General features: G+C 39.8%; 1 protein-coding gene and 1 non-coding gene across 2 annotated transcripts; both read right to left on the reverse strand.

Annotated features, from left to right (window-relative positions):
• Positions 1-10,731: 10,731 nt before the first annotated feature.
• Positions 10,732-91,762, reverse strand: TRIM44 (tripartite motif containing 44). The gene is made up of 4 exons (XM_016187553.2): positions 90,661-91,762; positions 64,709-64,786; positions 31,385-31,624; positions 10,732-11,327 (listed from the first exon to the last, which is right to left on the reverse strand). The coding sequence occupies exons 1-4, from the start codon at positions 91,345-91,347 to the stop codon at positions 11,304-11,306; spliced, it is 1,029 nt and encodes a 342-aa protein (XP_016043039.1). The 5' UTR covers positions 91,348-91,762; the 3' UTR covers positions 10,732-11,303.
• LOC132534126 (U6 spliceosomal RNA) lies at positions 33,082-33,188 on the reverse strand. The gene has a single exon (XR_009545804.1). It is a non-coding gene; the product is annotated as a U6 spliceosomal RNA (small nuclear RNA).
• Positions 91,763-144,179: the final 52,417 nt, after the last annotated feature.

A 144,179-nucleotide genomic window follows, 5' to 3' on the forward strand; every position in this document is an offset into this window, starting at 1 on the left:
AATCTCCCTGCAGAGTAGTTAGATTCTGTTTCATAAATACAGAATAAATAATTGGACGCAGTAGGTATTGGGCAAGGAACAAAGAACATCTAAGTTTGCAGTAATAAGAATAGTAACAGCACTGTCCTCCTACACTGTTGTGAACATTAAATGAGATAGGTAACACGTGTTTAACTCCTAATTTACTTTCAATATTACAATCTGTGAGAAGCTGACAAGCTAGCAGTCAGGATAATCAAGTACCTAGATAAGCTCATCACCTCAACAAGTCTTCCCCCCTTTTGGTGTCTATATGATCCCACAGCTCCTGAAGAGCTTTTGTCTCCCCCTTGTCTTTTTTTCTAGATAGATCTTGTGAAGCTTTGATGGGTCCTGTTTCATCTTTTTATTTATTTATGTATCTATTTTATGCCTCCAGGGTTAATGCTGGGGCTCAGTGCCTGCACTACAAACCCACTGCTCCTGGAGGTCATTTTTCTCCATTTTATTGGATAAGACAGAGGGAAATTGAGAGAGGAGGGGGAGATAGGAAAAGAGAAAAATAAACACCTGCAGACCTACTCCACTGCTTGTAAAGTGACCCCCCCCCCCACCCCCGGCAAATAGGGAGTCAGGGGCTCGAACCAGAATCCTTGCATGGATCCTTGTGCTTCTTACTATGTGTGCTTAGCCCTGTGCACTACCGCCCAGCCCCGGTCCTATTTTATCTTAAAACATGGTTTCTTCCTGCAGAATTTAGAAAGTATTCTTGGATGGCTTCTGATTGGGTGATGTCATCTAAAGTAGACACTCATCTGGCCCTTGTATTTCTTTCTAACATTCCTCTTTTTTTCATTTGCTTCCCTGAAGAGTCGTGGTTGGCTAGGGACTTGACCCTTCAATTTACTTCTTCAAAAATTCCTCACCAAAGGGGATGAACATTGAGTTCTAGGTGCATGCTGGGTTGGAACATATGTGATTGGCCTTTTCATCTCTGCAGCTCACTGGTAATCATCTAAGTTTTCCCTCCTGAAACAATTATTCCCCATTGCTTTCCACACCTCTCCCCTGCCCACCCCACCCCCCAGTTAATTATCAATTCTGGAATTAAATGGCTTGCCTCTCCTGTCGTTGCCATGGCAACAGTTGGCTTGCACCTGCCACTGGGTGAACAGTGGCTCTTTCAGAAGAGTGGATGGCAGTTGCTGGCTCCACAAAAGCCAGGGAGTAAACTAATGTTTACCTGTCTGGGGAGAGAAGTTCTTGCTCACCCATCCCACCTTATGCATTTTCCCCGGCAAGCTCTGTTTCAACTTTCTTCTCAGACAAATGGCTTGTTGGTGTTCGACAAAGAGAATTATTATTATTATTATTATCATTTATAAAAGTGCCAAACCCTGTTGGGCTACCACAAGTCCACCCATGAATTTTTACTTTTCCCAGTGAAAATACTAGAAGATAAGAATCTGACAAGGCAGGGAGTCGGGAGGTAGCACAGCCCGTGAAGTGCACGTGGCATGAAGCGCAAGGACCAGCGTAAGGATCCTGGTTCCAGCCCCCGGCTCCCCACCTTCAGGGGAGTCGCTTCACCAGTGGTGAAGCAGGTCTACAGGTGTCTTTCTCTCCCCTTCTCTGTCTTCCCCTCCTCTCTCCATTTCTCTGTCTTATCGAACAACAACAACATCAGTAACAACGACAATAATAACTACAACAAGGACAACAAAAGGGAATAAATAAATAAATAAATAAATAGAATCTGACAAGGGCGGTACAGTCAAGTGGCTGGAAGTGCAGAACTCTGATAAGATGTGAGTTCTAACCTCAACTGAGTCATTTTCAATGTGACCACGATTTAATCACACTCACGCAACACCAATCTCCCCATCTTTAGAGAAAAGATGAAATGAACTATGTCTCACAGAGTTGTTTCAAAGCTTTGCAATACTATATGTAGGCCTAGGTCTTATTTTATGTGCAATTCACAGACGGGTATCACTAGTAACTGCTGGTTAGCTGTTCATCCTGGATAAGTCGGAACTCCAGAGCTAAGCTGGCAACTTGGTCAGCTTTAGCCAGTCCTTGCCTGAGAGCAGGTGGGCTAAAATAGCACACAATCTCACAGCATCCAGACCAACAGGCATCTAGCAGCCAAGGCAGCTGAGAAATACTCCTCCCCCTGCATCTGCTGCAATTCTACCAGCTCCTTCCTCTCTGTACTCTTTTTCTCAAGTTCAATCTCACTTTCCTTTAAATGGACCTGATGGAACCCAAAGGAAGGAGATAGGTACTTACCAAGGAAACAAAATGCCTTTCTGTTTTACAACTGCATTACAACTGGTAGTGATGCTAAGGAGTGGGGGAATAGGACATTTATATAAGAAAGTGATTTTATTCCCTATAACACCTGTTTGTGGGTAAGAAAGTACATCTTGGCCAGCAGCATAGCTCACTTGGATGGTGTGTGTTGCTTTTAGCCATCTGTGTGACCCAGGTCTGGGCTTGGCCCTTATGATACTACAAGATTTGGTGCTATGGTTTTGTTCTCTCTTTCTCTGCCTCTCTCTTAAAAAAAAAAAAAAAGTATCAAGCAGGGGTAGCATAGTGGTTATGCAAAGAGACTCTCATGCCTGAGGCTCTGAAGTCCCAGGTTCAATCCCCCGCACCAACAAAAGCCAGAGCTGTGCAGTGCTCTGGTATTTCTTTCTGTGTTTTTCTCTCTCAAAAATAGAAATAAAAAAACAAATAAAATACTTTAAAAATGTATCTTTCATAATTCTAAGCTGGTCATAGTTATGCCCTGAGTCCAAACAAGCATAAGAATAAGAATATTGGTCACTGGCAAGAACCTCACCATTTAGAGTGCTACAGTTTTAGCTTGACTTTTTATTTTCTTAATCTTCTTTCTTTGGGTGCTAGATTTTATTTCTTTTTAAAAATGTTTTTAAATTCAGAGAGGGAGAAAGAGAGATATGGAAGAGTACTGTTCAGCTCTGGCTTTTAGTGGTGTTGGGGATTTAACCTGGGATCTTTGGTGCCTCACACAGAAAAGTCATTTTGCATAACCATTATGCTGTCTCCCCAGCCCTTTAACTCAGTATTTGATCACCTTAAAGATTTGAAGCTACTTCCTTGCAGTTCTTTTTAATGAAGAAAACCTGAACTTTACACCCTTCTTCTCCTTTTTTTTCAGTTTATTTATTGGGGATTAATGGTTTACAGTCAATAGTACAATATAATAGTTTGTACATGTATAACATTTCCACATAACAATACAACCCCCACTAGGCCTCCTCTGTCATCGTGTTCCAGGATCAGAACCCTCCCCTCCACCCCCCACCCCACCTCCAGAGTCTTTTACTTTGGTGCAATACACAATTTACACCATTCTTGAAAAGAAAAAAAAGAAAGAGCCAAACCACAACAAAATAAAAATGCACACTGGCTTTTGCTTTTAGCATCTGATAGATGCCTGCTGTGAGCTTCTGAGTAAAAAGGCAAATGTAATTCAGCCACACAGAGCTCAAAGACAGAGAGAGATGGAAAAAGAGAGAAGGTGAAAACATTTCAGCCACACAGAGCTGAGAGAGGGAGGGGAGAGAGAGAGAGAGAGAGAGAGAGAGAGAGAGAGAAGGTAATGCCACACAGGGCTTGGAGGGAGGTGGTGGGGGGGGTGGGTGGGTAGCATGGACAAAGAGGATCTTTAGAAGTTGTTGGGAAAATGGAATCAATGACCTATTGCCTTCCTCTGACTAGGAGGATTGAGAAGATGCTGGAGACCAGCAGTTCCCTCTACAGTGAAAAATGTACCATTAACAGCAGATTTGTTGTAATTTCTACAGGGGAGAAGGGCATAATCCAGCACAACAAAAGTAATTTTTTTTTGTATCTGGTTCCCAGGCTTCAAACATGTGTGATTTCAATGCACCAGTATTTATGTTATCTTATTTATTTATTTTCCTTTTGTGGCCCTTGTTATTTTATTGTTGTTGTGGTTATTATTATTGCTGTTATTGATGTCACTATTGTTGGATAAGACAGAAATGGAGAGAGGAGGGGAAGACAGAGAGGGGGAGAGAAAGACACCTGCAGACCTGCTTCACCGCCTGTGAAGCGACTCCCCTGCAGGTGGGGAGCCAGGGGCTTGAACCATGATCCTTACACAGGTCCTTGCACTTTGCATCATATGTGTTTAATCTGCTGTGCTACCGCCCAACCCCCTTATTTATTTCTACCAGAACTCTGCTCAGCTCTGATTTATGGTGATCCTGGGGATGGAAGCTGAGACCCCTAAGCTTCAAGAAGACAGTCAGCGGCATCATCCACTAAACTATTTGCCTGGCCCTCACTCAAAAATGATTGAAAAAATATGAATGGAAGAATTCCTACGTAATTTTTCCTGCTTAAGAAATTCAGGGAAAGAGCTCCTAGAAGGGACCATTATCTTAATAAGCTCTGAGGTCTCAAAGACATAAACAAGGGGGCCAGGTGGTGGTGCACCTGGGTGAACGCACATGTCACAATCTGCAAGGACTCAGGTTTGAGCCCTGGTCCCCACCTGCAGAGGGAAAGCTAGACACGTACATGGTGAAACAGTGCTGCAGGTGTCTCTCTGTCGTTCTCCCTATCTGCCACCCCCCTTTTTTTTCTCAATTTCTGATAATCTCTATCCAATAGATAAACAAAGGTAATAAAACTATTTTAAAAGAAGGCATAAGCAAGGTTAACCTAGAGAGTCTTAAAACTATTACAGTGAAGGCTAAGAAAATCTGACTATAGTAAAACTGTATTGTGTAAGTACCATTCGGGTGCTTTTCTGGTAGACCTTTACTTAGTATTACAAAATCAGAAAAGGGAAGCATATATAAGTAGGGATATAGGTTTCCCCTAATCAGCATTTCCAATGTGAGATAGATGGAATAAAATAGAGGCACCTCAGCTGAATGTTCCAGCTGTGAGTGGATTCTCTGTTTATATACCAATATGCACAAGATAAAATAAAGTTGTGACTCTTACAGGAAAATGTCTGAAAATCAATTACTTTAGCAAGTAGAGTTGTTTTTATTATAAGACAGGCAGCATAGTGCATAGCAGGGTTTCAGCCTTCACTGGGGGTGACTAGAGGATAAACAATCTATATCAGCAGGGAAAAACAAAGTCAACTCAGATTCCATAACAGGGAAATGTGCATTAACACACAGGCTCTGTATGCCAAGGGCCTTCAGATATGTAGACACCCCACTTGTGCATAGTAAAAGACCCTGACAGTTTCAATCTCATGTTGCAAGTATCAAGAACTGTTTTCTTTGGCTGCCAGCTAAGTTTTCTGAAAAGAAGATAATGCAAAAACCAAACTACGGATCTACCATTGGTGTATCACTGACTTGGTTCTCTTTTTAGTTCTATCAGTTAAGTCCTCAGGAAGAGAAATGCAATGTTTAAGAACATAAAGTTATTATTTCAGAGGGTGTCTAGTATGTGGTCACAGGAAATTATGAGACATAAAATCAAGAAGAAAAAAATCTACCAAATTACAGAAGCTATAAGAAAATTCTTACTAGGGGACAGGCAGTGGCACACTGGGTTAAGTGTACATCGTATGAAGTGCAGGGGGCAGCACAGGAATACTAGTTCCAGTACCAGGCTCCCCACCCGCAGGAGGATCGCTTCTCAAGTGGTGAGGCAGGTCTGCAGGTGTCTTTTTCTCCCCCTTTAAATTTCTCTCTGACCTATCCAACAACAGCAACAACAACAATAAAAAGGGAAAAATGGCCACCAGGAGCAATGGATTCATAGTACAGGCACAGAGCCCCAGCGATCACCCTGGAGGCACAAAAAAAAAAAAAAAAAAAAAAAAGAAGGAAGGAAGGAAGGAAGAAAAAAAAGAAAAAGAAAGAAAATTCTCTCTACTTTTTATTTGGCAGAAGGTGTATTCATCTATATAACCGTGTCTCAAAAGCAGGTCAGAAAACAAAACAAGGAAAGACTAGTACTTACAGCAAAGTAAAAACAGAGTACCAGGGGCTAAGCTCACATGGTGTGAAACACAAGCAAGGACCGGTGAAAAGAGTCGCGGTTTGAGCCCCCAGCTCCCCACTTGCAGGGTGGGAAGGGAAGGGAAGGATGTCACTTGACAAGTGTTAGTAAGGCAGGTCTACAGGTGTCTATCTACTCTCCCTCTCTCTGTCTTCCCTCGCCTCTCAATTTCTCTGTGTTTTATCCAACAACAGCAACAACAATAAAAATGGGAAACATGGCCTCCAGAAGCGGTAGATTCGTAGTGCTGGCACCAAGCCCCAGCAATAACCCTGGAGGAAGGAAGGAAGGAAGGAAGGAAGGAAGGAAGGAAGGAAGGAAGGAAGGAAGGAAGGAAGAAAGGAAGAAAGAAAGAAAGAACCAAGAGACAAAGAAGTCAAATGACTTGCTCAAGTCACACAATCAGTTGCAGGCAAGCCAAGAATAGAAGGTAGGTCTGCTGACACTTCTACAGCGCCTACTTCTTCAGAACATGCTGCCGTTTGAACACAGGCTCAGCACAGGCTAGATTCATGCTAATCTCAGTAGGAGCCTATTGCCTGGGTAAGAGTCTGCTCTCAGGATGAAAAATTCTATACAATTATGTCCCAAATATGGCTATTACTATTAAAGAGTCATTTTCCTCCTAGTTAAAAGAAAATCACAGACAATCTCAGCAGCAAATCAAAACGTGGTATTGATCTTGTTCCTTTCTCCTCTGAGCACAAGAGTTTAAGGGTCCGTCTCTCCTTGGCTTCCTCCCACTGCACAATAGCTTTCAAGGGAGCAGATCCTACTGCCACCCCACCCCACCCCCCTGAATATATATCACTGCTCAGCAGGCTCTGGCAGGAGTAGAGAGGGAACCAATCTGTGAGGGAGTGAACATAAGATCTCCCACAATAGCATAGAGAAGACAGAAAATTGCTGCCAAAAGTGTAAATTGCTTTTTTTTTTGCATAAAAAAATCACTCTGAGCTTCAAAGACACTCTTGTAAAAGACGACTCCACAGTAGTGAATGCCCATGTTCTCCATATTAGAACTCATGTTCTCCTACGCCCTCCAAGAATCCTTGCTATCTAGATGACTTTAACATGAATTTGAAAAATACACTCTTAGGTTGAGAGCCACCTGGCAACTATTTTGTGAAGTCAAAGGAAAGCTTGGTCGACTGCTCCCCAGGAATATCTAAACTACCCCTTTCTGCTGCTGACCCTCAGAGGACAATGTGTAAGGATGAGAAGAAGGAATATTCTTCTGTAAGGATGACTTAAAAAGAGAAAGCTCTTGGAGAAAATACAGGCCATAGCAATTCAGTGTAAAAGCAAGAAAAGGCTTCCCAGCACCAAGAACAAAACTAGGGAGATGGCAAGTAGCTCATCAGGTGAAGTTGAGCTGGAGCCTCAGGTCGGCATATATGAGCTCCTGCAGGAGGGAAGCAGTGCAATGGTGTTTCTCCTTTCTCTCCCTATCTCTCATCCTCTGTCTAGAGAAAAGAAAAGAGAGGTCTAGCAACAACCCTGGTAGCCAAAAATAAATAGATAAATAAAATAAATAAATAAAAAGGACAAGACCTCTGAAGACTGTCAATCTTCTTGGCTTTGACTCAGAGTCACAGAGGAAAGTGTGCTGGCCTCTTGGAGTCAGATCAAAAGCTGCGTGACAGGGATTCAGGCGGTAGCACAGCGGGCTAAGTGCACATGACGCAAAGTGCAAGGGCAGGCGTAAGGATCCCAGTTCAAGCCCCTGGCTCCCCACCTGCAGGGGAGTTGCTTCACAAGTGGTGAAGCAGGTCAGCAGGTGTCTATCTTTCTCTCCCCTTCTCTGTCTTCCCCTCCTCTCTCCATTTCTCTCTGTCCTATCCAACAATGGCGACAACAACAATAAAACAACAAGGGCAACAAAAGGGAACAAGTAAATAAATATTTTAAAAAATGCTGCTTGACAGACCAGATTCAAGTCCAAGCATTGCTAACGTAGTTGAAGTGTGACCTGGAATAACTGAATCCTTCTGAGCAGTAATTTTCTCACTGTATAAATGGAATAATAATGACACTATATACTCCACATGAGGATTAAATGGGAATATATGAGCACACTGTACACTGTCTTCAATGGATTGCAACTGTGATTATTAGTGTTGTTAATTGGTTGAACAACTGCACAGTATAATTCAGAATGATGAATAGACTTGACTAAGTACACATGTTTGGATATCTCATGTCAAACAGTTTGAGAAGTCAAAACGGAAAAGAGGAAAGAAAGCAGAGAGACTTTAGTTGATAAAAATGGATCTATTACAAATACACTACAACAGGACAGGAATTTCCCTTTGTTTCTGCCACTGTGGACCACGGCTGCATTTAATTCCCTTAGGACTTCAGTCCAGACAGCAGGGGGGCTGTCCTGTGGGAAGAATTTTAACATCAAGACACAAGTATAATACTCCAGGTAGATCTGGAACTCAGGGTCTTGTGATTCATCTCTCTTCCATCTCCTCTGTAGGCAGCCCCATACTTGCTTTCCGTCTCTTTTAAACATCAAAGTTTCATGACTAATTTCACCAATATAGAAAACCTTAGGACAAAACTCTAGCTTAATGAGACAGTGACATGTATATCATAAATGAGAGAAATTTCAGAGCATAGGCAATCTGCCCTGAAGTGTAAATTAGAATAAACTGAGCCAAATGATAGTTCAACATCAATAAAAGGAATAGAATCAACATGTATGAATATAAAGGTTAAAAAGAAAATTTGGCTCTCCTCTTTCTGCCAAACTGGAACATGCTCTTTAAATGCTCACTGTATCAAAAAAAAAAAAAAAAAATTCTGTCATGCCCTGGTCCGACAGAATCCCTGCTGTCATCCATGGCAGCCTGGCTCTAGGGAGATGTTGTGTCACCTTGGTTGCTATTAAAGAACACTATGCTTTACTACTATCTTGTCAAAGTGACATGATAGCATTTGCAATTAGACTCTAAAGTCATCATCACACACTGAATAGTGTCCTTGAAAGGAGTTCATCTTTTCATGAGGTCTTAGTAGTCTGCTAATCTAAGTGATTCAGGAATGTGGCCATAAAGATAAGATGAATGTATTTAGACTAATCAGGCTCTCTTAAGATGCACCAGTAGAATCTACACATTACAGCTGTTAAAGTGTTTTCTTCCTAGGGCCTGGTCGAGACACTTGCACACTGTAACATGGTCGAGAGCACATGTTACAGTGTGCAAGGACCCGAGTTCGAGCCCCCAGTCTCCACCTGCAGAAGGAAAGCTTTATGAGTGGCAAAGCAGGGCTGCGGGTGTCCCTCTGTCTCTCCCTCTCTATATCTGCCTCCCCTCTCAATTTCTGGCTGTCTCTATCCAATAAAAATAAAGATAAAAAATTTTTTTTTAAAAGTGTTTTCCTCTTATTACTGTTATTTGAATTCTCTGAGGAAAAAGGTCTAGGATCTTGTATGGTTTATATTTTAAGGAGTTAGTACTAGTCTTGAGAGTAGAAGAGGTAACGTAGAAGGAGATAATTCCTTTTAAAGACTGAGTGTACCCAAAAATCTATATAAAATGGTGGACATTTGGTCAATAACAGGAGAAAATGTTGCTTTAGGCCTTCTAACTAGTTTCCCAGGCTCTAGTGCTGACCCCTTATTGCCACGCAGCAGGCAGTAGAGCCTTCCAAAATAAAGTTTGCTCATGTTAATTCTTGTTAAAGTTTTTTAAATACATCTGTACTGTCTACATAATAGAGCTTACAATCTCTCCTCTCTCCTTTTTATTTTAATTGTCACTAAGATTATCTCCAGGGCTCAGTGGTGGCACTATGAACCCACTGCTACCTGCAGCCATTTTTTTTCCTTTCTTTTTGTATTTCTATTTTAAATGATGGGTGGTGAGCAGAGGCTCGAACCTGGGTCCTTGTGTATGGTAATGGCATGCTCAACCAGTGTGCCACCTCCTGGCCCCCAGAGCTTAAAATCTTTAAGATCTGCAAGGCTCTAATGATCTGAACTCTTTTCTTTATTCCACTGTTGCAAGCTTATATACAACTTTTTTCCTTCTACCTAGAACAACCTACTCCCTGGTTCTTTTACCTGTCTTCTTTCAGACTTCTGTTTACAAATATTTTCTTTTCTAGTAAGCCTATTATCTCCCAGGAGTGACTTAAGACCTCTTTCTAGAGTGACCTAAATGTTACTTGTCATAGCATTTCCCTCACAGAGCAAGTGCCAAAGTATAAGCATATCTCTTCCACTAGACTTAGGATCCATGAGGCATTGACCCTATGTCTCTTATATATACTATCTTATACATGTATATTCAAAATTTATTGGTCATATATGAGTATATATGCCACTTAATATATATTATATGTTACATTCCTCGTATAGATTAGTGCCTACACAATGTATGATGGAAAGGAAGGAAATGAATCAAAATGCAGATTAAGTCTGTTCCTGAAAATGGATGGAAAAATGGGAATTTGAGAACATATCCAGAGGCTCTGTAGACCTAAGAGCATGGTGCATAAGTGACTTTAGTCACAGTAGATAACAGGCATTTAGATGACCTTTCTGTTGCCTTCCAGCTTTAACAATTCTTGATTCTGACAGAGGGGACCCACCAGGACATTGCATTTTACTTTGGATAAATGCCCTTAAGCTGTGTTGATGGCATACCTTGCAGCATTTTTTTAGAGTTTATTCTCACCACCTGAACAGAATTATAGGAAAGACAATTTACTTACGTATACGTTTATTGCAAAGCTGAGGCAATAAATGAAATGCATTTTAAAATTTCTTGTGGTAATATAGCAACACAAAGAAGCAGTATTTTTCCTAAACAAAGTTTAGGATTCATTGTATAGATGCCTTGAGTCAGACACAAAGATATTACAGGTGAGACATAAAGAATACTAGGTTTAGAGGCCATTAAAAGAAGCAATCCAATTCTACTCAAGAAAGAACAATGTAAAGGTTTATCTAGTCAGTCCACCAGATAGCCTAATTATCATTCAAATGTAGTACCTACTCTTCTTAACAAGGTATTCTGAATGTGCTAAAGAATGTGCAAAGTTGCTGTCACTACATACTTTAGAATCTACCTTTATCTGAAGGTTACAGGCAGGAAATAACATAGATGGGGAAGAAGATGGGAATCTTACAAAATAAGATTTTCAAAGCCCTGGCTTAAGATGGAGATCCCTTCTCTGTGCTGTTCCTTGGCTGTCCGTATTTCACAGGGCATTAAAAGGCTGGAAATGTCACTCTGCTTCAATTCTGAGACCAGACAACCAACAATAATGCCATCTTACCTGGGTCCTTCTTCGTCCCCCTAAAAGACAAACAGAAAAGAGAACAGTGTTAGAAATCAGTAGAGACTGATTTAGATTTCTTTCTTTTTCCTCTCTTTTCCCAAACTGAAAGCAAGTTTTGGAAATTTATTATAACCAGAGACAAATCAGTGGATGCCTCAGGGCTAAGACAAGGACTAATACAATCCTATGTTCAAACTGCCCAGCAGAGACAAACTGATAATTTGCCTTTGCAAGCGGAGAAGTGAATGCACAGACCTAGGAGGCCTAAATAATAACCTTGCCTTTTTATTTGTATGGCTGGCAGTATTTAGTTCTGAGAAAACTGAGGGCCTAAAATAGCAGCAGGTCTTAGGTAAAAGCTGACCGGCTCCAAAGACATCAAGCTGTTTCTCTCAAAGACTCATTTCTGCCTTGGCCTAGCTTTTTTTTTTTTTTTTTTTTTCCCCCTCTTCCCAACACAGCAACTCTAGTATATATCACATTGTGGTGGGAAGGACATTGGACTCAGAAAACCAGTATTCCAGTCCAAACTCTATAATGTACTAGCTATGTGCCCTTGGGTAAGCTAATTAATCAGGAACCAGGTTTTCTCTGTAAAAGGGCTATTCTAGCATTTGATGATCTTTATCATTTTCCAGCCAAAGAATGGTTTTTCTCTTTTTCACACTTGCCCTTTGCAAAAACAATGTGCTAGGGTTAATTTTCTAAATATTGCAACCTCTAAACTTAGCTTTATCAGTGATCAAAGCAGATCCCTTTGAGACTCATCCTTTAGCCAAATAGCACTTTTCTTTTTTTAAATTTATTTATAAAGTGGAAACACTGACAAGACCATAGGATAAGAGGGGTATAATTCCCACCACCAGAATTCCATATCCTATCCCATCCCCCAATAGCTTTCCTATTCTTTATCCTTCTGGGAGTTTGGACCCAGGGTCATTATGGGGTACAGAAGGAGGAATGTCTGGCTTCTGTAATTGCTTCCCCGCTGAATTTGGTTGTTGATAGGTCATTCTATACTCTCCAGCCTCAAACAGCATTTTTCACATGAACCTCAAGCATTGTCCAAAAAAAAAAAAAACGTTATTCATCTTTTTGATAAAAAGCTGTCTTCAGTGGTCCAGGCGGTGGCGCAGTGGATAAAGCACTGGACTCTCAGATATGAGGTCCCAAGTTCAATTTCTGGCAGCACATGTGCCAGAGTAATGTCTGGTTCTTTCTTTCCTCCTAGCTTTCTAATAAATAAATAAATAAATAAAATATATGTATTTTTAAAAGCTGTCTTTAGGGGGTCAGGTGGTAGCACAGCAAGCTAAGTGCACATGGCACAAAGCAAAAGGACCGGCATAAGGATCCTGGTTCCAGTCCCGGGCTCCCCACCTGCAGGGGGGTCGCTTCACAAGCGGTGAAGCAGGTCTGCAGGTGTCTTTCTCTCTCCTTCTCTGTCCTCCCTTCCTCTCTTGACTTTTCTCTGTCCTATCCAACAACAACGATAGCAATAACAACAATAATAGCAGAGCATGGAGTTAAGCACATATAGTACAATGACGATAAACAACAAGGGCAACAAAAGGTAAAAATAGCCACCAGGAGCAGTGGATTCAGTGTAGGCACCGAGTCCCAGCAATAACCCTGGAATCAATCAATCAATCAATCAATCAATAAAATTTTTAAAAAGCTGTCTTTTACCTCCTCATCTTGAGCCATTCAGGATTAGTCTCAATAAAGAATGTATGTCTCATCTGATAACCTCTCGAGGACTTATTCATTTGTCTAATTGACTATTTCCAATAGTAAAAGAGAATAAGCTCTGGAGGTACTCTGTTAAAATCTCGGTTCCCATCACTTACTATGTTACCTTGGTGGAGTTACAGTTACTTTGCTTCTCTTAACCTCAGCTTCCTAATTTAATTTGTAAGATGTGAATTATAACTGTTCCTGCATCAAAGGATGAATGTGAAGATTAAATAGAATATGGAGAAAATATAAGCAGGGAGCTTGGGACACTGAATGAACTTAATAAAGATTATTTATATCTAATAACAATTCAATATAATGTACTGGAAAGCTAATACATAGAGGTGCTAAAGGCAAAAGATAACCCGTAATGACCTAACCTTTTGGAAGCTCCCATTCAAGAGCAGGCAAACAGATGGAAACTGAACTATGATTAAATGTGTTAAGAACTCCACCAAAGACATACATAAGCAGAATAATTTGAGAATCTGAAGGCAGGCAATAAACATTGCCTCTCCTGGAGAAGGTAGGGAAAGCTTCACAGAGAAGGTGACATTTGCATCAGCACTTTAGAGATAAGCAGTTTCACAAGAGGTGGAAAGGACACTGGACTAGCAAGAGCAAAGGCAGAGCAGTTCAAAAAGAAATCAATGTTCATGCAAGTTTGAGTTTTGTGAAACAAGAGAATGAGTATGCATATGTGTGTCTTGGGCAGGGCATGTGAGGTTAGGAGTTGGGAGTACAACTGAGGAGAAGGGAGATTATTGGGAAGGACAGCTGCAGTCAGAAAAATTATTAAAATCAGATTATACACTGGAGGATGGTTAAGAACAATTTAGCAGATTGTTAAGGATTTGAGATAGTGGTAAGGGTGCTAATCACTCAAACTTTAATGAGAGAAGTGGAGCAAGTGATGGAAGGAGGGCATGGGGTAGTGAAAGCTGTCTTTGATTGGCAGGTCTTATGAGAACTATACTCTGGTAAGAAAAAAGACATATAATTTGAATTTAATATCCGCTATATACTATCAATGATACAATTAAACCTTGACACAAATTTTCAATTATCTTTGGGTGTTAAAATATAATTGTCTAGATGAACTGTGTGGAAAAGAATCTAAAATCCTCATGACTGGTCCTGAAATTAAGTATAGCCTGCAATGTTCTCAGCTGTGACCAAGAGCTGTGAGCTCAGACCAAAAGGGTCTTAGAGGTTACATAGGCTCTGATGCTAAATATAAGTATCTATATGGGCCCTGGTTGGGCAGATGGGAGTAAATATTTAATTTTATTCAAAGATTTTTTTTCTTTAAGTGCTATTCTCTATCCTAATCCAACTCTCTAGCTCCTTTCTCTACTCTAATACCATTTTCTCAGACAGTATTTTTATCCAACTTCATATTAGCTGTCAAACTCAAGCAAAACTACCATAATCATGGGCCCCTAGAAACATGCCTAAAATTGACTTCTTAGCTCCCCTCCATCCTAAGGTCCCTAGTCTCATCTGCTCTGTTCCTACTTTTTGGTTCCTGTTCATTAACCATTTAGTCCTGCTTTATATCCTGCCACCAAACTGAAGACACTATCATGATTCCATCCTGACTTCTCTGGGCAGACAACCTCACCAATGTGTCCTGGAACCTCAACTCTCCAGAGCTCTTAATCGAGAAAGAGATACAAGCTGGGGGTATGGATAGACCTGCCAATACCTATGTCCAGCAGAGAAGCAATTACAAAAGCCAGAACTCCTACCTTCTGAACCTAAAAATAATTTGGATCCATACTCCCAGTGGAGAAGTGATAGGAGAAAGAGAATAAGAGGGCTCTGAATTCTAGCTCCATTAGGACCCAAAGAGAGAGGAGGAAAAAGGGAGGGACATTTGGATGTAGTAATACATGGCATGAAGGGAAGAGAGGACTGGACCTGGAAGAAAAACGGGTATAAATATAGACAGTTGTAGAGATGACAGTTAACCCATGTCTATAACCTTAGGAGACCTGAAGTGGCTTGCAATGCAGGGACTGGGGATTCAGAACTCTGATTATGGGAACAGTAGGGAATTATACTCCTGTTGACATGTAATTTTGTAAATCAACATTAAATCACTAATGAAATTTTTTTAAAAAGACCATGATATAGGGCACATTCTCCCTACCACATGTCTTAGTGTAATGGATGGGTTTCTGAGTTACAGAAAGGTGGTGACAAATTCTGGTTCATCAATTCCAACAGTAAAGCTTTTGGCAGTTTACTTAAACTAGTCTAACATTCGGCTTTCACAGTTACACACTGGGATCCTAATTCTAACCTTTACCATACCTATGTGGATTAACATAAATGTGGAAATATGTGTAAAACACTAAGCAAGTATCTAGTACACCAAGCAAAGATCCTTACTGTACTTTCTCTGTTTAGGAGAATGGGGAAGAACTGTGAAGATAGGGCACAAGATTATTTTTCTAATTCCAGTATCACTTTATTGAGGAAGCGTTGATTTAAAAGATTCTTGTTGTCACAAGAATTCATCTACACGTTTCTCTAGATATGTATCAATACTTTTTACCCTTAACCAAAGCAGTATCTTATTTCACTATAGGGCTTTAGGTCCTCAATCTGCCCTTCGTGAATCTCCCTCCCCATTTTGAGTCCCTAGATCTACTAACAGACTATAGTCCATAGAAGATTCACCCTAGAGTCTGCAGTGAGTACCCCCCTAACACTTCCTCTCCACTATTCCAAGCTTTGGGTCCATGATTGCTCAACAATTTGTTTGGCTTCGTATGTTAACTCTCTTTTCAGCCACCAGGTTCCAGATGCCATCAGGATGCCGGCCAGGCTTCCCTAGACTGAAGACCCCACCAATGTGTCCTGGAGCTCCGCTTCCCCAGAGACCCACCCTACTAGGGAAAGAGAGAGGCAGACTGGGAGTATGGACCAACCAGTCAACGCCCATGTTCAGTGGGGAAGCAATTACAGAAGCCAGACCTTCTACCTTTGCAACCCTCAATCACCCTGTGTCCATGCTCCCAGAGGGATAGAGCTATCAGGGGAGGGGGTGGGAAATGGGAAAGCTATCAGGGGAGGGGGTGGGAAATGGAGATTGGGTGGTGGGAATTGTGTAGAATTGTACCCCTCCTACCCTATGGTTTTGTTAATTAATCCTTTCTTAAATAAAAAAAAAAAAAGAAGATTCACCCTGTATAGCTCTTTGCTCTATTTCTTAGTCTTAGATTGTGAGATGACCAGTTATTTGTCCTCCTTCTGGCTTGTCTCACTCAACATGATTCCCTCTAGGTCCTTCCATGTTGTAGCAGAGGAAAATTCAAGACTAACTTCTACCTCTTAGTATGAGTGAATTTTGGTTTCAGAAAATATTAGAATTGAAAGTAAACACCAACTTCGATTTAATGACTTGTAAAATTAAGCACTGTCCCCAAATCCTGCCATTAAACATCTTGATTGCTCTTGGCTGGCAGGCTGCATGCTAGCACAACTTCTCATTTCCACTTACAGTAGTAGAAATGCATAGTAATCAATAATAAAACAAACATGTAACCAGACAAAGCTGTTTATATCAGTTGAATTTGTGGTCATAATGAGACATCTTCATTTAATAATCAAAAGTGTGAAAGAGAATTGTCCTTTCATGAGCTATTGCTTCTAAGAAAATTAAGCTGAAAGCTTTTAAAGCTCCTAATAAAGAGGAGTTACTTAAAAATCTATGCCAATTTTAATAATGATGCAAAATGAAAATGATAAATATATACAATGTATATATACACACATACAATCTAGAGCTCAACACCTAGCTGACTTGGAAATTACCTTCTTCACTATAAAAACCCTGAAATTGGACCTCAGAAATAATGTAGTATAAAAGTTAACATATAAAAGAAAGTGTCATTCCTTTATGCAAACACTAAGTTGGAAGAAGAAGATATCCAGAAATCAATTCCTTTTACTATAGCAACAAAAACCAATAAAATATCTAGGAATAAACCTAACTAAAGAAGTGAAAGACTTACATACTGAAAATTATGATTCACTATTCAAGGAAATAGAAAAAGACACAAAGAAGTGGAAAGATGGGGGTCAGGTGGTAGCACAGCAGGTTAAGCACACGTGTGCGAAGCACAAGGACTGGCCTAAGGATGCTGGTTCAAGCTCCTGGCTCCCTTACCTGCAAGGGAGTCGCTTCAGAAGCGGTGAAGCAGGTCTGCAGGTGTCTATCTTTCTCTCCCCCTCTGTCTTCCCCTCCTCTCTCCATTTCTCTCTGTCCTATCCAACAACAATGACAATCAATAACAACAACAATAATAACTACAACAACAATAAAAAAGACAACACGGACAACAAAAGGGAAAATAAATATCTTTTAGAATTTTTAAAAAAAGGAAGTGGAAAGATACTCCATGTTCATGAGTTGGAAGAATTAACATCATTAAAATGAATATTCTACCCATAACCAGATATAAATTTAATGCAATCCCCATTATGATCCCAACCACATTTTTTAGGAGAATAGAACAAATGCTACAAATGTTTATCTGGAACCAGAAAAGACCTAGAATTGTCAAAACAATCTTGAGAAGAAAGAACAGAATCAGAAGCATCACACTCCCAGATCTCAAATTGTATTATAGGGCCATTGTAATCAAAACTGTTTGGTACTGTACCATGAATAGACACACTGACCAGTGGAATAGAATTGACAGCCTGGAAGTAAGCCCCCATACCTATGGACATCTAATCTTTAACAAAGGTGCACAGACTACTAAATGGGGAAAGTGGAGTCTCTTCAATAAATGGTGTTAGAAAAAATGGGTTGAAATGTGCAGAAGAATGAAACTGAATCACTGTATTTCATCAAACAAAAAAGTAAATTCCAACTGGATCAAGGACTTGAATGTTAGACCAGAAACTATCAAATACTTAGAGGAAAATATTAGTAAAATTCTTTTCTTTCTAAATTTTAAAGACATTTTCAATGAAATGAACCTAATTACAAAGAAGACTAAAACAAAAATAAGCCAGTGGGACTACATCAAATTAAAAAGCTTCTGCACAGCAAAAGAAACCAATACCAAAACAAAGAGACCCCTCACAGAATGGGTGAAGATCTTTACATACCATACATCAGACAAGAGGCTAATAACCAAAATATATAAGAGTTTGCCAAACTCAACAATAGGAAAACAAATGACTCCATCCAGAAATGGGAGAGGACATTAATAGAATATTCACCACAGCAGAGATACAAAAGGCTGAGAAATATGAAAAAATGCTCCAAGTCACTGATTGTCAGAGAAATATAAATGAAGACAACAATGAGATAGCACTTAATTGGTATACATATACCAGAAAAGATAGCAGCAATAAATGCTGGAGAAGTTGTGGGGACAAAGGAACCCTCCTGCACTGCTGGTGGGAATGTAAGTTGGTCCAACCCTTGTAGAGAGAAGTCTGGAGAACTCTCAGAAGGCTAGAAATGGACCTACCCTATGATCCTGCAATTCCTCTCCTGGGGATATATCCCAAGGAACTAAACACAACCATCCAAAAAGATTTGTGTATACCTATGTTCAAAGCAGCACAATTTGTAATAGCCAAAACCTGTAAGCCGCCCAGATGTCCAACAACAGATGAGTGGCTGAGCAAGTTGTGGTCTATATACACAATGAAATACTACTCAGTTATTAAAAATGTGATTTCACTGTTTTCAGTCCATCTTGGGTGGAGCTTGAAGAAATCATGTTAAGTGAGATAAGTCAGAAACAAAAGGAAGAATATGGGATGATCTTACTTATAGGCAGAAGCTGAAAAACAAGATCAGAAAACACTAAGCAGAACTTAGACTGAAGTTGGTGTATTGCACTAAAGTATAAGACTCTGGGGTGGGGGGTGGGCATTCAGGTCTTGGAACATGATGGCAGAGGACCTAGTGGGGGTTGTATTCTTATGTGGAAAACTGGGAAATTTTATGCATGTACAAACTATTGTATTTACTGTCGACTGTAAAACATTAATCCTCAATAAAGAAATAAAAAAGAAAGAAAGAATATAATATAGGTCTAGTTTATGCCCCCTCAAATGATAGTCCACTCCAAACTCACATTCTTTTTTTTTTCCCCAGGTCAAACACACATTCTTAAAGAAACAACTTTGATTCAGAATGAAAAATAAAGTGTGTGCATGCATATATACATTCAACATATAGGAAGTTTAAAGTACATGTTTATGGTATGTTTGTATTATTATTATTTCATAATTTTTTACTGGGGGAATTAATGGTTTATAGTCAACAGTAAATACAGTTGTTGGTATATGTGTAAAATTTTTCATTTTTCTGAACAACAGTCTAACCCTCTATGTAGGTCTTCCTCCATCATCATGCATCAGGACCTGAAAGCAGAGTCCTTTACCTTGGTGCAATACACCAAAATGTTTGTATTATTTTTAATGTAATTTAATGACTTCCCTATTTGAATTAACTCTTCTAAAGTTATTTTACTACATTTTAATACTTTCTCTTAAAACTAGACCTATTTGTTATTTAATAATTAATAAAATAATATAAAACCTAGACAAATTTGGGTTTTTTTGATAAAGTTATTTTCAGACCTGATCATGTTAAAATATACACTTGATAGAACTATCCTGTGGGAAGTTTACCAATACATATGGGAACCTAAATATGTTTTTAACTTTGACTCAATAAATAACTACCTATGATTTTCAATAAGAAACACAATGGATGCAAATAACAGTAAGAAGCTAGAAATAAGTTGCAACAATAGAGGTTAAAATTAGTCTGATTTAGGATTCAAACATTATGTTTGTGAAGAATTTCTAATATAAAGAAAAATACACATTTTAAAAAAATTGCAGAGCTGGGACTCATACATTTATGATAGCACAGATCCCAAGTAAAATTTTATTCAGAGAGACACCAAAGCACTGGAGTACAGCAGTTACATTCCAATTAGATATTTGATGATTTCAGACTTAATGTATACTTAATGCCCAACTCAGTAACTGAAGGGATTTGGATGCAGTACACTATTTGTTTTCTTCCTCAAGCATGGATAGGGTAAGGATGCTGGTTCAAGTCCCTGGCTCCCCACCTGCAGGGGAGTCACTTCACAAGTGGTGAAGCAGGTCTGCAGGTATCTATTTTTCTCTCCTCCTCTCTTCTTTTCTCTGTCCTATCCAGCAATGATGACATCATCATCAACAACAACAATAACTACAACAATTAAAAAAAAGGAGGAAAAGAAAAAAGTAAGAACTCTCAGGAAGCCAAATCCTGGCTTAATTCTGGGTTAATATGTGAGAGAAGAATAGCTCATTGAGGCATTATAGACAGAGATGCTGAGATGAGTTCTAGAATGTGTAAGACTTAATTACTACCCCTGCAATCCTAAACATGTTTGCTCATGCTGGCACTGTTTGTCCTGCTTCCTGCCTGCATCAGCTTCTTTGTAACCTGAAATTCTACATGTATTATAAAACTTGCTATAAAAAAGGGTTTTGGCTATTAAGGGGGTGATCCATTGTTTGTCCCTCTCCTTTAGGATAGTCAGACACATAACTTATGTCTCTGAGTAATCTTTGGGACTCATGCGTCACACTGTCCCACAGGTGGATATGACACTGGAGCATTTGCTGGTACGATGGCACTCCCATATGGTGCTAGGGCTTAAACCTGGGTTGCCAAGGCAAATGTCCTACTTGGTAAACTATTTCTAGGCCTTATAAAGAAAATTCTAGATACTGACATAATTTTACTACAGTAATTATCTGGCAATATATACATCAACTCATCATATTTTACACCTATGTTACATATGTTATATATTGATAGTATCTCAATAGAGCTGAAAAAGACCCGAACATAAAACACAAAAGGGTAAAAGAGAACAAAATTTAACAGCCCAGTAATAGTTAACTTAGTGTGTGCTACATACATAGTTCTGAACAGTCTATAATGATTAGAAAAAGGGGCCAGGTGGTGGCTCACCTGCTTGAGTGCACATGCTATAATAATGCGCAAGGACCCAGGTTGAGGCCCCTTGCCCCCACCTGCAAGGGGAAAAGCTTCGGAAGCGGTGAAGTAGTGCTTCAGGTGTTTCTCTCCCTATCTCTCCACCCCCTCTCAATTTCTCTCTTTCTTTACCCAAATAAATAAAATTTAAAAAGGCATTAAAATATTTATTTTCTTGGTTATTTTGTTAAGGGAGAAATTATATCATACTAGTCCTATGGTACTAGAAGCTACCCCCATGTTGTATTTTCTAAGACCTACTTAAAACACATTAAGGGCTGGCAAAATAACTCACTTCAACAGTGCGCCTCCTTTACCATACATGTGACCCAGGGTCAAGCTCGGTCTATACTGCACTGGTGAAAGCTTTGATGCAGTTCCATCTTCTCCCATTCTTCCCCCCACTTACCTCCAATCTTCATCTCTATCAGAAAAAGTTGGGTCAGAGGAGTGAAGCCCTAGGAAACCCTGTAATCTATGGACCCCTTCAACTAGAAGCTCTATGATTCTAGTAGACTTAAATTCATCTGCACTGAAGGTTTCTTCCAATAGACACACTGTGTTAATGGGCTGGTTTTAAAATAGTTTTCATGACACCAAGACAGCAGAGAAGGTGGGATATTGAGATGTTTTGTTTTTAATAATTTTTTAAAATTCTCTTTATTTAATTTTATCTAGCCTTCAGTCGCTAGGGCTCGGTACTGGCACTACAAATCCACCACTTCTGGTGGCCTTTTTTTCCTTGATAAGACAGAGAGAAATTGAGAGGGTAGGGTAGACAGAGAGAGGGAGAGAAAGATAGACACCTGCAGACCTGCTTCACTGCTTGTGAAGTGACCCCTCTGCAGGTGGGGCTCAAACCGGGATCCTTGAGCTTTGTACTATGTGTGCTTAAGTGAGTGCACCACAGTCCAACACCCTTTTAAATTTTTTAATTGAATATATAGAGAGAACTTGAGAGGGGAGAGGGAGTTAGAGAGGGAGACAGAGACACCTACAGCCCTGCTTCACCCTTGTGAAGCTTCCCCTCCACTGCTCCCTACCCCCGCAGGTGGGGACCAGGGGCTTGAACCTGCATCCTTGCACACTATAATGTGAGCCCTTAACCAGCTGTACTACTGCCTGGCCCTTGTATTTTAATAAATTTTAAGGTATAAATGATCACAGCATACAATCATGCATTTTAAGCATATGCTTAATGAATTTTAGTATAGTTATAGAACTGTTATCACAACCTTGCTTACAAACTGGTATAAAATTACTAGACTGTTTTCCCATCTTAATTTCTATAAATGAGTGTGACTGTTTAAAACTATAATTCTAGCTGCACTACCATGTTTATTATATATGTATATGTTGTAATATGACAACTGTGATATACAGGACACAGAAGGAAAGTTAATTGGCCTATGCCATTTCAAGGTGTTATAAGTCAGGGAGGGGATGAGAGTATTTTGCAGGCATATCATCGAGGAGAGATGAGAAATTGTACCCATGTAACCATGTGCCAACAATGGTACTGTAAATAACTCACCAATAATTTTTTTTTAAAAAAAGAGTAGCTATAAACAAATTGGAGAAAAAGTAAAATTAGCAAATAAAAAGATGAAAATTAATAAAGTACTAGTTGGACTGATCAAGGGAAGAAAAGGAGAAAAATCATCAGTTATCAGAAATAAAAGCTGGTTTATCATTCTACATCAGGGGAAGGTAATATCCAGCCTGTACACAGGATAGCACCTACATTTGGTCTAGCCATGTCAAGGCAACCACAGCTTTTTATTTATTTTATTTTTATTTAGAAAAGTTGAGAGAGGAGGGGAAGACAGAGGGAGGGAGAGAAAGATAAGACACCTGCAGACCTGCTTCACCACTTATGAAGTGACCCCCCTGCAGATGGGGAGCCGGGAGCTCGAACCAGGATCCTTATGCTGGTCCTTGTGCTTCTTACAATGTGCAATTAACCTACTATGCTACCGCCTGGCTCCCAACCTTTTATTTTTAATGCAGTGTTTTAATACAAGAGGAAATGATGACAGGTGACTTGTTATAAAGCAACATAATGCAACCACAACTTTTTTCGTAACATTAAGTGCTAATTTTTAAGCTGATAATTTTGTATGGCCTGTAAATGTTATAAATATCCAAATGACCCTTAGCAGAAAAAAATATCCCCTACTCCTGTTCTAGATTGTACAGATAGGTAGATATATTACTAATTTATATATTAAAAATATAATAAATATGTTGTATATTTACTATACTAAAAAAGTATAATTTAGACGAAAACTTCAAATTTCCCCCCAAGTTAAAAAAATATGTAAAGCAACATGAGAAAACAAAATCTGAATAAACCCATATTAAAGAAATCAAACTATCAAAAATTTCCCCATAAAGAAAGTACAGTATGGGGCTGGATGGTGGTGTACCTGGTTAAGCACACATGTTATGACATGCAAGGACCCAGGTTCAATCTCCAGTCCCCATCTGCAGGGGAAAAGTTTTGCAAGTGATGAAGCAGTGTTGCAGATGTCTCTCTGACTCTCTCTCTCCCTTTCATCCCCTTCCCTCTCGTTTTCTGGTTGTCTCTATCCAGTAAATAAAGATAATACTTCACTTTAAAAAAAAAAAAAAAACCAAGAAAGTACAGGATAGGGTGGAGGAGACAGCATAATGGTTCTGCATAGAGACTATCATGTCTGAGGCTCGAGTCCCAGCTTCAATCCCTTGCACCATAAATTAGAGCTGAGCAGTGCTCTGGAAACAAAAGGAATGAGAAGAGGAGGAGGAGGAGGAAGAGGAGGAGGAGGGAGTGGAGGAGGAGAAAAAGGAGGAGGGAGAGGAAGAGGAGGAGGAGGGGGAGGAGGAAAAGGAGGAGGGAGAAGAAGAGGAGGAGGAACAGGAGGAGGAGGAGGAGATGGAGAAGGAGGAGGAGGAGGAGAGAGAATAGAAGAAGGAGGAGCAGAAAGAGTAGAAGGAAAAGAAGAAAAAGAAAGAAATTATAGGATGGATGATTTTGTTGGGAAATCCTATCAAATATTTGAGGGAAAAAATACCAATCTTACGTAACTCTTTCAGGAAATGGAGAAGGGCTATCAGTTTGTGCTATGAGATCAGCATAAACCTAATAACAATACTTGCAAGGTTTCATATATGAAAATAGGTAAAAATATATTATGAAATGACTGTCATGAATATAGACACAAAGATCCTTACAACATAACTGAATTCATAATGATCAAATGTGAGCTTATCTCAGGGAGACAATGTTATTTTAAAATTGTAAATATTAAATGCAACTTACCATTACAAGAGTGGAGAGAATCCATATACTCACTTCAGTAGATGTAGAAACAGCATTTAGACAGACTATATCCATTTGAGTTTTCATTTCCCATAGCTAAGGTATCAAATCTGACTTTAGTTTTCAAAAGTTTGGTGTGGGTTTGTCTGGGTATGAATATCTGAATGTTTATCTTGTTTGGGCTTCTTCAGCCCCTTGCACTTTTAGATTTCTGTCTTTAGCAAAAATTTGAGAGTTTTAAGTCCTTGTTTCCATTTATTTCAGTTCTATATTCCCTTTTTCCTCCCACTATCAAACATGAATAACATGTATGGTCAATCTTTTGCTATTGTATCACAGGTCCTAGATTCTCAATTCAATTATTTTAAAATTTTTTTCTCATGGTTGTTCAGAGTGATTGTAATCTTCAAATACAGTTCTGCTGTCTGCAAGTTGAGGACACCCAATGAATTGCATGCATCATTTATTTTATTTTTTTTTAGTTCTAGAAATCTTATCTGGTCATTTATAGATTATATATCTTGGCTCACTTTTTCAATTTTTAATTTTTTCCCAGAGTTTGTAATAACTCACTGAAAAATTTTTGACCACACAAGTTTTTTTTTTGTAATCCTTGTCTGCTAATTCCCAAATCTCTGTCATGCTGGCACTGGCATCTATTGATTTTTCTGCACCCCTGGGAATTGAGATTTTATTGGACCTTGGTATTATGAGTAATACAACCTATATCCTAGATATTTTGAGAATTTCAAGAATTAGATTTATAACTAAATCCTAATTACCTGAAATGCTAGCAGATAGTCAAACTGTTTGGGTACAGAAAACATATGTATGTTTATGTTCATTGCTAGGAAACTTGCTCTTATTGTGAGCAAAATGGACTACAGGACATGGACCTAATTTGCATATAGCTGATATCAGCCTGATGTATTATAGAGCATATTACAGACAGATGCAAACTCACAAGGGACTGTGAGTACATGAGACTATTTAAGCAAACACATGGCAGCAGTTCGCTCCTCCTGTTGGCCTTTTACCGTTGCTGTTCCTGTCAGTCTTCTCCCCTGACCCATCATGCTGCTTCCCCCGGCACCTGCACACAATGTTGTTGAACACTGGTAACTAAGATTAAGGACTCACGGCTCCATACCACCTGGCTAGATACCACAGTTTTGTGTCCCCAAACAACCTGTGCTATAATAAACCTCACATCTGATAAACCCCCAACAAAAGTGCCACAGAAGCCTTTTTGTTTTTAATTACTATAGTTCACGAAGTACCATTGTGCACTGTGGTTTAGATGTTACTTTAATTTCTATAAAGTTTTTCTAGGACTACTCTAGTCTGCTCTACTCAGATAGCAGGACTCCATTCCATAGTCTCCATAGTGTTTGCTAGCTGGGGAGGAGGAAATGTACCAACTTATTACTACAGGCCAGAAGTGAAAGATAAGATTTCTCCCACTGAACACAGTTCGAGAGAATCATTTCCTAATACAGGAATAAGAGGTAGAAGTTAGAATTCTACCTACAGTCTTCCCTGGGGAAGGGTATAACATCTATTACCACAAGCAGGGATGTAAGTCAGAGTTGCACTTAAGGTTTCAAGAATGACGGGCAGCAAGTTATACTTTAATCTATAGTCTTCAGCATTTGTGAAGAAAGAAACAAAACCTGTTACTTCAGAAGGTTAAAAAAAAAAAAAGAATTCACCCACTCAATGGCAGTGGCAGTGTTAATTATGACTGAAAAGAAATGCAGCTTAATGCACAGTGTACATCTCTAAAGGAAGCATGAGCACGCATGGACAAAATGTTTCTCTATTCCTCAAGTGCCCTTTTCCCAGTCCTTTAGTAAGAAAGAGAAAAGATAGCAGGTTTTTTTGGGGGGACTTTCTCTTTGTCTGTGGCTATTAGTATTTTCAGCTTTTACTAAGCACCCAGGAAAGGAAGTATAAGCTACAAGAAAAACTGCAGGTAATTCAATGCCATGTGCTTCCTCAAATTTCAAAGCCCCTGATCAGCCTGTCATCTTTTCTCCACTTTTTCAGTTTTTTGGTAAGTGCCTTAAATTATTAGTGGGAGGAGTAAAATGAAATGTTTTTATCTTATTTTGAACCAGAAGTTTCAATTTGCATAAAAACAAGAGCCACTTATGAGTGGAATGTTGAAAAGACAGTTACACACTATAAAATGAATTAAAGATAGTAAAATATTAGTGGTAGAATCTAGATGGAGGTAAATGGGCATAATGTCTAAAATCCTCTCAACTCTTTGTATGTTCTAAAATTGTCATTACAGATATGGGATGGGGGGGTGGAATCTAATGACCACACTAAAAACATAGTTGTTTGTTTTTCTAATCCAGACCATGTAAAAGAATTCCGTTGAGTGAACGAAAAGTACTAGAAATTTCCTTTGATCAGTACGTTATCATATTAACTAGAATGAGAGGTTAATAGATAATTACAACTCTTTGTAAAAGCTCTAGGCAACTGAATGCTACTTCTTGTTCAAAATAACTTATTTTGTCCATAGTCTGAATGAAGAGTTTGTTGACTTTATATTCCTAAAAGTAATTCCATCAGAGTTAACGAAGTTAGTGACGTTAAACATCTGATATATTCAAGGAACAGTTAACACTGGGGAGGGACTAGAATTATTGCTTATAATGAAAACAAACGAGGGGAATAATTCTTACAATTAAATCTTTATTTTTGAAAAACAACCTATTCAATAAAGAAAACTAATAGAGCAGTTTAATTTAAGGAGAAGTGGGGACACAGGTATGCCACTGATCCCTGAGTTAACTCTGGCTGGACTCTTTCTGTTTATTAATACACAAAGTAGTCACCTCTATGCTGGAAAAGGTCTCAGGAAGACAAAGCCATCTAGGATACGGATACTTCTCATTCGTTGAGCAAGTATAAGTGGGAAAGTTGGCATCAGAAGAGGCATCAGAATAGGATGATGTAAATCTGAACCCTAGTTCTATTTTCAACTAAATGACACTGGGTCAGTGTCTCTGCATATCAATTCCCTATATAAAATGGAGATAATAAATGCTGATATAAGGATTAAATAAAATGATGAATATAAAGTGCTCTACTGTCTGTCTAGAAACTTATTTAAGCATACTTTGATTCTGGCAAGAATTAAAAGAAAATAACTAGACCTTTTGTGTTTTTTTTTCATACTATTGAAATTTAATAAAGAACTTTCTGTCAAAATGACTCACACAATAGGAACCTCCCAAATTTAGCTTTATTATTGGCTGGCTTACTCTGTGGCTAAGCTCTCTTGGGCCAGGCAAGGTAAAACTGTAGAGTCAAGATTGATTTGCCTGAATCATCAGAAACCTAGAAAAGCCACAGAACTAGAAGACCACTAAAAGATCACAGAACTCTTGTGGGCATTCTTCTAGAGGAACCTACACTAAGCCTAATTAGTACAAACTCGAACAGAATTTTCAACATGCTATGAAACCTTATGAGCAAAAGCTTTTTCTCTCCAATGGCTAAAATAAGTTTTAAATTATCTATACTTTTCAAATGGATCTTACATATTTTTTGTAAATAAAGAGATCTTAAATACATAACATATTATTTGGTAAAATCCCAAAGCCCTTTTTATTCCTGTTATAAAATAACAACAAATATAGTGGTTCAAAATTTATCCTGTATCTTTTTTGTTTGTTTAGAGCCTTACAATGCCCTTGTCCATATTTTTGTTAATCCAACAGTTACATTCCCAATACTGTGCTATATATCTTCACCCTATGTTTACAATCAGTACAGAATTCTTCTTTTCTCTTTTAGATTTTTTAAAGATTGTTTATTTTTATGAGAAAGAGACCAGAGTACTACTGGACTCTGGCATAGAAATGTGCTGGAAAAAAAAAAAAGTGCTGGAGACTGAACCTGGGACCTCTAGGGTGGTAGGCATGAAACATTTAGTCAACAGTCGCTCTGGTATCTCCCTGGCCCTAGTCCAGAAAAGTCAAGTTGGCTTGTTTTATGCTCCAGTTCCTGACTTACTTTCAATCAAGCCAGTTCTCATTCCTATGAAGACTATTTATAAGCTCATTTAACAACTTGGTATCTTCTTTTTGGCTCTGATTTCTGGCTTCTTCCTTCCTTAACTATAATTCATATTTGTCCTCATCAAACTATATTTCTTTAAGTCAAGGCAAGAAAATAAAAGTGTTGCCAGCCCAGATGTTGGATATAGCTCCCAGGAGTCAATGCTTCCCAACTGGTTTACACACTAATTTAAACTCTTAAACCCATGTAAGCTTTCTTTCTTTTAAAAAATTATCTTTAGTCAGATCCTGCTTTTAGTTTCCCTTTCAGATCTTCTTTCTCAACTTTTGTTGATGAGTGGGATCATCCCATACTCATCTTTATCTTTCTGACTCAGCTCACTTAACATGTAATTCCTTCTAGCTCTGTCCAAGATGGGCCAGAGAAGGTGGGTTCATTGTTCTTGATAGCTGTATAGTATTCCATTGTGTATATATACCACAGCTTTCTCAGCCACTCATCTGTTGTTGGGCACCTGGGTTGCTTCCAGGTTTTAGCTATTATGAATTGTGCTGCTATGAACATAGTAGTACATACCTCTTTTTGGTTGGGTGTTATGGAGTCCTTGGGGTATATCCCCAGGAGAGGAATTACTGGGTCATATGGAAGGTCCATGTATAGCCTTGTGAGAGTTTTCCAGACAGCTCTCCACAGAGGCTGGACCAATTTATATTCCCACCAGCAATGCAAAAGGGTTCCTGTCCCCACATCCTCTCCAGCATTTGTTGCTGCTGTACTTTTTGATGTATGCCATTCTTACAGGAGTGAGGTGGTATCTCAATGTTGTCTTAATTTGCATTTCTCTGACAATCAGTGACTTAGAGCAGTTTTTTCATATGTTTGTTAGCCTTTTGGATCTCCTCTGAGGTGAATGTTTTGTTCATATCCTCTGCCCATTTTTGGATGGGGTCATTTGCTTTTTTGGTGCTAAGTTTGCTGAGCTCTTTATATATTTTGGTTATTAGTTTCTTGTCTGATGTATGGCATGTGAAGATCTTCTCCCATTCTGTGAGGGGTCTCTTTGTTTGTTTAATAGTTTCTTTGGCTGCGCAGAAGCTTTTCAATTTGATGTAGTCACATTGGTTTGTTTCTGCTTTAGTCTTGCAATTGGGTTTATTTCATCAAAGATTGATGAAATTGAAAATAGGGCACCAAAGTAAAAACCCTGTGGTGAGGGGTAGACAAGTGGCTTCCTGGGCTGGTGGGGTTGGGGGTGGGTGGGTGGGATGGGACACAGTATTTTCGTGGTGGGAATGGTGTTTATGTACACTCCTAGTAAAGTGTACTCATATAAATCACTAGTTAATTAATATGAGACGGAAAAAATTAATTGTATGTCTCGAAGTTTTTAAAACACAGACTGAGTCTTCTTAATATATAGGCTGTGTATCTGACATGCGGACTCTCTCAAAAGCCTAGACCAAGTAGATTAGAGGCAACCAGTGGCACAGCTATTTACAAGATACTGGGTACTATATAGCAAACCCTAACAAAAGGACTTTTCAAAGTTAACCCAATTACCAAATAATGTGATGATAACATTAACTATCCATTGTCTTTTTGAACCCTAAGATAGCAGGAACCTCACATATTCACTACAGCGCCTATATTTCTCCCAGTCCTGGAACCTTAGGATAGCGCCCACTTTCCCGCATGCCTCTCCCAATCCATATCAAATAATATTGCATCAGCCGATTGCAACCTAATCAACGCAATGATTGCCACCTCAACATGCTTCAGCTCAGACTGTGTCCAGAGACTTCAGGTGTGGAATGACAACCCTTCAGCTTCATTACTCGGGTGAGACCTTTCCTTTCATAGCATTCTCATCCCAGGTGCATCATTTTCTAACAAAGTCCCAAAACCTAGATAGAGACCAGGTTCTGTGAGAGAGAGCATATGTTCACATGTATCCATAAACTAGTGCAAAATATATACCTAAAAGCAGAAGTACACTAGAGTTTGCAGTGAGTATCCCCCCCAACACTTCCTCTCCACTATTCCAAGCTTTGGGTCCATGATTGCTCAACAATTTGTTTGGCTTTGTATGTTAACTCTCTTTTCAGCCACCAGGTTCCAGATGCCATCAGGATGCAGGCCAGGCTTCCCTGGACTGAAGACCCCACCAATGTGTCCTGGAGCTCAGCTTCCCCAGAGACACACCCTACTAGGGAAAGAGAGGGGCAGACTGGGAGTATGGACTGACCAGTCAACATCCATGTTCAGCAGGGAAGCAATTACAGAAGCCAGACCTTCCACCTTCTGCAACTCACGACCCTAGGTCCATGCTCCCAGAGGGATAGAGAATGGGAAAGCTATCAGGGGAGGGGGTGGCATATGGAGATTGGGTGGTGGGAAGTGTGTGGAGTTGTACCCCTTCTACCCTATAGTTTTGTTAATTTATCCTTTCTTAAATAAAAAATAAATTAAAAAAAAGATTTGAAGACAGGGATTCAAAGCTTCTGCACATGTTTATGCACCACTGTTTAAAACAGTCAAAAGGTGGAAAGAACTGAAATGTTCACCAAAAGACAAGTAAATAAATAAATGTGGTCTATCCGTACAGTGGAAAAAATTATCTTTATTTATTTATTGGGTAGAAATAGCCAGAAATCAAGAGAGAAGGGGGAGATAGAGAGGGATAGCAATAGAGAGACACCTGCAGATCTGCTTCACCACTTACAAAGCTTTCCCCTTTCAGGTGGGGACTGGGGGCTTGAACCTGGGTCCTTGTGTACTGTAACATGTGCACTCAACCAGGTGTGCCACCACCTGGACCCCACCCATGTAAGCTTTCAATTCATTCAAGCTTATGGATTATAACTAGGAAGGTATTTCCCAAACTTAGAAATACAGTAGTCAGTTTCTTCCTCTACTTTCTGCTGTCAATAAATGTCATCATTATTTACCTCTGCTTTTGGCTCAGCTGACTCATTAGAGGTATTGAGTTGTTCCTTGGCTTGGGCCATCTGGGTCATCAACCTATCCATGTGGGACTGGATGTCTGCCAGTATCTCAGTCACATGAGCTGTGGCCATTGCTTCCTGAATGTCCACTAGATGAAGCGCCTTCTGCTCCTCATTAGCAATCACTTTCTGCACTTTCTTAAATTCCTGCTGTATAAACATCTTCATCTGGTTCCGAGTCACCTGTAGAACACAGAAGGAATATGTTTGCCACATAAAGAAATGGTAAGGGAAAGCTGTTACTCTAAGTGTTAAGCAGTCTTGACCGAAAAGACAAACCATCCAGAGCCTGAAGTTTTGAGCATATCCTCTAAAAAGTTCCTTTGATACCTCTGATGAAATTCCTGCGACTTATTTTGCTCCTTTCATTCTTAGGAGGTCATTCTTTCTCCTTTCTTTTGCTTTTTTCCTTCTAATCACTTGCCTATCAGCAGTATATGATTAGTTTTTTAATATTTATTTATTTATTTTCCCTTTTGTTGCCCTTTTTATTTTTAAATTGTAGTTATTATTGTCCTCACTGATGTCGTCATTGTTAGACAGAACAGAGAGAAATGGAAAGAGGAGGGGAAGACAGGGAAAGATAGACACCTGCAGACCTGCTTCACTACCTGTGAAGCGACTCCCCCAAAGGTGAGGAACTGGGGTGTTGTATGCTTTACATTGGGTTGTTCTAGTTCTCCTCCGCCAAGAGAATTGGATCAGTCCTGTTAGTTTCCTGGGCCCACTTGGCCCCGCCCCTAGGAACCCCGCCAGAGGAGAGTTCGAGGGTTCCTGAGTTCCAGAGTTACAGAGGAAGAGAGAGTGCTTGCGCGGGCTGCGGGGGCAAAGAGGCAGCAGAGTTCTGTTTGGTGATTAGTTTGGTTTAGTTTATGAATTGTTGTTCCTGAATAAAGAAATACAGCTTCCCTGCCCAGCCGTATGTCTCTAGTCCTCTCTGTTACCCGCCTGTGAAGCTAGCCTGGCCAGCTGGAGCAGCCGAATTTTTAACAACACTGGGGGCTGGAACCGGGATCCTTACTCTGGTCCTTGCACTTTGCGCCACGTGCACTTAACCCACTGTGCTACTGCCCGACTCCTATAGTTAGTTTTTTAAAAATGTAATTAGTTATTAAAAAGTAAAGACTTCAGTATGGGCATGGTTGAGGTTTTAACAAATGGGGAGTTTGCTACATGGCGGTACAGCAGTACAGAGTGGTATTATTTAGGTACAGCAAAACAGACAAAAAGACAAATATTAGCTAGACATTATGGCCAGAGAGGCATGAGTATTTTTTTAAGTTTTACCAGAGCTAAGCTCCACATGTACAGGTCCAAGGAGAATCGGCTATGGCCATCCTTGGGGATGAAAGCAGACACTGAAAGCACAGGATGAAGACTGCTACAGATGAGTTCGCAGGAACAGAGAGCAACTTGGTTTACTTAAGTCTGTCAGCCTGGCAGTCAGTTGTAGGCTAATTATGTCCATGTTCCAGGATGGACAGGAAGCTCAGAGTCTGTGTTCGTGTCCCAACAACATAATATTAAATAAACTGTGTGTTATAAAACTGAAATTCCTCCTCTCATCCCTGAGGTCACTATCCTTCTCAAAGGGTAATTACTATTAATAGTTTAGTATGTACTCTGCTGCTAATTTTTTTTTAAATATGGAATACTTCATGAATTTGCGTATTATCCTTGAGCACGGGCCACGCTGATCTTCTCTGTATCGTTCCAATTTCAGTATATGTGCTGCCAAAGTGAGCACCTGGTAATTTTTCATTGTATCCATATGCATACATGCATACTGATAATTGACATAAATCTATTAAATAGTTTTTATTCTTTATAGAAATAAGAGACATTCCTAATTTTTTTATAACAAATGATACAAAATGAACATCCTTGAATATACCCTGGCATTGCATATGAGTTTTTTTTTTTTAGAGATGATTCAAATCACTGAGTTAGTTTGTATATACTTTAAAAATAATGACGAGGGGGGCAGGTGGTGGCACACTCAGTTGAGTGCATACACTACTATGCATAAGGACCTACGTTCTATCCCCTGGCTTCCACCTATAGGGGAAGCATCAGAAAAGGTGACGCAATGTTGTAGCATGTGCGTTCTCCCTCCCAATCTCACTCTACCACCTCAGTTTGTCTGTCTCTACTCAATACATAGTTAAATAAAATATTAAAAAATAAAAATTTCTTGATGTTTAAAAAAAATAATGACTGATTCCCTAGCACCAGCATAAGTCAGAGCTGAGTAGTGTTCTGGTAAAATACTACTACTAATAATGATAGTAATAATAATAAAGATTTGACTTTTGTAGCCCAGGTCATCACAGTGGCTGAAATGCTGGCCTTCAAGCATGAAATCCCAATTCAATTCCCAGTATTACATGTGCCAAAGTGGTGCTCTGGTTCTCTCTCCAATGTCATTATGTAGGTACCTAGTCGCAGCAATAACCCTGCTGGTAATTTTAAAAAAAAGAAAAAGAAAAAAGGCATGCCTTTGTCAATAACTATACTCATTTAAGTTTCCTTATCACCAGGAGCATTTTTATGAGTATTTTTTAAGTACATATATTGATAGCTGAGGTAAAGAAGAGGAAAGACAGTAGATAAAAGGAGAAAAGCCATTTAAAATTGAGAATTTTTAAAGCTGAAAGGGGAAGTGAAATTTTTCCTTTTACACAAAAGGAAACAGGCATAGCTGCACACTTGGTAGAAAAGGTTGGAAAAGTCCAATCCTTTTACTTTCAATCCAGTGCTCTGTTCCCCGTTAGATGGAAAAATCTAGGAAAGAAGATTGAGAAAAGGAAGACTTAAAGGCAAGAGGAGAATAAGGCCATTTTAATTAGCTTCTTAAAAACTGAAAGAGGCTTGATACTTTAAGCAGCTTTTGTAACACTGTCACAAGAAAGTCAATGCAAAATAAGACCTGGATGACATGAATCCACTCACATCAAGTGACTAAGCGACATAAACCCTCAGGAACTCATATACTCTCCCAGTGCTAAAGTAAAGGGGAGGGGAGTGTAAATGTTATTAATGTCCCTGCAATTTCTGTATCAGATTGAGAACTGTGATTTGCATGTATTTATATAATTCTATTTTTATTTTTTAGTGTGCATATTTCAAGGATGTTATACTCTATGGAGAGCATTTATCAAGGGGTATCTATGTCTTTAAGTAAAATTAGGTCTTGCAGCTGGCAGAGCACAGGATTTACAGGCCTGAGACACCAGTTTCAATCCCTAAGCCTGAATGTACTAGAGAGGTGCTCTGCTTTCTAGCTTTCATATGGTAATTGTGACCTGCTGTTTCCAATCTTGATGTCAGCTAGTTCACCCATCCTTAGGCAATCTGGTGGTTCCCTGCTTCTGGGTAATTATCATATAGATGCTAAATTTAGTGCAGGAACTACAGCCCACCATTTCTGGGCTCCAGGGATTCCTCAGCCTCCAGAGTAGCTAGGATTATAGGTGTGCCCCAACAAGCCAAGCTCTATCTCATATGACATAAAATTTAAAAGGAAGTCTTTTTTTTTTTTTTTTTTAATAAAATTAAGTCCATTTGAGGCCTCCTCTTAGAGATTTTATCTCATAAGTTTTAGTTAAGGGATGGCTTTCTTTCTTTTTAAAGTCATTTTATTGGGGGGGGGAGTTAATGGTTTATAGTACAGTTGTTGACACATGGGTATCATTTCTCATCTTCCCATGATAGGTGTCTGCAAATTTCTTCAACACTCTCACTGGAAACTTGGGCCCTTTTCCACCATAGTGCACCAGACCCCCAGAGCTGCCACATCCCCACCCCACCCTGTCCCCATACTAGCCAAATCCCTCGCCCTCTTTCACCAGTCTTTTGCTTCGGTGCAATGCACCAAACCAGCCCAAGTTTTACTTTGTCATTCTTACATTCCACCTATGAGTGAGATCATCTGTTATTCATCCTTCTCTTTTTGCTAATCTCACTTAACATGATTCCTTCAAGTTTTATTCAAGATAAGGCAAAAGAAGATTAATTACTTCATTATTTTCAACAGCAGATATAAATACCAAAAAATCTTAGCTATTCATCTGTTGTGGGACGCCTAGGTTCCTTCCAAGTTTGTGCTACTATAAATTGTGGTACTGTGGACATAGGTGTACACAGACCAGGGCCATCTACACTCTTCCAAATGCATCACAGCCTGGTCCCTGTACATCTATGTTCCCAGCAGCATAATTTGTAGTAGCCCAAACTTGGGATGACTTTCTAAATGTCTAAGAGACACTCTTCAGTGTTCCAAGTGAATACAAAACAGAGTTTAATAAAATTTTAAAAAATCTTACAGCTTATTTCAGTCCACCTCAGATACACATGTGGTTCAAAGTTAGGAAGCTTACAGCACAGTCAGGGAAGGTGTGTGCACAATGCAAGTAGGTGGATAAATCATGGCTTTTAAAACTTAAATTCTCTATTTCCCACTGCTTTACATAGGACTTTCAAGATGACACTTTATTTCACATGTATAAGGCCATAAGTAAGAATTGAAGGCTGAAAAAAACCAGTCTACAAAACTTTTATGCCTTCTCACTTTTCCATTCTCTACTGAACAAACTGGTATTCTCCAACATACTTCAAAATGGTATGTACAAATTTCTGGGTCATGGCATCCATTCAAATTCAGAGCCCAAAGGACAGACTCCCAGGGGACTAGGCAAGTGATAGGCTGAATATCATACAGAAATGTATCCTTTGAAGAGGCCTTTAAAATTCTCTTTTAGGTTTCATTTCAGATCCATTCTGCTAAAAACATCAAGGTTTTCCAAAAGCAACAGGCCCTTCATGTATCTGATATCTCAGGGCCACTGATACTTCTGAACAGGATTCTTAGGACATCTTTTTTTTTTCTTCTACAGGACAGAAAGTTGCTGAGAGGGGAAAAAGAAAGGCACCCACAACACTGCTTCTCCCCTGCATCTTAAGTCTCTGTCCTGCAGAACCCTAAAGGTGAAAGTTGTAGTCTCATACTCTTGACAAAACTATGTGTGGTATTACCAAAAAGAAAAATTCTACACATACAGAAAAAAGAGAAGATTAGGTGTATTTCAGAATTATCAAATTGGTGACGTAAAAAGTACTTGGGGGGGGGCACACTGGGTCAAGTATACATAGTACAAAGCGCAAGGACCCATGCAAGGATCCTGATTCAAGCCCCGGCTCCTCACGTATGGGGGGGGGGGGTCACTTTACAAATGGTGAAGCAGGTCTGCAGGTATCTTTCTTTCCCCCTCTGTCTCTCCTTCCTCTTTCAATTTATCTCTGTCCTATCCAATAAAATGGAAAAAATGGCCTCCAGGAGCAGAGGATTCCTAACCTGGAAATAACCCTGGAAACAAACAAACAAACAAAAACACATTAAGAACATTTATTATTTTTTGATATGAGAGAAAGACATATTACTCAACTCTGATATGTACTGGTGCTGGTTCTTGGGCCTGGGATCTCCCAAAACTTTTTATATAATATCTACTCGAAACTGTCATATATTTTTAAAATATTTTTTATTCCCTTTTGTTGCCCTTGTTCTATTGTTGTAGTTATTATTGTTGTTGTTATTGATATTGTTGTTGTTGGATAGGACAGAGAGAAATGGAGAGAGATAGGGAAGACAGAGAGGGGGAGAGAAAGAACCTGGATCCTTACACCGGTCCTTGCACTTCATGCCACATGCGATTAACCTGCTGCACTACTGTCCAACTCCCTGTCATATTTTTAATACCTTAGGAATCTCTTTGCCTTAAAGTCTTTCCCTCCACTTCCTGTCTTCCCCTCATCTGTCCATTTGTCCATTTGCCAGGACTTTAGACCTAAATTATTCGATCATTCCCAATGGACCTCTTCCCCCACCAGAGAGAAAGAAAAAGAAAGACACCATATGCATGTTACTCCCATATAGTGGCTGGAAGTTTGAACCTGGGTTTTGTACATGGTAAAGCATGCACTCTACCACATAAGTTATCTCCTGATCCCTAAAGCGAAACTTTTTTTTAAGATTTACTTATTATGAACAAGGATACTGAGAAAGAGAAGAGAAGAGAAGAGAGGAGAGGAGAGAGAGAGAGAGAGAGAAGAAAGGAGGAGGAGGAGAGTGAACCAAAGCTCTGGCATAAGGTGATGCTGAGACTGAACCTTTGATACTTCAGGCATGAAAACTGGTACTCTAGAGGCTGAACTAACTTACTGTTCCCCCAGCCAAAATCTTTTTTTTTTAAATATTTGTTTATTATTGGATAGAGACAGAGAGAAATGGAGAGGGGAGGGGGACATACAGAGGAAGAGAGACAGAGAGTCACCTGCAGCTCTGCTTCATCACTTGTGAAACTTTCCCCGAGGTGGGGACCAGGGGCTTGAACCTGGGTTCTTACACACTGTAATGTGAGTGAGTACTTAACCAGGTGTGCCACCGCCTGGTCCCCCCTGCCCAGCCAAAATCTTCATATAAAACCCCAGAATGTAACAGAGCCAAAGCAGAACTACTCTGATTAAAAAGAACAATTTCTCAAAGGCTGGTGAAAGAGCTCAACATTAGAGCACAGGACTTGTATATCCAGGTCCAATCCCTGACACCATATGCCAGAGTTGAGAAGTACTTTGGTGTGTCTCCTGTCTCCTCCCTCCAAAACTAAATAAACCTTTTACTTGATTTGATTTTATTTTTTAAATCGCTCATTGAGTCTCAAACTATTTCCTAGGGCACCAGTAGTGGTCTCTAAGAGAATCCCACTGGAAAGACCAATAGTTCTCCACAAATTAAACCAAGAAAAGTTTCCTTCCTTTGGTCAAGTGCTTGGTCCTTAAGTGAACTTTTGATCCTAGAATTTGAGGACTCTAGATTGTTCTAACTGTATGAGGGTGAAAAGTTATGTTATTACATAAAATTTGACAAGCTTACTTAAACAAAATCTTGTATTTTGAAAAAAAAACCTGTGACTTGTTTTTGATTGGTCAGACTAGTGAACATTTAAGCATCTGTACTTGAAGAGCTGAATACATCTGCCTCATCTTACTTCACAACTGCTTCATTTTTTTTTTGCCTCCAGGGTTATTGTTGGGGCTCAGTGCCTGCACCATGAATCCACTGCTCCTGGAGGCCATTTTTCCCCCTTTTTGTTGCTCTTTTTGTTGTAGCCTTGTTGTTATTATTGTTGTTGATGATGTTGTTCGTTGTTGGATAGGACAGAGAGAAATGGAGAGAGGAGGGGAAGACAGAGAGAGGGAGAGAAAGACAGACAACTGCAGACCTGCTTTACAGCTTGTGAGGCGACTCCCCTTCAGGTGGGGAGCCGGGGCTCGAACCGGGATCCTTACCCCAGTCCTTGTACTTTGTGCCATGTGTGCTTAACCCACTTTGCTGCTGCCCGACCCCCAACAACTGCTTCATTTTATAGGTGAGGAGAAAAAAAAAACCTCAGATAAGTGTACCAAAAAATATAAAATATCAAGCTTAGAAACCAGCCTCTGGTTCAGTCTTTCTGCTATAACACTCTAATGATCCTTTTTTTGCCTGTGTCAAGTTGTTGAAATTTGTTCCTTAATAGAGCTGTTTCCTCAGCTAATAGGCTACTTTTGCTGTTATCCTCACTGGAACGTTATTTCCTTGAAGTGATTTCTTGGGAGAAAAGATATGCATCTAAAGAGTTAAGTCTCTTCACATGACACTTTCTCTGTGCTTTTATAGTTAATGCTTCCAATCTAGGCCAGACCCAGGAGGCATGCAGACTGGCGCTTTACACATACATAATTGAACGCATAAAACCTTGAATTAAGAGCTTGTACTTAAAAACAACACCATTCAATGTGCTTGACATGGGCTAAGAGCCATTAAACTTTTAGCTCGCTAGCCTCTAGGAAACCAAGATTTTATTGGCTTTTCTAGTATAGACAGGTTATAAAAACAAGCATAGTAGCTACAAAGCATCACGGATTAAGATAGATTTGTTCCAGAAAATTGTTGCTGTGATGAACTGAGAAAAGTTAGAAACAGGAAACTGCAAAAGTAACATATCCAAGTCTACACTGATTGACGGCTTTAGAAAAAGTTATTTTAGCAACCAAATTTCCTGCAAGGTTTAAAGAAGCCTATTCCAAAAAAAAGACTTTAAGTAATTGTGAACTGCAGAAAATAAAGGCTGAAGATTCTAAATACCCCCCCAAGTTAAAAAAAAAAAAAAGAAAGAAAGAAAAAAAAATGTCCATTTGCAGTCCTCACTTCCACTTCAGAATGGTCACTATTCTAAAACAGGGGGGAAAAATTTAAACAGGAGATGAAACTTTTTTTTAGGTGTTGTGAGCTGTCCTCATTCCCATGCATAATGACCTTCCCCACCCCAGGATACCAGTATTCATGGAAACTTTAAAGTATAGCCTCCAATATTTATTCTGACCTTGTACTACAAGAAAGTTTATTCCTAACTTTTGTCAGGCTCCAAGGAAGTTAAGGAAAGAGCCTCATCAAGGAAGAGGACAATGTTCTTTTTCAATGGATGGCTTATTCCCCCATTTCCTGTGTCTTCTGTGACTGAGTAGAATAGCTGCTATGTGTGATTAGAACAACTCCCACTGCTGAGACTTGGAAAATTTTCCAGCATCCTAGAAACAAAGCAGATGTGAACTGTGAACTATATTCCATTACTAATATTCTCAGTGTGAAGGCAGATAATTTCCTGATAACCTAATATGAAGCCTGTACTGCTCAGGTTTTAAATGGAATGATGAGAATAGTAGAAAAGGATTATTAAGATGAACCCTTAAGCCTCTCCTCCATAAACCATCATTCTCATCTTCATCAGAAGCCTTAGGCAAAAGCATTATTTGTATCACTTCTGCTCCTTTGATCACAACCATCTTAAGGCAGCCCTATGATTTTTGCCTCCAGGGTTATCATTGGGGCTCCATGCCTGTACTAGGAATCCCTTGCTCCTGGCAGCCATTTTTCCATTTTATTGGATAGGACAGAGAGAAATTGAGAGTGGAAGGGAATACAGAGAGGGGGAGAGAAAGAGAGACATCTGAAGACCTGCTTCACTAATTGTGAAGCGTCCACCAAGCAGGTGGGGAGCTGGGAGCTTGAACCTGGGTCCTTGTGTGTATCTTTGCACTTAGTACTATGTGCGCTTAACTGGATGTGCCACCGCCCAATCCCACACAGCACCATGTTTTAACCACTTAGTTATTTTAAGAATACTTATGAAATAAATGATACTGTTGATAGTTATTACTATCATTTCTATTATAAAGGCAAGAAATACACTAAAATGTTGAAAAGTGGTTGTCTCTTAGTGATGAAATTAGTAATTTTTTTCTACTATGCAATCTAATTTTTTCTATATTTTTATTATATTAAATAAAAATTAAAAATTATTTTTTTCTTGAACAATATTTTTCTAAAGGAAAAAGAAGTCAAACTGTCACTAAAATACTAGCAAATGAGACCCAACAATGTATAAAAAGAGTAAGACACCATGAACCAGTAGCACTTATCCTAGGTACGTAAGGTTTGTTCACTATCTGCAAAACAGCTAATACAATCTATGATATCAATAGTGTAAAGAAGAAAAATCAAATAACCAGGCCAAAAGATTCATTAAAATCATTATGCATTTATGCATTAAAAACATAAGTTCCTGTATGATAAAATTCTCAGCAAACTACTAATAGAAGAAAATTTTCTCAACTTCATAAAAATATCTATAAAAAAATCTACAAATAACATTATATTTATTGGTTAGAAGTTACAAAGTTTCTTGCTAAGATATGGAATAAGATATAACCATATGTGTTGGAAGTACTACCTATTGCAATAAAACAAAAGTAACAGATTGGGAGGGGAAAAACTGTCACAAATGATGTTTGTCTATGTACAAAATTTGAAAGAACAGACAAAAAAATTCCTAAATGAATATATGTTTACAGCAAGACTGCTGAGCACAATGTTAATATAAAAATCAATAATTTTCCTATGGACCATCAATAAAAAAAGAAGAACTTGAAATTTAAAACACAATGCCATATTTTAGCACTCACCCAGATTAAATACTCAGGTCTAAATTTAACAAAATATGTACATCATGTATATAAAAACTGTAAAAATATACTGGGAAAAAATCAAAGAAAACCTGAATAATGTAGAGATACTCAATGTTCATGAGCAGACTCACTGTTGTCAACATGTCTGATCTTCCTAATGTGATTAATGCATTCTTAACCAAAATCCTAGCCAGTTACTTTGAGGAGACTGACAAATACATCTCAAGCTTACATGATAAGGGAAAAGATCAATAGTCAACAAGACATTGAAGGAGAAGTACAAAAATTAGAAAACAAACTCAGAATGGTACAAAAAAAAAAGCTTCAAGATAGACCCACATAAATACAGTTAACTGTTCTTAAACAGTAGGACAAAGGCAATACAATACAGAAAAAATATCTAACAAATAGTGCTAAAAATGAACATACGCAAAAAAGAAAAAAGTGAAAGACTACAACTTTCACAAAAATTAACTCAAAATGTATGACTTAAATGTCAAATGAAAAAATCTATAAAAACCCCAGAAGAGAACATCTAGATGATCTTAGTTATAACAATAATTTTTAGTCCAAAGTATGATCCAGGAAAGAACTGAGAATGGAATTTCATTAAAATGTCTTTATTAAAACTTCTCATTAAAGTATTGTTGAAAGAATGAGAAGATAGGCCACAAAGCAGAACAACATATTGGCAAAAGACACCTGATAAAGAACTGCTACCTAAACTCAGTGCATGAGAGTACTGCTCTTGCACAGGTGAAGGACGGGAGTTGATCATGGTAATATCATAAGATGGAGCTGGTCTGTTTCTCGCCCCTTCTTTCCCCATAAGAAACAATCTTTAAAAAATTAATCAAATATAAAACATTAACAGTCAACAATAGAAAACAAACAACCCAATTAAAAAATAGGCTAAAGGCCTGAACAAATACCTTACCATGGAAAAAGCATAGATAGCAAATGTAATAGGATATGAATAAGGACTAAACATCCTGCGTTATTGTGGAAATACAAGTTAAAACACATTATTGGAATAGCCCAAAAGTGAACACTGTCAACATCAAATGCTGGTAAGAATGTGGAGTGGCAGAGAGTCGGGCGGTAGTGTAGTGGGTTAAGTGCAGGTGGCGCAAAGCGCAAGGACAGGTGTAAGAATCCCGGTTCGAGACCCCGGCTCCCCACCTGCAGGGGAGTCGCTTCACAGGCAGTGAAGCAGGTCTGCAGGTGTCTATCTTTCTCCCCCCTCTCTCCATTTCTCTGTCCTATCCAATAACGAAGATATCAATAACAACAATAACTAAAACAACAATAAAAAAACCAAGGGCAGCAAAAGGGAAAATAAGTAAATGAATATTTAAAAAAAGAATGTGGAGCAACAGCAGCAGAGCAACATGTGTTGCATGTATGAGGCTCTGCGTTCAATCCCTCACACCACTCAATTCATACAGGTGCACAACTACTGAAGGATACCAATTGCTAGTGAGAATGCAAAATAGTACAGCCATTTTGGACACAGTTTGAGAGTAAACTAAACATGATCTAACCAATATCATGCAGTTGAATCTTATGCCCATTTTAAAAAACCCCACACTAACCTTCTACACAAAAAGCGCCGAGCTAACCCTCGTGATACAGCTCCTAATACGAAATGGGAAGTAGAGTTTAGAGTAATGTGGCATAGCAGTTTTGTTTTTTGTTCATAACTACCAGAACTTGGAATCAACCAAGTTCTTTAAAGTAGGTGAGCAGATGAATTATGTTGGTACGTTCAGACAATGGAATATTATTCATGGAGAAAAAGAAATGGCTGCCAGGTCTTAAAAAACATGGAAGAACCTTACGTGGATATTACCAAGTAAAAGAAGTCAGTCTAAAAAGTCATACACTGTATAATTCTAACTATATGACATTGTGGAAAAGGTTGTGAAAATTATCAGTGAATATCAGAGGTTGGGGGGGGGATGAATAAGCAGAGCACAGAGGATTTTTATGGCAATCAAACTCTTCTGCATGACAGCACAGTGATAGATAATACTATACATTTTTTCAAGACCTGTACAACGTACAACAGTAGGCATAAGTACTAATGTAAATGTATAGTAATGATTTGTTAATGTAGATTCCTCTATTATAATAAAGGGAGTACTGACAGTGGGGGAGAGTGAGTAAGGGTTAGGGAGCCCTGTATTTTAAAAATGTTGCTGTGAATCTAAAACTTCTCTAAAAAACAAAGTCTTTTTCTAATTAGTATAATTAAAACAAAAAACGAAGTGTCACTGGAACGACCTAGAGAAAGTATGGAGGAAAGGTATGCATCCATACGGCCCAGTAGGATAATTCTTCTTAAACCTTCACCTCACAAATGCTAACATTTTCATTCTTTTTTTAAATTATTATTATTACTTCTGAGTAAGAGAATTTTACATGAGATACACACACTGAGAAAGAGGAACCAGAGGACCATTCTGGTAAATGCAGTGATGTGGACTGAAACAGGAACCTCAGGGACATTAGTCTGATATTCTACCAGTTGAGCCATCTTCCCAGCTACTCATTTTATTTATTTATTTATTTATTTATTTATTTATGAATGACAGGGGGGTCAGAGCGTCACTCTGGCACATGAAATGTCAGCGATCTAACTCAGGACCTCATACTTGCTAAATTCTAAGATCTGGCCACTGTACTATCTCCTAGGCTACATTTTCACTGTCTTTTCCGCTAATATCAGCTGCCTTTTAAAAATTGGACTCCTGTTTTCTATATGTTGAAGATTTTCAAGTCTTTTTCATGTAAACCCAATAATGGCTTCCACAAAAGCTAAGTAATAAACACATGCTATTCCTGTTGTTTGAGGGTTCCTCTAGATAAATCTCAGTCATCCTTGGGATTCTCTGAACAGGTTTTTGCATTTGAACAAACTCTTGAAAAAGTACTTGTAGTTGATTCAATCAGTGACCTGAAGTAGGAAGTTACTTATTTCTGAGAAATTAATATTTTAATGAGAAACAGATATCCTTACAATGTGTCAGAGGGACATCTGCTTCAAGAGCTTCTATAACCACAAAAGCACTGCCACTAACAATGACGCTCCTAATATAATACAAAGTAGAAAACATAGAGTATAGCAAATGGCATACCTAATTTTGGTCTAGTCTTGGTCACTGGACATTCTCTTAATTCATAACAAAAATAGGGTCTGCTGGATAATGACAATAAAAATATTAACAGTCGCCATGTGCAGACAATGCTCCAGGTGCCAACATACACATACTCTCCATTTAATTCTCTGGTAGCAATAACATTTCTGTGTTAGGAAAAACCAAGGAGCCCACAGAAGACAAAATCACTTGCCCAACATTATGTAACAGGTCAGCTATGGAACAGGGGTTCACCTTAGGTCACCCTGTTCCAAGGATGGTGCACTGAAGACCTCTCCAAATGCCATCCTTTACTGAAAAAGGGAAAGTCTCTGAGCACCAGGATTAGACAAAGCACTCAGGATGGGAACTGAAGGTCTTCAATGTCAGCCTTGTCTTTTGGACCTGAGCAACTGTGTGACTTCAGGCAAGTCACTGAATCTCTCAAGACCTGATTCTCTGGAGCCATTAAAAGTGAAAAGTCAGACTAGATTATTTTTTTAAATCTCTGAAATGGTCCAACTGCATAATCTTTTACATCCTTATACTACTACTACTAGCGTTTGCCCTTCTTCCGTAGCCAGTCAACAGCGTCAGGTTGAGCCTGATGTAAAGTTTCGAGACCTCCTTTGAATCTGGAGAGGTGGCAGCCCTTATGATAATTCACCAATCCAGATTTGTCTCTAGTCATATTTGTTGTCAAAACAGGAAGGGGGTTTTAAGTTGACTAGGATCTAACCTAGAAGATGTTACAATACACAGTCCAAATGAGAAGTGAACAGTGTGGGGGCAGAAGGTATACCCTGGTTGAGCACACATTTTCATGCACGAGGACGTAGGTTCAAGCTACTTGCTGGGAGAGGCAGGGCTCCAAGTACTTCACTCCTGTTTCCCCTTCCCCTTTGAAAAACACAGAATAATTCTGTCCTCTGACAGTGTAGCCCTCTCAGCCAACAGTTTGTTCTCTCACCTTTAACCACCAAGTTGACTTAGAAAGTCATATATTCCCTGCTGCCTCGTCTCTTCCATCACTAAACAAACTACTAATCTTCAATTCCATTTCATCTCACTAGTGACATATCCAAATTATTTAGCACTAATACGCATACAATAAATGTCCCTCTGCCTTTAAACTCTCTCCCACCATAATTTCTATGACGTTGCAGTTCTCTGATGTTCTGTGTGTTTGTCTTGTCAATGCAATTTTACACTATCTCTACAAGTGACTGTGATTAAGAAACTCCTTTTCCCTTTGGCTTTTCAGTATCAGCACTACTGATACTGGGGCTAGTAATCCTTTCTGTGTGTGTGTGTGTGTGTGTGTGTGTGTGTGTGTGTGTGTGTGTGTGTGTGTGTGTGTGTGTGTGTGTAAAATGTCCTATGTATTCTACAATGCTCAGCCGTATAGCTGGACCTCTGTGTTATATGATAGCAGCACAGCCCTCACCCTCAAGTTGACAGCCAAAAGTCTCCAGTCAACTTTAAATGCTCTTTGGGGCAAAATTGCTCTTTCTTCCTTAACAACTCCATCCCTACCTCTGAAGTTCAAGTTCTACCTCGATGGAAATACCTCCTAAGCCTATACATCTCTCCAGGTCTCCAATGTCACGTTTGTTTGACATGCATGTCCACTTTCCCATCACAAAAACCACCAAGCCTCAGGACGAATCCTCTCCTCTTTTCTTCTTTCTCCTCATTGTTTTTTTTTTCCCTGGATGCTTACACATTAAGCATCACTCTAAGTATTTTGCATGTATTAACTGAATTATGAATTCATAACACTGGTAACAAGAGGTGGCAACTATTATATATCAGTTTTACTGATGAAGAACTTTATAGGGAGGATAAGAAACCTGTCCCACATCACACACACAGCAAGTTGTGAAGTAGGAATTTGAGCTCACATAGTTTGATTATATAATCTGCCTTCCAACCATGTCTTTCTTCCATTCAAACCTTGACCTATTCTCACTGGCACTCTTAATCATACCAAGGTTTAGACAATCATTCTGGCCCCTAACCTCTGGAGTCAAGTTTTATTTTCTCCACAAGATAATTGACCCATATCTTGACTTAATATCTGGAGAAATTATGACATCTTCACTTAGTGCCTTGTACTAATGGTGGATAATACATTATGTCAGAAGCCACATTACACATCTGCCTGTCCAACACAGCCTGGGTAAAGAAGTATACTCAGATGGCAATGAAGACTTCCTCCTTTCAACAGGTTGGGGGTATGGATCAACTTGCCAACACCCATGTTCAGCAGAGAAGCAATTATAGAAGCCAGAATTTCTACCTTAAGCACCCCAAAAGTAATCTGGATCTGTACCCCCAGATGAGAAGTGATAGGAGGAAGAGGATAAAAGGGCTCTGAACTCCAGCTTCATTAAGACACAGAGAGAGAGGAAAAAGGGAGGGACATTTAGATGTAGTAATAGGATCATGAGTGACTTGGAGGGGTAGAGAGGACTGGACCTGGAAGAAAAAGGGGCAATTATGCACAAATGTAGACAGACAGTTGTAGAGATGATAGTTAACCCACGTCTGCAACTTGAATACACAAAGAAAACCCATGATAACTTCAGAAAATTAAAGTAACTTTAATATAGGACTCACCTCTCTACCTGTTCACTCCCAGACATACTCCTTGGAAAGTCAAAGCTTTATATTTACTATCAAAGTCAAAACAAGTAAACATTACCAGGAGAACTGTGGTGGCTTGCAATGGAGAGACTGGGGATTCAGAACTCTGGTGGTGTGAACGGTATGAAACCATACCCCTCTTGACATGCAATTTTGTAAATCAATATTAAATCACCAATAAAATAAAAGAAGAAACTTCATGTAGAGATACAGAGAACCAACAGACACGAGAAGGTAGTTGAAGCCACTGATTATGAGAGAAATGCAGATAAAGACAATAATGATATGCGACTTAAAAAAGACTTCTTCCTTTGTATTGTCTTTCCACTAAATAATGCCTTTCTACTAAATATACCCATGCTCTAGACCTCCAAAATCTATCTTAGCCCCAGACTTTTTGCCCCATTTCGGCCCATTATCCCAGTCCCAATCTCACGTGTACCAATAACTGCCTGAAATAAAAATTATAAATAAAAAAAAAAGAGTTTCTGGATGATCTGAAGGAAATGTCTAGAATGCGGATTTAACTTCCAACTTGATTTAGGCTAGTTTTCTCTCCTCATTTCCATTTGACCTGGAATTATTAGTTTTATAATTTTCACCTCAATTCTCATCTTCAGACTTAGCCCCTTACTCCCACCTCCTTGATTTTCAGACCTTAACTTTGTCTTTACTCTGGGGCTTAGCAAGTGCCTTTCATTCCTTGCGTCACATTCTCTCAGACAGGAGCCCTATAGTTCAGTAAGAATGTTCTAGGCTTCTCTTATTTCTGCTAGAGTGCTTCCTCCCGAAGCTATAAAATTTAATACATGAGCCAAATACTACATTGCTCTTTAACAGCTTCATGTTTATGACCTTTCATTCATTTCACTCACCCTTTTAAATTTCTCCCATAACAGTTATTTTTTCCTTCACATATAAACATATGCATGCCCATGTTTCTTAGAGGCTTTATGCTTGAGAAATCCTAACAAACATTCACATGGCATCTGCTAATCAGCTGTGAAGTGGGTAGCAACTATGTACCCCAGTCATCTGAGACATGCTGTCAGAGCGGACTGACAAGCAGTCCTTGGCCTAAGCAATGAGTTTGCTCTATGACTAGCATCTTCTTTTTCCCCTTAGGGCTGCCTGTTCACACTGTCAATTGTTATCACTTTATTGCCATGACAACCTGGTACGTAACTCAGTTCATGGCACCAGACTAGATATACTAAAAGCATCACAGGGAATATGGACTCACTCTGAAATCAATACTATGGTCTGTTCTGTTCTTTGGATGCTTCTCTCTTTGCCTGACCCCAGGGTGAAAGTAAAAAAAAGCAGCTGTACAATCTGGGGTGCTACTTTTTCAGAGTGAAAAATTCTGGGTTACCTCTTTATAAAAATGTGGAAGCAAAAGAATATTTCCTTAGAAACACCCAAGACCAGGTCCCAAGCAAGAATAACAGAGCTTCTTTTCCACCTACTTTTCTTGATTTCATGTTTGTCTATGAATAACTATAAAGATAGCTTCTATCAATACTTCAGGAATTGTGGAAGAAGTGGGAGGTAGAAACTAATACTGAATGTTTCATGGGACAAGTAACAGACAATATACTATTTTTAAACCTCCTAGACTTGAATATACAAAGAAAGCCCATTATTTTTGCAGAAAATTAAAGTAACTTTAAGATAGGATTCACCTCTGCCTGTTCTCTAGCAAGATAGACTCCTTAGAAAGTCACAGCTTTATATTTACTATCAAACTCATGATGCCAGAAAAACTAAACATCATGAGAACTCGGGCAGGCACACTAAGATGCAGGTTCATGCTTTCTGAGCCATCTTTGCTACAGAAATCACAATGGCAAAGCACATTGTTGTGAGAAAGGAAGTAGTTTTGAAAACTTATTCTATAAAATGGAGCTCAGAAAGTTGGAAGTACTTTTAATTGTAAAATATGGATGCTAATATTGTTCTCACAAATATATTTTGTGAAGACTGCACAACACATTTAAAGATCTTAGTAATTTCTGGGCACACAGGAGCACCAGAGGAACCAGTCTGCTAATTAGCAAGTAGCCATCATGCAAGTACATAACAGCAGACATTGGAGAAAGTATCAACATTTACTGTGTGCTTCTCATATGGTACTATGGAGTTCTCACAGACAATACCTCCCACTAGCTTACTGAGAGAAAGCCAGCCCATAGATTCTGGTTTCCTAAAGGAAAACAGGAAGTCCCCCCTCCCCCCCCCTTTTTTTTAACAAAGCACCACTTAGCTCTAGTTTATGGTGGTATAGGGGACTGAACCTTGGACTTTGGAGCCTCAAACATGAAAGTCTCTTTGTATAACCATTATGCTATCTAGCCCATGCCTAGGAAAGTCTTTAACACACATTCTAGGCACTGAACAGTAAAGATGTCCATATGGAGGCTTCTGGTCTAGGTTTCAGTAAATGGCAACAGACTATCAAGGAGTTATGGCTGTCTTTTCTGGTTTGCAAGAACAAGTGTAGTTACATCAATGATTTACTGAAATAAAGAGAACACAGGAATGATAGGTCCCATTCTGTACATCAGTACCTACATGGCCTTTAGGCACAATATGCTCCTCAGTCTCACAATTTGACTCCATTTGTATCTTTCAAAGACTGAAATCCTATTATGTTCTCTTAAGTATCTAACAGTTTGCTTACCTAAGAACTATAGGCTCGTGAACTATATTTGCTGAGATAGTCTGTCTAAACACTCCAGAAAAAAAAAAAAACTATTATCCTTATCATCCTTCATTATTTTATTTCTTCTTCAAACATTTTCACTTCCAGGATACTCAATAAAAATAATATAAGGAGTCCGGCAGTTTATCAGATGAGACAACACCTCCGATCTGTTTCACCAACAAGGGGATGACTGAAGGGAGGAGAGGACTTCCTGGAGACTCACCAAATGCAACTGTGAGTTTCCACTGCTACTGCCCTCAGAATATGGAGCAGCGGCAGGGAGGCCCTGTGCTGACACCAGGGAACAGAGAACTAACCAGGAAACTCAGGAGAAGATCTGTACCTCAGTGGCCTGACAATGGAGCTGTTAAAGTCTCTTTGCATAACCACTGGATTATTTCTGCCCCACCCTGCTTTATCTCTTGGTCAGGAGTCATTGATTAAGCTAAGAAGTCTAGTCATAGTTTAAAAGCCCTCAGGTTCCCATAGCTTACAGGGAAGAAAAAGAGCAAAAGAAGCTTTAAGCCACTGAGCTCCAATTCAGGGATTAAAATAATATTGAAACAACTGTCAGTTTCCACAACTGTGAGCCCTTTAATTACCTTACTGAGACAGAAGTCAATGCAGGCAAGAGTGATCAGTAATTTGAAAAGTACTGAGAGAGGGACCTCATAACATACTATATAAAATGGTTAAACCAACAAGAAGAAATATTGGAGAAATGAACCATGAAAAGAGTCCAGCTAAAAGGCCCACCAAAGGTTGAAACACAAAATAATGAGGTCAACATCCAAACACTAGTTAAGGAAATAATCACAGGAGTGAGTAAAGAGTTTGAAAGAACTGCCATCAGAAATGCAAAAACAACAAATGAGATCCTGAAAAAAAAAACACTACTAATTATCTCAAGGTTATTAGAGAGATGAAAGCTGAAATAGCTGAGCTAAGAACACAACTAGCTGAACAACCAAAAACAGGATCAGAACAGGGTAACAAAATAGATGTACTCCAGAAAACAGTAGAGGGGAGAGAGAAAAGAATAAATGAGGCTGAAGACAAAATTAGCAAGATCAAGGACAAACTAGAGACAACTAAAATGAAGTAAGAGATCTCAAAAAGAGATTAAGAGATTATGAAAACAACAACAGAGACCTATGGGATGACTTCAAAAGAAATAATATACACATTATTGGCTTACAGAGGAAGAGAGGAAGGGGAAGAAAGCATCCTTCAGGACATAATAGCTAAGAACTTCTCCAGTCTAGAAAACATCAAAGACATAAAGGTTCAAGAAGCCCAGAGGGTCCCAAACAGAATTAACCCAGACTTAAAGACACCAAGACATATCCTATATAGAATGGAAAGTAATAAGGATAAAGGATCCTGAAAGCTGGAAGAGAAAAACAAAGAGTCACTGACAGAGGAAAACCCATAAGATTAGCAGCAGATTTCTCCACACTAACACTACAGGCCAGAAAAGAATGGCAAGATATCTATTGTGTGTTCAATGAGAAAGCCTTTCAACCAAGACTAAGGCTTTTCAGTCCTGCTAGACTGTCATTCAGACTAGATGGAGGCATAAAAACCTTCTCTGACAAGCAACAGTAGAAAGATCACCAACTACCACCAACCCTGCCCTGAAAGAAGTTCTGAAAGATCTCCTATCAACAGTCAGACCACCATAAATATGCCATATATCAGAACACTCTAAAAATCTACAAGAATAGTGTTAAAATTCCTTCAATCTTCGATATCAATAAATGTCAATGGCCTGAATTCACATATTAAAAGGCACAGAGTAGGAAGATGGATCAGAAAACACAACCCAACAATATGCTGTCTACAGGAAACCCACCTAACTCAACAAGACAAACATAGACTCAAAGTGAAAGGATGGAAAACTACCATACAAACCAATGGATCAAAAAAGGGGCAGGAACAGCTATTCTCATAACTGACATAATAGACTTTAAAATAAATAAAATTTTAAAAGATAGGGATGGATACTACCTAATGCTCGGTGGATCACTCAGTCAAGAGGAATTAACAACTATTAACATCTGTGCACCCAGGAGAAGCCATATAAATACATCAAACATCTACTAAAAGAGCTACAGCAATATATTAACAGCAACATAGTCATATTAGTAGGGGAATTCAACACCCCACTCTCTCAACTTGACACATCATCCAGGCATGTCAATAAAGACATGAGGGAGCTAAATAAGGGGACAGATAAACTAGAACTATTGGACATTTTCAGAGTCATTCATCTCAAGAAACTGGAATAAACATTCTACTCAAGTCCACATCGGTCATTCTCAAGGATCGACCATATGTTAGGCCACAAAGACAACATCAGTAAATTCAAGAGCATTGAAATCATTCCAAGAATCTTCTCAGATCACAATGGAATTAAATTAACACTTAACAATCAACAAAAGATTAGTAATAGTCTCAAATGTGGAAGCTCAGCAGTACAGTCCTTAACAACTACTGGGTCAAAGAGGAAATAAAGGAAGAAATCAAAATGTTTTGAGAATTCAAAGAAAATGAAGACACAAGCTATCAAAATATTTGGGACACAGCTAAGGCAGTACTGAGAGGGAATTTCATAGCCATACAAGCATACATTAGGAAACAAGAAAAAGCACAAATAAACAGCCTGATCGCACATCTTAAAGACCTAGAAGAAGAACAAAGGAGCCCTAAAGCAACCAGAAGGACAGAAATCACTAAAGTTAGGGCAGAAACCAGTAACACTGAAAATAAGAAAACCATACAAAAGATCAATGAAAGTAAATGTTGGTTCTTTGAAAGAGTGAACAAAATCCACAAACCTTTAGTCAGACTCACAAAACAAAAAAGGGAAAAGACACAAATAAATCGGATCATAAATCAAAGAGGAGATATCACAACAGACACTGCAGAAATTCAGCATATCCTGTGAGACTTCTATGAACAACTATATGCCACCAAGATAGAGAACCTGCAGGAGATGGATGATTTCCTAGACACCTACAAACTTCCAAAACTAAGTAAAGAGGAACTAGATAACATGAACAGGCCCATCACAACTAATGAAATTGAAAGTTACCAAAACCTTCCCAAAAATAAAAGTCCTGGACCAGATGGTTTTACAAATGAATTCTATAAAACCTTCAAAGAAGAACTAATAACTCTACTTTTAAAAGTCTTCCAGAAGATTGAAGACACTGGAACACTCCCTCCCAGCTTCTAGGAAGCCAACATCACTCGGATACCAAAAGCAGACAGGGACACAACCAAAAGAGAAAACTACAGACCAGTATCTCTGATGAACATAGGTGCTAAAATATTGAACAAAATTCCAGCCAGCCGGATAAAGCAGTATATTAAAAAGATTATTCATCATGACCAAGTGGGGTTTATCCCAGGCATGCAAGGTTGATTTAATATAACATAAATCAATCAACGTGATCCACCACATCAACAAAAGCAAGACCAAAAACCACATGGTCATATCCACAGATGCAGAGAAAGCCTTTGACAAAATAAACATCCCTTTATGATCAAAACACGACAAAAAATGGGAATAGATGGAAAATTCCTGAAGATAGTGGAGTCTATATATAGCAAACCTACAGCCAACATCATACTCAATGGTGAAAAACTGGAAGCATTTCCACTCAGATCAGGTACTAGACAGGGCTGCCCACTATTACCATTACTGTTCAACATAGTGTTGGAAGCTCTTGCCATAATAATCAGGCAGGAGCAAGGAATTAAAGGCATACAGATTGGAAGAGAAGAAGTCTAACTCTTCCTATTTGCAGATGACATGATAGTCTACATAGAAAAACCTAAGGAATCCAGCAAGAAGCTTTTGGAAATCATCAGGCAATACAGTAAGGTGTCAGGCTACAAAATTAACATTCAAGAGTCAGTGCCATTCTTCTATGCAAACACTAAGTTAGAAGAAGATGAAATCCAGAAATCAATTCCTTTTTCTATAGCAACAAAAACAATAAAATACCTAGGAATAAACCTAGCCAAAGAAGTGAAAGACTTGTATACTGAAAATTATGAGTCACTACTCAAGAAAATTGAAAAAGACACAAAGAAGTGGAAAGATAGTCCATGTTTATGGGTAGGAAGAATTAACATCATCAAAATGAATATACTACCCAGGGACATATACAAATTTAATGCTATCCCCACAAAGATCCCAACCACAATTTTTAGGAGAATAGAACAAATGCTACAAATGTTTATCTGGAACCAGAAAAGACCTAGAATTGCCAAAACAATCTTGAGAAGAAAGAAAAGAACCAGAAGCATCACACTCCCAGATCTCAAACTGTATTATAGGTCCGTTATCAAAACTGCTTTGTACTGGAACATGAATCGACACACTGACCAGTGGAATAGAATTGACAGCCCAGAAGTAAGCCCCCACACCTATGGACATCTAATCTTTGACAAAGGTGCCAAGACTATTAAATGGGGAAAGCAGAGTCTCTTCAACAAATGGTGTTGGAAAAAATGGGTTGAAACATGCAGAAGAATGAAACTGAACCACTATATTTCACCAAACACAAAAGTAAATTCCAAGTGGATCAAGGACTTGAGTGTTAGACCAGAAACTATAAGATACTTAGAGGAAAATATTGGTAGAACTCTTCTGCATAAATTTTAAAGACATCTTCAAATGAAAGGAATCCAATTACAAAGAAGACTAAGGCAAGCATAAACTTATGGGACTACGTCAAATTAAAAAGCTTCTGCACAGCGAAATAAACCACTACCCAAACCAAGAGACGCCTCTCAGAATGGGAGATCTTTACATGCCATACATGAGACAAGAGGCTAATAATGAGAATACATAAAGAGCTTGCCAAACTCAACAACAAGATAACAAATAACCCCATCCAAAAATGGGGGGAGGACATGGACAGAATATTCACCCCAAAAGGCCGAGAAACACATGAAAAAATGCTCCAAGTCTTTGATTGTCAGAGAAATGCAAATAAAGACAACAATGAGATACCACTTCACTCCTGTGAGAATGTCATACATCAGAAAAGGTAATAGCAGCAAATGCTGGAGAGGTTGTGGGGTCAAAGGTACCTCCTGCACTTCTGGTGAGAAAGTAAATTGGTCCAACCTCTGTGGAGAACAGTCTGGAGAACTCTCAGAAGGCTAGAAATGGACCTACCCTGTGATTCTGCAATTCCTCTCCTGGGGATATATCCTAAGGAACGCAACACACCCATACAAAAAGATCTGTGTACACATATGTTCTTGGCAGCACAATTTGTAATAGACAAAACCTAGAAGCAACCCAAGTATCCAACAACAGATGAGGATGAGCAAGTTGTGGTATATATATATATACAATGGAATACTACTCAGATATAAAAAATGGTGACTTAACCGTTTTTTGGCAGATCTTGGATGGACCTTGAAAAATTCATGTTAAGTGAAATAAGTCAGAAACAGAAGGATGAATATGGAATGATCTCACTCTCAGGCAGAAGTTAAAAAACAAGATCAGAGAGAAAACACAAGCAGAACCTGAAATGGAATTGGCATATTGCACCAAAGTAAAAGATTCTGGGATGTGTGTGTGTGTGTGGGGGGGGAGAATACAGGTCCAAGAAGGCTGACAGAGGATCTAGTGGTGGTTGTATTGTTATATGGAAAACTGAGAAGTGTTATGCATGTACAAACTATTGTATTTACTGTTGAATGTAAAACATTAATTCTCAAATAAAGAAATTAAAAAAATAGTAATATTAGTCCTATTTTACAGATGAAACTGAAGGTTCAGGAAAAAAATAATATAGATAGGAAGAGCTAGATTATAAACTCTAATACCTATGTTCTTTCATCATAAAAGGGAAGGAAAGCATGTCAACATACTCAACATAAAATATAAAAATTTCTCCATGAATGTGTGAACAAATTCTACAATGATAATATTATTCTTATCTCTTTTTTTTGCCTCCTGGAGCCCATTTTTCCCATTTTGTTGCCCACTGTTTTTATTGTTGTCATTGCTGTTGTTGGATAGGACAGAGAAATCGAGAGAGATGGGGAAGGCAGAGAGGGGGAGAGAAAGATAGACACCTGCAGACCTGCTTCACTGCCCCTGAAGCGACTCCTTTGCAAGTGGGGAGCTGGAAGCTCAAACCGGGATCCTGATGCCGGTCCTTGTGCGTCATGCCATGTGCACTTAACCTGCTGTGCTACTGCCCTCCTCCAATTCTTAACTTATCTTCTATAGGCAAAAAAGTAGTAGGGTCATACAAATACTATTAATTTATATAACAATCATAGAAAGACAATTTATAGGTATCATTAGTCTTACAGCCTTGGATAAATCATTATTTTTTTTCACCATCTCTATAATGACAACTGTAATGTCTAATGAATTAAGCTAAGTTAGGTGTTAAGGAGATATCTAATTCACCTGTTGTGGAGGAAACAAAATTCAAATTCATTAAACAAGTAGACAGTCAACTTGATGCACTGAATTCAATGGAAGTTCTTTGCACAACTAGCAAAACATGAAGGAATTTGTTTTTTGGTCATGTGCAAAGTCAGTGGGGACAGGGATGAGTGTGGGTCTCACCTGTTGTACTTACATACACATATAAGAATCTCCAAATAGACCTGAGGTATACTGAGAATTGCATTCTGTATACTGTAACCTTCCCTCGTATACATCTAAGTTTTATTTCCTAACTGAACAAGAATCTGAAAACCAAGAAAAAGGGAGGGCAGGAAACAGAAGAGGAAGAGGTCTTTAAATAAGACTCTAGTTGATTTTTTTATCACTATTATCACAGTAAGGTTTTATATCTAGGTACCCAGGGTCCTAAATTAAACATCAAATACAATCCTGCACTGGAAACATGAAGTATGGCTTCTGTGGGGGAGTCCTGACAGCTTCACTCCTCTCTACATCGTGGCCATGTAATAATCTCTTCAAGCTGTGGCAGGAAGTATATTATCAAGTCTCCTGTCAGCATAAAGAGGAGCTGGAGCAGAGGGAGAAGGACATTACAATGTGTTAATTTTATTAAGTCATTTAAAACTGAATTGCTTTGCTTTCTAACACTCCTACCAGGCAGCTCAGAAATCAATGCTCACCCCAGTTTTTAAAGTAGTGAGAGCCCATCTGTACACTGTTTCAAGTAGGAGCTCTGGGGCTCCAGTAGAAAGCAAGCAAGTGATAAAGTGGCATGGAAAGAGGAACAAGGGGGAGAGAGCTGGTGGTGGCACGCTGGGTTAAGCGCACATAGCACAACATGCAAGGATCCCTGCGAGGATCCCTGTTCTAGCCCCTGGCTCCCCACCTGGAGGGGGAGGATGCTTCACAATCGGTGCAGCAGGTCTGTAGGTGTCTACTCTTCTCTCTACCCCTCTATATCTCCCCATTCTCTCTTCAACTTCTCTCTGTCCTATCCAATAAAATGGAAAAAATGGTCTCCAGGAGTAGTGGACATAGTGCTGGCACAGAGCCCCAGTGACAACCCTGGAGTTTAAAAGGGGGGGGCAATGGAAGAGACGAGTATCTCAGTGGTGGTTACTTAAAAGTGGGGATATGTATATCCTAATGTGGATCTTAAGTACAACACAGTTCCTTTTCTTACTTCCTTTTTTTTTTTTTTTTAATTTGGCACCAGGCGATTTTGCTAACTAGAGAGTTTGCTCCATAACAATAAACATAATTGCTTCTAAGCACTGATTTCTTGTTTCTATTGGGAATATATGGGCATACAGGTGAACACTCCCAAGGCAAATACATTTGCCTTGACTTAAACAGATAATATAGAGTGACGCTGACCTAATTCCAGATATGACAGTGACGCAAAGTTCCCAAAGTCAATTAGCCAGGCAGAAACTGCATGGGGTCCCAACCATGGAGACTGAACTAAAATTATCTACATGTCATTATCATGGACAGAGGTAGCAACGGTCCTTTGAAACCTGTACTCTGTTAAGTGGTCACCATCCCTGGGGAGTATTAACTGATCAAAATACACATTCTAGATAGTATAAATAGATGACTTACCTCTCTTGACAAGAGCTGGAAGATCTCTCACAGAACATGTACTGTTGGAAGTAGTTGTCAGGACGGAAATGTCAGCAGTAGCTATCATTCATAGGACGTTATACTAAGCACTTTAAAGGGACTAACTCATTTAATCTTGGGACTAATCTCATTTAATGAAGTATATACTATTATTTGCTGTTTTGCAGTGGAAGGGAAATAAAGCACCAAGAGATGAACAGGCACAGGACTACACAGCTATCCATTCCGCACAGGAATCTGTCCCTCTGCATTATGGTTTCAGAGCCTGAGCTTTTAATGACTCCAGTATACTGCCTCCTCCTGACAGAAGTGAACATCAGTTCTGATCTTGTAACTGTCGATAAAAAGAAAGGAGAAAGAAAAGGACTACTTGCTGCTGACACTTTCAGTAAAGGCTCAAAGCAAGTGACTTGGGTATCTCAACATCTACATTGAAATAAAATTCACTTATTATTATTAACTTATTATTAACAAGGAACCTAGTTAAAGGATGCAATTCAATGCTCTTTTTTGTGTTTTTGTGTAGCTATGCAGTCATCATCACAATTAATTTTAAAATATTTCATCACCTATAAAGTAACCACACTATACCCATTAGTAATCACCCCCACCCCGGTCCCATCACTGCATTTCTCTCAGTCTCAGGCATCTTTCAGTTGACCTTCTCTCTCTAAAATTTGCTTATTCTGGACATTTCTTTCTTTTTCTTTACTTTTTTTTTTTTTGCCTCCAGGGTTATTGCTGGGGTTCAGTGCCTGAACTACGAATCCACTGATCCTGGAGGCTACTTTTTTTTCTTTTGTTGCCCTTGTGTTTATTGTTGTTACTGGATAGGACAGAGAGAAATTGAGAGAGGAAGGAAGACAAAGAGGGGAAAGATAGACACCTGCAGACCTGCTTCACTGCTTGCAAAGCAACCCCCCCCCCCCGCAGGTGGGGAGCCGGGGACTTGAACCAGGATCTTTATTCCAGTCCTTGTGCTTTGCACCATGTATGCTTAACCCACTGGGCCCAGCCCCCTGACTTTCTGATAAATAAAATCACACAATATTTATTCTTTTGTGAATGGCTTTTTTGCCACTAGGGTTATCGCTGGAGCTCAATAACTACAGGACTCCACTACTCCCTGCAAACTATCCCCTTTCTGAGAGGGAGATAGTGAGGAAAGAGACACAGTAGCACAGCCCTACCGCTTGTGAAGCTCTTCAACCCAACCCCATCCCAGAACTCCCATGAGGTGGTCAGGGGCTTGAATCCAGGTCCTCATGCGTGGCAACATGTGCACTCTACCAGGTAAGCCACCCCCCTGGCCCCATGAAAGATTTCTTTCACTCTGCATGGTTTCAAGCATTTTCCATGTTGTGGCATATGTCAGTGCCTTGTTATTTTCACTGTCAAATATCATTCCAATGTATGGATACCACAGTTTGTTTACCTCTTCTTAAGTAGGGTTGTTTCCACATCCTGAAGTACAAATATGTTGTGGTGAATGGTTTGCAGGTATGGTGTTGACATGTGCTTTCACTTCTCTCAAGAATGGAACTGCTGGATTATATGGCAACTCTATGTTTAACCTTTTGAGAACCTGCAAGGTTGTTTTCCGAAGTGACAGTAGCACTTATTTTCTCATCAGAAATGGTGTCAGGTTTCAGGGTGAAAGAGAGAGATAGAAAGAGGGAGAGACAGAGAAAGAGAGACCACAGAACAGCTCTGCTACTTGCATAATGTTCCCTGTGCCGGTGCTCCTAAGTGGTGGCTGGGGCGCAGGAACCCTGGCCACCAAGCATAGGAGAACCATTTCCTGGTCTCCCACGGTTGTGCCTTTAACTTTTGTTTTGGTATGCTACTGATTGAAAATAATGAACAGTGCATTTTGAGGGAAAGAAAAGCAATCAATATATAATAAAGTAGCTGTTATTAACTGCATAATAAGAGGCTAGTTTGATTGAGTTTAGCATGTTATGCTTTTAGTTCGATGCTTTCTAAAAGACCAAGCAGAGAGAATCAATGTGTTTTCCAAGCTTCAGTTTCCTCTGCATACACTATGAAAGACAACTTCATAGTCATTATAAAGGAAAGCTGAGAAGATAAAGAAATCAAATTGCTTTAAATTCTCTAACAGTCTAGGGTTTGTACATATGCACATGCCCCTTGACTATCCTAAAATTTAGAGTATTTTAAAATCTACAGACAAGTGTCCCACTTTGTACCATAGACATTTCAGAAAAGTTTGCAACCCAGATCATGTATAACATATTAAGATGTCTTACTATTTAAATTACCACTTCCTACTATACAAACTAAAGACTGTTATTAAAAATAATCTGTCTAAGGTATAGCAGGTTCTAGTTCTGTGGAGGAATGCAACCATTAAACCATATTTCAAAATAAATAAAAATATAAAAAACAAACAAGCAAAAAACAGACTTCACTCTAATAAGTTGTCTCGGTCACCAACCGTAAGGGTTCTGATTCCTGACCTGAGGTCCATCTCTAGAGGCTAATATCTTCTTTTCTTTATTTATTTCCTTTTTTTTTTTTTATCAGGAGGCCTGATGGTTTATGGTAAGTACACTGTAAGTAGTACATGTGTAAAATTTCTGTTTTCTGCAAAACATTCTCACCCCAGTCTAGGTCCTCCACCACCTGCTGTTCTGGTTTTAAAACTCAGCCCACCAGGATGAGCCTACTCAGCGCAAGACATGAGCCTTGATTCTCTTCATAAATCCTGACCAAGACTCTTTTCTTGTCTTTTTTGGTGCTTCTATTTCTCTAATGGACATGCCAGTTTAAAGGATTCCTTTCCTCGCAGGAGCTGAGCCGACTCCTCAGTCCTCTTCCCACTACCCTCCCTTACTCCTATGCTACCTCAGCTGCACTGACTTGCCTCCAAGTCTGGATTTTCATGTATGTTTCCCCCCAAAGATGAAATCATTTGGACCTATTTCTAAGAACTCTTCTGGCTATTTATTGGGAGAATGAAAAAAATCAAAGAGGGAAAGAAATTAGCCAAGATCCAGTCCAGTTTCTAGTCATACTAAATCCATTGGATCTGAAACTGTAGGAAAGATCATGGTTTAAGGTTTAGAGTAAGGGTATTAAAAAGAAAAAAAAGAAGAAAAAAAAAAAGGAGGGGAAAGCCTAGAGGTAGGCCCAACACTCTGTATCTTAGTAACTTCTTCAGTTTTTTTTTCATGCATACTTAAACTTAAGAACCATTGATCTGGACGAGGATGCCTAATAAGTGTTTTGGATAAAATGAGTTACCTCAAAGAACAATGAAGTCAGGGTGTGATGATACCTTTGAGGTAGAGCGCACACCTTACTATATGTGAGCACCACGTGCAAACACTACAGGCATCACAGGAAGAGGAGAAACTCCACCAATGGTGGAACTGTGCTTCAATGTTACTTACACTCCTTTTTCAATTTCTCCCTTTCCCTAAGAATACAGATTGAAAAACTGGGTCACAGAGGCTACTCAAAGGTATTACTCAAGTACAAGGTTCTCTGTATCCTTAGCACTCTATTTTTAAAAAGGAAAATTAAACCTACATTATTGATACAGAAAAATAGCTGGAGTGGTCTATGTAGTAAGACCATGGTTACTGTCTAATTTTAATTTTGAAATTATTAAAGTATATCTTCTCCACACAGAAAAATGTTTAGAAAGGTATACATCTAACTGCATAGTGGATTTATGGGGAATTCATAGTCTTTTACATGTATCTGTAATTTTCAATTTATGAGCATACTGTTTAAATTTATACATATATATATTTATTTATATATATAAATGATTAATCTATGAGACTTTTACTCCTCTCTGGCAATAATCAGGTAAATTAACTCAGTTCCCACAGATTTCAGTGTCTAGCCTAATCAAGCGTAATGGTGTTTTAGGGAATTCTAGAGGAAGTACGGCAGAGATAGCACTCTTGTTTCCTGGGTCAATCATCAGTACTTCTAACTAAAGCTGCTATGCCAGGAAACGACAGGTCATGAAGCCTAAGAGATTCTGCCTTTCTCAAATAGGCCAAATTTAAAAGGAGAGGTGGTGGGGGTAGGGGTGACAGCTCTGAGAGAAGAAAGTGTGGAATAAAATCCTCAGGGTTCTCTTGTAAGACACCAACAAAAAAGTAGAGAAAAAAAAAGCCATGGCTTTTCTGACAACCCAATAGCATCATACACAAAAGATATGCTGTCATTTCTATACATCCACCCATTCATTCTTCTCTGCCTACAAGCATGTAGGTGTAACAAACATAAAATACAGAAGTTGTTCCAGAAACCAGAGAAACTCAAGACAAAAAAAAAAGTTTCAGTAATCTATAATAATTGACTAGTTCATCTTCATTAAAAGAAAACTACTTACACCAGGGGTCTTTTTAATTTGAGATAACAAAACTAATAAAGGTTAAACCATTTTTTTTCTATCCAAACATACTCTACTTCTGGGACCCTAACAGAAGACAAAAAGATATTACTAATGCCCCAATACCTTCAATTCTATATGAGGAGTAATTTATTTTCTAGGTTGGAGACTACAGTCACTTTTTGAAGAGACTGTGACTGCTTATGCTCTGCCTCATATAGTGTTTCAGATAATAAAATGGGGGAAAAAGTGACGACAGGACATAAAGGTGATAAAAACACTGATTAAAAAAATGTTTGGTATTATTTTCATTTATTGGATAGAGACAGCCAGAAATCAAGAGGGAAGAGGAAGACAGAGAGGAAGAGAGACAGAGAGACAGAGAGACACCTGCAGCCCTGTTTCACCACTCGCAAAGCTTTCCCCCTGCAGGTGGGTACTTGGGGCTGGAATCCGGGTCCTTGCACATTGTAACATATGAGCTCAACCAGGTACACCACCACACGACCCCAAAACACTGATTTTTGTATACTGATTTTATAGCTTGCCACCATACTATATTGTTCAATAATTTCCAAGAGTTTTCTACTGGATTCTTTTGAATTTTCTCTCTCTATATATACTATTATAGTATTTGTAAATAGTGATAGTTTTACTACTCTTCCAATTCATGCCCCTTTAATTCCTTTCTCTCACCTAAATGCTATGCTTAGGACTCACAAGGACAGTAACAGTGATAATGGGTAACCCTGCCCTGAAATTGACCAAGAGGAAAAGCTTTCAGTTTCTCATTACTGAACATGATGTTGGCTGTAGGTCTGCTGATATAAATATCAATAGTTTGCATAATTTCTCATCTAGTCAATTCTTTTTAATATTTTGATCATGAAAGGATATTGAATTTTATCAAAGGCTTTATCTGCATCTGCTGAAATAATCATGTTGTTTTTGATTTTCCTTTTGTTGATGTGGTGGATCATATTTATTGATTTACATATACTAAACCAGCCTTGCATCCCTGGAATAAATCCTTCTTGGTCACAGTGCACAATCTTTTTAATGTAGTGCTGTATCGAGTTCGCTAGAATTTTGTTCAGTATCTTAGCATCTATGTTCATCACGGATACTAGACTGTTTAGTTTTCTTTTGTTGTGTCTTAGTTCATTTTTGGTATCAGGATGACACTGGCTTTTCAGAAGGAGGGTATTCCTGTGTCCTCAATATTGTGAATATATTGAAGAGCTTGGAAAGTGTAGGTAGTTAGCAACTCCTCCTTTAAAGGTTTTATAGAATTCATTTGTAAAACCATCTGTTGTTGGGAAGACTTCTGATTACTTTTTCAATTTCTTTGGCTATAATTGGTCTATTAATGTTTTCCAGTTCCTCTTGGTTTGATCTTGGGAAGTTATCCATTTCTTCCAGGTGCTCTAGTTTGGTGGCATATAGCTGTTCACAAAAGCCTTATATGATACTTCAGATTTCTACAGTGACTGTTGCGGTTTCTTTCCCTTCATTTACAGTCTGATATTGTGTCAAAACAAACTTATGTTCCTTTTCCTATTTAACTATGAGAGATTTTAATTCTCAAGTCAAGTCAGCTAACACCAATATCAGGCAGTTCCCAAGAAAGTATCTGGGTAGGAAAAGAGAGGCTGAGCTAGCTATTCATAATCCCTCTGGCATGTTCGGCTCCCAGTCCATTCCCTCTCTGGTATGGCTTCTCACAGAATCAGTCCTACAGCCCCATAATATTTTTGGGGGAGGACAGATCTGGGAAGATGAAACTATTTCCCCCATCCAACTATCTAGGTCACAAGGATAAAAGTATTTGCAGTGGCAGCTGGATCCATAAAGTGGAGGTAAAACAAGATGCTAGTGCTGTACACCAACCTGATGGCTTTGGAGCCTGTTCCATCCAGTCCACAGCACAAGCTAGCCAGTATCTCAGATGCCTCTGACTGGATTTAATGGATACAAAGGATACTAGACTCAAAGGTAAAGGAAGATTTAAAATGCACTCGTCTGCAGTTCAGGGAAGATAGTGAATGATTATATGATTATCAGTCATCAAATACAGAAGAGGAGAAACATGACTCATCTCTAGGTATATTAGATGACTAAATGAGTAGGTTTAATTAGATCTTGATGTAGCATTCACAGAGACTATCATTAATATTCCTCAAATTTAGCTCAAAGAAAAAGAAGTATTTGGGATACCAACACTCAATTGATTCCAAAACATACTTACGTTAGGGTCTGAACTCTTGAACTTGAGTCTTTCCACCAGTTCTATCATAGCTGCCTTCAGTCCACCTGAATCTTTGCTCTAGAAAAAAAATAATAAGGGTCACTAGACAGCACTTTGTTGCTCTCTGAGACACAAACAGCATTTCACAAGACAATGAAATAGAAAGTTTTTTTTTATCAGCCTAGAGAAATGAACAAAGGACTAAAGAGAACTGTGCTGTCACTCTTATATTGTCAAAGAGGACTGAGACATAATTTGTCTAGTGACCTAGGAGAACCATTAGAATGAAAACTAATTGCAATTTGTACAGGCTGACTCACTGTTTCATCAAAGAGCTCAACCAGGCCAGTGTTCACTGAGGGCAGAGGTGCTGCAAAGGGATTTATTTCCATGTGGAATGTCCACTTAATGACCTGCTCATCTACTGATATTTATTTTGAGTCTCTACATGTCAAATATGAAGACATGTCATTTTAAATATTTGTAAAACAAAAACAAAGGAAACACCCTGGGATTTAACTGGGAATGGCATTACAGTGTGCTGGCTAAGTGTATAGGTTTTTGAGCTAGACATATAAGGCTTCACATTTGGAGTCTCTCATTAGCTGAATAACCTCAAGCAAAATATTGAATCTCTCAAAACCTTCTCTTCTACAAAATGGGGATAATAAAGTAAGGTTATTTTGAGAAACTGAAGTAGTGTTTTAGAAGTATGTGGCACATAGTAGGTCTCATTGTAGCCATCTATTTTTATTCATTGGATTATCATGATTTTAGTAGCACAGACCAACAGAAATGTATCGTAAGCCACAAATGCAAACTATATATACAATTTTAAGATTATAGGAATAATAGATTAGATGGACACATTGCATTTTAATAATTTTTAGGGGGTCAGGTGGTAGCGCAGCAGGTTAAGCACAGGTGGTGCAAAGCGCAAGGACCAGCGTAAGGACCCGGGTTTGAGCCCCCGGCTCCACACATGCAGAGAAGTCACTTCACAGGCAGTGAAGCAGGTCTGTAGGTGTCTTTCTCTCCCCCTCTCTGTCTTCCCCTTCTCTCTCCATTTCTCTCTGTCCTATCCAACAACGAACTACATCAACAACAACAATAATAACCACAACAAGGCTACAACAACAAGGGCAACAAAAGGGGGAAAGAATGGCCTCCAGGAGCAGTGGATTCATGGTGCAGACACTGAGCCCCAGCAATAACCCTGAAGGCAAAATAACAATAATAATAATTTTTAGTAGCACAGTCCAACAGAAAGATGACATAAACCACAAAGGCAAATGATATATGTAATTTTAAGTTGTACAGCCACAAAAATAAAATTAATTTTAAAGTATTTTACTTAACTCAGTAGACCAAAGTATTATCAGCATAACATGCATTTTCAGCATGAAGTGCTATATGTGTGTGTACACATATATATTTTTTCATTCTATATCTTTGAAATCTAGTGTGCATTTCACATGTACTATCCAATTCAGTTTGGTTTGGCCATATTTTAAGATTCAGATCATTGATGCAAGAGGCACACTGGCTGGATCAATTCCCAATTCTGCCATTAACAATGTGATCTCAGGCAAGACACTTAGACTCTGTACCTCTATTTCTTTATCTGTAGTGTGAAGCTAGCAGCCATCCCTATTTCATAGGGCTATAGTAAGATAAAATGAGTTAATAGTTTACATTAATATGCCAAAGGAACAAACTAAAAGCAGAGCTAACACTCAGTAAACCCAAGAGGGATATAAAAAATTTTCATTTCTATTTTCTATAACCCTCACAAAGTTTTTAATTCCTCAAGGGTAAGAATAGCATCTATAGGGACCAGGCAGTAATGCTTCAAGTAAAGTCCACACATTATCATACGTGAAGACCCAGGTTCAAGACCCCAACCCCCACCTACAAAGGGAAAATTTCATGAGTGGTAGAGCAGGCTACAGGTTCCTCTCTTTCTTCCTTTCTATTTTTCTTTGATTCTAACATAAAAAAGAAATGGTTATGGTTATGCAAACAGACTCTCATGCCTGAGGCTCTAAAGTCCCAGGTTTAATCCCCTGCACCACCATAAACCAGAGCTGAACAGTGCTCTGGTAGAAAGAAAGAAAGAAAGAAAGAAAGAAAGAAAGAAAGAAAGAAAGAAAGAAAGAAAGAAAGGGTTATAAATGCAAACTAGTGCAGCCTCTTTGTAAGACTACATGGAAAGTCCTTAAACAAATAAAAATGTCACTACCTTATGATCCCTCGATACCACTCTTAGGAATTTATCCAAAGGACACTTAAACACTAATTAGAAGGGTCAGATGCATCCCTATGTTCATAGTTGTATTATTCATAATAGCCAAAGAGTGGGAGCAGCCTAAATGCCCATCAACAAATAACTTTCTAAATAAGATATATATCACATGGAATACTACTTTACAATAAAAAAAAAAAGATGATATAGTGTCCTTTGGGACAAAATGAATGGAACGAGAGGTTATTATGCTTAGCAAAATAAGTAAAGAAAGGAAAGATAGCTAACAAATGGTTTCACTTACATATGGAGTCTAGAGAACTGATACACATGAACTTGGAAAAAACCCCAAACTGATACTCAGTTTAGATGTACTTTACAAGCTTAACTTAGCTGACTTTCCTGTTCTAGCTATGGTAATTTTCATAATTTAAATTTTTAGAATGATGGTTTACAAATCTCCTATTTTCTCTACCAAATCAAATCTTTAATCTCTATGGTCTCACAGCAGACAGCTGGGAAAAGGAATCCAGAGGTCACATACCAGGCAGTGGGTGAGAACTGAAGAATCTAAAAAAGGGTTAAGTTGCCAGACACAATCCTGCTTTTATGAGATGATCAGACAATTAAAGCCTGTCTGGTGATATCATTCCTCTAACCTGCTTCTCACTAGCTGAACAAGCAGGTCACCTGTCCCTGGAAAGCTCTCTTCCCCCACATCCCAGCTGCCAGCACCCATTTTAAGCTTCTCAGTAAGAATTCTGACATATTCTGACTTTCCCTCTGGCTTTCAAGGAGAGAATGGAATGCACCAAAATGTGCCTCAAAACATTCAGAAAAGAAACAGGACGAGGAAGGAATCCCTAAGAAGCAGACAGCCTATTTGCAGGCAGATGTGCCTTGTCTAGAGAGATAAGGGGTCCCTTACTCTTCATAAAATACTGTGTGTCAGCAGAACCCTTCCTTTTCACAAAGTGTCAGCAATATTGTCTACTCAGAGGAGAGGCACAGAGACTGCCTTCAGAAAATTCACCCAAAAAGAAATTCTTTTTGAAAATTATGAGATTAATTGGGGGTCTATAACGAGCTAGCGAGTTGAATTCTAAATGGGTTGTAGGAAACTTTTCCAGTGGCTTTCTCTTTAACCCGTAACATAAGCAGCTGAACAAAAGGAAGAGGCTCATCTGGGCAAAACTGACCCTAACAGCTGCAGTGCTGAGGCAAAAGTATAAACAGAAAACTTCAGCCCCAAATCCACCTCCTTTCTTTTCCCACAATCCAGACTCTTACTGCCTTGTGGTAGTGGGGGATGGGTAGGAGGGAAGTCTTGTGCACAGGTGTTCAAGCTAATACAAAAGCTCTGAGGATAGTCTTCTCATGCAGAAATCATTTGGCCATACTTGGGGGGTCCTAGGGCTGTACATACCATATATGATGCTTAAAAGCTTTATTCATCTTTGGAAGAATAGATTCAGGAAGAGGCTAGAGGTGCCCTGGAAGTAGGTGTAGGCCATTTCTTTGGGTAATAATGGGCCCTGGGTGCTTGAGATTGGTCTGGAAAGGGACAGACATGGTTAAATGTGAGACCTCTAAAGCACTTGGTTTAGAGCATAGGACCGGGACACAGACTGTATGGGTCTCATGGTAATAGTTAAGATTGTCTTAAAACCATAGGGTGATATCACATTTTAGTTAATTATTTAGAAGCTAGTTATTAGTCAGAAGGTAATCACAACAGGAGACTGTGCCCTCATATCTCTCTACCTATGATGATTTGTCTCTGAAACCTGTGTTCTAGTTGAGAAGTGGATCAAGAGAATAACAAAAGGTACATTGACTCCAGCCTTATTCACAGTTGGTTCCACAGATGACCAGATTCTACTGTGATAATCTTTCACAAAATCAATGTGACTGGCAAAGAAGTCACAGTTGCCTTATATCTTACTTTTACACCATCCACTCTATCCAATGGGCTCTAAGAGCATATGAGTTCAATGTAAGCCTATCTTCTTTTTGCAGCACCCCCACAAAAATGTACAGAATAAAAAGAGACAAGTACTATGTTGTAAAACCCACCTCCAGAGTTTAATCTGTGGGGCTATGGGATGCTTAATAAAAGTCAGTTCCTAGGGATGAGTCACAATAAAGTAAAAGGATGAGTTAAATACTTTATTTTAGAGTAGTATTCTTTACTTTTCAAAGCAATTTCATATGTTCTTTCATTGGCATTTCAAATAAACTAAAAAAGCATCATATTCTCACTTTACAGCTCAGAAAAGGGTTGGTGGAAATTATGCAAGGAACTCCAAACTCAGAGATCTTATGTACAGTTTCACAAAACACAGTAGAAAAAAGGGATTGAATATGGAGCTCTTAGGTGGGCATTGTGTCAGAATGTACTCCTTCTATCCTATAGTCTTGTCAATATTTCCATTTTATAAACAAAAAAGTAAAATAAGATAGTACTGTATTTTCTTTACAATAAAGTGGTTCTGAGGAAGTTAAATTATGTCACAGAGATAGCCAGTAGCAAAACAAAGATCAGAAAGATATAGATGAAAATGATTTAAAATATAAAGACAACAAGAGTTGGATATCAAGAGCCCACAAGAAAATTGAGAGTTCCTATACACAGAAAAGGCCAAATAAACTCAAAATAAATTCTAACCAAGTATATAAACACAATAGAAATGCAATGTGGCTAATAAATACATGAAAAGATGGTAAAAAAAAAATACTTAACTTACTTGGATTTAAGATATCATTTCTTATGCGTAATACCATAATACTGAGAAAACATATAAAAAGACCTGATCTGATAGTATCAAGTAAGTTAGGGCTTTGAGAAATTCAGGGACTTTATGTTACTGATGTAAAATGATTTAAGTCTACTTTGAATCACATGCCTAGTAAGTTCATTTCTCTTTCCTTGAGAAATACTAGCAAATCTATCAAAAAGTTATGCAAACAAATTTATTGTTGCATTATATGTGATTCTGAAAAACCAGAAACATCACAGACATGCACCTAAAGTGGCTAAATAAATTATGATATTGCAGACTTCTGGAGGTGGGACTAAAGAGTAGGAGCAGCTACATTTCTTTCCTTCCCTTCCCTCCCCTCCCCTCCCCTCCTCTCCTCTCCTCTCCTCTCCCCAGTCAACTAGGAATAGCAGAGGAAATTGTCTCAGACCACAAGAAGACAGGACTAGAACTACATTGGGAACCCACCAAATCACTAGTAAGTGCAAACATGTGTGGCTCATGGACAAAGAGGAGCCTAATGAGAGATTCCTATGGCTAAAGCCCACATATACTCCCAAGCAACTGTTAATAGTCTGGAAGTTTGCTGGTTAAGGTGCCATCTCCAGTCTGTTTTACCAACAAAAAGACTGCTGAGGGGAGGACAGTACTCCCCTAAAGCTCACCAAATGTAACTGTGAGTCTCCAATTCTACTGTACCTCAGAGGCTGGAGCAGCAACCGGAAGGCCCCATGCTGACATTGAAAGGCAGAGAACTGGCTAGGAAACACAGGAGAAGATGTACATCCCAGTGGACTAGAGCCTTTCCACAGTGTTATCCCAATGAATTAGGAGACACGGTAATAACTGACACAGAACCCACAGAGTATAAATGGGATTTATTTGGAAACTCACAGGGCCAAGTAGTGCTGTCAGTTTGGCCCTGGCTGCTGGCAGTTGAATAGAGGCCAGGGCTTTGGATCCTCCAGCCTTGGGAGTTTCTTTGCATAACCACTGTGCTATCTCTCCCCTACCCTGATTTATCTCTTGGTCAGGAGTGAGTAGGCCAAAAAGCCTATTTATAGGTAAAAATCCCTCAGGCTCCCAAGGCCTACAGGGAAGAAAAAGAACAAAAGAGGTTTTAACACCCACTGTGCTTCAACTCAGGGATTGAGATAATACTGAAAAAACTGTTGATTTCCACAACTGTGAACTGTTTAAGTACTTTACTTAGGCACAAGTCAATCCAGGCAAGAGTAATCAGTAGATTGAAAAGTATTGAGAGAGGGACCTCATAACACTTTATATACAATGGTTAAACCAAGAAGAAACATTAGAGAAATGAACTAGGACAAAAGCCCAGCTAAAAGTTCCAAAGGTAGTGTGGCACATAAGAATAAGGACAACATACAAACATACAAATGAGGATTATTCACAGAAGACTAGAAAGACTAGTAGCAGATTTCTCCACACAAACATTACAGGCCAGAAGGTAATGGCAAGATGTTTATTGAGTGCTCAATGAGAAAGGCTTCCAACCAAGACTACTGTATCCTGCTAGACTGTCATTCAGACTAGATGGAGGCATAAAAACCTTCTCAAACAACAGCTGAAGAAATCAACTATCACCAAGCCGGCCCTGAAAGAAGTTCTGAAAGGTCTCCTACAAACAATCATATCACTATAAATATGCCATATATCAGAAAACTAAAAACCCACAATAATGACATTAAAATATCTTCAATCTATAATATCAAATGTCAGTGGCCTGAATTCACCTATTAAAAGGCACAGAGTAGGAAGAAGGATCAGAAAACACAACCCAGCCATATGATGTCTGCAGGAATCCAACATAACTCAACAAGTCAAACACAGACTCAAAGTGAAAGGATGGAAAGCTATCACACAAGCCAATGGACCACAAAAAAGGGCAGGAACAGCTATCCTCATATCTGAGGCGACAGGCCTTAAAATAAATAAAATTTTTAAAAGATAGAGATTCACATTACTTAATGCGCAGAGGATAAGTCAGTCAGGAGGACTTAACAATTATTAACATCTATGCACCCAATGAGAGGCTATCTAAATACATCAAAAATTTACTGAAAGAGCTACAGCAATATATTAACAGCAACACAGTAATAGTAGTAGGGGACTTCAACGCCCCACTCTCTTAACTTGACAGATGGTCCAGGCAGAAAATCAATAAAGACATGAGGGAGCTAAATGAGGAGATAGATAAACTAGAACTATTGGACATTTTCAGAGTCATTCATCCCAAGAAACTAGAATAAACATTCTACTCAAGTCCACATGGGTCATTCTCAAGGATAGACCATATGTTAGGCCACAAAGACAACATCAGGAAATTCAAGAGCATTGAAATCATTCCAAGCATCTTCTCAGATCACAGTGGAATTAAACTAACACTTAACAATCAACAAAAGATTAGTAATAGTCCCAAAATGTGGAAGCTCAACAGTACACTACTTAACAACTACTGGGTCAAAGAGGAAATAAAGGAAGAAATAAAAATATTTCGAGAGTTCAATGAAAATGAAGACACAAGCTATCAAAATATTTGGGAAACAGCTAAGGCAGTACTGAGAGGGAAGTTCACAGCCATACAAGAAAACATTAGGAAACAAGAAAAAGCACAAATAAACAAATTGATTGCATACCTTAAAGACTTTGAAAAAGAAGAACAAAGGAACCCTAAAGCAACAAGAAGGACAGAAATCACTAAAGTTAGGGAAGAAATCAGTAACAGTGAAAATAAGAAAACCATATAAGAGATCAACAAAAATAAATGTTAGGAAAGGGAAGGGGATGGGATGTGGTGTTCTGGTGGTAGGAACTGTATGGAGTTGTACCCCTCTTATCCTATGATTTTTGTCAGTGTTTCTTTTTTATAAATAAAAATTAATAAAAATTAAAGCAAAAGAAATGTGCAGAAGAATGAAACTGAGCCACTGTATTTCACCAAACACAAAAGTAAATTCCAAGTAGATCAAGGACTTGGATGTTAGACCAGAAACTATTAAATACTTAGAGGAAAATATTGGCAGAACTCTTTTCTGTCTAGATTTTAAAGACATCTTCAATGAAATGAATCTAACTACAAAGAAGCTAAGACAAAATTAAACCAGTGAGACTACATCAAACTAAAAAGCTCCTGCACAGCAAAAATAAACCACTACCCAAACAAAGAGACTCCTCACAGAATGGGAAAGATCTTTACATGCCATACATCAGATAAGAGGCTAATAACCAAAATATATAAAAAGCTTGTCAAACTCAACAACAAGAAATGACCCTATCCAAAAATGGGGAGAGGACATTAACAGAATATTCACCACAGAAGAGATCTGAAAGGCCAACAAAAATATGAAAAAATGCTCCAAGTCATTGTCAGAGAAACGCAAATGAAGACAACAATGAGATACCACTGCACTTTTGTGAGAATGTCATACATCAGAAAAGATAGCAGCAATAAATGCTGGGGACAAAGGAACCCTCCTGCACTGCTGATGGGAATGTAAATTGGTCTAACCCCTGTGGAGAGCAGTCTGGAGAGCTCTCAGAAGGCTAGAAGTGGACCAACCTTATGACCTTGCAATTCCTCTCCTGGGGATATATCCTAAGGAAACCAAACACAACTATCCAAAAAGATTTGTGGATAGCTATGTTCATAGCAGCACAATTAATAATAGCCAAAACCTGTAAGCAACTCAGGTGTTTCAACAACAGATGAGTGGCTATTGTGCAAGTTATGGTCTATATATACAATGAGATACTACTCAGCTGTTAAAAATGGTGATTTCACTGTTTTTAGCCCATCTTGGTGAAGCTTGAAGAAATCATGTTAAGTGAAATAAGTCAGAAAACAGAAAGATGAATATGGGATGATCTCAGTCTCAGGCAGAGATTTGAAAAACAAGATCAGAAGAGAAAACACTAAGCAGAACTTGGAACAGAGTTGGTGTGTTGCACTTAAGTGAAAAGACTCTGGGATGGGTGGGGTGGGGGTTCAGGTCCTAGAACATGATGGCAGAGGGTCTAAAGGGGGTTGTATTGTTATGTGGAAAACTGGAAAATGTTGTGCATGTACAAACTATTCTATTTACTGTTGACTATAAAACAGTAATCCCCAATAAAAATATAAATAATTATGATATTTAGAAACTATGGTATATAAGATAGCAAATGAAAATGATGTTCTGTATGTACCTGTTATAAAGCAAGACATGATGTTTAATGTTTTCTAAACCTTGCAAACTGGGACCTAACATAAATATAAATTTATTTTAAACCACAAAAATGAGTTATTTTCTTTTTTTTTCCTTCATTTTATTGGGAGATTAGTGGTTTATAACACACTCATTTACACAAGTACAATTTCTCATCTCCACATGATAGGAGTCTATAAAACATGGGAGACATATATGTATGTTAACAACTAGAAAATCAAAGGTTTGATGGGGGGGAGTGGGCAGTAGTGCAGCAGGTTAAGAGTAAGTGGTCTGAAGCACAAGGACCAGCGTAAGAATCCTGGTTCAAGCCCCTGGTTCCCCACCTGCAGGGGAGTTGCTTCACAAGCGGTGAAGCAGGTCCACAGGTATCTATCTTTCTCTCCCCTTCTCTGCCTTCCCCTCCTCTCTCCATTTCTCTGTCCTATCCAGCAACATCAATAACAACAACAATAACTATAACAACAAAGGGAAAATAAATAAATATTTTTTAAAAAAGGTTGGAGGGACCTGTATAAAAGGACAGTATAGGAAGTCTTAGACTGGGTGTCGGGTTAAGCGCAGCAGGTTAAGCGCATGTGGCGCAAAGCGCAAGAACTGGCATAAGGATCCCAGTTCAAGCCCCTGGCTGGCTCCCTGCAGAAGAGTCGCTTTACAGGCGGTGAAGCAGGTCTGCAGGTGTCTATCTTTCTCTCCCCCTCTCTGTTATGTGGAAAACTGGAAAATGTTGTGCATGTACAAACTAGTCTAGGCCTTTTAGATCTATCTCTAAAACATGTGTCATATTTCTCTCTGTCCTATCCAACAACGAACAACAACAACAATAATAACTGCAACAAGGGCAACAAAAGGGGGAAAGAATGGCCTGCAGAATCAGTGGATTCATGGTGCAGGCACTGAGCCCCAGCAATAACCCTGGAGGCAAAAAATATAAATATAAAAGAAAAAAAGGAAGTCTTAGACCTACTTAAACATATTCTTACTCTCTTATTATAATCCAGGATCCAAAAATGAAAGGAGGGAAAAGGACACATCTGGGGCTTGAGCTTGCCTAAACCTAAATGATAAGAAACTGTTTCTTTTGCTCTGCAAACATATATACCGGCAACTAGGAGAGAAAAGTCCATTACTTGGTGATCATATATGGGTTTCAGAAGGTTCAAATCCCTTAGAAGTGTTTGCAAAATTCGAGGTGTACTTGCACTTTTGTAGGCAAAGAGACATTAGTTTTTTCTCAGATGCCCCCAACGTTTAATGTTCCTCAGTAAAGTCTGTTGCACAGAGAAAAGAGACTCAGTGCTATTACTAACTCTCACATTAACTGATGTATGATTTTGGAAATTCATTTTTCATCTGAGTTCCTGTTTCTCAATCTACACACGATTGAAAGGAGCCAAATTAGTGTAACTTGGCATCCTGCAGCCTAACAAGCTTCTATTTTCTTTACTGGCTTTTATATCATTGCCCCACACAGAGTACTAAGAATTTCAAACTAGTAGTCAGCACTTAAAAACTAGGAGATATAAAATGTATCAATAAAACTTTCTAAACTATTTTGAAAATCTTAAGTATATAACTGTACTAGATTCCCAATCTCACATAGCTACAACTATGACTAAGAAGCAACCCACAGTAAGCATAAGGAACTCCTTTGTCATAGCTACCCTGGGTTCAATTTTCTTATTCATATTACTTTTCTGGTTGAAGCAACTACCTCTGATAGTTTTACTCCTCTAATGGTTCTTGTTATCCAAATTCCAAGAAAGGCAGGATATCTTTCTTCAAAGAGAATCAGTTTACCTCAAAGTTATATGTCCATCCATCTTCCCCCTTTCCCATTTATATGTAAAAGTGGCATCAGAACAGGAAAAAGGATTTCTGGACAACCAGTCTCTGTCCTTTCATGAGAATCAGTTTAGTTTAAGGTCAATTATCAACTGGGCACCAAAATGAGAAAAAGTTCTATATCAACAGCAATGTATATGTAAATCATATAAATATACAAACTGATTCCTAAATATTTAATTCCACATTATAAAGAGTCAGAAGATGGTGAGTTGAAAAAAGAACATTGCATGTTTCCCCTGTGTTGGTACCATGCATTAAAAAATAAAAAATCAATCCAACTTTCTTCCATTTTTACACAAAAGTTTCATTGATATTTGGGAGAATCAGTGAGAAAGGAACAGAAATAGAACACAGTAGCAGTCACATCACAAGTGAAAATTTTTTTACCATCTTGAGCTTCCACATCTAAATCCACTCCTGTTAGATAACTAACTTTATAGTTTACTCAGATCTAAAACCATTTTGAGTGTAAAAAAATCCATCAGGAGACCTTTTAGATCTATCTCTAAAACATGTGTCATATCTAACCAGTCTTCATCATCTCCATACTTTCCTAGTCTTAGAAGCAATACTGCTCCTACTCTTGGCCCCTACAGTTTATTCTCAACACTGTGCCAGTGACAGCTCATTCCCTTGCTTAGAAGGGCCATGAGAACTAAGCATAATATCCCAAATCCTTATTAGGGTCTATTCGATAATTTGCTATTATCTATTACTCTCCCAGCCCCCCATCTTTACTCACTATACTCCAGGCACCTTCTTCTTTCTGAGAGCTTGTTCCATCTGAGAGCATCTACATCTACCAGTCATTCCCCTTGGACCACTATGTATCCAAGTCTTTCCTTTATGGGCTTAGCATTTCCATTCTTTATACACGTGAAGTCTACCACTGAACACAGGTTATACTCAAACCCAAAATACAGAGAGGTGAACTATAACATTTTATAGGGGTGCCTATAACATTTTTCCCTATGACTATGTAGCAGAAAGAAAATGAAGATTTTTATTATTAATATTATTATTATTTTGCCTCCAGGATTATTGCTGGAGCTCAGTGCCTGCACTACGAAACCACTACTCCTGGAGGCTATTTTTTCCTTTTTGTTGCCCTTGTTGCTGTTTATTCTTATTATTGTTGCTGTTGTCATTGCTGTCGTTGTTGGATAGGACAGAGAAAAATCGAGAGGAGGGGAAGACAGAGAGGGGGAGAGAAATCTGACAGACACCTGCAGACCTGCTTCACTACTTGTAAAATTACCCCCCTGCAGGTGGGGAGCTGGGGGCTCAAATGGGGATCCTTAAGCCAGTCCTTGCACTTTACACCATGTGAGCTTAACTTGGTGCACTACTGCCCAACCCCTATGAAGACTATTTTCTAACCAGAAAGTAAAGGACTACTGCCTCTGTCTTCCCTCTGCTTCTATAAAAATTTCCTACCGTTCAGAATGTAAAGCAGAATTTTAAGAGGACGACTTGTGAATCTAAAATTAGACCTACCAGCTGTGTTTTGGTTAGCTAGTGCATAAGACACCAGCAGGACACTGAAATATATAGGAGCCTCTTCTCTGAAGACAAGTTTTCATCCACCTATCTACTCACCAGAATAGAGAAAGCAGAAGAAGAGGCTGTACAGTTTTCACTCAAAGAAATTTGGGTGTCCAAAATTTACACTACCAGACTAACTTGTCTGGAATTGAACTCAAAATAGAACCTTAGATGGTTCTATAACAGTAACAAGAATAAAAATCACCAATTACTGCAGAATCATTACACTGTAGGCACTGATAAATTCTACGCATCTATAATCTTGTTTCTCATCACTAGATGAAGAGAGAAAAATTACTCTCAAATCACAGATTACAAAAAAAAACAGGACTCAAGAGAGGCTGATTAAATTACCTAACATGATACAGGCTACAGCAGAGCCAAGACCCAAACCCATAGATTTATCTATTTATTTATTTTAAAGAAACAACACCCAAGATTATAAAAATCTTTTTTGGCATAATGAGGTAGTGTTCCACTGTGTATATACATCTACTTTAACTAGTCATCTGTTCTTGGGCACTTGAGTTGTTTCTTTTTTTTATTTTCCTTTTTGTTGCCCTTTTTTTTTATTGCTGTAGTTACTGTTGTTATTAACGTTGTTGTTGGATAGGACAGAGAGAAATGGAGAGAGGAGAAGACAGAAAGGGGGAGAAAAAGATAGACACCAGCAGACCTGCTTTACTGCCTGTGAAGCCACTCCCCTGTAGGTGGGGAGCCGGGGGCTCGAACCAGGATCCTTATGCTAGTCCCTGCGCTTTGCGCCACCTGCGCTTAACCCGCTGTGCTACCGCCTGACTCCCTAAACCCATAGATTTAATTGCAAAGTCAACTAAGACAAAGACTGCTTAGTCCTTCAATATTCATTCTCACATTTTCCCTCAGTAGCAGACCTTTGCTTTTTACTGGGCATGCTGTGGTCTGGAGTAAACAATATTTCCCAGCTTCCCTTGCAACTACTTAGGATCATGGGATTCAGTTCTGGCCAGTGAAGCAGAGGTAGCAATATATGCAACTTTTGGGGTGCTCCCATTCAAACAGAAGGGTATGCCTTTTTATTTTCTTATACTCTAATGTGCTCATTAGACCTCAGGCAATCAACTTGATCCATAAATTTTTACCAGAAAAAAAACAGAGCAGAGTTGAAAGAGCTGGAAAAGTAGACTCCTGACAACCTTATGGTTCCTCCATGCCAGTCTTAGACTGATGACATCCAGACTTAATTTACATATGAAATGAGTATTTGAGTTGCTGCTATTTCAATTTCTTCTAAATTATATTATTTTAGATGCAGCTGAACTTGATATCGATGCAAGCACAGATACACTAAATCACTATGCAATACGGTCTCTCTCAGTTCTTCAGTAATATCCTGAAGTGATAGATGAGTTTACCTCATATCACACTGTTACCAAGTATTTCATGTATATCTACTACACTTCAAACAGATTCTACACCAGGTGTTAAGAACACAATGATGAATAACATATAGCCCTGGTTCAACAAGAGTTTATAATCTACTGGGAGACAGAAATAACAATGATACAGTATCCTGTAGTTAGTGCTACAGTAAATTTGTATAGGCTGTTGCTATGGTAACACAGAGGGAACCCACCTAACAGACTGTCTACTAGTAAAATCCTACCTGTTTTTGAAGGCCCACCTCGAACACTACTCACTGCATGAGATCTTTTCTGGTTTCATGCCTTCAGCTAAAATTTATTTTTCATTTCTCTAGAACTCCATAACATATTATTTGTATCTCTCTATTATCCCCCCAAATATGTGGAAAAAGTTGTCATTCTTATTTCAAATGTAAGTTTCCTGAAGTAAGGGAACTTAATTTCTTCTCAATACCTATCATATAGATCACCACAAATACTCAAAAAATAGAGAAATTAGAGTTTAAAAAATATTATTTCTAACACTAACTATATACTTTAAACATACAACTGAAGGTATTGCTAATACTATAGAGAATTTAAAAGCAGACTGTCTGCTACTGGACTGAAGGCTAGCTAAACACAGCTGACGTTAGCTTAATCTATAATTGAAATTTAAACAAAAAGTAATCAGGTACCTTACACTACACATCAGTTATTGCCCATACTGGCAAGGAATTACAGACTGATCCTTTAGTATACTTGGTAGATTCTTTGCTTAGTTTTGTTTATTCATTTTTCTTTATTGATAAGTTTTCTGACATCTGAAAAGGGCACCAATAATGATGATGTTGACTTGATTCTTATCTAGTGCATGTGTGTGTGCATGCGTACACACACACACACACACACACACACACACACACAGAGACGTCCAAATTCTAAGGTTAAGGTCCATAGTTCTGTTTCTCTTTCCAATCTCATTTGTACTTCACATATCAGGATTAAAGTTTTGTCTGCACTCTATGAGCTTCCATCTAGCAAGTTCCTCGTTGGCTCTGGATATTACAATAATCAACAGATTGTTAATATGAAACTGAGTTGTTCATTCCAGACTGAAGTATATAACACTTCCAGCAGAAGACACATTGAGCACTGACACAGCTTGATCCCTGGCGTCTTAGTCTTGGATCAGATGCTCAGAAAGAGAAAAAGTGGGTGTACTCAAAGACAGGTAGGGTCATTTCCATGTTATGGACTGTGCAGGAAAAAAAACTTAAGGCACATAGTCAGTCTTTCATTCCCAGAGACTCAAAAATATTAAGCCTGCTGAATCAGCAGCCTTATCCTAGAAAGAATCAAAGATATAAATGCCAGTTAATTAATTCTATTTTGACTGAAAAGTAGGAGGGGGGGAAGAGAGCACTGGACTCTTGGGAGAGAAAGCAGGAAAAACTTATCATCCTGGGCAAGTTATTTGATCTCCGTTTTCTTATTTCTTAAAACAGACACAATGATAAAATGTGCCTCCAGAGTTGTCAAGTGGGTGAAATGAATTACGGTGTATAAAGCACTAGGAACAGTGCCTGGAACAGAGCATTATATATGTGAGTTAGATGCAAATATTGTTCTTGACTTTCTAAGAACCAGATTGAATTCAAAAGTTGACCAGTGAAAAAAGGCAGAAAGACATTTCCAGGCTAGCACATAACATATCCTTACTCACCGGAGGCCACAGAAAAGAGGGATAGAGACAGGAAGTGCTAGAGAATTTTCAGCCCTCTGTTCTCCAGGCCCCAGCTCTCCCATATATCATCAGTAATAAGTCATGTTGATAGCATTTCCCTGGATGCTGATTATGCTCCCAAAAAGTCAACTCTAGCCTAATAATGATATGAATATAAACAAATCTCAAAGGAGCAACCTATAAGCATGTGATCACCCCTAAGATTTTGTTGCAAAGGATCAAGGAGTCAATCACAGGTATTTTCTGAAGCATTCCCCTCCACAGGTGACTTCAGAAGATGTGGTGCCAAGGTGAGAAACACACTGATGACTAATCTAACCTCTTACCTCTTTCACTTCACTCTAATCCACACTGGCTATGTCGCTAGACCCTCACCTTTACCTTAACATTTTGCATTCACCATTCTTTCTACCTTAGCCACTCTTCTCCCACTTTCTCTTAATTTGTACATTGTAATACATGACTTTTAACAATTAAGACTGGGAGACCAGTCCACACCCTTAACAAGGTGTTTTTCCCTTCCACATAACAAAGCCCTCGATCTCTTTTGAATGAAGCTCCATCACTGTGAATTTTGAATCCACTGAGAAACTAAACTGTTATAAAAGGGATTCTCCCATTTTCTTTATACAGTAGTATTTTCACTTGTTCTAACAGCATATTATAACTACCAGGAGTAATGCTGTCACTCTCTTGTCAAGAATCAACTAATTCATTTATGAAGAGTTCTATGAACCAAACCAATCATCTCTGCTGTGAATAAAATCACTGACCTTTGAGCAAACAGCACTTAATGTCAATACATATGTAAATAAAATTTTCTCTAGATTGCTGCAAGATCACATAATTCAAGTTTCTGTCCAAATGTCATGTTCAGAGATGCCTTCCATAGCCATCTTATGAAAGTACTCATATCTTGCTACACTACTCACTCTTATTCCCATAATTTATTATTTTCATTGTACACACCAGCATGCATATTAACTAATGTATTTATTTCTGTATTGCCCCAAAGGTTTTGCTGGGGTTTCACATCTCACAGTTCTATCTGAAGATTCTTTTCTTTTTGCCAGGTGAAGGATGAGACACAGAGAGACTGACAGAATTATGAAGAGGAGAGATACTACTTCACCACTCACGAAGTCTCCTTTTTGCTTGATGTTCCCACTGGTGGTTGGAGGCTTGGACTCAGGTCCTCACACATAGTAAAGTGTATGCTCTACTGGGTGAGCTCTCTCCTGGACCTCCACTATGCACATTTGCCTGTCTCTGTCTGTTGTTCTCCCTCTCCCTCTCTCTCTGTGTGTCTCCCTCCCTTCCTCCCTCCCTCCCTCCCTCCCTCCTATGAATGCTAAGGTTCTGTCTTATCTATATGCTTTGAAGACTTAGTCTAGATCAAGAACACATTTTGAAGGAAAGACTGAAATAAGGAATCCTATGTTACACAGACTCCCATCTAACCATTTAAGGGCAGTTCTCAACGACACCAAGCCATTCCCTTTACATTAAATGACTTAGCATAATGTCTGATTCTATAGAGATAAGACATTAATTAAACAATTGTTACCAATGTCGTTTGCCCCCCCCACCAAAAAAAAAAAAAAGCTATCTTAAACATTACGTGTTATGAGAGAGGATGGTAAGAGAGAGAGGACAAATGAACTGCTCAACTCTGTCATAAACTGGTGCCAGGAACTGAACTTGCAGTCTCTGGGGCCTCAAGCATGCAAGCTAGTACTCCAGCAGAATGAGTTATCCTCCTCAACACACAAACACAAACACTCATCATAATGGCACACACCAGGGAAAGAGGTCTGGTTTCAAAATCTTTGGATGTGTTCATACTTAAAAGTACTTGCTAAGCTCTGCCAACTACTTCTCTCTTTGACTTTATAAGACTATCTTTGCTTCAAATGATCTTAGAGTAAACTAAAGACAGACTTTTCAGACTACATGGTATATGTCCCATCAGTGGGCAATGAAATCAACTTGGTGAAGAACCCAGATTCTTTTCAACACAATAGAACAGAAACAAAACATATTATATGCAGGTATGTAAACAATGTTCCATTTGTGTGTGTGCATTTGTATGTAAAAAAGGTCACCACATAAAATGTATTTCCATTACAAGGTATGTTCAAAAATAATTTTTAAACTGCTGGCTGTGATTTCTAAGTATGCTTAATTGCCCTTTTGTTGCTCAACAAAAAATAATTAAATGTATCCATGAAGGCAAATTCCCTTGACAACATAAGAAAGATCATATGAATTTATTCATGAACCAATCAAGTTTCTTTGTTGGACACTTTTTTTCTTCTTGACCAGAGCATGATGGTGACAGAGATTGAACTATTATGCTATCTCCCCCTACCACAATAATCCATTTTCAAAGGAAGAAATTATGGTCACAGTTAAAAAGAACCTGAAAATCTGAGACAAGAGATCATAATTTAGGCTGGCTACCTCCATATTTCTATATTACAGCTGGAGCACAGGCTCATTTCAAATTGGAATCCACAAAATCCTGTGGAGACCAAACCTCCTAGAGCCAAAACAGAAATATAGCAATAACTAGGAGATAAGGGAGGACTTTCAAAGTTCTTTTTCAAACCTATGTGACAGGCCTATTTCCCCAGTAATTTTTGAAAATTTTTTAAAATGCCTTTTTGGTGATTGTTAATTTAACCCCTACAAAGGATTCTCTTTGAGCCTTTATAGATCTAAGATCTTTTTACTATTATTTTTATTTTCTTTTAGGTCTAAGGTCTTATGACCCTTTAGCTTTAGTCTTGCTAAAGCAAGTTTCAGGTTGCTTCTGCCCCAGCCTTTCTTGCTATATTGTGAAGTTTGTTTCACTCTTAAGTGTCATCAGTCACGGGCCCAACAATCTGTCCCATTACTGCCATCACATTTTGGCTAGAAATGGAGATATCATAAATTCCACAAACTCCAATATGATAAGTCTAATTAGACTTCTTATACTCATAATAAAAGTAATTATCATTGTTTATGGGCACTTGCAGTGTGCTGAGCATTGTTTTAAGATTGACTTACTTATGAGAGAGGAGCATCAAGAACTAGAGAATCACTCTGGCACATGTGATGCCAGGAACAAACTCAGGACCTCATGCTTGACATTCCAACACTTTATCCAGAGCACCACCTCCCAGGCATCATTCTGACACCTCACTATTCATTTCATTCTTCATCCATCTTCTTCTCACAAAACAACCACCACCCTATTTTATTTGTTCCTTATTTATTTATTTATTTATTTTTAAAAGGTGGTATTAACAAAACCGTAGGATAGGAGGGGTACAAATCCACACAATTCCCACCACCAGAACTCTGTATCTCATCCCCTCCCCCTGATAGCTTCCCTATTCTTTATCCCTCTGGGAGTATAGACCTAGGTGGGAATTGTGTGGATTTGTACCCCTCCTATCCTACGGTTTTTTTTTTCTATTTCTCTCTAATATAATGGAAACTGCAACAGAAGTAGGATTCCTCCCATTTTGTGCACTATATCCCCAATGCTTAAGAGCACATGGTCTTGGCAGATGCTCAATTAAACCTTGCTCAATGAATATATATAGCAAAGATCCACTTGCATCTATCATGATGCTGAGTCATTTTTAACATTCCAAGAGACTTGACCCTTTGCCAGTAAGCAAATACATTGTCCTCAAAACATCTGAAATAAGAGATAACTTGAAGTGAATTAGAGTTACATCCAAGCTCTGAAAAATGATCAACAGCTCACCTTAGTTGCCAAGCAAGAGTCAATGGTATGGTGCCCTTTCTGCGGGTGAGAAAATAAAATGTTCTGGTCTCTACAGTTGTATTAAATGCAGTCTCTAGTATTAGGTAAAAGGGAAGACATGAAAACATGACACATGATCCAGAGTTAGAGCCCAAAAGATTAGGAGAAAACAGTTCTTTTAAAAAGAAACTAATTGTATTCAATTTGGCAGCAGAGACTAAAGAGATTAGCATGAACCCTATGTGAGGATGGCACTCAAATTCATGAAGTTTTATATTTGTTAAGACAAACCTTGGGACTTGGACTGTAGAAGTGATATTACCAACAAGGGTTTGTGGGAGGGGTGGGTTGCAAGCGTGGAGAGGGTCCCATGGACTTTGGTGGTGTAACACTGGTACTCTGGTAGTAGTTGTATTATAGTAACATATCCTAAAGAGGCTTGAAATTCTCCTTCTAGACCATTTAGAGTCTTGCAAGTCAAGCTACAAAACAAATAAATTTTTTAAATGTTACTGAAAATAATGAAATAAAAATACATTGTCATTCTAGAGTTGAAAAGCACTATATCGTAAAGCAAAGCTTGAATGAATGAGGGTTAGCAAGAATGCTAACCCGGATAGTGCCTCTACATTGGCATGTGCATGACACAGATTCAAGTCTAGCTCCCACAGCACTGGGGAAGTTTGGTACTATGACATCTTTCCCTCCCCCTCTCTCATCTATCTCTCTATCTGAAAAGTGTGTGTATTGGGAGGGGACTGTTTCTTTGTTTGTTTCTTTGCTACCATGGGCATACAGGGTTGGTGCCTGTATAATGAATGACTCTACTAACCCCAGGGGTCTTTGGTCTTCTTTTTCTATTCTTTCTTTCCTGATTTTTCTTTTTCCTTCTCTTCTTTCTTTCTTTCTGTCTTTCTTTCTTTTCTTTTCTTTTCTTTTTTTTTTTTGATAGAAGATGAGAGACAGGGTGGGGGAGGAGAGACACCTACAGCACTGCTGCACTACTTGTGAAGCTGCCTGTAGGTGGGGACCAGAGGCTTGAACCTGGAACCTTATGCCCTGTAATGGGTACTCTCTACCAGATGTGTTACCACCCAGATCCCTTACATGAAAAGTACTTAGTGAATGACTTGAAATGTAGCATTCACACCTGTAATCAAGACGGACAAACAAGCAGGGATCTATAATAACTTGCAAGACAAACTGCTAGGTTCAAAAAAGAAAAAAAGTACCAAGGAGACTCTAGATAACCTGCAACAGCCCGTAATTCCAGCTTAACCACGAAAAAACTCAGAAAAACCCAAACCAAGAGACAGTCTGCCAAACACTTGACTATCATTCCTCAAACTATCCAGACAATATTCAAGATAAATGGTATGCAATATGGCCATAGAATCCTGAAACGGAAATCATTTTAAGAAAAACTGGTAAAATTCTAGTAAGATTTACAGTTTAGTTAGTAATACAGTTCTGATATCAAGATAAGAGGACATAAAGAAATTACTGATCTGAGGACAATTACTGATCAAGAAAAGGGATGTGCATTTGATTAGGGGCTGACAATGAGAAGAGAGGGCTAGACAATATAGCAGAAAGCGAGCTTAGGGCATGCTAACTGTGGGCAGTTAGAGGAGACTCTTTGCACATAGACTTGGGTCCCCGCTAACTTGCCAGTAAGATTCTAGAAAACAGGCAAGAGTAAACTTGTCTTTATCTCACGCTCCTAAGGGGAATGTAGGGAGTGTTGCCAAAGTGGAAGTGGGAGTAAAAGAAAGATCTTGAAAAGGGTGTAGCCCTTGAGCAGACATCTGTGAAAATTCAGTCCAAGAAACCCCATGCAACCAAATTTAACAGAATTCTCAACAACATGTATTCACAGGCCACAGAAGCAGCAAACTGAACTCCTCTCTATGACGACAGCTTCATGCCAAGGCTCAGGGAATTCCTACAAATCAGTTTTAAAGACAAAACAAGGTATGATAAGCTACATAGAAGAACAAAAGGAAAAGGAACATTAAAAAGCATTATTAAACAATAACAGAAGATCTATAAAGTCTTCATATACTGGAATTATCAGAGATGGATGCTTATTGTTCTTAAAGATGATGGCTACAGTACTGAGAAAAACAACAGGAGCATATGATTCACATATTTACACATCACATTTCAAAATTTAGACAAAATGGAAAATAACATCAAAACTGGTTTAAAAAGGAAATCTTCTCAGACATATAAACTTATTAAAAATTGAATCTATAATAAAAATACTATACACAATAACAATATACAATTGACTCACGAACACAGGGGCTAGGGAAGCTGATCCCAACCCAATTAAAATTCCATGTATACTAAACAGAATTGGTACAGATCTACAAAAGAAGGAAAATAATCCAGTAAAAAAAAAAAAAGTGGGCCAAAGAACTAAATGGGCAGTTTTGTTAAAAAAAAAAAAAAAAGAGGTACACATAGCTTACAGACACATGATGAAATGCTCCACTTCACTTATCATTACAGAAATGCAAACTAAAGTATGCTGAGATACCATCTCACACCTGAGAGAAGGGCTTACTGCAACAAATCAGGAAATGACAGGTGTTAGAGAGGCTATTGAGAAAAGGGCACTCCACTACGTTGCTGGTGGGAATGCCAACTGGTATTGCCCCTTTGGAAGACTGTATGGAGTGTCCTTAAACCAATAAAGATGAAGTACCTTGTGAAACAGCAATATCACTCTTAGGCATTTATTTATCCAGTGGACATTCAAAATACGAATTAGAAGGGACATATGAACTCTTATGTTCATAGCTGCATTAGTCACAACAGTCAAAGAGTAGAAGGCAGTCTAAATGCCCATCAACAGATGACTAGCTAAAGAAGTTATAGGATATATATTCCATGGAATACTAGTCTGCAATCAAAAAAGAAGGTATTGTATCCTCTGGGACAAAAGGATGGAACTGGAAGTGATTACTTAGCAAACTAAGTAGAGAGACCAAATGGTTTCCCTTATATGTGGAAGCTGAAGATCTGATTTACATGAACTTGCCAAAAAAAAAAAAAGTTGCTCAACAAATTGTTTGGCTTCGTATGTTAACTCTCTTTTCAATCACCAGGTTCCAGATGCCACCAGGATGCTGGCCAGGCTTCCCTGGATTGAAGACCCCACCAATGTGTCCTGGAGCTCTGCTTCCCCAGAGACACACCTTACTAGGGAAAGACAGAGGCAGACTGGGAGTATGGACCGACCAGTCAACGCCCATGTTCAGCGGGGAAACAATTACAGAAGCCAGACCTTCTACCTTCTGCAACCCTCAATGACCCTGGGTCCATGCTCCCAGAGGGCTAGAGAATGGGAAAGCTATCATGGGAGGGGGTGGGTTATGGAGATTGGGTGGTGGGAATTGTGTGGAGTTGTACCCCTCCTACCTTATGTTTTTGTTCATTAATCCTTTCTTAAATAAAAAAATTTAAAAAAAAGTACAAACAAAACAGAAGCAAGCAAATTGTAAGACTTGGGAGAACTATGTTGATTATCTTTGGGAGGCTGGAGGGTGGGAATACAGAACTTGGGTGGTGGGTGTGTTGTGGAACTGTACATTATAATCTTATACTCCTTTTTTCCCCCCTTCAGGGTTATTGTTGGGGCTCAGTGCCTGCACCACTAATCCACTGCTCCTGGAGGCCATTTTTTCCCATTTTGTTGCCCTTGTTGTTGTCCTTATTGTTATTTTTGCCATTGATGTCATTGTTGTTGGATAGGACAAAGAGAAATGGAGAGAAGAGAAGAGAAAGACAGACACCTGCAGACCTGCTTCACTGCCTGTGAAGTGACTCCCCTGCAGGTGGGCAGCCAGAGGCTGGAACCGGAATCCTTACACCAGGGTCCCTGTGCTTCGGTCCACATGCGCTCAACCCACTGTGCTACCGCCCGTCCCCCAATCTTATACTCTTATAACAATAACAATTTTTTAAAATTTTCATGTATAACTTCTACTTTTCCAAGCCTAACTACCAATACTAGCTATTTAACCAAAAATCCTAAGTATAACTAAGTTAGTAGTATATGTACTATATACTCATTTTACAGTAAAGCTAAAAAATTACTATTAAGAAAGTCTTAAGGAAACATACATTTATAGCACTGCAACAGTACTATAAGTTTACATACTCTGGTTACAACAAAATTCACAAGCGGATTGACACAGCTGAAACCCCAACTATTCAAGAGTCAACTTTTTTCCCCCTCTCTCTCAAAAGCAGCAAAGCAATCAGGAGAGGAGAGCAGCAATAAATGCTGCCATTTTATAGTTGGTTATCTGTGAGAGAAAAATGAAACTGTGCCCCTACCTTTACTACAGAAATCAATCCTAATTGAAACAAGACAGAAAAGCCATAAAGGAAATCACTGATAAATTCAAGCACATTAAAATGAAGAACTTTTATTCAAGGCACTTTTTTTTTCTAGTTTCGAGGTTTCATTGCTCTGGCCCAGCATTTTACATAGAAAAAAAGAGGTGGGGGTGGGGAGGAAGAGAGACACACACACATGCACATAAACAGAGGGGAATACACCACAACACTGAAGCTTCAAACCTAAGCTGTGTGCAGGACAGACTAGTCCCAAAGCAATTTTTTTAATAAAAAGAAGAAAAACATATAGAAGATACCTGCAAAAAAGGCAAAAGAAGTCAGAAATTGTATATAAGTCTGTATATAAGCTCCTTTAAATTTAAAGAAGTAACAAAATACTATTGATAAAATAAGTAAAAATCCTTGAAAAGAGGAAATATAAAAGATATTCTCAGTTATTAGTAAACAGAATAATGAAAATTAAAATCTTAAGCTACAACTACATACCCACAACACTGACAAAATATTACTGTAAATATATAGTAACAGAGCTCTTATACAGTACTCAAGGCAATGCAAACTAGTAGAATCACCCTGGAAAACTATCAGCTATGTGTAGTACTACTGCAAATATGTATGTATAGTTAAAAGAGTAATTGCACTCCTAGGTTAAAATACCACTTAAATTTATGTAGATGTGCAGTGGGAGAAATGAACAAGAATATTTATACTACTACTGTCTATAACAGCTAGAACCTCCAGAATAAGGCGATGAAATATGTCACCGACAGAACAGGCACCTCAGGACATATTCATAAAATGAAATTTTCATAGCAAGAGTATGAATAAAGCAACAGTAACTCTCTGTGTAAGTCTCACAAAGTTCTGCAAAGAAACAGGATCCAAAACAATGCGTGATAAAATGCCAACTGTACCAAGTTCAAAAAAGTTTAGGAAAGCATACTAGAAGTAAGAAAAAATCACCACAACCAAAGTCGGGATAATGGTTAGAAAGGCAGAAGGCAGATGGGCATAACCAAAAAAAGGTATAGGGGAGTGAAGGAGAAGGCTTCAATTTCATACGCTGGATGGAAGCTGCATCAGTTATTAGACCATGCAAATGTTCTGAAACACTTTGCGTATGTATTTTACAACAAAGAGAAATATGGGATTTTCATCAACAGTGTATGTTTTATCTCAGTGCCAGAAATTGCAAGGATGTTTAGGCAAGTAAAAGAATGTGCCAACATTCACTATCAACCAATCACTTAATAAACTGATCTCCTCACTCACACTTTCCTCCCCAGTATCTCATTGGTGGCAAAGATCCACAACATAATTAAAAGGCAAATCACTTGTCAGTTCATTCAACAAATATTTATTAGTGCTTCCTACTTGCTAAATATTGTTCTAGGGGTCCAGTAAGGTTCTACTGATAGAAAAAAAGTGTTCTGCCTTCTAGCAAAGATGGAGCATGTGGGAACACGCACTCTGGTTCCAACTTGGTCTCCATCTTCTCACCTTCCTTTTCAACCAAGTATCAAATACATTGAACCTGAAAGGAATTTAGGGCATACGTGAAGTTATTAGCAAAACCACTGCCTGAGGAAATCTTTTCACTACAGAGGAACCAAATGCTTGGATTTATCTGGCTAAAACATTTCTGATAAACCATCTATCATTTGTCATGGTTTCCTACTTTTCAAGTGGGCCAAGAGATTGTCTTTGCCAGAACCTTAGATCAAAACTCTATCTCAACAAGGGCGATGCTGTGGGAATTGGTATAGGGGTGGGGGTGGGTCACAAATTCTATGGAATGTTTTACCCGGAGTCCACGCAGACCAAGGACTTGGCCATTTTCCAGAATTGTATAGTGGATTTTTCTGGGTCTATTTATCTTTCTTGAATCAGAGGTCACAACTTTCATCTGATTCTCAGATGAGTTCAACCAAAAAATGGTAAATACACACTACTCTAGTCGACTTTCTTGAGACAATGGTGAAATTGAACGCAGCCTCAACTAGGCCAAGTTGAAACCCAGGCGTCCTGAGCTCTAGGCCTAGATGCCCAATACTTACTCTTAGTTCTTCAAAGGCTTCGTCTAGGGTGGAGAGCTGGTGGCCCTGGTGAGCCCCAATGACCGGGCAGAGGACACAGATGAGCTGCTTATCCTCCTGACAATAGGTGCTCAAATCCAGCCCATGATCCGGACACTTGCGCTTGGCCACTCTCTCTGCTTCCATTTCTATCTCGGGGTCAAATTCGCTTTCAGCCTCGGTTTCTCCCTCGCCCTCTGAGTCTCCTTCTTCCTGATTGTCTTCCTCAGCCTCACTTTCTTGATCATCCTCCATGTCTTCCTCGCTCTCTTCTTCACTCTCTTCTTCGCTCTCCTCCTCCTCCTCCTCCTCGGCTTCCTCCTCCGACTCGCTCTCTTCTTCTTGGGACTCGCTGTCTTCCTCCGACTCGCTGTCTTCCCCGGCCTCGCTCTCTAGATCCCTCTGGTCCTCCACCTTGGCCTCCAGATCTTCCTTCCCGTCCCCTTCCCCCGGGGCAGCCGAGGTCCAGGCTGGGGCAGCGCCATGGACGTACTGGGCCAGGTGGTGCCCGGGGAACTTGCGGCCATGCGCCTCGGCGTGGCGGCGGCAGTAGCAGAAGCTGCACTCGCCGCACAGCTCCTCGGCCTCCGGGGCCTCGTCTGGCTCGCACTCGTCACACGTGCCGTCGTGCAGCAGCTCCTCCAAGGCCGCGCCCCCTCCGCAGGCCATGTGGGTGCCGGGCCTGGGCCAGGGCCTCGGGGCCTCCGAGCTGGCCGCCTCGAGTCCTCCTCCCCACCCGCGTCCTGTCCCGAGGAGTCTCCCTCCGCCCGCCTGGGCCGCGGCGAAGTCCCCGCCGACTCCCCGGCAGCAGCCCCCGCCCCACCAACGGAGAAGTGAAGGGCTACCCTGCGAGACCCTGTGAGCCCGCGGCCGGCGCGCTTCCTCCAGCGGCCCGGGCACTTCCGGCGCGGCAGCCCGCACGCCCGTCGGCCCCCGCGCCGCGCTGCCTGCACTGCCTCCCGCAACTCCCGGCAAATCTCCGCGCACGGTCCCCCACACCGCCCGGGTTCCGCCTTCTCAGTCAGGCGGCCTCCTTTCACTTCCTGAGTCATTTAAAGTGGCGATGGTTTTTTGGGAGCATTTCCCGCGGGGCTCAGCGTCCCCCCGGAGACGGGGGAGGAGGGCGCATGGGGTTCCCTCCCCTCCCCCCCCCCCCCCGCTTCCCTTCCGGAAGTGTCAGCCGGCTGCCACCAGGCCACCAGGCAGGTGTCTGTATATTTCAGTCTCTCCCGTCTAACTGATTGGCGCCTGTCCTCGTCCCTCCGCTTCTGTTTGCTCTGCTAGGTTCCCGGACAAAGTTTTGTTATCTTGGGAGTCCCTGGCAGTCTTGGGAAGGGTTGTGTTTGTTCTCTTGGGTTCGCAGAATATCAAAGTCTGGTTGAGCAAACACACCTTTTAGACTCAGAGCTGCTCTGTGCTTTGTCTGTTTGCAAAGTCTGTTTGCATTCCTGTCTCAGAACCTCCTGGGTAGCAACCTCTGTGCCCCCCCTCTGAGAGTTTGTCTCAGGTTAGACTGAATTGTCAGGTGAAGAAAGGCGGGGAGAGACGTTGTTTTGTTGAGTGAACATTCAAGGGTGCTGTCATTTTCCTTATTTAATATGAGGAGATCATGTCGATTCAGAAAGGGTCCCAAGAGAAAGGAAGGATGCTGTCACTTATTAAGCAATACTAAAGTGACAAGAATCAGAACAAATCTTTTTGTGGCTCTTGATAAGTTTTTTTTTTTTAATATTTACTTATTTTCCCTTTTGTTGCCCTTGTTGCTTTTTCATTGTTGTGGTTATTGTTGTTGGATAGGACAGAGAGAAATGGAGAGAGGAGGGGAAGACAGAGAGGGGGAGAGAAAAATAGACACCTGCGAAGCGACTTTCCTGTAGGTGGGGAGGCCGGGCCTCGAACCAGGATTCTTATGCCGGTCCTTGAGCTTTGCACCAAGCTCAAGCCACTTGAGCTTAACCCGCTGCACTACCTCCCCACTCCCTCTTGAAAAGATTTGTAGGGAAGCAATTACAGAAGCCAGACCTTCCACCTTCTGCAACCCACAATGACCCTGGGTCCATGCTCCCAGAGGGACAGAGAATGGGAAAGCTATCAGGGGAGGGGGTGGGATATGGAGATTGGGTGGTGGGAATTGTGTGGAGTTGTACCCCTCCTACCCTATGGTTTTGTTAATTAATCCTGTCTTAAATAAAAGGAAAAAAAAAGGCTCTGGGGTGGAAGGGAGGACCCGGGTCCTGGAACATGATGGCAGAGGACCTAGTGGGGGTTGAATGTTATGTGGAATACTAAGATATGTTAAGCATGTGAAAACTATTGTATTTTACTGTCAGCTGTAAACCATTAATCCCCCAATAAAGAAATAATAATATAAAAAAAAGATTTGTAAAAGCTTTTGAAAGAACCACTGCCCAAGGGGCCCCAAATTCTAGCATTACTATGTTTTGGCTTTGTGTCCGTGGAGACATTAATTGATGTTTCCTGATTTAAAAAAAAAGTATAAAAAATGAAAATAATGCTCTTTTGTGGGTGAAATGTAAAGTTGCCATCGCTATAGAAATATTGACTACGTTTTGACTATTATTATTGGCACATATTATGTTTTTGTGCCTAATAACTCAAGAATTTTAAACACATTTTAAATACCCTGGGCATTTTGGGCAGACTTCTCATAGTGGAAGCAAACCCTCCCCCCAGTCTCTCTATTTATGGAAGCGTTTTTGTATTTGAGAAAAGAAAAATTACTTTTTGGTCTAATCTGGGTAGAGGTGAAGGTGTAGTTGAGAAGAAGAATGAGCTAGAATGATGTTTTTTTGTTTGTTTATTTGTTTTCCATTGATTCACTTAAATCATTTTGAACTAGAATTTCCAGATGCTCTTTACAAAAATGCTAGGGGACAGACTGGGTAAAAAAAATCTTTTAAACTAATTTTAAATATCATATATAATATGTACTTAATCTTTGTGCATTGTTTGAGTTTTCTCTAACACTTTTTTAAACCTCAAAACAGTTCTATGGACTGTTGAGGAAAAAGAAAATCAGGTTTTTTTTTGGTCCCAATTCCACACACTTTTATTTTTCTTCAATTTATTTCTCTAGGAATTATTTCTATGTCTGCATTCAAAATGGGGATTGGTGCACCATTCTGAAAAAAATATTCAAAAGATGTCAGCTCAAAGATCTACATTGTATACTGAATGAATAGTCTTTCCTATTTGGTTATTTCCAATTCTTAAGGCTTAACAGAAATAAAATCACATTGTGTAGCCTTTATAAACATTGCTGTTGCATTTAGAAAAAAAAAATCTTTTCACTGAAAACAATTTTTCAGTGTCGTTCTTAGAAGAATATTTTTATGTCCAGGTATTTGTAGGGAAATCTTTTTATATTAGTATTGTTGTTGTTGAATGCTTTATTATTATCAATTTTACCTGACAGAAAGTTAAAATATACTGTGTGGTACAATGACTGACATTTCACATTCTTTCTTTATGTTCTCTTGGTGAGGGGGTCTTCTGTGTCAGAGGTCAAGGGGACTGTTAAAAACAGACTTCATTAAGCTGTAATGAGAAGATATGGCAGACTCAGTGAGATAGACCTTCTGTACCCCTCTGCCCAGAATTCATTCCCTAGGGTTTGGAATCTTTGGGAGTATCCAGAAAGAGAACCCCTTTGTATATTAATCTATTATTGAATAAAATGTTACTTTGAAATTTAGCATCGTAAAACAATACATATCTACAACCTCAAACAACTTCTGTGAGCCAGGAATATGGGAGTGACATATTTGGATGAGTCTGATTTCCTCAAGAGATTTCACTAGAAATCTCGGAATCACTTCTAACATGCCTCATGCTCATGGCCATTGGTAGGAAGATTCACTGCTTTATTCTGGGCTGTTTGAGTGTGCTTAGTACATGTTGAATTTTTCCCAAAGCAAAGGATCCAAGAAAAAGTAGGGTGGAAAATGCACTCTTTTATGACATAAGCTCAGAAGTCATATACAATTATTGGTGACAGCCTTTGTATCAGAGAGATCAGCCCTACTCAGTGTGGAATACACAGTCATGAATAATAAGTAAGGATATATGGCATTATCTTTGAGACTAGGTACCATTTTCCTCCCTCTTTGGTTATCAAAATGACTCACACCTCTCTCAAATACAAAATATATTTACTTACTTCATCTCTCCCAAATCTCAATGCATTATAACTATCAGCTCAAAATACAGAATAAAAAAGTACAGCTCAAAGTACGGATGTGGATGAGGTTTTTTGGCATTGTGTCTTAAATGTAGCTCCTTGAATACAGTTTATCTTCATATAAATAAATATCTATACTTACCCCAGAACTCAACACACAATAGTGGGACAGGCTTAGAATAGCAGTTACAGATACTTCTCTACTCAAAAGAAGAAAAAACATGAGGGAGAGAGGAGTCACTGGTTCATGGTAATTCTGAAATCCAGTTAGACTTACTTCGATTACTAAACAATTCGACTATTGCCCAAGAATTACTTTCCATGAGTCCTATTCTCTGAGTCATCCTTGCTTTTCCATGAAAAGTGTCACATGTTTACAGCCATGTCCTTTGGTGGTCTGCTTCCTGTAAGGAACACTTAGGAGGTGAGAGGATGCTTTTCATTTTGTACTGTCTTTGTTTCAGTATTTCTGCCAATAAATTCTTTTGAGATTTCTGTGAGTCTCCAATGAATCTAACCGAGGCCCACTCCTTTGACAATCACAATAAGCCCTTTACAAACACCTCATCACAGTCCCCTGTAAGCGTCAACCCGGCTTTGACCTAGCACGTTATGATTGGGCCCTCCTCAATCGCTATGGAACAGGCCATGGCCGGTGCGCCGCTATGCTCCATCGCTGGGGAGCCAGAGACGACCCGAATTGCCCCTGCAGCTACAGACAGACTATGACCCACATAGTCAATGACTGCCACCTCTCCAGATTCAAAGGAGGTCTTTACATCAGGCTCAACCTGACGCTGTTGACTGGCTACGGAAGAAGGGCAAACGCTAGAAGAAGAAGCCCTTTACAACCTTGTAGAGTCCCTCTGCTAAAACTGCTGGGGCGCAACACTTTGAAGCTTCTTGAAGTGCTGCTTTGGTCTGAATGATACTCTGGATCCTTACTGTGAGCATTTTTGAGATGATAACAAAGAGTTAATAGCCACACACCCAGCTTTAGCATTTGAAGATGTTTTGCTTGCAGTGTCCTAAACTTTACCTTAAAAATTGTTCTTCATTTTAACATTGTTTGATATCTTGAGAAGCTGGGATTTCTCAAATCTAACAAGTTCTAACATATCTAACAAGATACATTTTTCTTAAATCTTTTCTTTAGATTATGTCTCCTCATATTTTGCTATTGTCAGCAAGAAGACATAAGTCAGCACCTTCAATGTTCTTAGAAATGTGCTTAATTAGAATACCCAGTTCAGTAGATAGATTTTCTTTTTTTTTAAAGTGTTTTCAGTATTTCTTTTTTTTTATTTATTCCCTTTTGTTGCCCTTGTTGTTTTATTGTTGTAGTTATTATTGTTGTTGTCGTTGTTGGATAGGACAGAGAGAAATGGAGAGAGATGGGGAAGACAGAGAGGAGAAGAGAAAGAGAGACACCTGCAGACCTGCTTCACTGCCTGTGAAGCGACTCCCCTGCAGGTGGGGAGCTGGGGTTTGAACCGGGATCTTTATGCCGGTCCTTGTGCTTTGCGCCACCTGCACTTAACCCGCTGCGCTACAGCCCGACTCCCAGTAGATACATTTTCTACTTTAAACATTATAGCAGTGTTGCTAAACTTCCTGACATTAGATAACAAAGACAGCATTTCCTCCAATTTGCAGTAGAATTATTCCTATTTCCTTTTAAGTCTTCATCTATAGCTATCTCAAAAGTTACTAGGAGTCTAACATTTTCTTTTAGGCTCTTCAGAGTTTCAATAACACTTTACTCATAGTACTTCTAGCTTCTCCCATTGTAGAGTTTCAAGATCATTCCAATAGTCTAGACCTTTGTTATAGAAGCACTTTATTCCCTACAATGAAATATGTATTCATTGTCTACTAATGAATAATAAATCACCAGCAAATGTTGAATTGCCTAATATCAACTATGACACTTGATATTAGTATTGTCAACAATATGTAAGGTATTAGAGAGATAGTATAGTGGTTATGTAGAAAGATCTTTGTGCCTAAGGCAGCATAGTTTTAGGTTCAATCCCCAGCTCCACCAGAACCTAAAGTTTAGCTGTGCTCTGCTAAAACAAACAAACAACAACAATATGTAAGGTATCTCCAAGATGCTCAGTAGGCAGTAAATATGGAAAATGACAGTTATTTGAAACTGCTTTATGACTAATTGTAAAACTTGCAAGGAAAAAGAAATAATAAATGAGGTCTTGCTGAAATAGATAAATCAAATTACCTGGGTGAGAGCTCTTAAGTTGTTAATATTTGCACTCTATATGAATGAGGAAACCTAGGTACAGAGAGGTGAAAAAAATGTGTTGAAGGTTACCCAGCCAAAGGTAACTGAGATGAGATTCAAACTCATGTGTCTCCATCTCCATGTTCAGGTGTAGGATGAGTGGGTGATAAATCTAAATTGACTGTCTCTCAGTAATTGTGCTTGTCTTTTCCTCCTAGCTGTAAAATCAATTTCTATCCCCTTCATCTGTCCCTAGAAAAGAACTGGTCCTATAAGATCCATAAGATAATATGTTTAACTTAAGGGAAATCTGTCAAAGTTAAAAAGAGGACAGAGTTCTGAGAATTTCTAAGTCCACTGCTTTAGGGAAGTCATGTATCCCCTTAACTGGTCCTATTCTTCTGTGATTAGACTTTGCCTTACTAGACTGATTTAATTCTCCTGCCCCAAACCCCTAAGATCAACTAAATCCCATTTCATGCTGTTATCATATTAGCTAACATTTTATCCTATTAAAGTCAGTGCTGTGAAATATGATACCCCGTAGCCAGTCCCAGCCCTGCCAAAATGTGAAGAATGAAACCCATTCTGTTCTTCAGAAACCTATTAGAGATGGATACCAAAAATGATTCTTTGGACCAACATCATCCTGAATATTTCAGTTTCATCCCACTCTTACAAGTGAATGGTCCACTCTTAATATTATGGTACTCTATAAACACCCCACCCCTAAAAAAAATTATGTGGAAAGACAACCCCGAACAGACTCTGATGAAGATATTTACATTGCATTCCTTTAGTATGACATTTAACTATATAGTGTTAAATAATTCTTGTAATGTCATAAAATACCTAATTTTTACAACCACCATTCTGTTCATGTTCCCCAAATATTCAAGATTCCAGTGATGCATTCATTGCATTGACCTGGGACCTGGCCTTCTTCAGGTAATTTTATGAAGTCCCTGTGAGTGGTTGCCACTATTCTAACAATGTGGAAGCTAAAAGCCAGAAGAGTTCTTTAAAAGAACTTCCCATCAATTGTAAATGAATCTCTGATTTTTCTCCTTGCTTTTTTTTTGGAGACAGTTTGCTCCCTAAACTCTGGGTGACTCTAATTCCTTTTTTTTTGTAAAAGACTGTTTATCACACTTCTCTCCTTGGAAATACTTTCTTACGGGTGGTCTTGGCTTTCATCTGAGCCAGTTGCAGGGAATGAGGGTAGACACTTAATCACTTGTGAGATCTGAGCTCTTTGGAAGTGAGAAAAATCCCTGAATTTGCCTCTGCTGAGTTTGCTTGGAAAAGTTGTCACATTTGGACAGGAACTAATTAAAGACTTTGCATTTCAGTGGTTAGTGCTCTGCCCTTGTAAATCAAGGATAATGAGGGGGAATCTCTGAGGATTGTTCTCTCCATTTATTTATTTATTTATTTTTGGAACTCAAGAGAGGCTAGTTAATCATGCAGATCCCAACCGATCTTTAGCCCATGCAAAGCAGCATTCTTACTGCTTTTCATTTTGACTTAATTTTCTATGCAAAATGTGTCCTGACTTTTCTGACAACCACAGACATACACCTTGACTTAATTTTAATGTTCTTTCATATCCAGTCCCATTTCCTTTTGCCTAATTTTTTAAAAACATTTTTATTTATTCCAGGTATAATACTGAACATGAATTAAAGCTTTCAGTGTATCTCTCTTCCTTTCTTGTGCTCTCAGCTTACTTTATGTTCTGCAAGTAGGAATTCATTTAATTTAAAACAAAATAATCAAGGACCACAAGATAGCTCACCTCAGAGGGTGTATACTTTATCATGCTGCAGGACCAGAGGTCAGGGAAACCCATACAAGGTGGAGGGATGCTTTGTTGCCCCCTCTTTCTCTCCTATATCTTACCCTCTCTGTCTCTCTATCTGATTAAAAAAAAAAAAAAAGTGCTGAAACAATGGGACTGTGCAAGCATGAGACCCTGGCAAGAGAAAAAGAAAGGACTGAATGAATGATTAACTAGACAATAACATTTTAAAACAAGAAATCAACTATGGGGTAATCTTTGGGCTACCAAAGTAGCTCATTTAGTTAGTGCATTGCTTTCTTCTTCTTCTAGCGTTTGCCCTTCTTCCGTAGCCAGACAACAGCATCAGGTTGAGCCTGATGTAAAGTTTTGAGACCTCCTTTGAATCTGGAGAGGTGGCAGTCGTTGACTATGTGGGTCATTGTGCCCAATCCAAATTGAAGCTCAGTCCCTACCTACCAGATTGAAGGAAGCTTTGGCTCTGTTATCTCTTTCGTTCTCTTTCTCTGCCTTTCTTCCTCTCTCTATCTCTGTCTTAAAAACTAACAATGAGGTGACCCTTTTATGAAAAACAATTTTTTTGGGGTGGGGGAGAATCTGGTCATATATCTAGCCATTATGCACAATTAGCTTCTGTGGTTCCCTAAACCGTGCCACATCTTGCCATGCCTCCTATCTTGTACGTGCTACTCCCTCTGCCAACAATGCACCTCCTCACTTCTTCCCCAGCTCCAGCCTAGCCCTGTGTCCTCTTTCCATTCATCAGAAAGCAGTTAGGTGCCTTCTTTGCTGTGCAGTGGACCCCCTAAGGCTAGAGACTATGCTTGTTGACCCCAATGTCCTCAGCACCCTGCCTAGCACCTAGTGTCTGGATCTCCTCCATGAACTGGAGAGCTGAGAGTGAAATGTGAGTGAGGGTGCCATCAAATAATTTTATTTTCCAGACCATGTTATCTTGAAAGTGCAGTAGGGCACTGATGACAATTATGTCAAGTCTAGGAGCAGGGAGCAGAACTGTCTGCATATACTAGGATGATAGTCCTCCTCCAAGGTGACAGGGGAGGCAGATTTCCTGTCCCAAAGACTAGACCAGCACTTTATCTTGCCTTTGTCTGACTCCCTTCCTGCATAAGCTGCACCCCCCCTTTTTTTTTTACTATCCTCACTGTGCCACCTTTCAGGTTCTGAAAGGTCCATTTAAGAAATGCTGTGCAGTACTGGGCTGAGTGGAATCGCTATATCATGCAAGACAGACAATTTTGATATGTTGAGGAAAATGCTGTTGTGAGCTAGTAGGTGATGTTTATCACAACAATTAAAAAAACAAAGACTTTAGAGTTTGACAGAACTAGATTTGAATCCTTAATTAGGTCACTATGAGAATGTTATCTAACCTCAGTTATTTTATCTCTACAATTGGATGCTCCAAGTCCTATTTGGCTCTTTGTGGGGAGTAATTTAAATAATGCATTTGGCTTCACATTTTAAGCACATTAGCCAAAGTTACAGATTCACTCATTTTATCTATATAAAAATAGCTTTGCCAGGTCTAATGATCTGAGCAATGGACTGAAAATGCAAAAGTGTCACTTATCACACCTCTGCCATCTCTGAGCTGTGTGATTCTAAGCAAATCATTTAGCTTCTCTGACTTCTTAACCTCCTCTGTGAAATGAGTGTTGGAGATGATTTTTGTTTCAGTTGCCTCTTGCTACACTAAATTTAGTGGCATAAAATAATGATTCATTATTTCTCAATATCTTGTACATTGCATGGGCTGCATTCAGGCAGATCTCTGTCCCATGTAGAGGTAACTGGAGCTACTCCTACAGCTGCTTTTAGCTGGGCGCTCCATCAGAGCTGGAACAGCCACAATAATATTACTCGTTTACGTGGTAGCTGTGCTGTCAGATTCCTTTCTCCTTTGTGTGAACTCTCAGCCTCTAAGGTGGTTCTCCCTCTACGTGACCCCTGGCAGGTTAACCAAAACTTCATGAAATAGAAACTAGTTGCCAGAAAGCATCAAGTTTCTTTTTTTTATTTTTAAATATTCATTTATTCTCTTTTTTGTTGCCCTTGTTTTTTTATTGTTGTAGTTATTATTGATGTCATCGTTGTTGGATAGGACAGAGAGAAATGGAGAGAGGAGGGGAAGACAGAGAGGGGGGAGAGAAAGACACCTGTAGACCTGCTTCACTGCCTGTGAAGGGATTCCCCTGCAGGTGGAGAGCTGGGTGCTCGAACCAGGATCCTACCGTTTGTCCTTGAGATTTGCTCCACGTGCTCTTAACGTGCTACTGCCCAACTCCCCCAGCCTCAAGGTTTCTTAAGGCATAAGCCTAGATAGCACAGTATTCTTTCTTTTTTGCCTCCAGGGTTATTGCTGGGGCTCGGTACTTGCACTATGAATCCACTGCTCCTGAAGACTATTTTTTCCCCTTTGTTGCCCTTGTTGTTTATCATCATAGTTGTTGTTATGGGATGCATTGGATTGACCTTCTCGTGGTGCATCCCGTGAGTACCCATTCATTGGGGAAACTGACGATCCTTCCTAGCCAACTGAATCCACATGGATCCCAGTCACTTTCAAAGCCAGCAACAAGCAGCTCCTGACAGCTTTCAACCTGACGCTGTTGACTGGCTATGGAAGAAGGGCAAACGCTAGAAGAAGTTGTTGTTATTATTATTGTTGTTGCTGCTGCTGTCGTTGCTGGATAGGACGGGGAGAAATCAAGAGAGCAGGGGAAGATAGAGAGGGAGAGAGAAAGATAAGACATCTACAGACCTGTTTCACTGCTTGTGAAGCGACCCCCCTGCATGTGGGGGGCCGGAGGCTCAAACGGGGATCTCTGCTCTTCCTTGCGCTTCTCGTCATGGTTACTGCCCGACTCCCCCCCATTGTTATTTCTACTGTAGAAGAAACTTGTCCAAAGTAAGTTGGATATCAACCAAGATTTCAGGGGAATGAGATAGGCCCCACCTCCTTAAGATTTTCAAAGTCACATTGTAACAAATTATAGAAATGATGCCTGAAAGTATAGTCTTTCAAAGTCACATTGTAAAAAGGCATGCAGCATGGGATGAATTGTTGTGACTTTTCTTTTTCCTCCAGGGTTATCTCTGGGGCTCAGTGTCTGCGCTACAAATCCACTGCTCCTGGAGGCTACTTTTTTCCCTTTTGTTGCCCTTGTTGTTTATCGTTGTTATTGTTATTATTGCTGCCATTGTTGTTGGATAGGACAGAGAGAAATGGAGAGAGGAGAGGAAGACAGAGGGGGGAGAGAAAGAAATCTGCAGACCTGCTTCACTGCTTATGAGGCGACCCCCTTGCAGGTGGGGGAGCGGGGGGGGGGGGCTCAAACCAGGATCCTGACTAGGGTCCTTGCGCTTTATGCCACGAGTGCTTAACCTGCTGCTCTCTGACTCCCTGTGACTGTTTCTCAAATCAGTTACCAGCATACCTTGGAAATATCATGGATTCCATTCCAAGAAGTCTGAATAAAGTGAATATCGCAATAGAGCAAGTTGCACACATTCTTTTGGTTTCTTAGAGTTATTATGTAGTGTATTAAATGTGCAATTACATCATGTCAAAAAATATGTAGGCACCTTAATTCAAAAAGACTTTATTGCTAACAGAATTACTAACCACCATCAGAGCCTACAGTGAATCATTATCTTTTTTTTTTTTTTTTTTATAAAAAGGAAACGTTGGAAAAACCATAGGATAAGAAGGGTACAACTCTACACAATTCCCACCACCAGAACTCTGCATCCCATCCCCTCCCCCAATAGCTTTCCTATTCTTTAACCTTCTGGGAGTATGGACCCAAGGTCATCATTGTGTGATGCAGAAGGTAGAAGGTCTAGCTTCTGTAATTGCTTCCCCGCTGAACATGGGCAGTGACAGGTCAATCCATACTCCCAGCCTGCCTTTCTCTTTCCCTAGTGGGGTGGGGCTCTGGGGAAGCAGAGCTCCAGGACACACTGATGGGGTTGTCTGTCCAGGGAAGTCTGGTGAGCATCATGCTAGCATCTGGAACCTGGTGGCTGAAAAGAGAGTTAACATACAAAGCCAAACAAATTGTTGACCAATCATGAACCTAAAGGCTGGAATGGTGCAGATGAAGAGTTGGGGGGGGGGGCTCTGTTTTGTAGATAGCTAGTAGGCATATTTTAGTTATATTCTAAAGGGCCTGTGGCTATACTAGGTTTTTTTTTTCCCCCTGAGCCTGAAATCTGATATGCAGGTGGATCCAAGTTATTGTCTGGGGACATGACATCATGGCTGGAAAAGGGACAGAAAGCTGATCAGGGAAGAGAGTAGCTCCCTAATATGGGAAAGGAGTATAAATATTGTTGACTATAAACCCCATCTATTTGATTTGGTCTGGGGCCCATATTCAGCTTAGGAGCCTATGTGACCTCTGCATCCCTGTAGATCTGAGCTCACATTCTGTGGTCATGAGTAGGAACATTTCAAGCTGCCCCAATATCGATCCATCTTCCTCAGGTGTAGCATAGAGTATGTTGTCCATTCTCCCTTCGGAGGATGGAACATTCTCTACCATGGTTGATCCACGTTGACGGCAAGGTCCTATGGAGGCCCACAGAGGGGTCTATTTTGTTGTTCCTGAGAAAGATGACTGGTAACAATGGAGAAAGGGATTTATTTGAGGTCTAGGCCCATCATGTCTGTTTGCTGGTGGAGGGTCTAGTAAAAATTACAGTATGTACATAGTGAAATAAAGAGAAGACTTCCTGCATCACAGTCCTGTGCTGCATGCTGGCTCTGATGATTCACACTTAAATCTGAATCTCTGAGGCTATCCCACTTCTCCTCATTTGGGTTTATGGATTCTAGAAATTCTCTAGTGAGATCCTAGACTCTCAAGGTTTTGAAACTTCTGAGCTCAGTCTATCCACCATATAAATCCTTTTTTTTTTTTTTACCACTAGTACCTTATTATTGTCTGCAGTCAACTAGACCCCCAATTTCTTTCCAGAGATTTGGTGCAAACACAGCTGGTTACAACCTAGTTGCCATCCCATCCCCTCATCTTTTCTCACTGTCAGAATCCTGACATTAGTGTCATCAGCCCAGAACTATGAATCCTTTTTTCTTTTTATTTCATTTCTCTCTTTCTTCCTTCCTTCCTTTCTTTTTTTTTTTTTAAATAGAGGCTGAAAGACAAAGAGTGAGAGACTGAATAAAAGATATTGTAACACTACTGCACTTCTCATAAAATGTTCCCCCCAAATAAATAAATAAAATAAAATATTCTCCCTACAGGTACTCCCATGTGGTAACTAGGGCTCAGACCTAGGAGCCCTAGAAGTGCTCTACTGAGTGAGATGTCTGCCAGCTTCCAGGCATTGGAAGCTGGAAAAGATGAGGAAGCAAATGACCTACTAAAGCCTTCAGAGAAGAATGCTTGTCTATGGACTGAGGAGATGGCATAGTGGTTATGTAAACCACTTTTTTGCATGAGCTTCTGAGCTCTGAAGTTCAGTCCCTAGCACCACTATAAGCAAGAGCTTTATACTTTTGGTGTTAAGAAGAAAGAGGGGAAGAAAGAAGAAATGAAGCAAAGAGAGAAAGAGAGAAAGAAAGGACAAAAAGGAATGCATTTCTTCTTTTTTTAACTTATTTTTTAAATTTATTTATTTATTTTAATTTATTTTTTATTTAAGAAAGGATAAATTAACAAGTCCATAGGGTAGGAGGGGTACAACTCCACACAATTCCCACCACCCAATCTCCATATGCCACCCCCTCCCCTGATAGCTTTCCCATTCTCTATCCCTCTGGGAGCATGGACCCAGGGTCTTTGTGGGTTGCAGAAGGTGGAAGGTCTGGCTTCTGTAATTGCTTCCCCGCTGAACATGGGCATTGACTGGTTGGTCCATACTCCCAGTCTGCTTCTCTCTTTCCCTAGTAGGGTGGGTCTCTGGGGAAGCAGAGCTTCAGGACACATTGGTGGGGTCTTCAGTCCAGGAAAGCCTGGCCAGCATTCTGATGGCATCTGGAACCTGGTGGCTGAAAAGAGACTTAACATACAAAGCCAAACAAATTATTGAGCAATCATGGACCCAAAGGTTGGAATAGTGGAGAGGAAGAGTTGGGGGGATACTCACTGCAAACTCTAGTGTACTTCTGCTTTCAGGTATATAATTTGCTCTAGTTTATGGATACATGTGAACATATGCTCTCTCTCACAGAACCTGGTGTATGTCTAGGTTTTGGGACTTTGTTAGAAAGTAATCCACCTGGGATGGAATTAGAGAATGCTATGAAAGGAAAGGTCTCACCCGAGTAATGAAGCTGAAGGGTTGTCATTCCACACCTGAAATCTCTGGACACAGTCTGAGCTGAAGCATGTTGAGGTGGCAATCATTGCGTTGATTAGGTTGCAATCAGCTGATGCAATATTATTTGATATGGATTGGGAGAGGCATGCAAGAAAGTGGGCCCTATCCTAAGGTTCCAGGACTGGGAGAAATATAGGCTCTATAGTGGAGATGTGAGGTTCCTGTTGTCTTATGTTGTCTTAGTGTTCAAAAAGACAATGGATAGTTAATGTTATCATCATATTATTTGGTAACTGGGTTAACTTTGAAAAGTCCTTTTGTTAGGGTTTGCTGTATAGTACCCAGTATCTTATATAGCTGTGCCACTGGTTGCTTCGGAATGCATTTCTGTCTACATCTTGGCTTTAGTTCACTGAGATGTGTCACTTAGTCATGGCATAGAGGTGCACTCCTTGAACTTATGGGATTTGTATTTGTGACATAGAGTCCTATGAAGAGAGAAAACAGAAGTTGTAATTGGGGTGTTTACTAGAGCAAGATCTAAGACAAAGGTTGTTTGGAACTCCCTCTGAGCTGCAGGTCTTCTTCAGATGAGGCTGTCTGGCTCCTCTTAGTGGGAGACTTACATTAGGCAAGACATCAATTTTGGGCAGCAGAAGGCCATGAGAAGGGGCAAAGGGCACAAAAGCCATGCTTTCTATATGCTGAACTCTTATGCTTTCAATTCTACATTTTGAGAAACCCCTTGGTTAGATGAGGAAATAAAAAGCTCACTGTAATTAAGTGACTTGAAAATATTGCCAAAATAAGCAAATGGTTTAATGGCAATTTTTAAATTTAATTTATTTTTTATCAACAAAGAGCCATAAGTCTTTCCTATCCATGAAGTATTGATTTAGTTATTTCCTTTTTTTTTTTTTAATCTTCTGTCCACCTGATGTTATAATTATTTGGGAGTCTCCAGCAGCATACGTACCAGAGTGATGTCTGGTTCTTTCTCTCTCCTCCTATCTTTCTCATGAATAAATAAATAAAATATTTTTTAAAATCTAGAGAAAAAATTATTTAGGAGGCTAGGACTGTCTGCATTTATTTGCTCAGACCTGCTTCACCGCTTGTGAAGTGACCGCCCTGAAGTTGTGGAGCCACTGGTTTGAATCTGGATCCTCAAGCTTTGCGCCAGCCATGTTTGCTTAACTTGCTAAGCTACCACCCAGCCCCAAGTTATTGATGTTTTAATGTGTATGTTAAATGCACTAGCCCTCTTGGTGTGGGATGATCACCTTATAAATAAGTTTTTCTTATAGCTATTTTTAAATGACACTTTTGAGGCTCATAGAGGTTTATTTCTTTGTCCAAGACCACCCAGCTTGTAAATAGCAGATATAAGACTTGAATCTTTGGGATTTCAAAGCCTGTGTTTGAGCCACTCCCCCATATTCCCATCTCTCACATAAGTAAACATCTATTTACTTTGACTGGAACATTGTATAATCAATGTCTGCCTTTTCTATTCCTGAGCTAAGTACCCAGTTATTCTTCTCATTCTCATTCTCTCCCTCTCTTCTTCCCCCCTCCCCTCCAGGGGCTTTATCTCCCCAGACTGACTTTTTTAAATACAAAGAGAGACACAGAGGGAGAGGGAAAGAGAAAGACAACACAGAGCAGCAGGACTTCTCCCAATGTGTTGGGGACCATGCTGGAACCTGGGTTGTGCACATAGCAAAGCAGGCGTCTTCCCAGGTGAACTAACTACCTTGTCTGCCCTGTTCTTGTTTTCTTACAATCCAGTCTCCAGAATTTTAATCTTTCTAGGTAGCAGCTCACTTCTCTGACAACCTTACCAAAGGCATGTGCTAGAACAGCAATCAGGAAAGTACCCTGGGAATGTAATATATATATATATAATTGTTCATCTGATCTCCACAGGAAATTAGAAATCACTGTATACTTAACTGGAAAAATACTTGAAATGAAGGGTGAAGTTTACTGTTATTTAGATTTTGATTAAAAATGTGTATCCCTTATCTAAGGCTGGGACACTGGAAATGAAGGAGCTGAAAGCTCACTTTATGGAACAATAATGATCTTCTTTTATCATGCTATATTACTGCTTCCTAGGCCTTTGGTCAAATACAATAGCTTTATTAAAGATGTGATTCAGCTGGAAAGGGGGGGCTGAATTGTCCTGCCACTGGAGCCCTGGTAAGAGATAAGAGGAGATGAAAGTGCTGGCAGGGGAAGAGGTGCCTCAACAGAGAGAGTGTGGATGCTGGTGTCTCACCCCAAAGGTTAATTCTTCCTTCCTCTAGGAGTCACACTGTCTTGAAATCATAGTGGAGCAGCCTGGGACCACTTAACTTCTAGTCCATTTGGAGAAGGACAACAAGACTGAACTGAACAGAGGTCTGAGACTGCAGTTTGGGCCTCAGGTAAAGTTGATGATGAGGCCAGCAAAATAGCTCACTTGGCAAGTGTGCTGTTTTGCCATGTGAGAGATCCTAGTTCAAACTTGACCTCCCCCACACTGAAGGAGGCTTCGGTGCTGTGGGCTCTTTCATTCTCTCTTTCTCTGTCCCCATCTAAACAATAAATTAATTTAAACAAATAAAAGCCAATCATCTTCTATCTGGAGATCTTAGGTTTGGGGCAATCCCCAGAGAAATCGTGGGTTAAGTTCCAGACCACAACAATAATGCTGATAATGCAATGAGTCCCACAGACTTTTTCTTTGTTTCTCAGTGAATAAACAAGCGACACAATATTTTGAAGTTTAGTAAGTGTGCGATCGCACATCTCAACACATTGCACACCTCTTTTTTATTTCTTGTTAGTAGTATGATACATGATCATAAGATTACAATGTATAGCTCCACACCACACTCACCACCAAAGTTCTGTATCCCCATCCTCCCAAAGATAGCCACCATCTTTATCACAAGTCTTACAGTGTGGTTGCTTCTATTTTGTTTGGATTTTTTTTTTTTGGCAAGTTCATGTGAATCAGATCTCTACATTCCATATGTGAGTGAAACCATCTGTAGTTGCCTTTCAGCTATTTACTTATTTTGCTAAGCATAATCACCTCCAGTTCCATCCATTTTGTTTGGAAGGATATAATATCATCTTTTCTTTATTGCAGAGTAGTATTCCATGGAATATATATCCCATAACTTCTTTAGTCAGTCACCTGTTGATGGGCACTTAGGCCGCTTCCACATTTTGGTTATTGTGAGTAAACGGCTTGTGTCTTAATCACACCTGACACTGAGGCACAAAGTGAGCACATGCCTTTGGAAAAATGGTGCACATAGGCTTGCTGGATGTAGGGCTGCAACAAGCCTTCAATTTATAGACAGTACGGTGCTTGTGGAGCACAGTAAGATGGAGGCAGTTTGCCCTCATGGGGAACCCATAGTGATAGGCTCACATTTATCAAGCACTGCTTTAAACAGCACTCACTGGCTATCACATGCAATTCCCTCAACAGTCCCCCAAGGAAAATACTGTAATTGTATTGTATTGTATTGTATTGTATTGTATTGTATTGTACAAAGGGAGGCAGAGAGAGTCACATACCTAAGTTTACATGATAAGTGGTGGCATTAGGGTTTGGAATCATATTCTGCCCCCGGAGCCCAGGTATGTTCTCGGCCATGACACTGCACTGCTAAACATACACCTGTTTTCACCGGAAGGCTGTGCACTCTGGAGGCTGGTTAGGAATGGGGGGGAGGGAGGCCCCTTAGAGGACCAAAAACCTCCATTCTGCTGAAGAAAAAAAGGATTTAGAAGGAAATTGTTGTGGGGCCTTTTAACTGAAGCAGTGCTGGCTCCCTTTGAAGGGAGAGAAATGAAGCCATTTTCAGAGTTGTGGGGAGGGAGGTTAGAGGTTACCACTAAGCCACCATGGCTAAGCGACATAGAAATGCAAGCCTGTCATTGCCAAAGTGACAAAATAGAATATCAGGACACATTCAAAACAGCCCTGTGCAATTGTTATGGAAATGAGGCTTTTTTTTTTTTTGCCAAGCATGTAAGGAATAAATGGCACCATGAACAATTAGCTATGAATTAGAGGAGGAGGCACTGAGGATTGGGGTCATCAATGGGACCTTGGGCAAGTTACTTAACCCCTCTGAGCCTTCATTCCCTAATTTGTAAAGATGGATCTATTAATAGCATCTACATCATAGAGTTCTGGGAAGATTAAATGGTTATCGCGTAGATAAAATGTTGACAATAGGCTCCGTGAACAGAAAGTGACCAAAACATGTGAATTCTCCCTTCCTCTCACCTGTCAATTCTTCTCCGCCTAATTTTCCTCTCTTTGTAAAATGCAAATGATGAGAGCAAATCTTTTATGGAGTTGCTGAGGGGGTTGAATGACAAAACAAATGACTGGTGCTCAGAGCAGTGCCTGCCCATAGGAAATGCTTGATAAATGCAGACATTCATCATTATGGGTATTGAGCAATGGCAGAGCTCATTTGGTTGCACTTTGCTTTGTTGCACGGCACAGGTACTGTGTTTTTACAAATTGAAGATTCGTGACAACAGTGCACCTAACAAGTCTATCAGTGACTTTTTGTCCTAAGCAATTCCACCCCCTGTAAAATGAAGCCCCACCTGTCTTGAGGGAAATACACTAATTACCCACAAAGGAGTGGGATGACCACCGACACGTCCTTATTGAGTGTCCTTCCTGCTCTAGGAGCCGGACTGAATACTAGATACATAGTAGTATCTAGTATCTATGTATCCTTTTTTTGGTTTGAATTTTCCTCTCTTGGAGTTTTCAGTCTGTATGGAGTCAGACACTGAGAACAGAAAGCTAAAAAGGACAAGGCCATGGGAGTATATAGCAGCAGCCAGAGATGTCTGAAGGGTGAATGCCAGGCCCTTGAAGGAGAGGACTCTGGAGAGAGAGGGCCCCAGGAAAGGGGATGAGCTGATGTGAAGTCTCAGAGTCCACCTAGAGTGAGGCAAATCAAAGAACATAAAGCAAGGAAATGGGCTTATTCTGTCTGGGGCTCAGAGAGCAGGGATGATGAGTGTCAGATTGAATCAGAGAAAGAGCTAGAGGTGGGAGCATGGAACTCTTACAGCACTGTTGTAGCAGCTGGTTTCTCAGATTAACCCAGATGAGGTCCAGAGATGAGCTGGAGCCTCATAGCATCACTCAGATTCTAGACATGAAGACCCCAGAGGGCAGAATCCCCCACCCCCATCTCTGTCTCTCAGTATTAGTCCAGCTAGTCAGGATTCAGTCTCGAAAACAAAGACCACTCAATACATCCCATGATGAAAGCATTATCATTCAGGGAATTAGAGTTTGGCAAAACTGAAGTCGGGGAGACGAGAGGGAATGGTGGGGCAAAGGTTAGAGAGACAGTTGGTGAGGTTCAAGATACAAGATCCCAGAATACTGTGCTTTAGCATATTGAATATCTTAAACTGGGTGAATCTGAGGAAACAGAAGCAGAGGGAGGATCTCTGACCTGACCTTCTGTGGCTTCTGTGGCTTACTTCCCTGAAACAAGTCATTAATCTCCTCTAAGATGGCTCCCTCCCTGAACCTGGAGGAAGGAAGCCATTTCCATTACTAGAAATTGTGAGTTGTGGGCAGAGATATCTGTGCCAACAGACCCAGTTAAAGTAATCTGTATTGTCGTAGTTTCTTAGACTGACAGGTGTGGGACAATGTGAAAGCTTGGTAGAGCTTAGGGGAGCTCTCCCATCCTTGGATGGAGGTCTGAAAAGACACCCCACTTGTTGGCCTCTCTCTATACTTGTTGGGGTATAGGAATGAGCCAAGAGGGAAAAGTCTTCCATGACTCAGTTTCCCTCGTTAGTCTCTCAAGCCCACAGAAAACCTACAAGCCTCTCACACTTAGTTCCCCCTGCTAGCAGACCAAATGGCTGGCTGCTTGAGGGTTCACTCAAAGTTCACTATAGTCATTCAGAGTTCACACATTCACTATAAGTTCACCTTTTGATCATATAGGAGAACACACTCTATCATACAGTCTTGCCAGTACCTTGGCAGTGAACCCCCCACATCTATTTCCTTGCCTGCTTTTGATATCTATGATTTACATCAAGCCTTGTCTCTTTCTGTTTCATCTCATTCTACTGGTTTAGCCACTATGTTTTTCTTAATACCTTTGGATAATTAAGATACCCGCATGGAAAACAATTGCCTTGACCTTTTGGTATCACATCAATTCTTGTCATTCCTACCCCTCCCCACCATAGGGGCAAGCTGACCTTTAAGAAACCTGTAATTTCTGACATATGTGAAAAATGTCCTTTGTTCTATTTGCTATAAAGCCTTGTGTTCTACCCTAAATAAACTAGAGGTTCATCCTAGGATCCCTCCTGATGCTTCCTTTCTTTGTACATGGTCCCTTGAACCAGTAGTGGAAGGCCAGCAGCTTACCTTCTGGTTGGAGGCACTCCATGTGAGCCCGGCAGATAGAGACTAGGAGGTCACGCAGGTTCCCGTGCGAAATATGAGTATATATGGGCCCTAGGTCAGACTGATGGGGTTTACAGTTAACAGTATTTATATACTTTCCCCATACTTGGGAACTACTCTTTACCCTGACCCAGCTTTCTGGTCCTATTTTAAACACCATCTTCCCAGAAAATATTTTAGTCAATTTGAATGTTAGAGATTAGGCTTAGGCAAAAATTACTAAAAAGCTAGTATAGTCATGGGCCCTTTGGAATATAACTAAAATAGGCCTACTAGCTATTTTCAAAACAGAGAACCCAAATCTTCATCTGCAATATTCCAGCCTTTAGGTTCATGATTAGTCAACACATTTTTTGGCTTTATATGTGAGCTCTTTTTTTTTTTTTCAGCAACCAGGTTCTAGATACTACCATGATGCCAACCAGACATCCCTGGGCAGATGACCCCATCAATGTGTCCTGGAGACCCACTTCCCCAGAGCCCTGCCCTACTAGGGAAAGAGAGAGACAGGCTGGGAGTATGGATCGACCTGTCAATGCCCATGTTCAGTGGCGAAGCAATTACAGAGGCCAGACCTTCTACCTTCTGTGCCCCATAATGACCCTGGGTCCATACTCCCAGAGGGTTAAAGAATAGGGAAGCTATCAGGGGAGGGGAGGGGATATAGAGGTCTGGTGGTGGGAATTGTGTGGAGTTGTGCCCCTCTTATCCTATGGTTTTGTCAGTGTTTCCTTTTTATAAATAAAAAATTTTTAAAAACTACTAAAGTCATGGGACCCTTGGAACATACCTAAAATAGATTTCCTAGTTTCTTCCCATGGAAAGACCTCTAATTTCCTCTGCTCTATTCCTATCTTTGAGTTCTTATTTTTTAAAACAATTTGTCTTGATTTATATCTTACTGCCTTTTAGCCACGAAGTTGCAGACACTACTATGATACCATCCTGGCTTCCCTGGGCAGACAACATCACCGATGTGTCCTAGAACCTCATCTCTCTAGACCCCTACCCCACTAAGGAAATATAGAAACAGGCTGGAGTTATGGATTGACCAGTCAATGTACACATCCAGTGAAGAAGCAATTATAGAAGCCAGACCTTCCACCTTCTGCACCCCATAAAAAATTTTGGTCCATACTTCCAGAAAGGGATAAAGAATAGGGAAGTTTCCCATGGAGGGGATGGGACATGAAACTCTGGTGGTGGGAACTGTATGGAATTGTATCCCTATTATCTTAAAATCTTGTTAATAATTATTAAATCACTAATAAACTTTTTTTAAAAAAATGGCTTCTCCTCTCATGGCTCCCAAATACCTCTTTCAGGGATTCTTATCACTTGTCTTGAACCTAGAAGCACAGGGGTTTGAGAGTTCTGGAAATCCAGTGCCTGATTTCCCCTCTATGAGCTAGAAAGAGCAAATCATTTCCCTGTACAAAAGATGAACTGTGCTTTATCAAGCCTGAGACACAGTAATATTTTAAGCAGCACTAAAGAAGGGAAAACTCTACAACTAAAAGGACACAGTCTTCTAGCCATCAGTCACTAATAGTTCCCATTTCAAAGATGTGGAAGTGCTGTGTGTTTGTCTAGAGGAAAATGCCTCATAATTTTTTTAAGTGATATAACAACAACAAAAAAATTGTCAGCTTCATTACTCTGGTGAAAACTTTCCTAGCTCATAGTACTCCTTAATTCCATTTGGGGTGGTGCACTTCTTAACAAAACCTCAAATCCTAAATATAGGTCAGGGCCCATGAGATAGAGCATATGTACATGTATACATAAGTTAGAGGAAAATATATACCTTAAAGCAAAAGTGCACAATAGTTTGCAGTGAGTCAATAAATGAAGCAAGCAAGTAGAAAGACCTAAAAAGTCACCTTAAAGTACCTAATGAAACAAATTCTACTTAGACTTAGATACCCTCCTCACTTACCTCTGATTACATGTCCCTCAATCACTCCAAAGCTAACCTTGTCAAAGTAAGGGCTACAAAAGCTGAGTAAGGGAAAGAGACTGGCACACTTTAATGATGACTCTTTAGTCACGACCAGGCCACCCCATCACCTGGGGCCCTAGTCAGGGGGTCCTGTGATTCCTACATAGGCATGATGGAATAAGACCTCTAACAGATCCCTCTCACCACTATCACTGATAATCTCTATCAGGAACAACATAATGGACTCCTCTGTGGGCCCCTATAGGACCTTGCCCTTAATGTGGACCAACAATGGTAGGGAATGTTCCATTCTCTGAAGGGAGGTTAGACAATATACTCTACCTACTTACTACCCAAGGTAGATGGGTCCTGAAATTAGTGCAGCCTGGTATGTTCCAAGCTGTGACCACAGAATGTGGGCTCAGATCCACAGGGATGAGGAGGTTATACAGGCTTCTGTGTGGAATATGGGCCCCAAATCAAATCGGTGGGGTTGATAGTTAATAATATTTATATATTTTCCTTATATTTGGGAACTACTCTCTTCCCTGATACATCTTTCTAGTTCTTTTTCCAACTATGACACCATCTCCTCAGATGATACCTTTATCCCACCTGTATGTTAGCTATTGGACTCAGGAAAAAAATAGTAAAGTCATAGGCCCCTTGGAATATACTTAAAATAGACCTACTAGCTTTTTCCAAAATGGAGACCCCCAAGATCTTACATCTGTAATATTTTTGCCTTTAGGTTCATGATTGGTCAACAATTTTTTCTGTTTTATATCTAAACTCTATTTCAGCCACTAGGTTCCAGATGATGCCATAATGCTAACCCGACTTCCCTGGGCAGATGGCCCCACAATATGTCCTGGAATTCTGCTTCCCCAGATACCTGCCCCACTAGGGAAAGAGACAGACAGGCTGGGAGTATGGACCAACCTGCCAACACCCATATTCAGTGGGGAAGCAATTACAGAAGCCAGACCTCCCACCTACTGCACCCCATAATGATCCTGGGTCCATCCTGGATCCCAGAGGGTTAAAGAATAGAAAAGCTATCAGGGGAGGGGATTGGATACAGGGTTCTAGCAGTGGGAATTGTACCCCTCTTATCCTCTGGTCTTGTCAGTGTTTCCATTTTATATTTAAAAATGTAAAAATTACTAATTACTGACTATTGTGAATTATTTTATCTTTTAATTTTTATTGGAGGGAATAATAGTTTACAGTCAACAATAAACACAATTCTTAGTACTTGTATAAAATTTCTGTTTACGTTTTTCTCCACCATCATGCACCAGGAACTGAAAGCGCTCCTTCCCCACAAGAGCCCTTTAATTTGGTGCAAAACACCAAAAACCCAGCCCAAATTCAACTTTATGCTTCCCCTTCTGTTCTTATTTCTCAACTCTATGAGTCAGATTATTCATATTCATCCTTCACTTTCTGGTTTATCTCACTTAACATGATTCCTTCAAGCTCCATCCAAGATGAGGTGAAGAAGGTGACTTAAACCATTCTTAATAGCTGAGTAGTATTCCTTTGTGTATATATATACCACAACTTGCTCAGCCACTCATCTGTTGTTGGACACCTGGGCTGCTTCCAGGTTTTGGTTATTACAAATTGTGCTGCTATGAACATAGATATACACAGATCTTTTTGGATGGTTGTGTTTGGTTCGGTTCATTGGGATACAACCCCAGGAGAGGAATTCAGGGTTATAGGGTAGATCTAGTTCTAGCCTTCTGAGAGTTCTCCAGACTGCTCTCCACAGGGGTTGGACGAATTTACACTCCCACCAGCAGTGCAGGAGTGTTCCTTTGTACCTACAACCTCTAGCATTTGTTGTTGCTACTGTTTCTGATATATGACATTTTTACAAGAATGAAATAGTAGCTTATTGTTGTCTTTATTTGCATTTCTCTAACAGTCAATGACTTGGAGCATTTTTCATATGTTTGCTGGCCTTTCAGATCTCTTCTATGGTGAATATTCTGTTCATATCTTCTTATTCTAGGAAGGGGTCATTTGCTTTTTTGTTGCTGAGTTTGGTGACATCTTTATGTGTTTCGGTTACTAGCCTTTTACTGAGACAGTACTACAGTTGTCTCATTGTCAGGACCAAAGAGCCTCTTGGGTGGGTGCAGAAGAACTTACCTGGCTCCTGCCCTTAGCTCTCTGCTTTCATTTGCCTTCTAGGCCTGAGAGGCCTGGAATGGACTGAGAGGAAACTCAAGATTCATTCAGAGCTAAGAAAGTTAATTTCCCTTACTTGCCTCAAGGCAAACATTAAGGTTTTTATTTCAACTTTTTTAACTTCTCTGAAGTATACAAGACTTACCTAGTCAAGAAACAGCATTTTGCTACATCCCCTAGAAACTCCTTCCTGTATGGGTTGCCAATGAAGATTCTTTCCTTTTCCCTTGAAGTCCTGTCCTGGATACCATTTGCACAGATTAACTTTTGTCTACTTTGAACTTGAGAATACATAGAATGTTACAGGAGGTTTTCTTTTAGATGTAATTTCTTTCCTGCGATATCATATGTGAGATTTATTCATGCTCACTATATCATTGCTGTATAGTATTCTATAATATTGTCACTTCATTGTAATGTCAGGCATTTGGGCAATGTCCAGTTTGAGGCTATTTTGAGCAACAGATAGTGTTACTATTAACATTCTAATACACAGGGTGGTGTGTGTGTGTGTGTGTGTGTGTGTATTCATTTCTAGTGGTTATGTCCCTAGTTAAGGTTAGGCCTCCTTTTACCCAGAACTCCTTAAGATGTTCAGAACAGACCTTCTCAAGATGTGTGGATTACTTTGGCATGTGGATTACTTTGAATTGAGGACCTGCTGTCTCCTGAGAAACTTTTTAAAAATTTCTTTATTGAGGGATTAATAGTTTACAGTTCACAGTAAAATACAATAGTTTGTACAGGTGAAACATTTCCCAGTTTTCCACGTAACAATTTAACCCCCACTAGGTCCTCCTCTGCCATCATGTTCCAGGACCTGAACACTCCCCATCAAACTCCCATCCCCACCCCATGACCACCACAAGGGGCTTTTACTTTGATGCAATACACCAATTTCAGCCCAAGTTCTGCTTGAGGGACTTTTTAAAAAATTTAAAAATTTATTTATTTATTCCCTTTTGTTGCCCTTGTTGTTTTATTGTTGTTGTTGATGTTGTTATTGTTGAATAGGACAGAAAGAAATGGAGAGAGGAGGGGAAAACAGAGAGGGGGAGAGAAAGATAGACACCTGCAGACCTGCTTCACCACTTGTGAAGCGACTCCCCTGCAGGTGGGGAGTGGGGGCCTCAAACTGGGGTCCTTATGCCAGTCCTTGTGCTTTGTGCCATATGCACTACTGCCCGACTTAAAAAAAAATCTTTTTGCTTTATTTTATTTATTATTGGATAGAGACAGTGAGGAATCAAGAGGGGTGGGGGAGACACAGAGGGGAAGAGAGAGACACCTGCAGACTTGCTTCACCACTCGTGAAGCTTTCCTCCTGCAGGTATGGCCTAGGGGCTTGAACCCAGATCCTTGCATACCGTAATGTGTGTGCTCAACCAGGTGCACCATCACCTGGACTGAGAAACTTTTATCACTACCTCAGCTACCCAGAAAAATGAAAATTAGGGCCGGGTGCTGGCGCATGTGGTTGAGCGCACATGTTACAATGTGCAAGGACCCAGGTTCAAGCCCCCAGTACCCTCTTGCATGAGGAAAATTTCACAAGTGGTGGAGCAGTGTTACAGATGTCTCTCTGTCTCCATATCACCCTTCCTCTTGATTTCTGGCTGTCACTATCAACTAAAGAAAAAAATGTTTAAAAATAGATGTACTTTAAAAAAATGAAAATTTAGAGAATTGAAGTTTCATTCTTTTTTTTTTTTTTTTCCTTTTTCTTATTAGAAATATCACTATAGAGTTTCTGGTCTTTACTACAAGTCATTCTCTCCTTCCTCATCCTATGAGTCCTTTCTCCTTGAAGCCCCCCAGGCCCCATCCCCATTCCTCACCTAAGGACACAAACCTTTAACTTGCCCTCATTGTCTTTATGATTATTATTGGTGTGGTGTTTGTTTTAGTTTTTATCGGGGCCTGTGTATGCAAGATAACACTGCTTCTTGTGAACATTTTTTTTCCTTTTAATTTCAGAGAGAGAGAGACAGGGAGAGAAACAAGAAGAGATACAACTGCACTGCTCCACTGTCCATGATGCTTCCCTTGGCATCCTGTATGGGGTCCCATGCGATTTTGGAGGCTAGAACCCAGGTGCTTGTGCCTGGTATAGTATATACTCTACAGGGTGGGGAAATACCTCCTGCTGCTCAATTATATCTATGTAGATTCTTCATCCTAATACGCCTGATGCTAATTTGATTCCTTGACTATCAAAAAAAAAAAAAATCCAAAACATATAGGTAGAAGGAGAAATCTCCTCTCCTCCATTATGGAGTGAAATCAAATGCATATCAGGATTTCAGAGACTTGACCTGAACTTAACTGTTATATACATATTAATCTCTCAGGCATCACAATAGCACTGCTCAGTAGCTTTTTCAGAGAAGCTTCTAGCCAAGGGTTTGAATCCTTGAAATATTTCATAGAGAAGAAAATGAAATTCTTGACAGCACATGAGCAAAGAATGGACCATCAACATTGCTTCCAGGTAAGAGTTTGCTGCCAGCAGATATGCTAGGGCATGGTTGAAACTGAAGAACTTTCCACTGAAAGGATCTTTTGGGAGGGTCAGTTCTTCCTATGTCTTGTTTAATACTTCACTACCTGGGCAGCCCTGAAGGGCCTGACTTCAGGAACTTCTATATGCCAAGTTGGGTTTTGCATCCATGGCAACGAGTGCTTTACATACCATTTTCTTTCAGACAATGGGAAATTAAACACTTGATGTGAAATGATGTCAGGTTTCAGGGTGGAGGTGGGGGAGGGAGTGAGGGTGGGTCTCAGAGTAGCAACTTGTCAGAGGGAATGTCTAATACCATGCATTTGAGGAAAAGTGTCAATAGGAAGACATTTTACACTGTGGCATGCATAAAATACGTACCTCGCTGTCTGTTTCTCTTAGCATCCACCTTTTATCTCAGACTATAAACTGGGTACACACACACACACACACACACACACACACACACACCTCTTACATAGACACAATTCACACACAATCAAACAATTCTCAGGCTGAAGCTAAGAAACATTTTTTAAAGCTATTTATCTTCAGAATATGGAAACTTTGGGGGGTGGGTTGGGGACAGGAGCAAGAAAGTAGGTGCTCACTAAATCTAAATTCTTGACTCATGAATGTGGTCTTGAGCTCCTCAGCAGAGAAGGGGTGACATTGAGGCTCATGTTTCTTTTTGTGCACACGTTTTCCTTGTTATGATTCTTAATGACTTAATTCTGTGATTATCTTTATGCCCTAATAAATGTGCTTTTAACAATTAAGGGTTGTCTCACTGATTGTATTTTAAATTAATTAGGCAGTGGAGCTAACAGCTCCCACTGTCTGTTCAGGCAGACAGACAGGTGGGGAGGGGCCTTCCTGTTTATGGTGACAGTGTTGCCTAGCTCTTTGTTTTGTTTTAACTTTTTGTCCCTGCCCCTTTCAACATCAAAAGAGAAGGGATGACAGACCCACAGAACTGGCAGGATAAGAAATCAAGTTCAAGTGTGAAAAGCAAGCAAATAACACAGATTTCTCCTTTTTGTCTGCTTTCATGTTAAAGTCCAGGCTCAGCTCTAGAGAAGCATAAGTTGCTGGCTGAGCAGGCAGGAAACTATCCTCTTGTCACTGCAGCCTTTGGCTCCCAGGTAGAGACATCTCCACCCCTTGTTATTAGCATAGGCTGTTCCTTTTGGGGACAAGTTTTGGGCTAATCAACAGGCGTAAATAAACTCACCCCCAGCGAATGTGTGAATGCCTGATGTTTAGAAAGTCAAGCGTGGCAGGTGGAAAAGGATCCTTTTGACAAATCTCTTATTTATTGTGTTATTTCGCCAGCAAAGGTGCACATGCTAACTAGCTTTGTGAATAATTTGTGGATGGGAATGTGATCATTTTTCTAAGTCAGCCGGTGGGCTCAGTTCATTGCACTCCCCACCTAAAAATAAATTCTCAGGCTGACTGTGAACATACTGATACTTGCTGCAAGTGAAGCAAACTTATGGGGACCATTAAAGTGCCAGGGCATTGGAAAATAACAGTGAAGTGAATGCTGATTTGCATTTATGTCATAAAATAACTTGTCACCTTCAATTTATCACAGTAATTGGTACCAGAGGAGAATGTATGATGCTTATACTTGGTTCACAGCCACCTCTTCTCATCTCCCTAGTCCTTGCTTGTCCCTCTCCTGAAATAGTAATGGGTGGACTTCTGGAGATAAATGATCTTGGACCTTTTCTATAACACTGGGATTGGAGAAATCAGATGCATTCTTGTATTCAAAGACATTCTGTCTTACAACCCTCCAACAAAATGTGTGTTATTATCCCACATGCAGGTAAACAAACTGAGGCACAGAAAATGAAGAATTTAGTCAAAGTCAGATAACTTCTATGTGGGAGATTCCGGGTTTGTACCACTACAATAAGACTCTGGAACCCATGATTTTTTTTTTTGATAATTTATCGTTTCTGGCTTTTTCCCCCCTCCAGTTGTTGGGGCTCAGTGCCAGCACTACAAATCCACCTCCCCTGGTGGCCATTTCTCTCTCTCTCTCTTTCTTTTCATTTTTCCAAGACAGTGAGAAACTGAGAAGTAAGGGGGGAGTCAGAAATGGAGAGAGATAGGCATCTGCAGACCTGTTTCACCACTTGTGAAGCATCCTCACTGCAGGTGGGGAGTGGGGGCTCAAACCTGGGCCCTCGCATAGTTCCTTGCACTTAGTACTAAGTGCACTTAACTGGGTGCACCACTGCCTGGATCCCCCCCCTTTGATAATTTATTGTTAATTGCCACCAGGATGATCGCTGGGGCTCTTTGCCTACACAATGAATCCACTGTTCTCGGATACTTTTAATTTTTCTTTTATGGATAGAAACAGAGGGAAATGTACAAATAGTAAAGCTTTCCTCCTGCAGGTGAGGATGGGAGGTTGAGCCCTTGTCATTGCACATGGCAATGTGTGTGCTGTATGGGTGTAATTGTCAGACCTCCAAGCCCATGAATTTCACCGCTATGCTATAGTGCCTATCTTAGTCTATAATGCACATGCAGAAATAAATATTAAGGGCAGTACCACTATCTGGGAAATACACATATTGCCAATCTGTAAGAACAGTGTAGTGATGATGACACATCATTACCATCTTACACCAAGGCTAAGTAAATTATTCCAGCTGGGTTGAGAAAAATAACCAATGGTTTGTGGTTATTCCCAGTGCAGGTCCGGTGTGGTTCTCTTGATTACAATAGAATGCTTTGAATTCTGTGATTCTCTTTCTAACAGCCAGCCAAAGCCACCTATGACAGATAGTGGCATCTTTATTGGGGAAATTCTCCAGATCTCTATCCACTTAGCTATTACCCAAGTAGACTGTATATTTTAGTTTTCTGAATTATAAATTGGCTTCATCTGCCAATGAATTCCAAAGTGTTTCTGAGTTGGAGTCTCTCATGTTTCAGACAGCAGGTAAATTCAGCTTCATCTGACTGGCAAATGAACTCCCTAAAAGAGTGGTACTTATTTCAGGCATTCTGGAGTATGTAAATGGAGCTGCATTTGATGACAGACAGATCAAGTTTTACATCCTGCCTCTATCTCTGCTGTGGAAACTAGGCAACTTAACTGACTTCTCTGAACTTCCTTTTTCTGCTCTGTTAGCTGGAGCTGGTGACACTGCCCTGAAGAGTAAGGAAGGAAAGCAAGGTGCATACTTAGTTAGTTGATGATTGCAGGGCACTTAACAGATCACAGAAACAGACACCAAGCTCTCTTTCATTTAGTTCATGCTGTTGGCACTCTGGCTACACGCACTGGGCTGATTGTAAATTATTATTGTTGTTGTTATTTTCCTCCTCTGGAGATTGAACCCAGGACCTCTGGTGCCTCAGGCAAGAGAATCTAATGCATAAACCACTATTTTCCCCAACCTGTAAGCCATAGTCTTTATAGCTAAGCAAATCTAAAGAACACACATTACCATGTACAAAGATCCTGGTTCAAATTCCCATCACATGCAGAGAAGAAGCTTCATAATCAGTGAAGCAGTGCTGCAGATATCTCTCTTTCTATCTCCCTCTCTATCACCCCCCTTCCCTCTCAATTTCTCTTTATTTCTATCTTAAATAGATACATAAGGTAAAAAGCTTGAAACTTAATTTTTTTACTTATTTTATATTTATTTATATTTTCCCTTTTGTTGCCTTTTTATTGTTGTTGTAGTTACTGTTGTTATTGATGTCATCGTTGTTAGATAGGACAGAGAGAAATTGAGAGAGGGGGAGAAGACAGAGATGGGGAGAGAAAGACATCTGCAGACCTGCTTCACCTCTTGTGAAGCGATTCCCAGGCAGGTGGGGAGCCGAGGGCTTGAACTGGGATCCTTATGCCAATCCTTGCGCTTCATGACACGTGTGCTTAACCCGCTGTGCTACCACCCGACTCCCAAGAAACTTTATTTTAATTAACTTTTTTTTCAACTCCAGATCACTTTATTGAGGAAATGTAGATTCACAAGGATATTGCTGTCACAAGGTTTCATTTCTACAAGACAGGTATCAGCACACTTCGCTTTCAAGCAAATCATCATCTTATTCCACCATAGTGACTTAGGTACCCAACCTCCCCTTATACATTTATTTTTTAAATTTGTTGAAATACACATAATAGAAAAGCTACCATTTTAGACATATGCAAAATGGTTGAGCAGGCAGAGTGCAGAACTTACAAGCCTGAGGCCATATGTTTGATATCCAGAACTGCATAACTAGGGCAGAGTTCTAGTCTTTTTCATGAAATTACTAAAACAAATATTTTTTTTAAATGCCATCCAGTTTTAAGTATAAAATTCAGTGGCATTAAGTACATTTACTTTTTTCCTTCAACCAATACCACTCACTATACATTTCTAGAACTTTTTTATTTTCTCAAACTGGAATTCTGTCTTCATCAAAGAGTAGCTTCCCACTTCTCTCCTCAATCCCTGGAAACCATCATTCTATCTTCTGTCTTTATGAGTTTGTCTATTCTAGAGACTTTAGCTAAGAAGCACTTAATTATTTTTTTAATGTGAGTTGGGTCTCTTTTATTTAGCATAATGTTGTTGTATATATGCTTAATAATGATTTACAAGATTATATACCTGCCATCAAAATCTGTGACCCCTCATCCACCCCTTCCAATGGTAACTGTCATAGTCTCCCAAGGTCATAGATATGGGTTGGATATATATATATATATGTTTTTTTCAGGTTCATGTGTTTCAGTTCTCTATATTTGACTTATGAGTGGAATCCCATCTGGAAACTTAGTAGGCAGAGAACCTTTGGGGACCACATATGGCAACTTCGAGAGTAGAGAACCTTAGCCAGTTGCTAGGGCCCTGAGATTCATCCTAGGATAAAGAGAGAATGACTATAGTCACCAAATAGTGCATTAGAAGAGGTCAGGTGGGACATACATAAGACATCCTGAGCTGGGACAGTGTCAAATGTGTGCCCCATCCCAAGCTCCCAGGAGTATTTTATTTATTTATTTATTTTTGCCTATAGATTTATCGCTAGGGCTTGGTGCTAGCATAACAAATCCATTACTACTGCTGGAAGTTCCCCATCCCAACCCCTTTCATTTTATTTGATAGGACAGGGAGAAACTGAGAGAGGAGGAGAAGAGAGGGAGGGAAAAAGAGAGAGAGAGAGAAGGGATAGTCATTTGTAGACCTGTTTCACTGCTAGTGAAGAGTTCTCCTTGCAGGTAGGGGCTGGGTGGGGCGGGGGGGAGGCTCAAACCTGAATCCTTGCACGTAGTTCTATATGTGCTTAACTAGGTGTGCCACCTCTTAGCACTGCTTCCAGGAGTATTTATTGGTAAAATTATGCATTACATCAAGAAGGAATGAGGAAGATTAAAGATGTTTTTTAAGTAAAACATGCATCAGTAGTAAATATCAAAGCACAAATAACGGGTGGTTATCCATTACATAGATAAAGATCAGAACACATTTTTTTAAATTTTCCCCTTTGTTGCCTTTGTTGTTTATCATCGTTTTTATTATTTCTGTTGTTACTGCTGTCCTTGCTGTTGGATAGGACAGAGAGAAATTGAGAGAGGAGGGGAAGACAGAGAGGGGAGAGACAGATAGACACCTACAAGCCTGCTTCACTGTCTGTGAAGCGAACCCCCTGCAGGTGGGGAGCCAGGGGCTCCAACTGGGATCCTTGGCGCAAGCTTAACCCGCTGCTCCACTGCCCGGCCCCCCAAAATACATTTCTAAGGAGGAAAACATTAAGAGTATAGGTAGGAGTGCTTAAAACTGCCATTTTCCAAATGTCATTATATCAGGTACATTCTTTTGATGCCATAAGATATTGAGTTTATTCCAGTTATCCCATTCACAATGTCCAAACCCTCAGGGTAGCAGCCAGACATCAGAGTTATGGGAAATTACATGAGTGCAATATACCACTAACTTGTGGGCCAGAAAATTATTCTGACATATCTGACATAGCTCAGCCTTTGCCCTACTGCAGGAATTTGTAGGAAGGGACATAACCCAGCAAACAGGCCACACAGAATTATTGGACAGAGGAAAGTACCTGGCAGACAAACAGCAAATAAACATTTATTTATTTAAACATTTATATATTTTGCATAGAGGCAAAGTTAACAATCAGGATTTTTATAACAAGTATCAAAAAGTTTGGAATCAGAAAATTTCTTTAGAAATCCTGCAGTTGTCCTTCACTTTTTTATTTTCTTCACTAAGCATAATCACTGCCATCCCTATCCATTTAGTCCCAAAGGACTAGATATAATATTTTTATATTTTTAACTACAGAGTAGTACTCCATTGATTATATGTCCTGTGACTTATTTTTTTTATTTATAAGACTCAAGTTAATGATTTCTATTTTATTCCATTTTTAAAGGCTTTCTCTTTGATCTAACTATTCCTCATAGTCCCCCACCCCCATTTTAATCAGTAAAATGAAAAGACATGCATCAGAGAAGCATGTGGATCATTTGGGAAAAGATGGCTGACTGCACACAGAAGCTGAGGCCCATTTGTATTCACTTTTAAGGTCCTGTCTTCATTTCCTTGCTTGGATGTATATACATACATCTATTCAAATTTCCAGTTGTCCTTTCTTTTTCCTCTTCCTTCTCAGATAAGAAAAACCACACCTGACTTTCTCAATTTTTCTCCAGAGTCTCTCCCCTCTCACTGATGGTGTAAAAGCAAGGTTTCTAGTCACAGAAGTTCTAGATCCTGGCTGAACTGTAGTTCAAATCCTTCTGGTCATCTTTCCCTAACATTTCTCCCTCTGGGAGAATGAACCGAATTTCTTTTTGGGGGTTCCAAAGGAAGAAGTTTTGGCTCCTGTAATTGCTTCTCTGCTGGACATGGATATTGGCTTGTCTGTCGTTTCCTAGTAGGGTAGATTGAGCATAATGTTTTTAAGGCTCACTATGTTGTAGCATGTTTCAGAAGTTCCTTTTGTTTTTCTTTTTGGTGTGTATGTGTGTATGGGGCGGGTTAATCAAACCTTTTTTTTTTTTAGATTTTATTATCTTTATTTATTTGATAAAAACAGCCAGATATCAAGAGGGAAGTGGAAGATAGAGAGAAAGAGAGACAGAGACACCTGCAGACCTGCTTTACCACTCATGAAGCTTCCCCCCTGCATGTGGGGATTAGGAGCTTAAAATACGGTCCAAGATGCATATTGTAATATGTATGCTCAACCAGATGCACCACCACCCAGCCACTCAAACTTGTTTTTTAAAATTTATTTATTTATTCTCTTTTGTTTCCCTTGTTGTTTTACTGTTGTAGTTATTATTGTTGTCATCGTTGTTGGATAGGACAGAGAGAAATGAAGAGAGGAGGCGAAGACAGGGAGGGGGAGAGAAAGATAGACACCTGCAGACTTGCTTCACCACCTGTGAAGCGACTCCCCTGTAGATGGAGAGCAGGGGGCTCAAAACGGGATCCTTATGCTGGTCCTTGTGCTTTGCGCCACATGTGCTTAACCTGCTGCACTACCGCCTAACTCCCCAAACTTGTTTTTAAATACTGTAATAACACTTTATTGAAGAAATGTTAATGTATAGGATTGTTGTTGTCAAAATGGGGCATTTCGACATCTGCCCAAGTAGTTTGTCAGTGTACTTCACCTTCCACCAAGCCATCATTTTTGTCCTTACCATAGACACTTAGGCCCTCAGCCTTCCCTCAATGCATCTCCCCAACCTGAACCACCAAATCATTTTTTTTAAGGCTGAGTAATAGTAGTACATTCTGTGTATAAAAACCACATTTGGTTTACCCATCTATGTATTTATAGGCATCAGGAATTTGTTTCTTTTGTTTTTACAGAATTGGGAGCTCATATATGTGCAGTTCCACTGCTCCAAAGTTGGTATTTTGTTCTCTTTATTTCAGACAGACAGAGGGGGAGGGGAGAAAAAAGAAAGGGGAGATGCCGCAGCATTTATTCACCATCCACAGAGCTCCCACCAGTGATTTGCAGCTCCCACCAGTGATTTGTTGCTCCCATGAGGTATCAAAGTTTGAATCAAGGGCCTCAAGTGACAAGGCACTTGCTCTACTGGGTGAACTATCTTCCAGCCAGGTTTCTTTGTTTCTCTTTAAAAATGCTTTATACAGAGTATGGGATATTCTCACTTACAGACCAGTGTTGAAAGACAAGATCAGAAAGGAAAACAGTTAGCAGAACTCTGGGGTGGCAGGGAGGATTCAGTTCCTGGAACATGATGGCAGAGGAGGACCTAGTGGGGGTAGAATTGTTATGTGGAAAAATGGGAAATGTTACACATGTATAAACTATTATATTTTACTGTCAACTGTAAACCATTATTTCCCCAGTAAATAAATTAAAGAAAATAATTCATTTATTTATTGGATAGAGAAAGAGAGAAATTGAAAGGAAAGAGAGAGAGAGAGAGAGAGGAGAAGCAGAGGGAATGGGTGGTGGTGCACCTAGTTGAGTGCACATATTACAGTGCACAAGGATCCAGGTTCAAACCCCTGGTCCCCACCTCCAGGAGGAAAGCTTTGTGAATGGTGAAGCCAGGCTGCAGGTACATCTCTTGAATTAAAATTAAAGAGAGAGAGAGAGAGAGAGAGAGAGAGAGAGAGAGAGACCTTCATTATTGCTTCACAGCTGCTGAAGCTTTCCCCCTGCAGGTGGAGAATGGTGGCTTGAACCTGGGTCCTTGCATATTGTAACATGTACACTCAACCAGGTGTGCCACCACCCAACCCTCTTGTTTCTTTATTTTGGCTATTATAAATTATCCTCTGATGAACATGGGTATACAATGCCTACTTTCATTTCTTTGGGTTATTTATGCAGGAGTGGAGTTGCTGGATCATATGATAATTGTATGTTCAAATTTTTGAGACTGGGTACATTTCATATATATGAAATTTATGTATATAACAAAATAGATTGGAGTAATATTAAGATAATAATAATAATAATAATGTATATTATTTGGAGTAAAAAGGATGTAGGAAGTTCCCTTGAGGATTCTCAGGTGCTCCTGTAGGACTGTCCCACTGCCATTCCCCTAAAGGACCTAATGTGACAGCTCCACAAAGCCAAGGGCATATTACTCAGGGGGTTCTCCTCTCTGTTGCCTGCAGCTCTTCCCCAGTTACTGGTGACATACTGCCAGAGCAGCAGAAAGTAGCCCTAAAGATCATAGCATGCAAACCAGAACTGGGGAACAATATGATTTAAAACAGTCTCTGCACCGCTTTACAGTTAGGTATGTGTTTGAACGTGGTACATATCCACCCCTACCGCCCACCCCAACTCTGTCTGCTGGAAGAACTTAAGGCAGGTATACTGGGGGGGGTGTTAACCCTTCCTGAATCAACATCAGATGTTTCAGCAGCCCTGCCTCTAAGCAGTGAGTTACCTGAGAAACTGCCAGTCACTCGATGACATCAATTGTTCCATAACTGACAGACCCCGGAAAGCCTCATTATCACCAATGAGAGAACCTTATACATATCATGCCTGTCAGGGCAGTCAGGTTGGGTCCTGTCTGCATCCTGAAGAGTCAGCTCTAGTATCTCATGCAGGGAGAAGCCTGAACTTATCTAGGACCCCCCCCCCATCCCATAGGGAAGCTGGAGAAGATCAGAACTCACCATTTTTCAGTAATGGAACACTTTGTTCTCTAGATGTCCCTTTTAACCTATTGCTGATCTTAGCAGACAGGTGAGTTTTTCGGAGAATAAGTCTTGAGTTAGTGGATTAGGAACATATGGCAGGGTCTATGGAGTTGCAATTGACCCTTCAGTGAGCACGTGGCAGAGTTGCCTTAAGTCATGCAGACAGACAGAGCTTACTAGGAAAATGACTGATGAAGGATCTGCTTAGATCCACTGGGATGGTGGGAGAAGCCTGGATCTTGGCAGCAGACAGACTGGGGTTTGCATCAACTCTAATTGTTTATGTTACACTGGGCTTCTAAACCTCTCTATGTTCGTTTCCTCAACAATGAAGAGGGTTTAAAATTAAAAAAAAAAAACATCTTGGGGCTCGGCATTAACGCACTGGGTTAAGCACATATAATGTGAAGTGCAATGACCTGTGCAAGGATCTGGGTTTGAACTCCCCTGAACCCCACCAGCAGGGGGATCGCTTCTCAAGAAGTGAAGCTGGTCTGTAGGTGTCTTTCTCTCCTTCTCTCTGTCTTTCCCTCCTCTCTCAATTTCTCTCTGTCCTATACAGTGACAACAATAACAGCAACAACAACAATGAGAAAAAGAAAAGATGGCCTCCAGGAGCAGTGGCTTCCTAGTGCAGGCACCAAGCCCAAGCGGTAACCCTCGAGGCAAAAACAAAAACAAAACAAAACAAAAAACACCTAGACATTATTTAGATTACCTTCAGGAGTCTAAGTTTCCTTATCCACAAAATGGATAGACTAATTCCCATCTCTAAGGGATCACTGTGAAGATGATTAAAAAGTAGGACAAGTAAATGGCTCGTAGAGGCTACTCAGTAATTGTTAAATATGACTATTGCAAGCTCTTCCTCATCCTTGTCATGACAGAAAGGACATAAACAACTAGAATGCACTTATAGAAAAAAAAAACTTAGGGGTCAGGCAGTGGCACAGCCAGTTAAGCGCACACAGTACAAGCGCAAGGACCTGCGGAAGGATTCAGGTTGATCTCCCGCATCCCAACTGTAGTGGGGATGCTTCACAAGCCATAAAGAAGCCTGCGAGTGTCTATCTTTCCCTCTCCCTGTTTATCCCTCTTCTCTCAGTTTCCCATTGTCCTATCCGATAAAATGGTTAAAAAAATAAATAAATAAAGGCCACCAGGAGCAGTGTATTTATAATGCCTGCACTAAGCCCCAGCAATATCCCTGGAGGAAAAAAAAAAAAAAGACAAAGAAAGAGAGGGAGGCAGGGAAGAGGGAAGGAAGGGAGGAAGGAGGAAGAAAGAAAAAAGAAAAGGAAAGGAAAAAGAAAATTTAGGGGGTTCGTAGTTGGTGTAGCTGGGTAAGCACACACATTACCATGTGCAAGGGCCCAGGTTCAAGACCCTGTGCACTCTCTGCAGAGGGTAAGCTTCACAAATGGTGAAGTGAGTATTCAAGTGTCTCTCCCTCTCTATCCTACCTTCCCTCTCAATTTCTATCAAGTAAAAGAGAGAGAGAGAGAGAAAGAAAAAAAAAAGAAGAAAAGGAAGGAAGAAAGAAAGAAAGAGAGAGAAAATGAAAGGAAAAATGGTCTTCAGGAACAGTGGTGGGTTCATTGTGCAAGCACCAAGCCCCAGCAATAACACTGGCAGCAATGAAAGAGAGAGAGGATAGGAAAAATTTCTGTGTTAAATTTGCCTGGGGATGTTACTACCACTCTTTCTTTTGGAGTGCTGCAATTGAACACCAAGAGTCATGTTCTAGAAGGCAAGAAAAGTTTTTGTGAGAGGATTATTTCTGTCAGTACTGTATCATAAAGAGGTAACTTGCCTTGGGGATCATTTACCAAGTCCAAATCATGGCATTTCCACTTCTAAGCCTTCTGACCTGGAATAATTTCTTAATTTCTTTGCATTTCAGTTTCCTGATCTGTAAAATGGGACAAGAACTGTATCTGTCCCCAGTGTTAAGATTAAGTTAAATGAGATACTTCCTCTAATGTGATTAAGATGGTGCTGCAAGATACAGTGTTGCTGGGATAGCCTCGTGGGCAGGAGAGAGAGATGACCAGGGACTCATGACTGAGCTGGGAAGCAGTATCTCTTTATTGACAGGATGCAGTTCAACAATCTAATCTCTTCTAATAACAACACAATTCTCCCCTGCCTCTCTCCTGAGGCGGAGGAGTCAGGAGGAAGGAAGTACCTAGGATAGGGGGTGGGGAAAAGGGAAAAGCGCAAACCAGTGAGGATTAAACCAATGTCCCAGAGGCAGGGGGGTGCTTAGTTAACAGTGGTTATGTAAATAGAATACATTGTAAGTAATACAAATGAACCTAATGTGATGATCAAAACAGAAGGTCTTATAAGCAGGATTTAGAAGCATACCAACACAGTGTTAGTTAAGTAAATGTCAGAAGTTACTATTATATTGCCCACAAGCTGTCCTATGCAGCTGCCTTAGTTAGAGGAGTGGTGGTGGTGCTGATTCACACTAACTTGGGAGAAGTAGCTGATGGCATGTTTCCTTCCTAACTCTGCATTCAGCAAGTGCACATTGGGAGTTTGAAATTAACTAGTGTGTGTGTGTGTGTGTGTGTGTGTGTGTGTGTGTGTGTGTGTGTGTGTGTGTCTGTTTACACCAGGGAAATTGGCAGGCATGACAAACCAGCCCTCTCTTTACCCAAACCCAGTTGCATAACATTTCCCAACTCACTGCTGGGTATGAGGGAACCCATAGTTCCACTAAACCTATCTTTTCACAGTTGCTGGGGTGAGAACGGGGCGGGGGTCAGTCCAAAGACTACCATCCACTCAAGCTGATGGGAGAGTAAATACTCTTGCTTTCCTAACCCTGTGGTCTACATCCCATCCAGCCTTGTATCAACACACTAGGTGAAATAACTGTTGCTAGAGGTAATCTTTCTAGACATCGTCTCTATTCCTGCTTCCTGAATAGTCTTCCAAGTCATGGTCTATCACTAAGAGACAAAAATAAATTCTAGCAATGTAAGAAAAAGAGAGATTTAATGGTAAGAAGTGGTGCCATTCACTTTAATGATGGCCCTTTTGGTCATTATGAGGCCACCCCATTCATCCAGGGCCCTAGTCAGGGAATCGTTAGATTCCTACATAGATATGATGGGCCACCATCATAGGTCATCTCCATCAGGAACAGCATCGTAAACCTTCTTGTGGGCCACTATAGGATCTTGTCCTCAGTCTAGAACAACAGAGGTAGAAATGTCCCACTCTCCAAAGGGAGGCTGGGTCGACATACTCTACCACTTGAGGAAGACTGGTTTTGAAATGAGTGCAGCCTAGAATGTCCCTAGCCATGACCATGGAATGTGAGCTCATACTGACAGGGATGCAAAGGTTACACATGCTCCTGTGCTAACTATGAATATACATGGGCCCTAGGTCAGATTGTTGGGGTTTAAAGTTAATGGTATTTACATACTTTTTCCATATATATGAGCCTCTCTCTACCCTTATCCAGCTTTCTAGTCCTATCCTCAACTCTGACACCATCTTCCCAGACAATACCGTTAGCCCACCTGCATGTTAGCTATCAGGCTCAAAAAAAAAAAGTATTAAAGTCTGGCAGTCAGGCAGTAGCGCAGCAGGTTAAGCGCACGTGGCACAAAGAGCAAGGACCAGCGAAAGGATCCTGCTTCCAGCCCCTGACTCCCCACCTGCATGGGAGTCACTTAACAAGCAATGAAGCAGGTCTGCAGGTGTCTATCTTTTTCTCCCCCTCTCTGTCTTCCCCTCCTCTCTCCATTTCTCTCTGTCCTATCCAACAACGAAGACAGACAACAATAATAACTACAACAATAAAAAACAACAAGGGCAACAAAAAGGGAATAAATAAATATTTTTTAAAAATTAGTAAAGCTGGGAGTCGGGCAGTAGCATAGCGGGTTAAGCGCAGGTGGCGTGAAGCACAAGGACCGGTGTAAGGATCCGGGTTCGAGCCCTGGCTCCCCACCTGTAGGGGGGTCGCTTCACGAGTGGTAAAGCAGGTCTGCAGGTGTCTCTCTTTCTCTCCCCCTCACTGTCTTCCCCTCCTCTCTCCATTTCTCTCTGTCCTATCCAACAACAATGACATCAACAACAATAATAATAACTACCACAACAAGGGCAACAAAAGGGAAAATAAATTTAAAAAAATTTTTTTTTAATTAGTAAAGCCATGGGCCCCTTGAAATATACCTAAAATAGATTCTCTAGCTTCTTCCAACATGAAGACCTCAAATTTCATGTGCTATACTTTTTAAAAAATGTATTTAAAATATTTATTTATTCATTTATTTATTCCCTTTTATTGCCCTTGTTGCTTTTTATTGTTGTAGTTATTATTATTGTCATCATTGTTGGATAGGACAGAGAGAAATGGAGAGAGGAGGGGAAGATCATAAGAGAAAGATAGACACCTGCACACCTGCTTCACTGCCTGTGAAGCAATTCCCCTGCAGGTGGGGAACTGGGGGCTCAAACCAGGATCCTTCCTCCCATCTGTGTGCTTCATGCCACGTGCTCTTAGGCCACCGTGCTACCACCCAATTCCCCATGTGCTATACTTTTACCCTTAGGTTCCTGACTATTAAACAAATTGTTCTGCTTTATATCTTAATGTTTTTCAGCCACCGTCATGAAGATGCTACCATAATACCAACCTAACTTCCCCAGGCAGATTATCTCACCATTGTGTCCTGGAACCTCACCTCCCCAGAGCCCTACCCGAATAGGGAAAGATAGAAATAGGCTGCGGTATGGATCCACCTGTCAACACCCATATCCAGAGGAGAAACAATTACAGAAGCCAGACCTCCCACCTTCTGCATCCCATAAAGATCTTGGATCCATACTCCCAGGGGGATAAAGAATAGGGAAACTTCCAATGGAGAGGATGGAATAAGGAACTCTGGTGGTGGGCACTGTATAGAATTGTACCCCTCTTATCTCACAATCTTGTTGATAATTATTAAATCACTGATAAAGACAAACATTAAAATAATAATAAAGAAATTTAAGAAAAAGAAGTGGTGTCATGGGGCTGAGCAGTGATGCACCTGGTTTAGCACACACATCACCATCTATATGGTTGGAGCCCTCATTACCCTCCTATTGTGGGGTTGCTTCATGAGTGGTGAAGCAGGTCTGCATTTGTCTTTTTCTCTCCCTCCCTCTCTCCCCATCTTTTCTCAATTTATCTCTCTGTTCTATCTAATAATAATAATTAAAAGCAGGAAAAAATGGCGACCTGAAGCAGTAGATTTATACTGTTGGCACCCAGCCCTATTTATAACCCTGCTGGAAAAAAAAGTGCCATCACAGAGTTGAAAGGAAGTCTGAAAGTAAGTACTTTGAAATAGATCCCCAGCCACCTGAAGAAAGTTCTGATAGCAAGAAATGCTCGGTTCTCTCACCGGTTGAAATAGGTAGGTATTGTATCGTTATATGAGAAACTGGGGAATGTTATGCGTGTACAAACTATTGTATTTACTGTTGAATGTAAAACATTAATTCCCCAATAAAGAAAAAAAAGCAAAAAATAAATAAATAAAGAGAAATAGGTAGGTCTTAAGCTTTTCATGCACAAAAGAGTCCTGTGGACTTAGGTCAGATCACATGCCTATTTGTCACTATTTGGGGGCATACAGATTTAGGATTCAATAGAATTACCCAGAGCTGGGTAATTTCCCAAAGCAAACCAAGTACCCGTGAAGAATGGATGCTGGGTGGCCACAGCCATGACAAATACTCATTTAATCTCCATCGTCCTTTTGATGGGGGAGTTTTTTGTGGTTCTTGCTTGCAAAGGCAATAGCCATGCCATATGCACTTCACAGAACTTAATGGAAGCATCGAGCAATGGGGAAGAAAAAAAAAAACATTCCAAGGCCCACCAGACTGCAGAAAATAATAACCTCATGAGAAGAGCTATCTGCTTTCAGCTTGAACAATCCCAACGTTGATTGAGTTCATGAAAGTGCACTTCACAGAGTAGTCTCCATGGGACATTCTCTGGGGAAAGACTTAAGAACTTAATCGCCCCCTTTTCACCTCCAGTTTCTCCAATTCTTATAGAGGTGATTAATGCAATGATGGCCTTGATGACAGCTCCCAGAATCCCCAGGGACCTATAATCTTGGGATGGCATCCTAGGATGATTTGTTTCCTCCTGGTCCATGTGCAGACACCAACTCAGCTCTCAGAATAGCCTTTTGTAAACCCATGGGAAGTCCTGCTGGGCCATGGTGCGCCTTTTCTCCTTTGAATTTTTTCCCCTTTTCTTCTTCATTGTGGTGTATTTTAGAAAGGTGGCTTTATCCTCTCTTGCCCTCCCCCCCCAGCTCTGTAGATGATGGCCTCATTTCTTTGACAATGCTAGGATGTTCTCCCTTTATCAGCAGGTTTCAGTGACTTTTCTTTGAAGGAAGATGCTAAGAAATCAGTTCGGTGAAGATCAGTGGTGAACCCCCAAAGACATGTGGAACCTGATTTTGATAGAAGGGTCATAGGCAGGGAGTCCCCATGTAAGCTTCTTATAAGCTAGTGATGTGGCAATGACACGGGCAACTTTAGGGCTCTCTAAATGAGATGATTAAATGCAGATTATTTCAGTACAAAAATCACACTTGAAATGGGGTGGAAATGGAAAGGAAAGAAGCCACTTAACTGTCTGTGCCTTCATGTCTTTTGCTCAATTCCTAATATTTCCTGTGTCCTTCCTATTGGCTAGGCATTCTCTAAGCAACTTATATGAGCTAACACATGAAGGTGAGGTCTTATTATCATCCCTGTTTACTGATGACGAAGCTGAGGCTCAGAGAGCATTAAATACCTGAGATCACAAAGCCGAAAATGGAGGAGACTGAGTTGCAATCCAGAGAGGCTCCCTCCAGAACCCAGCTTTTGATCATTGTGATATATACAGTGTCTCTCTGAGGGGCAGGGGTCATATTAGTCGCTTCTTATCCTTGGCACCTGGTACTTAGCAGCTGCCTGCTTACCTTGGCAGCCTGAAACCCTGCGATCTTTCTTCTCCTTCTTGGACCCTACTATTCAGTTACACCTGCCATCTTTTATTTCTGAACAGTGAGTTCCTCTCTCCAAGCCTCACACATTCAGTGCCTTCTCATTGACATGCTCTTCACTCTCATTTTTCTCCTTCCACTGGCTCACTCCCACCATTGCTCCAGTCTCTATATAAATGCCACATCCCTCAACCTCTAATGTGAGATTGTCCCTGATTAACACTCTCATGGGACCACACACTTTCCTGTCATCCTATTTATTATAGTAATGATTTGCTTAATGTCTGTTTCCTCTACCAGACATGATCCTCCAGAAGATCAAAAGCTGTGTCTTGAGTTTCCTGATGTGTCTCTACCACTGAACACATTACCTGACCCAGAGCAAGCAGCCAGGAGGGAATGCTGGTGGAATGAGAAAATCCTCAGTATCTCCAGGCCAAATAGATGAAGACTTTGAATAAAGCAAAGCAGGGGAGGGGATATTTGCCCAAGAGAGGGCTTGGAATGATAATTCCAACATTACTGGGATTTATACCACTATACTTTATACACAGGGGATGTTGTTCTAATTACACAAGGAGGGACCAGGATGTGGCACACCTGGTAGAGCGCATATACTATAAGATGCAAGAACCTGGGTTCAAGCCCTTAGTTCCCACCTGCAGGGAGGAAGCTTCATGAGCTGTGAAGCTGTGCTGCAGGCTTCTCCCATTCCTCTCTCCCACTCTATCTCCTTTTCCCTCCCAATTTCTTTTTGTTCCTATGCAAAATTTTAAATTAAAAAAAAATTACATGAGGAACAATCAGAAGTTACTGTTGGTCTTAGCACTGGAGCAAGAGATTTCCAACATCCTAGATACCAACCAGTTCGTTGCTGGATGGGGGGGATTGTTCAGAGAAAGAACTGAAGTACACGGGGACATGGGAGGGGGCACTCATGGTAGTATGCATTTATGAACTGAACTGGGAGAACATCATCTAACGACCACTGTGACTCCAATGACATGGGCTGTACATAGCTGGGCCATGAGTAATCACTTGAAGAGATTTCACACAGAGCACCAACCTCTGAGCTGCTAAATCTAGAGGCATTACAGCAATTTGTATCGCATGAGTCACACACCCAGGATCACATCAGAAACAACACATACTTAATGTGGAACTGGATCATGAATTCGATGTTATAGGAAGGCTTCAAGTGGCTGGCAACTACAACCAGATGCAGGAGGGAGCCATGCAGTCACTTTGGAGGGGGGCATCTTTTATCAGCTTGATGCCTTGAGGAATCACAGAGGCTTACTCTCGTCCTTCATTAGCATTTTTGATGTAGCTAATAGGTCACTAGAGAGAGACACTAAATGATGAAACAGACTGCACTGCCCCTGGAAATGCAAAGTTGAAGTGCACAAGAGACATGCACAAAGGCTGTGCTTCTCACAAGCCTGGCAGAGTCTGGCCTCAGTGTCAAGAGGGCAAAGATCAAGTGGTGATGGCTGGATTTTGCATGGTTGGGAGCATTGGCAGGGATAGGAAGCTGCCTGCAGAAGGAAAGTAATTTCCTCTCCAGTTACTTGACCTTTCTTTAATCCTAAGTGTAACCTGCAGAGGCATCAGCCTTTTTGTCTGCAAGGTGACATCACTTCTGTTGGCTCTGAGTCTGACTGAAGGCCAATCTGAGCACCAGATGTTCTAGAGGCAAAGGCTGCTTCTTTGCCACTTCACCAACTGTGATGCTTTCTAATAATGTCTCCTCATGCTGCTTCCTTCTTTTCCTTTCTTCTACCCTTTTAATAATTTTCCTGGCTTCTCTCTTAAACTTGCTCATGGCAAAGAGATCAGACTGTGTTATTGACTCCCAGGTCACTGGTTTCATGGATTATTTCAGTTCAAATCCTATTAAAGTAAATGTCTCCACTATGAGGAAATCTCTCTGAATAACCAAATAGGGCATCTAATCCTCAAGTAAGGGCCAGCTTACTGTGAACAGGATTTGACAACAAGGTTTAGAAAAAGCCAGGTAGACTTGTGCTTCCAGCAACAAGGCATGCTATATGACCTTCTATAAAGCATCTATCAATTTTTTATAAAATATAATAAACTTCCTTTTAAATGCATAGCTGGATTCATTAAAATTTAAGGAAAATCCTCAGAGGTTCAAAAACAGAGAGATTCAAAATCAGAATGATCAATGTGAACCAAAACTGAGGCTGCTGTGAGTGAATGAGTGAGTGAATTGTGTGTATTCATTTGTTCTTTATAATTAAATCAGATTGAGTTTCATGTGCCCCCAGTTGAGGGGGTGCTGGGTCTTTCCAAGAACCCTCCCCCATTATGAAGGTAGCATTCTCACAGGAAAACTATCCTATCAATAAAGGGTTGCTCTGAGTGGATATTGCTTGTGAGGTTTGAATTCTAGTTGGGAAAAAGAGGAGTTTCTCTGAGAAGATACCACCTAACACAGACATGTTTGGTATTTATGTTCACACTAACTTCTGGAACTTCAACTTCCACCCAAAATAGTTAATGTGAAAGGGAACCTCAACTTCCACCCAAAATAGTTAATGTGAAAGGGAACCTCAACTTCCACCCAAAATAGTTAATGTGAAAGGGATCCAGGTTAGCTTCAGCTCTGGATGCCTGTCATGGGGAAAGAAAAACCTGGACACACATTCAACCCAAACAAAATGGTAGTTTCCCAAGTAAAAGCCTGAGGCTAGAGAGGTGATTCATGGGGCAGAGGGCATGCCTTGCATACATGTATCCCTGGGTTCAAGCTCCAGCACCACATGCCAACAAGACAAACCACAAAAGAAATAAAACAACAGAAATGGTAGAGCAGTGCTTTTCTCTCTCACACATGCGCTCCCTCTCTCTCTCTCTCTCTCTCTCTCTCACACACACACACACACACACACACACAAGTACATGAGATTTCTTTACAAAAAACCTGGATAAACATGAGTTTCTAATTCAATTTTACAAAATACAATGTTTCTGTGAGCCAGGATGCAGATTTATAAAAACAGAACAAAACAAAGCAAAAGTAACTCTATTTCAGTTAATCAAAAAAAAACAAGTTTTATCAATAAGCAAATAGAAGCATGGATTCAATGTACTTATACCAAAATATTGTTTATCTGGTATTTAAGGTTGACTGGACATCCTGTATTCTACCTGAATGCCTAACTACTGTGCAGTAATAGGAGACAAACACACAGCTGAATCTGATCGCCTCCAAACTCCAGATACTAGAATGATCAGAGACAAACTTTAAAATTGCCAAATACAATTCTTTTTTTAAATTTATTTATTTATTCATGAGAGATATAGGAGGAGAGAGAGAAAGAACCAGATGTCACTCTGTGTTGCTGGGTGTTGAACTCAGGATCTCATGGCTGAGAGTCCAGTGCTTTATCCACTGCACAACCTCCCGGACCACTGTTCTTTTTTTAATATTTTATTTATTTATTAATGAGAAATATAGGAGGAGAGAGAGAAAGATCCAGACATTACTCTGGTACATGTGCTACCAGGGACTGAACTCAGGACCTCACACTTGAGGGTCCAATGCCCCATCCACTGTACCACCTCCCGGACCATGCCAAATACAATTCTAGCTTGAGCATATATTGAACAAATGAGAAAAAGAGAAAATATAAAGAGATGACTGAGAAGGAGATAGTTCACTGGGTAAGGTGCTGCCTACATTGCCATGTTCATAGCCCAGGGTTTGAGTCCTGGAGTTGCAATGGGAATGGAGCTTCAGAGGAAGTGCTAGTGCTTTGGTAGCTCTTTCTTTCTGTCTCTCTCTGTGATCTTATTATCTGCATTAAAAAAAAAAAAAAAACTGACCCAGAGCAGTAAAATAAGTATATGTGGTGTCCCAGTCTCTCCACCCCACCCCACATCATATATATATGAAGAGAGAGAGAGAGGGAGAGAGAGAGAGAGAGACGGGGAAGTTTTGGGAAATGCTATTTTGAAAGTTGCTTAGCAATTTCTTAACAAAAATAAACTATCATATGGCTCAGTAATTGACCTCCTTGTTATGTATCCAAAGGATTTGAACACTTATTTTCACCCAGAAACATGCACATGGATGTTATAATTGCCAAAACTTAGAAGTAACCAAGATATTCTTTCATATTGGTTGAATGAATGATTGAGCAAGTGAATGGACAAATAAATGTAGTATATCAAGATAGTGGATGGGGCTCTGGCTGTAGCACAACAGGTTAAGCTCACAAGGCTTGGATTGCAAATGGTGTGAATTGCAAGGACCAGCATAAGGATCCCGGTTTGAGGCCCAGGTTCCCCACCTGCAGGGAAGGTTCACTTCACAAGCGGTGAAGCAGTTCTGCAGGTATATATCTTTCTCTCTGTCTTCCCCTCCTCTCTCAATTTCTCTCTGTTCTATCCAACAACAGCAATAACAACAACAATAATAGCAACAACGATAAACAAGAAAGGCAACAAATGGGAAAAAAATAGCCTCCAGGAGCAGTGGATTAGTAGTGTAGGCACCGAGCCTCAGCAATAACCCTGGAGGTAAAGAAAAAAAAAAAATATATATATATATATATAGTGGATTATTACTTGGCATTGAAAAGAAATGAATTATTAAGCTAAGGAAATACATAGATAAGTCTAAAATAAATATTACTAAGTAAAAGAACTCAATCCAAAAAGGGTAAAATTCCAAGTATATTCTGGGATAAGCAAAATTATGGAGAATTTTTAGGGTGGTGAAACTATTCTTTATGAAACTTATGATGGATACATTTTTCTGAACCCATAGACTGTGTTCCATTAAAAGTGAATCTCATTGTGTGGTGATAAAGATTTCTTAATGTAGATTCATTGTTATAAGAACCCATTCTAGTGGTGATGCTGGCAGTGGAGGAAACTGCGAGTGTGGGAGGAGTAGAAAGGATTTTTTTTTTTTAATGAAACTGAAACTACTCTAGAAAAACAAAGATATATGCATTTTTCCCCAAAGAGATCTTTGGAAACAAAGTCACTGAATTTTAAAGACAAATACAAAATTTTGGGGATGTATTAATCAGTATCTTAGACACTATTACAGAGAGAATTAGTAAACTAGAAGATATATTAAGGAAACTACCAAGAAGGCTACATGTAGATATTAAAAGATGGAAATATATAAGAGAACTTGAGTCATAGAGAGTAGAGAAAGAAAAGCGATAGCCTAACATATCCAGATTGTACATGTAGAAGACTAAGAAAGCAAAATATTTGAAAAGATGCTGACTGAATTTGTTCATACTGAAAAAACGGGAATCATCAGATTTCAGAAACACATCATGTCCCAATCAGAAAATAGAAACACATCTACATCCAAATGTATCACAATGAAATTACACCAAACAAAATCTTTATGAAAGCAACTGGAAAAGCCTACTATGTATGTGTGTATATGTATGATTATGTATTAATGAGAGAGAGCCAGGGCATTAATATAGCATATTCAGTGCCAGAGATAAAGTTTTGAATTTCCCCAGGCTTTTAAATAAGGATAGACTCTTCAACAAATGGTGCTGGAAAAACTGGGTTGAAACATGAAGAAGAATGAAATTGAACCACCGGATTTCACTAAACACAAAAATAAATTCTAAACAGATTCAGGACCAGAAATACTTAGAGGAAAATGTTGTCAGAAATCTTTTCCATCTAAATTTTAAAGGGATCTTCAAAAATACAAATTCAATTTCAAGGAAGACTAAAACAAAAAATAAGCCAGTGGGACTACATCAAATTAAAAAGCTTCTGCACAGCAAAAGAAATCACCACCTAAACAAACAGATCTTTTACACAGTGGGAAAAGATCTTTATATGCTACACATCAGACAAGAGGCTTATAACCAGAATATATAAAGAACTTGCAAATCTCAACAACAAGACAACAAATAACCCCATCACAAATGGGGGGAGGACATGGACAGAATATTCACTACAGAGATCCAAAAGGCTGAGAAACACATGAAAAAATGCTCCAAGTTTCTGATTGTCAGAGAAATGCAAATAAAGACAACAATGAGATACCACTTCACTCCTGTGAGAATGTCATACATCAGAAAAGGTAACAGAAGCAAATGCTGGAGAGGTTGTGGGGTCAAAGGTACCTCCTGCACTGCTGGTGGGAATGTAAATTGGTCCAACCTCTGTGGATAACAGTCTGGAGAACTCTCAGAAGATCCTGTAATTCCTCTCCTGGGGATATATCCTAAGGAAACCAAGACACCCATCCAAAAAGATCAGTGTACACATATGTTCTTAGCAGCACAATTTGTAATAGCAAAAACCTGGAAGCAACCCAGGTGTCAAACAACAGATGAGTGGCTGAGTGAGTTGTGGTATATATACACAATGGAATACTACTCAGCTATAAAAAATGGTGACTTCACCGTTTCCAGCCGATCTCGGATGGACCTTGAAAAATTCATGTTAAGTGAAATAAGTCAGAAACAGAAGGATGAATATGGGATGATCTCATTCTCAGGCAGAAGTTGAAAAACAAGATCAGAAAAGAAAACACAAGTAGAACCTGAATTGGAATTGGCGTATTGCACCAAAGTAAAAGACTCTGGGGTGGGTGGGTGGGGAGAATACAGATCTAAGAAGGATGACAGAGGACCTAGTGGGGGTTGGATTGTTGTATAGAAAACTGGGAAATGTTATGCATGTACAAACTATTGTATTTACTGTTAAATGTAAAACATAAATTTCCCAATAAAGAAGTTAAAAAAAAAACTCACCAAACTTAGCAGTTAAAAAAAAGCCCCTTCCAAAAATGGGGAGAGGATATGAACAGAATACTCACCAAAGAGGAGATCCAAAAGGCCAACAGAAATATGAAAAAATACTCCAAGTCATTGACTGTCAAGAGAAATGCAAATAAAGACAACAATGAGATACCACTGCACTCCTGTGGGAATGTCATATATCAGAAAAGATAACAGCAACAAATGCTGAAGAGGTTGCTGGGACAAAGGAACCTTCCTATACTGCTGGTGGAAATGTAAATTGGTCTAACCTGTGTAGAAATCAGTCTGGAAGGCTAGAAATGGACCCTGTAATTCCTCTCCTGGGAATATATCCCAAGGAACCAAACACACTCATGCAAAAAGATTTGTGTATACCTATGTTCATAGCAGCACAATTTGTAATAGCCAAAACCTCTCAGCAACCCAGGTGTCCAACAACAGATAAGTGGCTGAGTAAGTTGTGGTTTATATACACAAAGCAATACTTACTCAGCTATTAAGAATAATGAATTCACTTTCTTCACCCCATCTTGTGTGGAGCTTGAAGGAATCGTGTTAAATGAGATAAGTCAGAAAGAGAAGGATGAATATGGGATGTTCTCACTCATAGATATGATTTGACAAATACTACCATGACTTCCTACCTTCCCTGCGCAGATGACAGTGTACCCTGGAACCCTACCTCCCCAGAGCCCTACCCTACTAATATAGAAACAGGCTTGGGGTATGGATCAACCTGACAATGTCCATGTCCAGAGGAGAAGCAATTATAGAAGTTAGACCTCCGATCTTCTGTACCCCCATAGAGATCTTTGGTCCATACTCCCAGAGCGATAAAGAATAGGGAAACTTCTAGTGGAGGGGATGGGATATGGCACTCTGATGGTAGGAATTGTATCAGTTGTACCCATCTTATCCCACATTCTTGTCTATCATTAGTATGTCACTAATAATAATAAAAAAGAAGTTGAAAACACAAAGCAGAACTTGGAGTGATTTTGGTGTATTGCACCAAAGTAAAAGACAGCCTCGCCCCACTAGAGAAAGAGAAAAGACAGACTGGAAGTATGGATCGACCTGTCAATGCCCATGTTCAGTGGGGGAGCAATTACAGAAGCCAGACCTTCCACCTCTGTACCTCATAATGACCCTGGGTCCATACTCTGAGAGGGATAAAGAATAGGGAAGCTATCAGGGGAGGGGATGGGATACGGAGTTCTGGTGGTGGGAATTATGTAGAGTTGTAACCTTCTTATCCTATGGTTTTGTTAGTGTTTCCTTTTTATAAATAAAAAAAATAAAATAAAAAGTCTCTGGGAGGGGTGGAGGGTTCAGGTCCTGGAACATGATGGCAGGGGAGGGTCTAGAGGGGGGTTGAGTTGTTATGTGGAAAACTGAGAAATGTTACACATGTACAAACTACTGTATTTTACCGTTGACTGTAAATGAGTGAGACCATTAATCCCCCACAATAAAGAAAAAAAATAACACATTTTAAAATAAAAAACACTTTTTGGATTTCATACTTGCAAGATAGTCACTCTACCTGCTGTGCTACCTCTCCTGCCACAACTAATAAATTTGTTTTCCAAAGAGGAAAAAAATAAATAAATAAAGGAAGGCAAAGGGGAAAAAAAAAAACATAACTTACTCTTTGGAGCCAATCAGCTCTATCTTCAAGTCACAGTTCTACCTCTTCCAGCCATATGGACAATGTACTTAACCCCTTTGAATCTTAGTTTCCATATCTGGAAGATAAATATTCTACCCAGAATGTATCATTGCCTTTCCATAATAACTGTTCAATATTCTTTACACAAAGGCATATTAATATACAGCTTCATATCAAGGGGAAATCACTTCCCTATGACATGAATTCCTTTGGCATAGTCCCTTCCATAAGCCCAATATGATTAATATTTCAATGAAATATACATTGTAGAAATCAGGTGGCATCATTGCAGGAGGCTGCAAAAATTTAAACTATTATGATGAGACTCCTTCTACCCTCCAAGACCAGCAATAGATATCACACTTCTTTGTAGTTAGTCTCATCATTAGGATAGCTTTTGAACTATTAAGAAAAATTACCTTTTTTTGTATCTTCCTTTTCTTCATGGATTTTTAAAATTCAATGGTCAACAAAAAGTCAACTTGTAAACCTCTCTCCCTCCCTACCTCCCAGCAAGCAAATTCTGCTATGTGGCCCCACATAGTAGTTGCCTGGATCACTGTTTTGATCATATTTTGTTTCTGCTAGATAGTTTTCCCTCTACCCCATTAGACTCTGAGTTCCA

Source organism: Erinaceus europaeus, chromosome 17 (assembly GCF_950295315.1).
Source record: "Erinaceus europaeus chromosome 17, mEriEur2.1, whole genome shotgun sequence".
Classification (NCBI taxonomy): domain Eukaryota; kingdom Metazoa; phylum Chordata; class Mammalia; order Eulipotyphla; family Erinaceidae; genus Erinaceus; species Erinaceus europaeus.

Excerpts from the sequence above, each read along its gene's own strand:
- TRIM44 (XM_016187553.2), bottom strand. The coding sequence starts at position 91,347 with ATGGCCTGCGGAGGGGGCGCGGCCTTGGAGGAGCTGCTGCACGACGGC. Across the intron at positions 31,625-64,708 it reads TCAAGAGTTCAGACCCTAAC|GTGACTCGGAACCAGATGAA; the intron begins GTAAGTATGTTT and ends TGTGTTCTACAG. Across the intron at positions 11,328-31,384 it reads CAGCTGAGCCAAAAGCAGAG|GGGGACGAAGAAGGACCCAG; the intron begins GTAAATAATGAT and ends TTTGTCTTTTAG.